General features: G+C 43.4%; 1 protein-coding gene across 3 annotated transcripts; it reads left to right on the top strand.

The window, feature by feature from the left end:
* The first annotated feature begins 36,244 nt into the window (after positions 1-36,244).
* Positions 36,245-133,664, top strand: ACBD6 (acyl-CoA binding domain containing 6). 3 transcript variants are annotated; one of them, XM_033151314.1, is made up of 8 exons: positions 36,245-36,535; positions 44,430-44,494; positions 46,528-46,624; positions 59,965-60,047; positions 72,005-72,110; positions 84,463-84,552; positions 127,355-127,385; positions 133,219-133,664. In XM_033151314.1, the coding sequence occupies exons 1-8, from the start codon at positions 36,263-36,265 to the stop codon at positions 133,371-133,373; spliced, it is 900 nt and encodes a 299-aa protein (XP_033007205.1). In that variant the 5' UTR covers positions 36,245-36,262; the 3' UTR covers positions 133,374-133,664. The 3 variants fall into 3 exon arrangements, with proteins under 3 accessions (XP_033007205.1, XP_033007206.1, XP_033007207.1); XM_033151315.1 differs by lacking the exon at positions 84,463-84,552; XM_033151316.1 differs by lacking the exons at positions 127,355-127,385; positions 133,219-133,664 and adding an exon at positions 114,557-114,652.
* Positions 133,665-144,179: the final 10,515 nt, after the last annotated feature.

Raw genomic sequence — 144,179 nt, 5'->3', positions numbered from 1 at the left:
CCTTGTACCACTAGCCTCTATGACTAAGACGACCCTGGTAGTTGCGGCCAGGCCAGTCGTGGGGTGCTCTTTCAGTAGTTGGAGGTTGGGGTTGTTGTGCAGCAGGCAGAAGATTCTACTTTGTTGACCAAGCAAGGACAGAAGATGGAGCCTGGTAACAACAACAACAACAACAACAACAACAACAACAACAACAACAATTTATTATTTGTACCCTGCCCATCTGGCTGGGTCTCCCCAGCCACTCTGGGCAGTTTCCATCAAATATTAAAATACATTTAAAATATCACAGATTAAAAACTTCCCTAAACAGGGCTGCCTTCAGGTATTTTCTGAATGTCAGGTAGTTTATTCCCTTGACCTCTGATGGGAGGGCCTTCCACAGAGCGGGCGCCACTACCGAGAAGGCCCTCTGCCTGGTTCCCTGTAGCTTTGCTTCTCGCAGTGAGGGAACTGACGGAAGGCCCTCGGCGCTGGACCTCAGTGTCCGGGCTGAACGATGGGGGTGGAGACGCTCCTTCATGTATACAGGACCGAGGCCATTTAGGGCTTTAAAGGTCAACACCAACACTTTGAATTGTGCTCGGAAATGTACTGGGAGCCAATGTAGATCTCTCAGGACCAGTGTTATGTGGTCCCGGCGGCCACTCCCAGTCATCAGTCTAGCTGCCGCGTTCTGGATTAATTGCAGTTTCTGGGTCGCCTTCAAAGGTAGCCCCAACTTATGCAAGTTCTGGCCAATTCTGAGGTTCCATACTGCCCGGAGAGAGCTCAGAGGCTTGTAAATACACACAGAGAGAGCTCCAAAGGTCAAAGCCTCGGGCCATTGGGGTCCCCTCTGTTCCAGGAATGGAGATTCAAAGCTCTGCATCCCTCCCTTTTCACTCTAAGCTCCTCTTATACTTCCTACCTTTATCTCCCTACCTTGGCTTTCTCCTGCGCCTGAAGATGTCCTCCTTCCTTTGAACCTTGGGGGCAGGGGAGGGGTTCGGTGCAAGATGAAGCATGCAAATAGAGCACGTTTCTGCAGCATAATCATTTGCACAAACCTTTGCTGATTTGCACAATGCTTCTTGAGCACACACATCTTTCCCGCGATCCCGATTTTGAACTGCCTTCCCTTGGAAGACCTCTGTATCGGTTCTATATTTGACCTTGTTTGTTGGCAGAGTGGGGAGGATGATTCTTCTATTTCGATGCATTTGTATAAACATTGGGTTTCCCCAGCTGTCATTTTCCAGCCTGTGTTTTCTTTTGTTCTGCAGCAGTGGCACCTGTAAGTCAATTGATTCCTGCGACAATGCACATTGGTGTAATTTTAATCCTTTCATATTATTCTTTCCACCACCTTAATTGTTTTGCAACCTGGAACAGACTGTAAAATAACAGGCATGGAAGAGACCACCTTTCAAACTGGTAGCAAAATTATAACAACGGACTGTTTATTATTACCAATTACAAAATGGAGAAACAATATATAGTCTAGCCATATCAAAAATTAACAGGACCACCCCACCCTCTCTTTTCAAGCACAGACCTAAGCGCCAGCTCAGATGCATTTGTACAAACATTGTGTTTCCCTGGCTGTCATTTTCCAGCCTGTTTTTTGTTTTATTTTTTATTTTGTTTAAAAACAAACACACACACACCTTACCTTTTAGCTCTGAAATTTTCAGAAAAAGTAGAATTTGGAGACATTTCCCCCTGCTCTTTCAGGGTATGGCAAACATGTATGTGCACTTAGATCCTGTTTTTTATTTTTATTTTTTTTTATTTTTTAGCAATGGCAAAGGGATTTGTCCTCCTGTCCGCAGAGACATTAATAATATCTCCACATTGTTTACTGATGTTGGAGGGATAACGAAGTGTTAGGCAAAGCTAGGGCACGCAGGGCGTTGGGGCTGAAGAATACATGCCTAAATGTTACTGGCTGAAAGGGCGATTTCACCGGGAAAGGGCTAGAGGCATTTGAAACAGAAATTCCCTTTGTTGCAAAAGCCAGAAGACCGAGATTAGATCAGCCCTGTGACAAGCGGTGGGGGGGAAAGATGTGGAGTCACAGCGAGCCTTTTCTGCCTGCTCAAGGGAATTCCATGTGCAAATTGGAGCAAAGCTGCACTCTGGTTTACAGGACGGCTGGTATGTTTGGGGGCGGGGGAATACTCCCAAGCATCTGTTTACCACAGATTTGCACGTGTGCGTACACGTATATGTGCATATGGTAGAGGGGGAGTTGAATCGAAGGCAGCTCCTTGCCAGCCAATTTTGTGTCAAAATGCAATTCCAACAAATGCTGTCCCTTTATTTCTTATGATGTCTCACTCCTAGCCATGGGCGTAGCCTGGATTTCTGATAGACCGGGGGGGGGAGCCTCATATTTGTATTGATATTGATTGATTTAAGAGGGCAGCTGCCCCCTGCCTCCCTGGGTTATGCCCATGCTCCTGGCAGATGGGGCCCGTCAACCTGGGAATGTAGCCCATCTAGGACATGGGTAGGGAAACTAAGGCCCAGGGGCCGGATCCGGCCCAACCGCCTTCTAAATCCGGCCCGCGGACAGCCCGGGAATCAGCGTGTTTTTACATGAGTAGAATGTGTCCTTTTCTTTAAAATGCATCTCTGGGTTATTTGTGGGGCATATGAATTCATTCATTCCCACCCCACAAAAAAATATAGTCCAGTCTGAGGGACAGTGGACCGGTCCCCTGCTCAAAAAGTTTGCTGACCCCTGATCCAGGAGAAGGAAAACTGACCCTAAACCTCCGCTGCCTTGAGGGACATCTTTGAGACAAGAAAACCCTACAAAAATCTGGAGTGAAGTCCCTAAGACAGAAGAAGAGAAGAAGAGTTTGGATTTGATATCCCGCTTTATCACTACCCGAAGGAGTCTCAAAGCGGCTAACATTCTCCTTTCCCTTCCTCCCCCACAACAAACATTCTGTGAGGTGAGTGGGGCTGAGAGACTTCAGAGAAGTGTGACTAGCCCAAGGTCACTCAGCAGCTTCCTGTGGAGGAGCGGAGACGCGAACCCGGTTCCCCAGATTACGAGTCTACCGCTCTTAACCACTACACCACACTGGCTCAGTTGGATGGCACCTTATACACCTCCTTCCGGTAACTCCTGCAGCCAAGCTGGTGCCAAACGTTTTGCTCTTCTTTCCTTTGGACCACATCAGCGAAGCCAAGGGGGGGGGATCTTATCACCTGGGCAGCCCAGGACCTCCATAGATACTGCCCAGGCTTGCACCCCGGGGAGGTCACTTCAGTGCTGTTAGCACAGCAAAAACAGAGCAGGAGGCAGCAGTTACAAGATAACCATCTCTGCAGCCACAGCAGGCGCTGTGGTTCTCGGGCAGTTTGATTTCACCCTTGGAGGTGTGCTCCATTGTCTCTCGAGGCAGACGGATGCCAACGACACACACCCGGCCACAAGTGTGCATTTTGCTGCTCATAAGATGCTGGTTGCCTACAGCCCTTGAATTATTGGGAAGGAGGGATAGAGGGGGCCCAGACCTCTTTCATTTTGTGATGGTCCCCTTTAGCTACCAGTTTTATAAGGCTGTAGTATATAGCTAAGGGACCCAGGTGGCGCTGTGGGTTAAACCACAGAGCCTAGGGCTTGCTGATCAGAAGGTCGGCGGTTCGAATCCCTGCCACGGGGTGAGCTCCCGTTGCTCGGTCCCAGCTCCTGCCCACCTAGCAGTTCGAAAGCACGTCAAAGTGCAAGTAGATAAATTGGTACCGCTCCGGCGGGAAGGTAAATGGCGTTTCCGTGCGCTGCTCTGGTTCGCCAGAAGTGGCTTAGTCATGCTGGCCACTTGACCCAGAAGCTGTACGCCAGCTCCCTCAGCCAGTAACACAAGATGAGTGCCGCAACCCCAGAGTCAGACACAACTGGACCTAATGGTCAGAGGTCCCTTTGCTCTGGCAGGGAGGTAAATGGCGTTTCCGTGCACTGCTGTGGTTCGCCAGAAGTGGCTTAGTCATGCTGGCCACATGACCCAGAAGCTGTACGCCGGCTCCCTCGGCCTATAGAGCGAGATGAGCGCCGCAACCCCAGAGTCGGACATGACTGGACCTGATGGTCAGGGGTACCTTTACCTTTACCTAGTATATAGCTATATATACGACATAGTATACTACAGTGGTACCTCGGGTTAAGAACTTAATTTGTTCCGGAGTTCCGTTCTTAACCTGAAACTGTTCTTAACCTGAAGCACCACTTTACCTAATGGGACTTCCCACTGCCGCTGCGCCGCCAGAGCACAATTTCTGTTCTTATCCTGAAGGAAAGTTCTTAACCTTAACTAGTCACACAGTGGGGACATATGTTTCTGGGCAGGAGTTGATAAAAGTGAGAGTTTGCCAAGCATGCCTTCCTCTTAGCATGTTTCTCCCTTTTGTCCTCTGAGTTTGAGCATCTTCAAAGCCCACGACACCTTTGGTAAAGGATGTTCTCCAACTGGAGTGCTTGCAGGCCAATGTTTCTGAAGCATTTTGGATTGTTGGAAAGGCTTCATACCAACTTAGCACACAAATGGAGCCCGGCAAGCTTCCTATGCGCACATACCTGCTGTACGTTTTCGCTTGCTTCTCCTGTGCCATCCACAGAGTATTTTATCTCGCGCAGCGGTGTGTGTGCATGCCAGCAATTACAGACGACAGAGTCCAGCTTCTTTCCTAATCTAGAAGCTTTATTTACAAGGCATAAATTACATTCCGGGAGAGACACTTGACATTTTGCCTTCTCCCTTCTCCGGCTCAAAAACGAAAGAGAAAAAAAAAGATACAGAAACAACAAGTATCACATTACACATTACACAGAGTCTTCCGGTGACGCTTTTCCTCTTGTGGGCAGGGCGACCTGGTTGAGCTTGTTACCTCTGAAAGCTCCAAACCCCTACAGTTTCCCAGTTGTCGTTGTCTATGCTACATTTTTTTAAGATTTGTCTTGAGAGAGACTTTAAACCTCTTTTGTTGACCACAGTCATTACGCTTTCCATTTTTAAGTTTGGAATAGAGTAGTTGCTTTGGAAGACGATCATCAGGCATCCGCACAACGTGACCAGTCCAATGAAGTTGATGTTGAAGAATCATTGCTTTGACACTGGTGATCTTTGCTTCTTCCAGTACACTAATACAAGTCAAAAGGGAACCCCTGTGTTACAACTCGAACGAGAACCCAAAAATACAGTAACACGAGACCAAGAGCAATGTAATGAATTTAAAGAGCTTTAGTAATATCAATGAATAGCATGAACATTCCAAGGGAAATTCCTTCTAACGATATAACAGAATATAATGCGTATGAATAGTCTCTACTAATTCAACATTGAAATATAATATTCCAGCAGAGCCAAAGTGAGCACTGCCCCTTCGTATGCTTTCTATGCCACTAGATGGGCTTCAAATTTTACACACAGTATCAGCTGAAGCAGTAACACGAAACAGTGACTGTATTCGGAAACGCTGTCTGACACTCACTAGTTTTTTCTTCACTTCGGATATTACTAAAGCTCTGGACTATTGCAATGTGCTCTATGTGGGGCTACCTTTGAAGGTGACCCGGAAACTGCAATTAATCCAGAATGCGGCAGCTAGACTGGTGACTGGGAGTGGCCACCGGGATCACATAACACCGGTCCTGAGAGATCTACATTGGCTCCCAGTACGTTTCCGAGCACAATTCAAAGTGTTGGTGCTGACCTTTAAAGCCCTAAACGGCCTCGGTCCAGTATACCTGAAGGAGTGTCTCCACCCCCATCATTCAGCCCGGACACTGAGATCCAGCGCCGAGGGCCTTCTGTCAGTTCCCTCACTGCGAGAAGCAAAACTACAGAGAACCAGGCAGAGGGCCTTCTCGGTAGTGGCGCCCGCCCTGTGGAACACCCTCCCATCACAGGTCAAGGAAATAAACTACCAGACATTCAGAAAATACCTGAAGGCAGCCCTTTTTATGAAAGTTTTTAATGTGTGATATTTTTGTATTTGATTTTTGTTGGAAGCCGCCCAGAGTGGCTGGGGAAATCCAGCCATATGGGCGTGGTACTAATAATAATAATAATAATAATAATAATAATTTAAATTCATTACATTGCTCTTGGTCTCGTGTTACTGTATTTTTGGGTTCTCTTCCAGTACACTGGCATTAGTTTGCCTGTCTTCCCAAGTGTGCTGGAAGCAAGGTCCAGGTCCGGTCCAGAATTCAAGTATTCAGTGAGGAGTCAGTCCAAAAGAGTCAAGACAAGGAACGGGGCAGGGAACCAGGAAAGGTCAGGTACAGGAACACAAGCAGGATCTGTCAAACAGCAATGTTGCTCCCGCAACCTGGGGCGGTTTCTGACAGCCTTTTATCTCTGACGAGGTAATGGCCGGTCCCGATCCCCCGACGACTCACCACCCTGTCTCGCCTGAAGGCGAGCACTCCTCCTGCGAGTACTCAGGTCTCTCCTTCTCTCAGACTTCAGTCTCTGCAACTCAGGAGATGCCGGTGTGTTACTAGACCCAGGGGCCGCCTCAGCCTCCCCTGACCAAGCCGGTGGTGGAACAGCTGTCAGTGATGGCCCAGCTGACGGCAACGAGGTATTCTCCGCATCGGGAGCCAGGACAGGCTCAGGCCCCTGACTCGGCCCAGCTGGTGCTTGTTGCAGGGGAACCTGTGCAGAATGGGGCTCTTCAGGATCAGGCCCCAGACTTGGTTCAGATGATGTCTGAGGCAGAGGATCCGGTGCAGACTGAGACTCCTCTGGTTCTGAGTCCGAGCCCGATTCCCAGGCCATCACACCAAGTGATGTGTTTAATTTTTCGGAGACATGGTTGATGGAATCTTTCGAGGAGTTGGAGATAGCATTTATAAGGGGTCCCCGTTTCACGAGCATACAGTAAGCACAATAGCTTTGTAAACAAGCATTTTGGTTTCCCTGCGAATGCCCCGGTCCTCAAACACTCTGCACTTCAATCAGGAAAAAGCTGCACTTGTAGAGCTCAGCTGTATTTCGGCATCAATGTCGGCCCTCATGGAAAGGGCCAAAGCTGGCGAGCATCACATCTTTAGGAATAAGTTGTATGCTAAACCAAACTCTTCTCCCTGACAAATTTCTCTAATTGAAGGGGATTCTCCAAACTTGCAACACACACACCCCTCCTCACCACCACCAGCTGCCTGCAATGGTATGGTCCAGGAAGTCCTTACCACTTGATTAAGTTGAGAAATCAAGCTGTCATCAAGCCAAAAGCTTGTGGTTTCCATACTGTAAACGAAAAATCCCAGGTGTGGAACTGCCCAGGCACCTGGCCCTTGGGGATAAGCCCACTGGTTTCTGCGGAGTTAAATAAAAGAAGTCCAGCCACTGGAGCAAGGACAAGACAGGGTTTATTGCGCAATAGGTTACAGTCAAACTGCACACCCGGAGCAGTGTTACAAGAACTTTTAAAAACTCCTATCATATCCCAGAATACAGTTTGGAAACATCATTACTACGTCACGAAAGGGAAGGGTATACATGATTAACATATAGGAAAAACAAGATTAGCATATGAGGGAAACAGAGCAATATCAGGGAGATAGCCCTGGCCCAATGTGAATTGGTGTTAAGTATTGGCAAGGATACCTTGAGCACTTATCCGGGAGAGGACAATGGGATTCCAGCTGAGGGATATTAGCCCGGTGGCTTCCTGAAGCACCCAGAGATTACCTGCTGAGGCATTTCCCTGTGCAAGTGGTCTCTTGCCTACTGGATCATGGCAGAGAGATGGGTCCCCTTAAGGGCATCACTCCATACCCCAAATGAGTTTGCTCGGGAGGAGACTTTGCTTGGGTGACCCTCCCCCCCCATAATTTCCGTAACAATACTAAACTCTGTGGGATTCAGTGCTATTTTTCTAGAAAGAGAACTCACCAGGAACGTTTCTCCTGTTCTCTTATAGTGGCAATGGTACCTACGTGAGACAAGGACAAAAAAAGCCGTGGTCGTATGGATATGAGGGAGGGGAAGGAGCTAAGCCTGGCAGCCTTCCACAAATATATATCCCCCCCTTTTCTTTTTCTGTTGGCCTTGTTCCACCATCTATCTATCTACCCGCCCCGCTTTCTTCCGCTTTCCAACAATTGCTGGGACTGTATCAGGCTTGTCACAAATGATTAAGGCAGGAGAAATGCCGGAAACCTGTGCCAGTTCACTACTTCTTGCCAACCTGAATGAAGGAGCCACAGATGGCCACTTTCAAGGTTCCGTGCCAAAGAGACGAGGGAGGAGGGAAGTAATAAGAGTTATTGTATTTAAAGGTGGAGGAAAGGATAGAAACTCAAGGTAGGCATAAACCACCATTTCAATTTTACTGTAATTTTACCCGGAAGGGACTTCCGATGGCCAGCTGCAGGCATTTGGGTGCTTGAGGTGAAAACTGGCAATACCTCCCCTCCCCCCCAATGCTGCGGACCTGGTTCTGCAGCAGTGGCACCTGTAAATCAATTGATTTCTGCGACAACGCACATTGGTGTAATTTAATCCTTTCATAATATTCTTCCCATCGTCTTGACAGTTTTGTAGAACAAGGAGGAGCAGCCTCTCTCACGGCAGCCATCTTGATTTTCTATTTTTAACTGTTGTTAGCCGCTCCTACTAATGGGGACTGACCAGGAGCTCACCAAATTGGTAGCTCAATATCTACATTTGCTCTTTTCTCGTCGTGATATTCTCCAGTCGTCTGAGTTATCAGGAGTCCCAGAGATGTGATGGTGGACAGCGGAGTCTTTTCTCTTTTAGCATAGTTTGTGCCACTGTGAAAGTATTATTCCGGTTTTGTTCTGTATGTGTGTTTGTTTGATGCCAATAAAAGGTTGACAGTTTTGTAACCTAGAACAGACTATAAAGTAACAGGCATGGAAGAGACCACCTTTCCAAACTGGTGGCAAAATAAAAATGACGGACTGTTGTTTATTACCAATTACAAAACAAACCAACAATATATACAGGAGAAACTCGAAAAATTAGAATATTGTGGAAAGGTTCACTTCTTTCAGTAATTCAACTTAAAAGGTGAAGCTAATATATGAGATAGACTCATGACATGCAAAGCGAGATATGTCAAGCCTTTGTTTGTTATAATTGTGATGATTATGGCGTACAGCTGATGAGAACCCCAAATTAACAGTTTCAACTTGGGGTTTTCATCAGCTGCACGCCATAATCATCACAATTATAACAAACAAAGGCTTGACATATCTCGCTTTGCATGTCATGAGTCTATCTCATATATTAAACTCCAGTAGCTAATGAAAACAATTGCTTACATAAATGGACTTTTCCATGATATTCAAATTTTTCGAGTTTCACCTGTAATATAGCCAACTCATACTTTGAAATATCAAAAATTAACAGAACCTCCTGCCCTCTTTTCAAGCACAGACCTATGCTCCAGCTCAGAGCTTTAGATGTGAATTAAATGCCTATCTGAAACTTTGAAGCAGCCTCCCATATTATCAGAATGCTGTCAGCGGCTCCTGGCTGGTTGCCCAGGAAAGTATAAAGACAAGGAAAAGTTTCTTACCATCCTTCCCCCCAAATCTTTACAGAGAGAGGCTACAGAACCCAACCTCTTGGATAATGGCGTTGTCCCGGGTGAATCTCCACCCCCCCCGTCTCTCCCACTTCCTCATTCATCACTGCTACGGGTGCTGCTATGTGCCCTCTGTCTTTGAGTTCTTTGCTTTCCTACTTTTAAGGCTCGCCAGGTTCTGGGAGATGTGTGGGAATGTTCAGGGTGGGAGGAGAGGTTATATTGTTTATTAATATTCTTCCTAATTATACACTCCCCTTCTCATGCACAGCAGAAAGCTGGTTACAGGCTCGTTAGAACCGCTTAAAGGTAAAGGTAAAGGGACCCCTGACCATCAGGTCCAGTCGTGTCCGGCTCTGGGGTTGCGGCGCTCATCTCGCTCTATAGGCCGAGGGAGCCGGCGTTTGTCCACAGACAGCTTCCGGGTCATGTGGCCAGCATGACAAAGCTGCTTCTGGCGAACCAGAGCAGCGCATGGAAACACCGTTTACCTTCCCGCTGGAGCGGTCCCTGTTACCTACTTGCACTTTGACGTGTTTTCGAACTGCTAGGTGGGCAGGAGCTGGGACCGAGCAACGGGAGCTCACCCCGTGGCAGGGATTCAAACCGCCGACCTTCTGATCAGCAAGCCCTAGACTCTGTGGTTTAACCCACAGCGCCACTCTTACTATTATGCAATTCAATCTGCCTCAGATTGAATTCTATGTTTCTGGTAAGATCCCCTTTTTAAATCCCTCCTAAAAGAATAAAGACACCACAGTCTTATTCATAAGTAACCAAAAGAATGTTTACTCACGATCAGGCAGAGCACAGTGTGATCCCTGAAGGCAGGATTTAGGCTTAAAGTTACAAACATGTACTAACCGGTTTACCCCCCATAAGGGAGATGACCTGGGGGACTGCTTGGCTGGGGGCCAGCAGTTCAATCCAGGAAGTTCATAAGACGAAAGGAAGATGGAAAAGAGAGAGAGTGGCAGCATACATTGTCCTTTTACCAGGTCTGGAAAGGTCACGCCCACCTACTAGTCACATGCAAGGAAGGATGCTCCAGGCCAGCAGGAACAGGAAGTTTTGACTGGCTGGACCAAACATTCCCTTGCATGTCCACTCTAGCAAAACAAGGAATGTTGTACTTGACTGCTCCCAGTGGATTACATCCCACAAGGTGGAGGGTCTGGGATGCTTTCTAATGACACTGTGTCAGCCAGTTGCCGCTCTGGTTCTGCCTCCTTCTCCTCCTCTCCCATTATTTCCCAACTTTTCCGCTCATCTGCCTCTAAGATGAGACCTCCCTTAAACCCCTGTTGTAAATCTATAATGTCTTCCTCTTCCTCCTCCCTGGAAGGGTCAGGATGGGGAGGTGGTCTCCACCATTCCTCCTCTGCCCAGTCCCTGACACATATGAAACATGTCTCAAATCCATTTCTTCCTGTGCCCACCTCCTCCAGGCAGTTGGGCTCTGGGACTGAGAGGCGCCAACTGTCAACCCAAGTGGGTCACCTGCAGGTGCATGATCCAAAACAGGCAAGAGTTGACTTCCAAAGCAGCAAACAGGTTATAGGGGCCAGGGTCAGGAGCCAAAGTGGCAATAGAGAACTGGGAGGACTGGAACAGGCATGTCCAAAGTCCGTTTTGGGGGCCTAATCTGGTCCATAGGTCAGCCCTTCACTTCATCAAATCTGGCCCTCTTTGAAAAAAGTTTGGAAGACCCCTGGTGGAAGAAGGTCCATGGTCCAAGGGATCAAGAGTCATGGTGCAATCAAGGTGCACAAGTTGTTTAGATTGATGGACCATCTGTGAGGTCAGGGCTTTATAGGGCGTTGGGTGCGGAGAGACAGACCAAATGACAAAGTCCAGAACTGTGTCTAGTAGGAAGAACAGAGAATGTCATGAACAAACTTAGTTGGTCTATAAGGTGATACTGAACATTCATTCATTCATTCTACTTCGACTGTGTCAAACCAACATAGCTACCTACCTGAATCTAGAGAATGTCACGGTGCAGGAGCTAGCGTGATGAAGCCCTGGGGACTCTGCCTGAGACTACTCCCTACTTTCATGCCTTATTCTTTTCTTGGATAGAAACAGTTTTCTTGAGCAAACAGTAGCGTAAAATTGCATTGCAATAACGCGGTGCTTTCCGTATTTACTGAACTCCAAAGAAATGTGGAATGGTTTTTCCTAGCACGCAGCTTTGGAAGAAGGAAACCAATACAGATGAGGACTGATTATATTGACAATAACTACTGCAAGTGTGAGAGCTGCGTGGTTCTCTCCAGTTCTCCAGAAGCCCCCAAAGAAATAGCTGGCAGAGGCTGCTTCCTCACTGCTGACAGCGCCAGCCTCCAATGCCTTTTGAAGACTCAATTCTTAGAAACGTAGAAATATAGAGTGGGAAGGGACCCTGAGGGTCATATACACCAACCTCCTGCAATTCAAGAAACTTTAATTGATTAATCAAATGAGTTTTAGTCAACTGGTCAGATTTGCATAAATCTGCATATTGGTGCAAACCAGTCGTTCTGAATAAATATGCAGAATTGTAGCCTTGCATGCTGTTTGCACCAGGCTGGTGTGATATCTTGCTTTGGTGCTTGTGCAACAGGCTAACCATGGTTTTTCCTTGTCAGGCCAATTTCTCATTGGAATCAGTTCAATTACCGTAATCAGTTAAACATGAAACCCTAACAGGAAGAGAGAGGGAGCTGCATTGTACAGTACAGTATACACATGGCAGTTAATCCATCAATCTGAACCCAGAAGGTCATTTGAGAGCGTTTCGGTATAAATAAAAGGATACCAGACTGCCAAACCAGGGGGAGGCTTGGATGGTGACTCTGCAGATCAGGTTACCAGACTTCCAAAGAGGAGAGACTTAGTAGCAATGAGAGGCTCACAGCTACCCTGATATCTGCGGGAAGTCAAACTCTGCCAAGAACAGAAGGTCTAATAAATTCCCAGCTTGCCTTGCTGTCAATTTCATCTTCCAGAAGGGGAGAGAAGAGACCAGGGCTGCCCAGCCTGTTCTAGACCCTAGATCTTCAGCAGCGGGCTGGGGAACTGATTGATGAGGTGAAAGTAGCTCAAACCTTGGGTGGGAGTGACTATAGACAGACACGCACCTTGGTTTTTAGGAATGTTAAAGATTTTAACAAGTTTTTTGTGGGGTGGGGGAGGCTTGGGTGCAATCCTGTGGGCAGAAACACTTGAGGGGAAGGAGGTTAAAGACAGGTGGGGAGTGTTTAAAAATGAGCTGTTGAAGGCACAATTGCAACATGTGCAAGAAAAATAGACTGGAAAGAGAAGTGGCTGAATTGCAACCAATCACCAAACTTAAAACCATGGAGAAACCTGGTCTGAACAAAGACATTGGATTCTTATCTCATTATACATAACAAAGCTATCTTTAGCCATCTCACCCCTTGCCTTTCCCTGCAAGACTAATTGCAGCCGTTAAGAGTCGTCAACAGATTTTCCACACCTATCAGCTGATCACCCATTCCCACCACCCTTCTGAGTAATACCCCTCCCCACTCCCTCACTATATTTAAGGATCTGGTGACTTCTGTTTCAGTGTATCTGAAGAAGTGTGCATGCGCACGAAAGCTCATACCAAGAACAAACTCAGTTGGTCTCTAAGGTGCTACTGGAAAGAATTTTCTATTTTGTTAAGAAAAATAGAGAGCAACTAAATAAATCCGAGAGCTGTCCGATGAGCTGAGATTTAAAGGAACATGCACAGGAAATGCAGCACAGTGTGTGGGTGGGTGGGGAGGGGGGACCACCAAGGACAAGGACAAAGGAGCGGCTAAAGTTCATGGGGAAAGTGTCAGCTCAGAGTCAGCTTAGGCTTGCGAGCGATGCTAAAACCCACCCCCAGAAGGGGATGGTGGCTGTGACCGTGTTGAGGGGAAGCGTGAGGAAGTGATAGATCTACCAAGAGAAGGGGATGGGAATTATTAATGTGTGGTGGAGAGAAGGCAGAACTGCTCACTTCCTACTTTCCCTCGGTCTTTTTCCGCATTGGAAACTATGCTCAACCTGGCAAAAACAGGTCACATGACCAAGGAAGGGCCAGGATAGATAAAATGGTCACATGGGAGCACCTAGCTCCTCTTCATGGCTTCAGAGCTTCTGTCTATAATTTTAGAAAATATTCAGAGAAGACAGAAGTGCCACAGGAATAGAGGTGGGCAGTTGTCAGCGATTTGGTAAGCCAATATAGCTTACTAATAAGTCACGCCAGAAAGACTAACATTATAACCACATAACACCGGTCCTGAGAGATCTACATTGGCTCCCAGTACGTTTCCGAGCACAATTCAAAGTGTTGGTGCTGACCTTGAAAGCCCTAAACGGCCTCGGTCCTGTATACCTGAAAGAGCGTCTCCACCCCCATCGTTCAGCCCAGACACTGAGATCCAGGGCCGAGGGCCTTCTGTCGGTTCCCTCACTGCGAGAAGCAAAACTACAGGGAACCAGGCAGAGGGCCTTCTCGGTAGTGGCGCCCGCCCTGTGGAACGCCCTCCCATCAGAGGTCAAGGGAATAAACAACTACCTGACATTCAGAAAATACCTGAAGGCAGCCCTGTTTAGGGAAGTTTTAAAACTGTGATATTTTAAATGTATTTTAATATTTGATGGAAGCCGCCAAGAGTGGCTGGGGAGACCCAGCCAGATGGGCGGGGTACAAATAAATTATTATTATTATTATTATTATTATTATTATTATTATTATTATTATATCTTTTTTTTAAAACAGTTATTAGCCTGGTAAATCGGGGGAATGCAATGGATGTAATATATCTTGATTTCAGCAAGGTCCCATATTCTTGATGGTAAGCTGGTAAAATGTGGGCTAGATTCAGGGCTTGTTCACACTTCCGCTTGTCCCCAGCCTAAAATCTGAGCAGTTTCCCAGTTGCCCTGCTCCTTTCCCTGGGAAAACCTGCTCATTAGTGTTAAATCGGAGCAAACATTTGCTCCAATTGAGCCCCAAAGAGCAGTTTTCCCTGGGAGAAAGCAGCGGAACAAGAGGAAGTGTGGTTGAGCCCTATGTTAGGTGAATTTGTAGCTGATTGAAGAACTTTCCTCAAAGAGTGCTCATCAACAGATTCCTACCAGCGTAGAAAGAAAGGACAAGTGAGGTTCACAGCGAATTCTAGCTTGTTAAGAGTGCTGACAGTTGTTAGGAGACTCTCAACAAACTATAGTTCCCAGGTTCCTTTTGTGGTGGGAGGCCATGACCATTACCAAGAGTACTTTAAATATGTGGTGTGGATGTGGCTGCCAAACAGTGCAGGATCCCTGCATCTCTTCTTCTTCCTTCTTTCTCTCCCGTAATGTCTACTACTGCAAAACGTGACATATCACCACACTTTTGAGTTTTCCCCACTCCGCAAAGGTGCAAATGGTGGAGAAAGCTCACCAGAAGCTATGCTATGTCACACATTATGCGATAGCAGACATTTCTGGGGGAGAAAAGAGGAGACGGAGAGCCGTTTGTTGCTTTCAGGAAGGAGCAGTTTGTGCACCCCATAACGTGTAGCTCTCAACTGCTTCAGAGTGTTTGTGATTTACACTCCGGGGTTCAATTTCCCCTGTTGCCACCAGAGAGCAAATAGCTGCACTCGCCTGGACAGCTGGCTCCTAAATCAAAGTGGATTCCCCAGAGGAAGCTGGCAGGTTTAATTGCTGACCAAGGAAGCGTCGATCAGTGCGCTTGTCAATATGGTCTTCAAACGGACTGTAAAGATACACTTCTAGGAACCGTGGAACAAAGTGATCCAAAGTAGAAATCTGGATGCTGTGACAGTTGAGCGATGGGTGGCAGAAAAGCAGTTAGAAAACATGCTTTGCAATGGGCCAAATCTGCGGCGTTTTCAGCTGAAAGAGAGAGGAGGGTTTTGCTGCATGGACACAGGTGGCGCTGTGGGTTAAACCACAGAGCCTAGGGCTTGCTGATCAGAAGGTCGGCAGTTCGAATCCCTGCCACGGGGTGAGCTCCCGTTGCTCGGTCCTAGCCCCTGCCCACCTAGCAGTTCAAAAGCACGTCAAAGTCCAAGTAGATAAATAGGTACCGCTCCGGCGGGAAAGTAAACAGCATTTCCTTGCACTGCTCTGGTTCGCCAGAAGTGGCTTTGTCATGCTGGCCACATGACCCAAAAGCTGTACACCGGCTCCATCGGCCAGTAATGCGAGATGAGCACCGCAACCCCAGAGTCGGATACAACTGGATCTAATGGTCAGGGGTCCCTTTACCTTTACCTTTTACCTTGGAAAGACGTACCTGATAAAATGCAGCCGTAGGCCTACATGCACTGCATCAAATCACTTTGATGCGGCACAAGTTCCATTTTCACCACAAACACTGCAGCTCCTTTCCAATTTGTGCCGCATCTGTGGGCCACAGGTGTTAATTATGTGAAGTAGGATCAATACACATTAGAATAAATTTAATCTGCCCCTTTCCTTTGTGGATCTGGCTGTAATTCCCATTTTTCCTTCTGCAGCTGCAAGGTGCCTTCCCACCCCCTCGTAGTCTCCCCTCTCCCCGTGATACTTTTGCCTGCCTCACTGTATTCTGAAGAAGTGTGCATGCACACGAAAGCTCATACCAAGGACAAACTTAGTTGGTCTCTAAGGTGCTACTGGAAGGAATTTTTTTTATTTTTTATTTTGTTTTGACTATGGCAGACCAACACGGCTACCTACCTGTCACTGTATTCCAGAGTAGGACCTTTTTCTTTTGTTTTCCTATCCAAGCAAAAGCCCATGGATAGAGCTTGGAAGCAGGGAAAAGAAATCACAATTCAGTTCTGGATTTATTTGTTGTTGTTTTTTACAGTCTAGAATATAAGAAGGGCCCTGTTGGATCACACACAAGGGGCATTAGTTAGAAAGCAACATCAGTTGCATTTGTTGGATAACTAAGTAGCTCCATCTCCTCCGAAAATTAAGATGAAAATTAAGAAAAGGATAGTAAAACAAACCGGGCACAATCCAGCCAAATTGAATCCCATATGGGAGAATTAATGGGGAATTAAGCACATGCATAATTATTTCCTGTTGAAATCAATTTGCTTTAAAAGTGCCAGAGTGCAGCCTGGATTGTGGGCACTCTTCCAGCAGAGATCCAACAGGTGCCTTCTGTACTAACTCTCAAACGTTTAATGAAAACTTATTTGCCACCAGGCTTATGCAGAAACATTTTAAGCAGTAGGCAGCTTGTGAACTGTTTCAGTGTGTGTGTGTGTGTGTGTGTGTGTGTGTGTGTGTGTGTTTGTGTTTTGTTGTTGTTGGCATCCCCTCTGCGATTGCTGTAAACTACTTCGGGCGTTATTTTTTTAATTGTGGCATGCCAATATATTTATAAATAAATGCAGACTCTTCAGATACCAACAAATGATAAGTGCAATTGCACGGCTGTGATCGAATACTTTCAAATATCAAATATTTAAGTGTTCGATACAGGTACCAGATCGTATGTAAATATTCCGGTAGTTAAAGAGCATCCAGAGGCAATTTAATGAGTCTAAAGCATTGATGCTTTTGAATTATGGTGCTGGAGGAGACTCTTGAGAGTCCCTTGGACTGCAAGGAGATCAAACCTATCCGTTCTGAAGGAAATCAGCCCTGAGTGCTCACTGGAAGGATAGATCCTGAAGCTGAGGCTCCAGTACTTTGGCCACCTCATAAGAAGAGAAGACTCCCTGGAAAAGACCCTGATGTTGGGAAAGATGGAGGGCACAAGGAGAAGGGGGCGACAGAGGATGAGATGGTTGGACAGTGTTCTCGAAGCGACTAGCTTGAGTTTGGCCAAACTGCGGGAGGCAGTGGAGGATAGGGATGCCTGGCGTGCTCTGGTCCATGAGGTCACGAAGAGTCGGACATGACTGAACGACTAAACAACAACAACAACAACAACAACAACAAAGTCAAGGACTCTGTAATATTGGCTCACTTTGTCTATATAGCATCTAATAGATTATAAGTATATAGAAAATGGTGTGGCTTGTAGGTCCTATTCCTTCCTCTACCTCTAGCTACAAAATGTACCCCAAATGTAAGCCACTGTATGCAATTCATGGACTGCCTTGCCGCATCATGCTTACCTTTTCAACATGGCAGGGTGGGGATGCAAACAGAAACTTTAAAACAAAACAACTCCCTCCTGTATCCCATACAATCTACTTTGGTTTGTGGAAACGTTTAAAATTATACCTTTTACAAGGGAGGGAAAGTTGGAGAGGGACCCTGAACCTGTTTCCAAACAGTCCTGGGTTTAAAAAAAGGCCTCTCCTTTTTTTCTCCGACACGCAGAATGATAGGTTTCAAGACTTGAGTTGTGTATGGCATTTAATTATACCAAAGTATTTTCATTCCTCCTGGATGAATATATTGCTCATCGCCCATCATTGCAGGCCTTTGTTGTGCTGCGAGGGGCTTTGTTTATTGGTTTTAAACTCGCAACCCTAATCTTTACGGCTTCTGTTCCGGGGTGTTTCTGAAACTTTCTGGGCAGGGATTTAGGGGAAAGCTCTGCTGGCTACCTGGTTAGTCTGCAGAAGTATACATTTAGGCATAAACAGAAAGGGAAGGCACTATGAGGACATTTTAGCGTCATCTGTTCCCAAAGCAAAGGACCGTTGTAGTCGGGACGAGAAGAAAAGCTTAATTGCTAGTTCACACATGCATCTTAGAAGGGGAAGAAATGGAGGCAGTGAGAGATTTCACTTTCTTGGGTTCCATGATCACTGCAGATGGTGACAGCAGTCACGAAATTAGAAGATGCCTGCTTCTTGGGAGAAAAGCAATGACAAACCTAGACAGCATCTTAAAAAGCAAAGACATCACCTTGCCGACAAAGGTCTGTATAGTTAAAGCTATGGTTTTCCCAGTAGTAATGTACGCAAGTGAGAGCTGGACCATCAAGAAGGCTGATCGCCGAAGAATTGATGCTTTTGAATTCTGGTGCTGGAGGAGACTCTTGAGAGTCCCATGGACTGCAAGAAGATCAAACCTATCCATTCTCAAAGAAATCAGTGCTCACTAGAAGGACAGATCCTGAAGTTGAGGCTCCAGTACTCCATAGAAAAGACCCTGATGTTGGGAAAGATGGAGGGCACAAGGAGAAGGGGACGACAAAGGATGAGATGGTTGGACAGTGTTCTCGAAGCTACTAACATGAGTTTGGCCAAACTGCGGGAGGCAGTGGAGGATAGGTGTGCCTGGCGTGCTCTGGTCCATGGGGTCACAAAGAGTCGGACACGACTGAACGACTGAACAACAACAACATGCATCTTGATTCTTCAGCATCTGAGGAGCAACAACTGAGTGGGAGGATTACCGCATGCTGCAATGTGGAATGCATGGGTGTTGCTGCTTGGAGGGACCCAGAAGGTGGGGCAAGTTTAGAAGAGGGGGCAGATGTCAGGGACTGGGCAGAGGAGGAGTGGTGGAGACCGCTTCCCCATCCTGACCCTTCCAGAGAAGAGGAAGACAGTTCAGAATTAGAACGGGGGTTTGAGGCATCTAAGGGGGAAATTTGGGAAATAATTGGAGAGGAGGAGACTCTCAGCAACCAGAAACATCATAACCAGACACTGGAAAGACCTATCAGGAGTCAACATGGACCAATGGTACCAAGTAGTATGGGAAACAGCCCTACTAGAAAAACTAACCAGCAACCTAAAACTAGCACGAGGACAAACAGAAGAAGACACCTTCACCCCCGTATGGTCCCCCTTCATCGCACACACAGCCCAACAAGACAACGACAAAAATCTACCGACAGCATACAAATCAATATGGCTAAACTGATCCAAAACACCCACCCACCCCACTCACACAAGAAACCAAAGACCACCACAGCCAACCACAAATGAACAATCAAACCCTACGCCAATCGCAACCTCTCACCGCCAAAGAAACACAAGCAAACAACAGAGAACCAACACAAGCGACGCTGATACCAAATCCTACATATATTAAGGAAAATAGAAACATTATCTCCCCATCCCACCCACTTCCTTTCCCTCCTCTCTCCCTAATGTCTCAACAACTAAAATTGATCTGTAAAAATGTTTTATGGAAAAATACGAGAGACATTACACACACTTTGTAAACCAAGAAAATCTTTAATTAAAAAAACTGAAAAAAAATTGGAGGAGGAGGAGGAAGAGGAGGAAATATGTTATGTATTGAAGTTCTCACCCTAGGCCACTAGGGGTGTTGTGTATATAGTTTCACTCTGCCCACCGTGACCGCAGTTCTCACTCAGGTCCACATGCAAATGAAGGATTGAGAGTGCCGTTCACAAATTGGGTAGCTAGAGAGAGTTGTTACTGTTGCATGTTACTGAGTACTATATAAGCAGGCTGGCTGAGCCCTTCAGTTCAGTTCTGTTCCAGCCTGAGAATAAAGAGAGCTGCTTGGAGAATCACTGTGTCGTCTGCTATGTCCGCCCACTACTTAATAAAATATCAGGGAGGCAACAGCTGGCAGACTCAGTGTCTTTAGAAAGCATCCCAGACCCTCCATCTCCCAGAACCTGGCGAGCCTTGAAAGTAGGAGAGCAAAGAGCTCAAAGACAGAGAGGGTGTAGCAGCACCCGTAGAGGATGTGATGAAAATGACGAATGAGGAAGTGGGAGAGACGGGAAGGTGGGGTGCAGATTCACTCGGGACAATGCCATTATCCAAGAGGCCGTCTCTGTAAATACTGAATAAAAAGCGGGTGGTAAGAAACGTTCCTTGTCTCTGGCAGATGCCCAACATCAGAGTACAGAAAGTTTGAGAAACAAAAAGGTTCCTGCATTGCAGGGAGTTGACCCTTTCCAACTCTCCAATTCTATTATTCTGTAAAAAGCAAAAGGATCTAGTAGGCTGGTTTTAGAGAGAGGGGGGCACTTTGGTTCTAATGAAAGGGGACTGTTTGGTTCTAATGAAAGGGGACTGTTTAGTCATGAGCTGAATGCCCCTTTGGGGTGGTTTCAGTAAGATGTGGGGGGGTGTAAGAAGCCGTAGCCCTTGCAAGGGTCCAGGAAGCCCAACCCATGCATTAAGCAATTTGTATGTGCAACACATGCAGACCGGAAATCTGTTGCCTCCTTGGCGCACAAACGTACAGGGCTTATGCATATTACACACCGTTTATGTAGCAGCTATGGCATTTAACGAAAGAGCTAATGCTAGGGTACACTGAAGCTATTCATCAATTTTTTTAAAAAAATCTTTTTCTTTTGAACAGCTGAGTCCCCACCTCCATGTCATATCACAGATTGCTTTTGAATCTCTTCCCAGTTGGAAAAGCAGTGCTGCCATGCAGTATTTGGGATGGAAAGCTTCTCTCTCTCTCTCTCTCTCTCTCTCTCTCTCTCTCTCTCTCTCTCTCTCATTTTTAGGGGGGAAGAAGGGGGGTACCTTTGCATTCCTTTGAGCTCAAGAATTGATTATTGCTTTTGAATTCTCATAGAAGAAGAAGAGTTTGGATTTGATATCCCGCTTTTCACTACCCGAAGGAGTCTCAAAGCGGCTAACATTCTCCTTTCCCTTCCTCCCCCACAACAAACACTCTGTGAGGTGAGTGGGGCTGAGAGACTTCAGAGAAGTGTGACTAGCCCAAGGTCACCCAGCAGCTGCATGTGGAGGAGCGGGGATGCAAACCCGGTTCACCAGATTACGAGCCTACCGCTCTTAACCACTACACCACACTGGCTCTTTTAGTCCCCATCCTCTTCTCTGCAAAGTTCTACAATGGCAACACCAAGTCAGAGGAGGAGGATGAGGCAACTGGACTGAAAGAAGGCAGTTGGGTGTTGACTGAGGTTGGTGTTGCAGTTCCCAGTAGCCTTAATGAAGCAGCCACCACTGAGCCCAGCTGCTGCTAGGCTCCTTGCAGTTCCCAATTGCCATGGGCAGTGATTCTGTAGCAAAAGACACCTTTACTGGGGGGTCTCAAAGCGGTTAACATTCTCCTTTCCCTTCCTCCCCCACAACAAACACGCTGTGAGGTGAGTGGGGCTGAGAGACTTCAAAGAAGTGTGACTAGCCCAAGGTCACCCAGCAGCTGCATGTGGAGGAGTGGAGACACGAACCCGGTTCACCAGATTACGAGTCTACAGCTCTTAACCACTACACCACACTGGCTCTCCCATACACACACACACACACACACACACACACACAATGTACACACACACACACACACACTCATATCACATCTCTTAACATGCAAAAGAAAGAAGTCAATCAATCAATATAAATTGAATTGAATATGACTCTAAGGGTGCGCTTAGGAGTTTTGAATATGCAAGCAATCAAATGCAAAGTAAATAATTGGCAGGCAGCAAATAACCAACACTTCAGCCAGGTGGGCAATGTTTCTGTTTTGTTCACAAGGCTATACAGGGGGAGAAAGTTCACTTTCCCAACAGAGCATCCTTGACATCTTATGGGAGTTCCGGAGTCTGAGATTTCCAATTATTTCCATTTTCACAAATCTCAGATAAAGGCGTATCGTGCTGTTACATTTGTCCCACTGTTTTCATTGTTAACCAAAGAGATGGCTTCATATCAAACCACACAGAAAGAGTCCATTTCAGCTTCCTCTTAACACCTGTAAATGGTTCCCCCATCGCTAGTATAACTTTGGCACATCTTTTAGCAGCGCTTAAGTCTCCGGCTTCTGTTGTAACGTGGGGATCATGATTCAGCAAGTGATTTCAGCTCTGACATAGCAGGCAGGAGACAGCTTCTTCATGTAACACTCTTTATTCAGACAAGCAAGACTGGGGAACTGAGGAGAGGGATGCTACATTTATAGGGACAGAAAGACTGGCTAGAAAGGATACATTTTGGAGGGAACAATCTCAAGCAATCACAAAGCTGCCTTTTGGTGGGAAGCAATAAGACTGAGGATCCAAATGCAGCAACTTGAATGAACCAATAGTAGCTGTTCCTTCTGGAACAGGAAGGCAGTTACTTTCCCCTAATGTGAATACAGACAATAGCAATACAGATATTATAACCCTTGAATCAATACACAACAGCTTCCCTCCAGCGCTGGGCTATCTTTCGCTTTGCTGCTGCTAACGTAACGTGAGGAGAGCGCTCCTTGAGTTCTCCCACAGGAATATGGAAAGCTAACATAACTTGGCATCTGTTACCAAGTATCTTGAGGCTGGATTACTGCATCAAGCTCTGGACTGGGCTGCCCTTGGGCCTGGTCCAGAAGCTTGACCTGGTGCAGAATGTGGCAGTCAGATTGCTGGCCGCATGTGACAACATCAAAGTTTAAATATCTGTACTGGCTGCCCATCTACTTTGGAGCCTGCATTCCTAGATCTATTTCCTATTTGATGGTTGATAACAGTGATGCGGGACGCAGGTGGCGCTCTGGGTTAAACCACAGAGCCTAGGGCTTGCTGATCAGAAGGTTGGCGGTTTGAATCCCTGCCACGGGGTGAGCTCTGGTTGCTCAGTCCCTGCTCCTGCCCACCTAGCAGTTTGAAAGCACGTCAAAGTGCAAGTAGATAAATACTGTAGGTACCGATCTGGTGGGAAGGTAAACGGCGTTTCCGTGCACTGCTCTGGTTCGCCAGAAGCGGCTTAGTCATGCTGGCCACATGACCTGGAAGCTGTACGCCGGCTCCCTTGGCCAGTAAAGCGAGATGAGCGCCGCAACCCCAGAATTGGACACGACTGGACCTTTACATAACAGTGATCGAAGAGTGCGTACAGAACCAGCAAACGGGTCTGAAATGTGGTTGGGGGGCTAAAGCATGAAGAAGAAGAAGAAGAAGAAGAAGAAGAAGAAGAAGAGTTTGGATTTGATATCCCGCTTTATCACTACCCGAAGGAGTCTCAAAGCGGCTAACATTCTCCTTTCCCTTCCTCCCCCACAACAAACACTCTGTGAGGTGAGTGGGGCTGAGAGACTTCAGAGAAGTGTGACTAACCCAAGGTCACCCAGCAGCTGCATGTGGAGGAGCGGAGACACAAACCCGGTTCCCCAGATTACGAGAAGATGTAAAAGGATGCCCCCACCCTCCCAACTGTTTCCTCCTTTTCAGCACGGTTGGGCAGCTGTATTCCTAAAGGCTCCTAGCAGGAACCGTTCATAATGACATCGTCTTCAGGGGCCCATGTTTCTGTTTCCATTGATTAGGTGGCACGCAGAGACTTGGCCGCTCTCTTGGAACAAGACGAGTAACGCTAGGAGAGAATGCTTGGGGCTTCCTCCGTATTTAGGTGATCGCAGAGCGAGAGCTGTCATTGTGTGAGGCTATGTAAACAGCTCTTGCCGTTGCGGTTTCACCTGCTGCAAGCTGGCCGTGTGCTTGTGCTGCTGAGCGGGCCACGCCCCGATAAACGGCTATAATTGTAAGCTTGTCCTTCCCCTTCCTTTCGCAAGGAATACTGTTTCCCCAAACAGTATAACAGTGTATCAGCGTGACACTGGCATACTGACAGATGTGGAGCTACCATTAAGGGTGTGTGTGTGCGCGTGTGGAGATCCCATAATCATCATATGACATCATGGATCAAAGCGGGAGAGGGGGGAAATGCAATTAAAGGGAATGGCAGTGCCTTGTTTCAGGCCCTCTCAACTCATCTTCAGCTCAAACCTAAACTGAACGTCAGGCAGGGGAACAGGACAGCCTCAGCAATGAGTCATGCAGTGATTCACATGTCTCTCTCCTTGGTATGGAGCCAGAAAAGTCACTCTCATGTAACGGGTCCGCATTCTCCCAGTCCAACTGTTACAGCTAGAATCCTGGCTGCCCATGAGCTCCTCTTCTTCCCCATTCCTTCTGCACAGGCAATTACCACCCTTGTTTTCTGGGGCGGAGAGGAAACAGACCCACTGACAGCCCCATCGCCTGCTAATTGGAATTGATGGTGTTAGAATAACTGGCTGGGTGTACCACAGAGCCTAGGGCTTGCTGATCAGAAGGTCGGCAGTTCAAATCCCCGCGACGGGGTGAGCTCCCGTTGCTCGGTCCCAGCTCCTGCCCACCTAGCAATTCGAAAGCACGTCAAAGTAGATAAATAGGGAAGGTAAACGGCGTTTCCGTGCGCTGCTCCGGTTCACCAGAAGCGGCTTAGTCGTGCTGGCTACTTGACCCGGAAGCTGTAGGCCGGCTCCCTCAGCCAGTAACGCGAGATGAGCGCCGCAATCTCAGAGTCGGACACGACTGGACCTAATGGTCAGGGGTCCCTTTACCTTTACACCTATCACCCTCATAGAATCCTAGAATCGTAGAGTTGGAAGGGACCCTGTGGGGTCCTCTATTCCAACCCCCCGCAATGCAGGAATCTCAACTCAAGAGTCTTATGAGAGATGGCAATCCAACCTCTGCTGAAACACTTCCAGGGAAGGGGTGTCCATCACCTCTTGTGTGAGTCTGTTCCACTGTCGAATAGCTCTTGAAAGCTCATACGATTCTCATTTCTTTAATAGGCTTGCCTGCCGAGTTAGTTTACAGGTACTCTTTGTAAGTGCAGGAATCCTGGCATTGGAAAAGGAGGGGGGGGCGTGTCTAGAATATGCAATGTCAACCGCCGCCCCCATTCAAATAGTCCTCAGCCACAACCACATACTTTTCCTTGCATATAAGCATTGCTGTCAAGTTTCGGATTTGAAAATAAGGGATCAGCAGTCTCACCTATCCCGGGGACAGTCACATGTCAGTGGTGGGCGGAGCCAGAAGCAAAAGTGGACGGAGCAGCAATGTAAACTCCAAGCGGGTTCGGTCTCGGAGCGGAGCATAGAGGAGGGCAGCCAGCAAAGAGGAGGGCAGCCATGTGCTCCGCGCAATGGAGCCCCATCGTCTTCTTGTCTGATCCCATCAAAACAGGACAGGAAGCAGCAGCTGCTCAAAGGCAGCCAGGCTCCGCCTGCCAGCTAACCCTATTGGCCAGCTGAGGGGCTCAACAGCAACGGATAGGGGCTGATGCAGGGGGAGGAATACACCCCCCTGTAAGCACGGGAAATGGCCCCCACTTGCTTTGAGGGCTGAGGCTTTTCTCTCCAAGTAGGCGAGGTTTTCCCACCCAGTCCCTGGCCAGCAGGGGAGGAGCTGCTTCCATTAAAAACGGGAAAATTAAGGGAAATAAAAAATAAGGGAGAGCAGCGGGAAACTGCTTGAAATAAGGGAGAATTCCGGGGAAAACGGGATATTTGACAGCACTGCATATAAGCACCCCTATCATTTAAGTGGAAATGTGCATCTGCTAAGAGCAAAGTAGTGGGGGGGACGACGACAAAAGGTGTGACCCTGCTGACTGAAAGTGTTTTTGCACAGGTATGAAGCTAGGCAACAAAGGCACATTCACCATGGAGACCGTGAAAAAAATCACACTGTGATTAAAGCTAATTTGTCGCTCTTCGGTTTTGCTCTCACCGCATGCAGTATTCCTGCTTGAGCAACCCTTGTAGAACACAATCTCAGCTGCGGCCATCGAGTCGCTTCTCCAAATGCTCTAGGAATCCCCCCCCCCCAGTTCCGGCACCTTTCAGGTGGGCACCATTGCCATGATAAGAGAAGAAGGATTCATGGTGAGTTCCGGCATTTCTTTTTCTAGAAAATAGCACAGGCCTCTAGAAGAGGGATGCAGGTGGCGCTGTGGGTTAAACCACAGAGCCTAGGGCTTGCTGATCAGAAGGTCGGCGGTTCTAATCCCTGCGATGGAGTGAACTCCCGTTGCTTGGTCCCTGCTCCTGCCCACCAAGCAGTTTGAAAGCATGTCCCAAAAAAAGTGCAAGTAGATAAATAGGTACCGCTCCGGCGGGAAGGTAAACAGCATTTCTGTGCACTGCTCTGGTTCGCCAGAAGTGGCTTTGTCATGCTGGTCACATGACCCGGAAGTCGTACGCCGGCTCCCTCGGCCAGTAACGCGAGATGGACACCGCAACCCCAGAGTCGGACACGACTGGACCTAACGGTCAGGGGTCCCTTTACCTTTACCTAGAAGACTACAACAACCTGCTCCCCTACCCCCAAATTATAGGTCAAAATCAAATAGATGAAATGCCAGATTATTTGTTTATAATAAAACAATGCAGTGAATCCCAAGGCTCCAACGTAGAATGCAACAGCCTTGATAAACGGACACACAAAACACACCAAATGGTCGGAACTGAGGCATCACCCAAGGGAATTTAGACTGCAGTGCCCTTCCTGATAGGCAGAGGGGGCATAAGCCCCCGCCCTCTATCAGGAACCGTATCCTAGCCCAGTGTTTTTCAACCACTGTTCCGCGGCACACTAGTGTGCCGCGAGATGTTGCCTGGTGTGCCGTGGGAAAAATTGAAAAATTCAAGAGAATTACTTTATATATAGTCAATATAGGCACAGAGTTAAATTTTTTAACATTTTCTAATGGTGGTGTGCCTCGTGATTTTTTTCATGAAACAAGTGTGCCTTTGCCCAAAAAAGGTTGAAAAACACTGTCCTAGCCTGCACCCTGCTTTGGCGAATGGGGCTGCAGGCTGGGACTTGGGCTGTGCCAGGGGGCGGAGCCGACGGACCATGTAGGCTTCCCTCAGATCCGCCCCTTGGCCATTTAAGCAGCCGGTACCTGGGGCTCAGCCTATTTGTTCCTGCAGCAGGTTTCTAGATTAGGCAGCTAGTTTGAGGCTCCACAGAGCTGGTTTTGCATCATTGAAGTCTCATTGACTATCTGCCTCTGTCCCCTCCAGTAGAGGGTCACCTCCCACCCCCACAAGTCTGCTCTGGAGAGGAATCGTTCTGTACCCTGTGCACCACAAGCCAGTGCTAAATGCTTCAGAAAGCCCTCCATGCCAGTCTTGGAGGGAATCTGTGGTGGTGAGGTATGGCACGCGGAAGCCCTTGCATAAACTTTACAAGAAACTGCAGGACAGCAAGGTTTGATGCAAACTGGTTGGCGGCTATTCATTTCCTCCAGGCTCCTGGCTCAGCAAGCTCCCCTTATAAATACTGGTGTCTATTTTGGACTCTGGGTGTTTATTCATCACTCACATGAATAAGTGATTGGATTAGGTTTGCGGCCGATAGAGGCAAACTGGATTTTCCTAGGCTGAATCAGAAGACTCGTTTCTTATAATAACGAGAAATGGGAAAGGAAAATCCGAGGGGAGATCCTGTTAGTTCTCTCTCCCCACCTCTCTTCAGATTGCCAGGTGTGTGTGTGTGTTCCTTTGCACGCACAACAAACAAACAAACAAACCCCAACCTGCACACCTGTCAGTGAGAAAGGCAGGCTTTTCCTTAGGGCTTCCATTTTCTACTTCGGATCGTTCTGTCTAGAAAAAGCATTCCGTCTTATCAGCTTCTGCCTGGATTCTGAAAGAGGCACTTGCCCAGACATAGGCTCTCATTTCCTCTGTGAGAATCAGGCTGTGTGTATTATCACGAGGGTAGGGGTGGCCAAGTGCAAGAGGGCTGTCGGGCTGCTGCCCAGGAATGTACAAAGACAAGGTAACGTTTCTTACTGTCTGCTTTTTGTTCAGTATTTACAGAGAGAGGCTATAGAACCCAGCCTCTTGGATAAAGGCGTTGTCCAGAGCGAAACTCCACCCCACCCCCTGTCTCTCCCACTTCCTCATTCGTTACTTCTATGGGTGCTGGTACATCCCCTCTGTCTTTGAGCTCTTTACTCTCCTACTTTCAAGGCTCACTGGGTTCTGGGAGATGAAGGGTCGGGACTGTTATGTATTGAAGTTCTCATCCTAGGCCACTGGGGGGGGTGTGTATATAGTTCATTCTGTTGCAGTTTTCACTCAGGTCCGCACATGCAAATGAGGGATTGAAAGTGATGTTCAGGGATTGGGTAACTACAGAAAGTTGTTACTGTTGCTTTGTAGCTGAGTTCTATATAAGCAGGCTGCTGAGCCTTTCAGCTCAGTCCTGTTCCAGCCTGAGAATAAACAGAGCTGCTTGGAGAATCACTGTGTCGTCTGCTATGTCCAGCCACTATTTAATAGGGACTGTTTTCTAAAGACACTGTGTCCATCAGCTGTCGCCCCCCGGGGCTTCCTCTCCATCCACCCCCATTATTTCCCAACTTTCCCCCTCATTGGCCTCTGAGCTGCAACCTCCCTCAAACCCCTGCTGTAAATCTACCTGTATACTGTCTTCCTCTTCCTCCTCCCTGGAAGGGTCAGGATGGGGAGGCAGTTTCTACCATTCCTCCTCTGCCCAGTCCCTGACAAGGACAGACAGGGTTATTCCACTCTTGTCGTTGCGTGGAAGAGACCATGTGCAGCAGGTCTAGCTTGTGCTCCTGAATGGGAACATTTTATGCAACTGGCGTGGGTTTTTACATGCATTCCATGCAATCAGTGCTCTCTTTTTAAGGGGGCACTCGGGACTACTCAGTACCAGCCGTGCTTTTTGTTGTTGTTTAAAAAGAGTGGCACCTGCTGTAACAACTTCATGGAGAGTACCGGCACCTCTTTTTTTGTGAGTACCGGGACCTATTTTTCTAGGGGGAGGGGGAAAGCACTGCATGCAGCATTCAAACCCACCCATCCCGGTTAGGATTTCCTACACACGAATAGGACCCTGGCAGAGACACATGCCCGACTGGTATGTTCCCTCCCTCCTGGGCGATCGTTTGGGAGCTTCAAAAGCTTTCTTCAGCCCGAACATCACAGCGACTGATGCCAAGAAACATCAGCACACTTACGGATCCGCAGATTTTGCTCAGTTGCGTAGCAGAACTCAGCAACTCAGCATTTTGGCTAATCTACTTTATTTACATATAAACACACACGGAGCACTGCAACATGGCTCCCTCTCTCTCTCTAGCATCAGACAGCAAAGAGAAAGGACAAAGGACAATAGTCCCACTTCAGGGAACACAGTAACACAAACATCCTGTCTCCATCACTTCCCACTCTGTGGAATCAAAACATACACCGTCATGTGACAGACAAGAATCCCATGACTGCAGTCACGGGGAATGAATCTCCAACACCCCCATCCCCGCCTTCAACTATTCTCCTCCCTGCTGCCGCAAAGTGCTGCCCGAAGTCAGTTGTTTCACCCTGTTAGATAGCAGCGCTGGCACTGAATCCGTTCCTTCCTTAGGATGCTACAATAATTGCCCGTCCAGATTTGGGCCCCGTAGAGTATCTGTGCAAGCGGCTTGGCTTGAAAAACTTCTAGGGCTGCTGGGATGAATTTGCGGCCCTTCGTGTGAAAAAAAACGGGATAGCATCTTTGCGCTTTAGGCTGCTTTTTCTTTAACCCATTTTTGGTGTACTTCCTATGACCCCGATGACTGGAAGACTATGCCCAGGTATTTAAAGGCTTTGACCTGCTCGATTGGGTGGTTGTTCATGCTCCAGTTGTGCAATTTATGTTTCCTTGCGAAAACCAAAACTTTGGTTTTCTGATGGTTTCTTGCCTCCAGTCGTAATGCAGCACGGTGGTACTGGGAAAATCTGTCTTAGAAATTTGGATTGGACAGTTTCAAGGTTTCCTTAGTGTGTCTAGAAAAGTCAGAAGAAGCCCTTCCTCCTCTACCTGCCTTCCTGAGTGCCAGATCTTTCCAAGCCTCAGACGTTCAGCAAAGATGTACGGACCATTTCCAGTTTGGGTGACACCAAACATCCCATACAGGAAAACTGTTTGTTTTCTGTGCCGCTTTTAAACGATAATATAGAAAACGTCGTGGTTGTCTGTCTCCACGGTGCCTTCAACTCCTCCTGTGTTTACAGCAAAAACAAAGGAAATATATGTTTATTTTGCAGTGGGTTCCCTTCATTCAAGAGAGTTATAATCAGCCTTTGGGTGTGTACAGCAAATGACCTTATTTCTTTGCGGAAGAAGCACGTGGAGGATCCAAAGTGGACCTTGGGGACTGCTAGTCCTCCTTTTTCCAAGCAGCTGTGTGCGCATCAACTCACATTGCCAGTTTTGCCCGAGAATACATGGATCAGATTTTACTCTTGTGATAAATCCCCCCCCCAAAAAAAAATCCCACAGTTTTGCTGCTGCGATATTTTGAACAAGGAATCCAGAAAAATGCGCCAAACCTCTCAGGTATGTGTTTGTGGGATATGGATGGCAAAGTTTCTTGAGCGTGGAGACATGATGTACAAAAACTGTTGACAAAAAATACCCCCAGGTGTACCTTGAAACTAAGGTTAAGGGGTGATATGATTTGTTGTTGTTGTTGTTGTTCAGTTGTTCAGTCGTGTCCGACTCTTCGTGACCCCATGGACCAGAGCACGCCAGGCACGCCTATCCTTCACTGCCTCTCGCAGTTTGGCCAAACTCATGTTAGTAGCTTCGAGAACACTGTCCAACCATCTCATCCTCTGTCGTCCCCTTCTCCTTGTGCCCTCCATCTTTCCCAACATCAGGGTCTTTTCCAGGGAGTCTTCTCTTCTCATGAGGTGGCCAAAGTACTGGAGCCTCAACTTCAGGATCTGTCCTTCTAGTGAGCACTCAGGGCTGATTTCTTTGAGAATGGATAGGTTTGATCTTGCAGTCCATGGGACTAACCTTAACTAAGGTTAAGGGGTGATATGATAGCCATGTTCAAATATATAAAATGATGTCATATAGAGGAGGGTGAAAGGTTGTTTTCTGCTGCTCCAGAGAAGCGGACACGGGGCAATGGATTCAAACTACAAGAAAGAAGATTCCACCTAAACATTAGGAAGAGCTTCCTGACAGTAAGAGCTGTTCGACAGTGGAATTTGCTGCCAAGGAGTGTGGTGGAGTCTCCTTCTTTGGAGGTCTTTAAGCGGAGGCTTGACAGACATCTGTCAGGAATGCTTTGATGGTGTTTCTTGCTTGGCAGGGGGTTGGACTGGATGGCCCTTGTGGTCTCTTCCAACTCTATGATTCTATGTGGCCCATGACTCTCACTGAAACAGTGAACCTGTGTGTGAGTTATACCTTTTAAAGCTACAGGCAGCGCTCCTCCGTATCTTTCTATGTGTAAAACCCTCAAAGACTTGGATTCTCTCTAATACAGGTGAAATTCGAAAAATTAGAATATCGTGGAAAGGTTCATTTCTTTCAGTAATTCAACTTAAAGGGTGCAACTAATATATGAGATAGACTCATGACATGCAAAGCGATATGTCAAGCCTTTATTTGTTATAATTGTGATGATTATGGCGTACAGCTGATGAGATCCCCAAATTAACAATTTCAACTTTGGGGTTTTCATCAGCTGCACGCCTGTTTTGTGGTCAAAGAAAATGGCTAGTCCATAAGACGCAAAGAAAGCATTGTGTGCCCTCTTGTGGTCGCATTCAATATGGCAGTCTGCAGTGGAAGTGGCACAACTGTTGGGGTCATTTCAGCTTTTGCACCGTGGGGACGGAGGGAGGAAAAACATTTCTATTTACTATTCCCTCAGCAATACCATTGTGTCTTCCACCCTGTGCTCCTTTGGAAGGGGAATATCAATTTAATTATAAATAAAATGAAGCAACAGAAAGTGTTGTTGCCACCAACTTTTTTTTTAGATGTGGTTTGAGCCCAAAGCCAGATGCACAGGGTCTTGTGGTAGTGGAGGAATTGCACTCTGCACATAGAATCATAGAATAGAATCATAGAATCATAGAGCTGGAAGAGACCACAAGGGCCATCTAGTCCAACCCCCTGCCAAGCAGGAAACACCATCAAAGCATTCCTGACAGATGGCTGTCAAGCCTCTGCTTAAAGACCTCCAAAGAAGGAGACTCCACCACACTCCTTGGCAGCAAATTCCACTGCCAAACAGCTCTCACTGTCAGGAAGTTCTTCCTAATGTTTAGGTGGAATCTTCTTTCTTGTAGTTTGAATCCATTGCCCCGTGTCCGCTTCTCTGGAGCAACAGAAAACAACCTTTGTCCCTCCTTTATATGACATCCTTTTATATATTTGAACATGGCTATCATATCACCCCTTAACCTTCTCTTCTCCAGGCTAAACATACCCAGCTCCCTAAGCCGTTCCTCATAAGGCATCGTTTCCAGGACTTTGACCATTTTGGTTGCCCTCTTCTGGACACGTTCCAGCTTGTCAGTATCCTTCTTGAACTGTGGTGCCCAGAACTGCACACAGTATTCCAGGTGAGGTCCGACCAGAGCAGAATATAGTGGTACTATTACTTCCCTTGATCTAGACGCTATACTCCTATTGATGCAGCCCAGATTTGCATTGGCTTTTTTAGCCAATGCTCCATCCATGTAGTCCCGTTCGTAACTTTATTTCCCTCCGAGATGGCAGCTGCGTCTTTCCCTGCCAAACTAGGGATGGGTGGAAACTAAAGAAGGAAGCAGAAGGAAGATGTATTTGAAGCTAGGTTCTTGCTCCTTGTCCATCAGCCATACTACTAGGGTAGGGGCGATTAACCTTTTTCCTTTAAAGGGGGTCATCTGTTGGGGGCCCACATAAAGCAGTCAGCAGTCACAGCTGATGATGGGTGGAGCCAGAGACATAAACTGTGCTGGCCCCAAGGGTTTGTCCATGAAGCGAGGTCCAAGTCCAGTCCTGGGTCTAGGGGTCCAAAGGAGGTCAGTCCGGCGGGGAGCGAGGCAGGGAGCAGGTCAAGGTCCAAAGCAGGTTCAGGCACAAGGTTTCAGGTTGAGCACACGCTTGCAACTAAGTTGCTCACGCAACTTGGGCTGGGTCTGGCTGGCAATCAATCAATCAATCAATCAATCTGGCCCTATGCTTAGGGCGGTCCCGATCCTCCGGAGACTCGCCTCTCCTCCGGGCCTGGAGGCAAGCACTCCTCCTGCAGACACTTAACTCCCTTCGCCTCTCTGCCCTGAGCCTCTGTAGCTCAGGAGAGGCTGGTGGGTTACTGGACCCAGGGGCTGCCTCAGCTTCCTCTGAAGAGGCTGGGAGTGGAGCACCTGCAGGCAATGGGTCTTCCCTCCCATCAGGAGCCAGAGCAGACTCTGCTGAGGCCTGCACCTGGGGATCCAGCACAGGTGGGGATCCTTCAGGCTCAAGCCCTGGCCCCGGCTCAGCTGGTTCTGGAGGCGGGGAATCCTGTGCAGGCTGGGATCCCTCAGGTTCAGCATCAGAGTCTGACTCCCAGGCCATCACATAACCATTCTGGCGGAACTAATCCAGAATAAAGACATGCCCTCCAACATTTCTCTGGTGAAAATAGGGACCTCCCTTTCCATAATGATAATTTTACTCAAAGCTGACCAAGTTCTTTTGGCACCTGAGGGAGAACAAAAAAAAAAAAAACCCATGCTGTTTATCAGTAAGAAATAAATGACCATTTGCTGCTTTTTCATGGCACCCCGAAGCAACTGCCTCACTCTGCCTAATCATAGGGCCAACCCTGATGTCTGTTTGCTGTCCTCCCCTCCAAAAAGTGACCAAAAGGAGCAGGTACACCTATGGCTGTTGACCACCAATGTCCGCTGGCAGCTTCTGTGGCCAGGCAGGGCAGTTCTTGTTGAAAATAATGGACAGAGTCACGGGATTGTTCAGAGGCCAGCGGGGAAGTACTTCAGTCTCCTCGGACTCTCAAGTGAATACGAGCTTTGTTATAAAACAGAAGCATTTCAGAGCACAGCTGGTGAAGAGGCTAGTCCTGAAACTCGTTCGCTCAAATGTGTTCTCAGGGCCGAAACAAGAATGATGAGCGGTTCTCTCAAAATAATTGCTTCCAGATAGGCCGTGCGCTTCACACACGCTTATTGCTCTAGCCATTGTTTTGTGTTTAATGTTCCAGCAAATGTTTGGGTCGTGTACTGCATTTTTATGCCAGCAATTAGGCTGTATTTCTCCCCGTTATCTTTAGCTCTTGCCTTGTTCATATGATTTGTCCTCCCGCGTACCTGAGCTGACATATATAAATTGCTTACCCTTCTCAGTTTCCTGCTGCCTGGAAAATGTCCTGTCACTATAAAAACAAAGGTTTTTTTTGTTCTACCAGTTTTGCACAAAAGAGCGGTTAATAATAATAATAATAATAAATGTGTGCATCACTCTAAGCCAGGAAGCCTGCGGTCTGTTGAAGGGAGGGAGGTAGGAATTTATGTGCCTGCACTTTAAAAAAAAAAATCTACCAGAGTTGTACAAAAGAGCACACAAAAAATAAAAACAGAAAATTGTGTGTGTTGCTCCAAGCCAGACAAAGATTTGGAGTTACTCTCATGAAAGCCCGTCACTTCCTTTCCTCCCTTCTCCTATTCCTGAAGGGAGTATTTTGATTCTTAATACAGCTATTTTCTGCAAGAGCATATCTGTGCAAGAGTTTTTAAAAATACCACAAACATTCTTTTAGCATCAAAGACGAAAAAGAAGTATTATTCATTAACGACATATGAATAATTATTATCGCAACTTGCCCCAGACATATCACCCTGTGCCTCTGTTCAGATATATCAGTCCTTTCCTCTTAATTTAACATTTCAAAGAATAGCTTTAATTTTGGATTTTAGATCAATAATCAGACACGCGCCAGAGATTTAATTGAAAGCTTTAAAATATTTATCATCCATTTCAAGAAAATAGGTTTTAGTCATTCAGTCTTTCAGTACCTACAAATCAGACTTGGATTTTTAGAAATATTTGTAGAACTTTTAAAGAACACTTTATAAGGCAATCCACCACAAAAAAGTAGTGTTTTAAATGGTAAAAAAGGCAGCTGTTGGATCCAAAGAAAACTAAAAAAGGATATGTATTAAGTATAACCTTTCTGGTTGGAAATGTATTCTGTTGTGCCAAATAAACATTTGTAAAAAATGTGTTTTGTTTTGTTGCAGTGATAGGCCATTTCTAAATTGTGGCCACAGGCTTTAAGTACAACAATGCTCAGAGTCCATTTCTTTGTTTATATATTTATAAACACATTCATTTATATATTTGTTTATATGCTTATATTGTTAATATCATGCCAATCCTCCGTCATGGATGGAAATGAACACACACACACACACACACAATTTTATTTGTATGCCGTCTTCCATAGTTCAAACCACGCTCAAGGTGGCTTACAACACGGAAAAAGTACATGATTATAACAAAAGTAGTAATAAACAACAAATAAAAACACCAGAAATTATAAAACCAAACCGAACTATTTCCACATAAATCATAATAGCCACCCACACAGCAACAACCCTCTCCTATTAAAAACCCCTTAAGGCCTAAGCATGAATGAACACCGGAACGTTCCTTTCCAGCACCAACATTTCCTTTCCGGGGTCACTTTACACCAATGCACCAGCTCCGCGCGGGGGACAGGAAGGAGCGTGGGGTCACCGCCGGAACTCTAGGCCTCAAAGCCCGCAAAGTGAGTTCGCGGAATCATAGACTCATAGCATGGTAGAGTTTTCCCCGCTCTCTTCCCAGAAGAGGATAATACTTCCCCGGCGTGGAGCCGGTGCAGCGGTGTAAAGTGACACCCCCCGGAAAGGAAATGTTGATACTGGAAAGGAACGTTCCCGGGGTTCATTCAGACTTATTCAAAAGCGTCCAACGCTCTGTCCGTAGCCGCGCCGTATCTCTACGTTCTCCGGCCCGCGCGTGCGCGCTGGCTTGTTGCCTAACCTGGGCGTCCGCGTGAGACGCACGCGCGCGGGGTGGTGGTGGCTGGGCGTGGCTTGGGCCGTTGGGCGCGAGCGGGAGTGGGCGGGGCCTCGCTCTGAGGCGGGAGGAGGACGCGGAGGATGGACGGAGTGAGGCGGCTGAGGCACTGAGGAGGCGGCGGCGGCGGCGGCGGTGGCCGGGCGGGTCATGGCCTCCTTGTTCCCGGCCAACGGGGCGGCGGGCGAGTGGGGAGGCGGCGGCGGAGACCCCAGCTCCGCGGACGAGGGTGAGGGCGGCCGGGCAGCGGCGGCGGCGGCGGGGCTGAGGGAGTCCCCGGTCTCCGACTCCGGGAGCCGCTCGTCGTCGCCTCCTCCTCCTCCGCCGATGGAGCAGTTCGAGCGGGCGGCGCAGCGGGTGCCGGCGCTGGCGGGGTCGGCCAGCCGGGAGCAGCTGCTCTACCTGTACGCGAGGTACAAGCAGGTGAGGCTCCGCTCGGGCCCGGCCCTTCGCCCTCTTTCCCCGCGCCCGCCCCGCTCACTGCCTCTCATAGAACCGTCGAGGGACCTACCTCCGGGGGGTCATCTAGTCGAACCCCGCCCTTCCCCCCCTCGAATCTTTTTGTCCAGTGTGTGGTTCTCGAACCCACGACCCGGAGAGGGAGAGCCCCTCACGCTCTTGCCCTTCCCGTGTGCCCGGTGTTCAGAGGAGAGGTATGCTGCCCCTGAGCATGGAGGTTCCACTTATTATTTCATTTGTTTATTTTATGATTTTCAGTTTTATACATTTCAATCATTCTATAATCGTTTTCACATTTCAAAACTTGACTTTCCTTCCCCCTCTTTCTGCGGTTCCTTGAATTTTTTAAAAAAAGATATTTTCTGCTTATCCAAGTGAACTGAATTTGCCCATTTATTCATCCCACCTCCATAAAGTAGATGGAGGTTCCACTTTGGCTTCTGCCACCGGCGTAATAGGCATATTTGAAAATGCCTTATTCTCCTGTTAATGGTGCTGCTTCAAATGTGTTGCTTTATGTTCAGCGAATAATGTTTTATTTTGGATTGTTTCATGTTTTATTGACTGCTTAGAGATTTATTTATTTTTTGCTTAAAAACATAACGTGGTATAGAAATGAAGATAGGGTCACCATCACCATTATCTCCGTGGGTTGGCGTGTTAGATAGGATAGGCTTGGAAAGCCAGCGTGGGCAAGCTGTCAGGCTGGGGTTTTACTTGAGAGTTTCATAGGGCGGGTGTGTGGGTGGGTGTAGCGTCGACCTTAGCCTGTGGTTTGTCATGGCTAGAACTATAAACTTAAGACTAAACTTAAGAACGTGCTTGCCTGTGCTTGCGCTACCCACCCCATTTTTAGTTTTCTCACCACAGCCTATTAAGCCATTCTAAAGTGCATGGACTTTCTGGACAAAGGAAATAAACATTTCAAGCTTTTTGGGAGTAGGAACACAAGTACCCACCAATGAATGTTGCAGAGGAAGAAGAGGGGGAGAGAGAGTTAAATAGGAAGAATGTGAATTCAGTTCAGATACATGCAGTCCTTGCCCCCAGGTATACCTGGGGTTAGCATGTGGTGTATCTTCCCACTTCCTGACTGAGCTGGCCTTCAGCTGATCTAAGTTACGGTACTTACCCCATTGTTTCTACTGGCAGAAGAAAAGCCCTGCTGGTGGAAGTTACACTGGTGTGAAATGGCCAAAGAAGAAGGTAGCATAAAGAAAGTTATGCTGCATCCCATCTCCCTTCATTCACTGTCTTGTCCGCAGAGTTTGGTGTAACTTACACCACCAAAAAATGCAATTGTAACTAAAATTCACCCTGTGGAAGGTGAAGTCACTGGAAGAAGAAGAAGAAGAAGAAGAAGAAGAAGAAGAGTTTGGATTTGATATCCCACTTTTCACTACCCGAAGGAGTCTCAAAGCGGCTAACATTCTCCTTTCCCTTCCTCCCCCACAACAAACACTCTGTGAGGTGAGTGGGGCTGAGAGACTTCAAAGAAGTGTGACTAGCCCAAGGTCACCCAGCAGCTGCATGTGGAGGAGTGTAGACACAAACCCGGTTCCCCAGATTACGAGTCTACCGCTCTTAACCACTACACCAAAGTGGAGGTTTACACTGCTCCTGCCCCAGCCACAAGCAGTTCATTGTAGCTTAGTTTATACAGGAGAAAGACCAGTATATCTGCCTGGTTAGGATTGCTGTGTTAATTTTCAGCAGGAGATGAGGTAGTCAATGCATTTACACCACACACAGTATATTGCATCAAATGCAATATGCAGGACAACACCTCATCACACCTACTCCATCAGAGCCAGTCCACAAACATCTCTCTATGTATGGGTTTAAATCCCCATTTAAATTACGTTGTCACAACCACTGTTCTTCTAAGCACAACCCACACAAGTGGGAGGAAGAAGAAGAAACATAAGAGATCAGTCACATAGCTGCTTGGACAAGATGTCTGTAGAGAGTGCACAGACTCCCTGGGATAAAGGTTTAAGAGCCATTCAGGAAGAAAATACTCTTCCTAAACAGGCCAGAACTTCCAACAAGTGCAGCCTCCAGTGGCTCACTCCATAGTGCAGAGGGCTGGAAAACACAAGTGGTAATTCATGCCCCGTGAATATAGCCCCATCCATCTCTTGCATGCATGCCAAAGTAACTTAAAAATGTCAGTAACAAAAAAAAAGTTGCCCCTGGGATTCAAACCCACAGGGCACTTCCACATACACACAGAGCCACAGCACCAAACAGGAATCATCCACACCTATGGGAAATCTTTCTCTCTCCTCTGACAGAGAGCAGAGGAGCTGCGAGAGGAGCTGTAACTTGGTGAAATAGCCTACATTTTACTTCCATAAGTTTCAAAGTTCAAATCCAAGATATAACCCAGACACCCCCAAACTAAGGCCTGTGGGCCGGTTACGGCCTGAGGGACTCAATTATCCTGCCCGCGGCGAACGCCACCCGCTCTTACTGGCACAGTGCGGTGCGGCTGCCCACTTCCGGGTCGACGGAGCACTGGAAATAGCTTGTGGACATGCACAAGCGTAATTTCCGGTGCACTTCCGGGTCTGAGGAGGCCCGTGCACACGCGCACAATCTATTTTCAGTGCTCCGCCGATCCAGAAGTGGGCTGGAAATAGCATGTGCGCATGCATATGGGTGCGCGCTCCCCCGCCCTCCGGCCCGCTGCGCAATCAGCGCTGGAGGAACCGGCCTGACGCCTAGTAAGTTTGCCGACCCCTGATATAACCCCTTAACCTGCACATGAGATTGCATACGTGCTCTTTCTCCATGCCTCTCTCACATGTGCCCCTCCCGCTGCTCATCTTGTGACTTTCCAGTACTTTTCCAACCACTCCTTTGTTCTCCTGTTCTTGCTGAACACGTGTTTCCCATCCTGACGTTACCCATCAGCGTGGCTTGCCAGCGCTGTTTTTCCAACTTTTGCAGAATTGATGTGGCTTGCCAGCGCCAATCCGACCATAATCCCCACACCCCCCCTTCCTGATAACCTATATGACTAAGTTACAGGTAGGTAGCCGTGAGAACCAAGAACAAACTTAGTTGGTCTCTAAGGTGCTACCAGAAGGATTTTTTTTTTTTTTTACTATATGACTAATCCATTCTCCACTGCTATTTTGTCTGATAGGCTGGGCCCTGTCCAGTTGTATCCCAGGAGGCCTCATTGCCTATCCTCCTTATCACACTCCCCGTTTTTGCCTCATATGCCTTTACCATGGCACCCATCCTACTTGGGTACCCTGAGAGGCCTGCTTCCTTACAGTACAGGGCACCTGAGTGAGCAGAGGAAGGGGCAGTGCCCTTGAGCCCATGAAGTTTTCTGCTTGCGTCCTTGCAATACTATGGCTAGCTGATTGTATTGGGCAGAATATATCTGGGGAAAGGATTGCTATATATCGGTTCCCAGCAACATCATATAATGCTTCAGCACCTTTAATTGATTAGTGTCTGGCATGGAGGAGATCCTAAAAGAGAAAGACACAAGTGCAGTGTTGCTGTGGTCACCCTAGCATGGCCGTTGGAACTTGGACAGTACCTTGGCTGACAGCAAGGTAGCATGTAGCTTTCCATGTGGGACCAGCTCCAGGTTAGGAACACCTCCTCTTGCATAACTCTCATGGAGCGTCTAGGAATAAAGAAACCTGCATGGAGCAAGTAGGTTGTTAACCCAGAGGGACAGCCAGGAGCATCCTAAGCATTGCTGCTGGTCATGAGGAGAGTCTCCCTCTTAGCCTGCAATGAATAAGCCGTGGGATAAATCCTGTACCTGTGGAAGAGAGGCCTCTGGAGGACAAAGTGACAGACAGAGTAGCAAGTGATAGGCAGGATCTGGAGTGAACCTTCTTGGAACTGCTGCATGCATAGTAAGTGTTTGTGAGGAGGTAAGACCATCTATCTGAGTATTCAGCCAGGGCTTGTGCCTCAGCTCTGCTCCCCTTTCTCCAAGGTGAGAGTATCAGGGGGAGATACTTCTGGCAATTCCCTCACTACTGTGAGAAGTGAGGTTACAGGGAACCAGGCAAAGGGCCTTCTCAGGAGTTGCGCTTGCCCTGTGGAACGCCCTGCTGTCAGATGTCAAGAAATAAACAACTACCTGAATTTTAGAAAACATCTGAAGGCATTCCTGTGTAGGGAAGTTTTTAATGTTTGATACTTTGCTGTGGTTTTATAATTTGTTGGAAGCTGCCCAGAGTGGCTGGAGCAACCCAGTCAGATGGGTGGCATATAAATAAAGAAATCATCATCATCATTATGATTATTATACTGCACTGACTGAGTATACACTGGTGTCCACAGCATTTGTGTGATTACAATCTATGCAGCAAAAAGTGCTCTGTTTGAAGCAAGTATTGCATTTTATCTGGTACGAAAGTTAGCAGTTTTGCCTGAAAATGCAGTATTTTTACAACACAGTGTGGCCCTGAATGAAGAAATCTGTTCATAGGCAGCAATGGACTGTGCTTTCCAGGGACAATAAACCCCAGGCCTGTTGGTAATGTGATACTGTTTTAGATGTTTGCCTCTTTGCACAGTGTGGAGCTGTGGGGAGAAAAAAACACCATTGAAAATAAATGTCCGAAGCCAGCCCAACTGTGATGGGAAGCAGTGAAGCCTAGAAATGAATGAAGCGCCCTTGAGCACTTGTCAGCTTTGTTAGACTGCCTCTTACTATTTTATACATTGGTCCTTGTGGCCATTGGCAGAATTTTAAGTCCTTAGGTTTGATCCTTGTGTGATCCTATTAAATGTGCTTAGACCTGCAACCTCCAGAGGCAGGAAATGAGGAATTTAAATTTAATAGGAAGTGAGCCCCATCAAGCACAATGAGGCTTAATGCTGAGCAAATCTTAGGATAGCACTGCACATCTGGGGTGTGCACGGGATGTTTCTAGCCTTGGTAAGTGGCATGAATAACTTGTTAATCTGATAGTCACTCCCTTCCCATTAAATTGTGTTGTCCAGCCTCAGATTTGTAGGATACGCTTAACATTTGTTCTTGGTCAGAATGATTGTGTCTTTATTGGCAGGGTACAAATAATAAATTATTATTATTATTATTGTATGGAAGGTTGACAATGCTGGTTTGAAATGAGAAAAGCAAATATCTCAGTATTTAGCAAGGAATCATTTGATGAAAACCTGGGCAAAAAGTAAAAAAAAAAATTATACTGTGACCTTCAATATTTCCATTTTCAGGGCAGCTTATAAACTAAATACACATGAAGAGGAATAAAAGAGTTAAATTAAAACAGACAACATTTCAGTAAATTGGAACAAATGCCTGTAGTGACTAAAAACCAGATTCAACTGATTAAACAAACTTGAATAGATTTTTTACCTGGCACCAGAAAGACATAAGAGTAGCTGTCAGGTGAGCCTTCCTGGGAACAGCGTTCCATAAGACAAGGACCACAAATGAAAAAGCTGTTGATCACCACCCACCAAGCCTCCAGAAGTGGGGCAATCTTGAGGATGATCTCAGCATTTGAGCAGGTTCACGCAGGTTGGGCTGCAGATACTGTTTCAAGATATCAAGGGCTTCAAGGACTTTAAAACTTGCATTTTGAGTCTTGTTTGGAAATGGGCTGGTGAGGTTCTGAAAGGCTAATTCTGGTCAGTAGTCTGCAAGCAGTGTTTGACTGCCTCATTGATTTTATGGGATACAACCATCATTGTCTGGTGAAGTATGGGCATATATGCTCCAAAAATGTAAAGTGCCTCAGTGCTGACATCCGAATTCTATGCCATTACTAGCTGCCTTTTACAGTATGATGGACAGCTGCCCACTGGCTGCATTTTGGAAGAACTTTTCTCGTACTTGGCATGGCAATGCAAACTGCTGTTGCGCTGTTAAAAAAAAACCCTCTATCATTCAAGTACATGGTGGTACTATAATAATAACAAAGGGGCTTCTAGAGTTTGTATCCTGGGCTTAAAGAATCTGCTTTGATTTGAGGAAATCTGCACAACCACATTCAACCTGTGTATATGAGTGCATTCAGCGAAATGAGCAAAATACCCCCAAACAACCCAAAAGGCGGCAGGGACACCCCAGCCCCAAACAAAGCACCTTCATTTTAGAAACACAAAAAAGCAGGCAAAATGCATCTGTACCCCCAAGGCAAAACATCCCCCTGTCTCTCCCCATGCCTCCTAACTTAGGCAGCAGCAGGGCCTGCTTTATGTTGCTTTTGTTTTTAAAGAGAAGGTAGAGCTCCAGCTGCACCCTCTTCTTTCCTCTGAAGACTACCTCTGGGCTCAGTCAGACTGCATTCTGGGGAAAGGGTGAAAATGCACTTCACTTTCAAGGCAGCTAAAGGTTAAAATAAACCCTGAAAAATGTTTTTAAAATTAAAAATTGGGGAGGGACAGGGGGCTACAGCAGGTGCAAGGAGGGTGTTTGTGGGCACCACTTGGGGACTCCAGGAATCAGTGTTTGCATAATCAACTAATACAAGAAGAAGCCTTGAAAGCTTTAGATTTCTATCATTACTGGTTTAAGGCAAGACTTTACTCTTCAACATTCTTTCTCCCAATTTAACCATATAACCTGCATAAAAGACTGATACCTTAGCAGAGACTAGTACCTCCATTGCATAAAAGGTGCTGACTCAGGTCATTCCACTGTCCCTAGTGCAGCATTTGTTTTATCCTCACATCTGTTTCTTTTCTGTACAAACTGTGATTTAAGAGAGGACAACCCCTGTAAAAAAGATGACAGTAACAGCTGAGCACTTTGTTAAGACACTGCTTACTTAAGCAGTTCAAGATAAATAGCATAAACATCCACTTAACTTTTCCATTTACTGGAGGTCATCTCAGAGTCTCACTGTGTGAACAGACCTGAGAAGAGTTGCTCAGCTGATTTCTAAAATGTTTCTTTCCTAAGAGTTAAGATAATGAAGATGTGGCTTGTTGGGGTTTTGCAATCCCCAGCTTACCTGTAAGTGTTCTAGACGGATGTGATGCCGGTAGACATGGTTGCTTGAATGAACACTATGTTGGCTGTTACCTAGCAAGGAATTCTTTTCCTGGAAAGATAGGTGCTTGTTCTAATAGGTAAATTTTTTTTATTCTTGATAGTTCTACTCTATAGGAAGGGCTGTGTGTACTTTATTAAAAATATATGTTATTTTACTAACAGGTGATAGTGCAAATTGGCATGGCCATTAAAGTTTCAAAGGTTGAGAGATGGTCTAGAAGAGGCCGCAGTTCTCAGGATGTCTGTGGTCTCTTCTCACACCATACTTCCCTCAACCTAAGTAAGATGCTGGTAATTTGCAGACTTTGCATTCTCACACTGGTGTAAAACCTAGCCTTTATTTTTAGTATTAAAGTCTGCTAGTGATGAGGAGGGGGCCAGGAATTTTGCCCCTAAACCACTAACCGCTGAAAATGTTAGTGAGCTGCTTTTGAGATAACATGCATTGTTCACCTACTTTCAAGCATATTTACATAAGAGCTGGAAATTTTATTAAAAAGAAAGAAAAGAACAGAATTGTGGATAATACCACATTTGGTGCTATTTTGTGTGCTTTGCAGAGTTGTATGCTCCAGCCCTGAGTATTTCTCCGTCTTCACCACTTATTGCAGAATATCAGCGGGCCTGGGTTATATAAATGTGCCTCTCACCCTGCAGAACCCTGAACTTACGAATTTATTTCTGTTGTGTTTCTGCATTCGGGGAACCTGGGAAAACAATTTATATGTTCTTAGAAAAAATTAAAAGCCAAAGTCACATTATTTTGTTAGCAAGTCCATAAAGACAAGCAACAATACGCCATCATTTCTTTAGCACTTATGCCATCACTGTTCCCCATTCTATCTTTAGGTCAAATGTGGTAGCTGCAACACTCCCAAACCTGGGTTTTTCGACTTTGAAGGAAAGCAGAAATGGTAAGTGGAAATACCTCATAATTTCTATGTACTTTCCCCCAGTCCATTAGATAATTTTCCTTAGAGGATGCTACCGTTTTGTGTTAATTACTGAATGACTCTTGGGGATAATGCATTTGTATTTGTTGCTCCCCATCTCATTTCCAATTTAAAAAATGTGTATGGTAACAAACTCAAGGATTGTGCAGCTCGCATTCTCAAAAGGCTCAGGATTTCCCTGAGTTATGCCCTGCAGGTCACTACCCCATGGAGCCTTATAAAAATCTGCACTACCTGGAGCCTTGAAAAACAGCTTTTGGGGGATTTTAAACAGCCCTGTCTGAACTATGATTAATGTCCAGGGCTTAAATGAAATAGATTAAATTTTGAGGGGCACTAACAGTGCATGTGCAGAAGCCTCTTTTGCATTCTTTCTGAGCTGGAGAAGTACTTCTTGGGGAAATTGTGCTCTTTTTATCATAAATCTGAACACTTACACAGAGGCGTAGGAAGGTCAGGTGGTACCCGGTGCGGAAAATTTCTTGTCGCCCCCCATTGTTTCCCCCCCCCGCAAAAATGGTTTTACATTATTTCATATTTCCTTACAAAGGAATAATAACAAGTAATAATAATAAAAAACTTTTATTTATATCCCGCCCTCCCCAGCCGAAGTCAGGCTCAAGGTGGCTAACATCAGATACATAACATTGGTATAAAAATCAAACCATAATTAAATTACCTCCTAAAAACCTCAAAATCAAATTAAAGTCTAATTAGATGGCTTTCCACAGGGTTAGGGTTGGGAACAGTAAGTGCTCCACTGAACTGAAATTTCAGCCTTTACGACATAGGAAAACAGCCAAGTAAACAGCTATTTTGGTGGAGGAGGGTCAAGATATTAACCTATATGCATGAAAATTCATATATAGCTATATAATCCCTAGTATAGGAAGATAAGACCTTCGAAGCAGGCATTTTATTTTATTTTTTAAAGTTTTTTATGAACCCCCCTAGTAGGGCAGTAATTGTTCCTTGATAATTTGTCACCCCCTCCATTATGGAACATGGGGCAGCCCGTCCCTTGCTATGCCCCTGCACTTACAGACAGGATAAATTAATATTCCAAAGTGATAATTAGAAATGTTGGTATGACCACTGGCTATAAATAAATGCATTTATAGCTGCTATGTGTATTAATTTTAAAAATTCATTTAAAACATTTAAATAGAGTAAAAGCCAATAAAATGTTATTTTTCAGTTACTATTTTTGCACTATAAATTGTCGTGGAAAGACAAATATACATAGTTGTAATAATTACAGTCATTCAGAACAATTTTGCTTCATATATAAATGCTTGTTTTTAATTAGAATGTCTCTCTTGGTTACAGTAGCAGTATATTAAGATCTAATTTTAAGATGTTAAAAAAACTAAGATCCATAGTGAGCTTATATTCTCTCTATGGATGGGAAAACGTTTCCTGAGTATTTCACTGTGGAGCTAAAGAATTTGGTTATAATTTTGTTTTAAATTTATATTAATGTGACCAATATTTGACCAGTCAGTGGATGAAACTATTTTTGCACATCAATGTCAAATGACTAGCATCTGAATCAGGTTCCGGCTCCATAGGTGACTACTTCACCACCATGGTGAAAGAGAAGAAAAGCTCACTATGGATCTTTTTTTTTTTTTTTAAGTCTCTCAAATAATGATTTCAGCAGCTCTGCTCTGTGGAACCACCAAACCTCTTCCTATGCTTTTCTGAGTTCAAAGTGTGACTTAGAAGGTTGCCCCTTAGAAAACTGCTCAGAAGGCTATGTTTCTGTATTGACAGCTCTTGAATGAAACCTCCATAAAGGGTGAAAGCACACAACTCTCCAATCTAATTAGAGCAGTGATGGATACAAACTATAATGGATTAATTATGGATGTGAAATTAAGTACCTGTATATAAGCCTGACCAGGGTATTGAATTGAAGGTGGGAAATTCAGAGATAGACACATTAACCTCTACTGAGTAGTGGATCTAATTTCCTTACGTCTATGTCCCAGGGAAGCTTGGAAAGCATTGGGTGATACAAGTCCAGAGCAGGCTATTCGAGAGTATGTTGCTACTGTGAAGAAACTGGACCCCACTTGGAATCCACAGGTAAGCAGATATAATCATCTTAAAACAATTCATTGTGTGGCTGAATAGGCCATATAAGGTAATGTACTGCCCTCAGGTCTGTGAGTTTAGTACATTTTAATCAGGATGCAAGGAAAGATGGGTTTGCAACTGGGGCGACTGAGCACTTTGAAAGTAAATGGGTTCCTTGTGGGCAATTTCTGTCTCTCATGTCTAATCCACAGTGAAGTTTTTTAGTACCCCTGGCCTGCATTACTTGTCAAGCCTAGTAGCCATGCACTGTGGTTTATCAGTAACATAATGCACTTCTTGGTTTTGCTCCCTGTCTGGGACTGAACAAACAACAGTTTGCTGCAGCTTGGAGGTTGCTGTTCACTACTGGCTGCCTCTTGGTGGATCACAGCATGTGTAGACTTAGAAGCTAAATAGCTAGGAAGTATAATGCTAACTAACTTAGAGGAGTTACTTGGTTACCTCAGACTTGTTTAGCAATAAGTGCAAATAGTTTTCCTTCTCCAGTCTTCCAGTTGTTGAGGTCAGTCCTATACAGTGGTACCTCAGGTTGCATACGCTTCAGGTTACATACTCCGCTAACCCAGAAATAACACTTCAGATTAAGAACTTTGCTTCAGGATAAGAACAGAAATTGTGCTCTGGTGGTGCAGCGGCGGCAGCAGGAGGTCCCATTGGCTAAAGTGGTGCTTCAGGTTAAGAACAGTTTCAGGCTAAGAACAGACCTCCGGAACGAATTAAGTTCTTCACCCGAGGTACCACTGTACAGTCAAACCTCGGTTGTCGAACATTTTGTGTCGCTTTGGACATTCAGCTTCCGGAAAATGTTCGAAAACCGGAGCATTTACTTCCGGGTTTTTGGCGTTCGGGAGCTGAAACGTTCCAAAACGGAGGCATTCGGGAGCAGAGGTTTGACTGTACACAAGAAGCTCGTGCAAAGCAAGCCCAGCATAAATTAAGCCAATGTCAAGTCCACCAGATCCAAACTCAGTTCAGGGATGGGACTAGTACTGACTGAATTGGCCTGAGGCTGATGAAGTGTGGGGGAGCCTTTAAAGTAGTGTTTGAGTTCTAACTAACCAACTGAGCCGTCCAAGCACCCCGCTTTTTGCTGGCTTCACTTATGCTGGGTTGCCAGGTCACGTGACTGAGCTGAACAGGCTTAGGATCTGTCCAAATTCCCCCACTCTGGTCCTCCCCCCACCCCTTTTTCAGGGCTTATGGCAGCTTAAGTTCTGCCGGCCTTAGCTCCATTGGCTGGGTCCTGGTTGAGGGGACTTGAGCCAGCGTAGGCCTAGCTGAGCTGGGAACCTCCTGACTCTTGCTACAAAATTGCTTCCTATATATACTTTTGTGGATATGCGAGCAACCGTTTTTACATGCTGTGTGTGATCCTGTGTTACTATACAGTCAAACCTTGGAAGTCGAACGGAATCTGTTCTGGAAGTCCTTTGGACTTCCAAAATGTTCGGAAACCGAAGTGCAGCTTCTGATTGGCTGCAAGAAGCCCCGTCAGACGTTTGGCTTCCAAAAATAGTTTGCAAACCGGAACCGTCACTTCTGGGTTTGTGGCATTTGGAAGTACTTTGCTTCAAATAATTTGTGCACTTCAAGCATTAAAACTGAATACTGTATTCAGAAACCCACAGAGAGATTTTTCTGAGCATTTCCTTTTAATACTTGAGACTCTCCTGATGATGCTCGATCCCCCTCAAAGTCTTCCTCTGAGGTAGTGGACATCACAGAGCCTGCCCAAGGTGAGTTGTGCCTCAGTTCCCGTTGTTCAGTCAGTCAGTCAATCAATTTATTACAACAATGCAACATAAGTAAAATAAAAGGTGTCACTGATAGTGGCTAAATTTCCATCAGTAACTGAGAAAAGGAGAACAACTCACCATTTGAAACAGGAAGGACCATCTTCAGGGGCTAACTCAGGATTACTGTAGCTCTGTATAATTTTTTGTTTTTGTTACTTTTGAATCCGTTTTGCTCTGAGATTCTGCTGTGCTCTGTGTGTTTGTTTTACTTTTGGACTATTGATTGTAATTAATTAATTGATTTAATTCTTGTAGTTTGAGCTGTGATGCTTGTATTTTAGCACAAAGCACTTTGCATAGCACTGGATTTGAAGCAGAAGAGCTTGACTAAGCAATAATTGTAAACTTAATTTGCAGCCCTCAGAAGTTAAGAAGCATTAAATAGCCTAAGGCTTGAGCAGGTCCCTGCTGTTTCCGTAGCCAGTTATTTTCTTCCAACAATTACTGTAACTACAAATTATTTTATTTGAAAACTGTGTGTTATATCCTGAAGGTATATTGTACTACAGTGCTGTCAAAATTACTGGAGTTACTGGAAAGTTGGTAAACCAGACTTACTCTGTTCAGTGATTTCTTATTTGGAATTCATTGCCCTTTAAAATTGCATTGTAGTTAGCTAACACTTAGGCCACAAGAGGGAGCTCTGATTCTAATAGTGAATAAAGGTTCATTTGTCATAGTGTTGTGATTCTTTCACAGCAATTGTTTACTTCAGCTTTTAATTTAGAATTTTGTAGGGACATAGTGTAAGTGGGTTACCTGTTACCTCTTCCTTTTACATTTAGAACTTCTACTGATTCAAGAGTTATGGATGTATTTGGCCAAACAAAAGGTGAAATGGAAAATGCTTATTGCTTTCTCTTGTTCATCTTTCTGTTAAGAGCCTAAGTGCCTTGCTTGATCTAGTTACAGGTGGGTAGCCGTGTTGGTCTGCCATAATCGAAACAAAATAGAAAATTCTTTCCAGTAGCACCTTAGAGACCAATTGAGTTTGTTCTTGGTATGAGCTTTCGTGTGCATGCATCTGAAGAAGTGTGCATGCACACGAAAGCTCATACCAAGAACAAACTCAGTTGGTCTCTAAGGTGCTACTGGAAAGAATTTTCTAATTTGCTTGGTCTAGTCCAGCATCTCATTTCCAAAGCAGCTCACCAGACTCTGGGAACTCGTAAGCAGTGCATGAAAATGGTGGCCTTCTTTTCCCTTCTTGTCTTTGTTGATGGTTTGGTTTTATATTACTGTATTTATTACATTTGTATATCACCCATACAACTGATTTCTTTGGGTGGTTTTACCTTCGTAGCTTCTTGTGATTACACCTATTTACCAAGTTTGAACCTTTTAGAGAGATAATATGTATTTAGATAATTTCTGCTCTGCACTTGATCTGTCAATAGTTTTCTGATTTCTTGAGAAATTAGAAAAAAGTGTGTGTAATATTATGGAAGCAGGATGTGACCTTGCATTTTCAGCTGGTGGTGTTGAGGGGAAACATGGAGAATAGCCAGTGTGATGTTAGAAACTTGACAGGCTTGAAAGTAAATAAAGCAGTGGTAAAAGCTCACCTGCTTAGGGCACAACACAGACTTAGCCTATAAATCCTATGTTGAGGTGATTTTTCCATTTTCCTTTCTGTATTATAGCCTCTAGAGGGCAGTGTATCATCAAGTGGCCAACCAGCCACTGCAGACAACTAAAATAAAATGTCTGCTACAGTTGAAATGTTTGGAGTTTCATGGACCAGTAATTTCATAATTCACTAGAACTTCAGCTGTGATACTGAATAAATAATACTGAAGAAAAGCAGTTTCTTTCTGTGCTGATAACACTTGTAGATAGTGCTGCATTTATAGCAATGTTGCAGCAAGAAATGTTTAGGCAGTGAATAGAATGGATTGTGTTGATTTAGTTTGTGGCTCACAGTGCCTCCCAACCAAATCCACAGATCGAAGGTATCATTTTAGGTTGCCACTTCTCTGCCGCTTTAGAAAGCCTTAAATGCAAGAACAGTCTCACCAGCTCTGTTGCCATCGTGTAGAGAGTTGACATTTTTCCTGTATAGGGAAAGCATTTTTACATGGCCCTATCCTTTACAAGGGACATGGGTAGCGCTGTGGTCTAAACCACAGAGCCTAGGGCTTGCCGATCAGAAGGTCGGCGGTTTGAATCCCCGCGACGGGGTGAGTACCCATTGTTCGGTCCCAGCTCCTGCCCACCTAGCAGTTTGAAAGCGTGTCAAAGTGCAAGTAGATAAATAGGTACCCCACTCCGGTGGGAAGGTAAACAGCGTTTGCATGCACTGCTCTGGTTCGCCAGAAGTGGCTTAATCATGCTGGCCACATTACCCGGAAGCTGTCTGCGGACAAACCCCAGCTCCTCGGCCTATAGAGCAAGATGAGCGCCGCAACCCCAGAGTCATCTGGGACTGGACCTAACAGTCAGGGGAACCTTTACCTTTATCCTTTACAAAATAATTTTTAAAAATGCATAATCTATATCTATAACCACATTGTGATTTAAACAAAATGAAATCCGTGGATTGTATTCCAGATCTTGGGTTCCCCAAAATACAAACTTTTGGGTTCTATTCAATGCTAGTGCTACTCACAGTAGGCCTATTGAACATGGCTAGCTTACGTCCATTGCTTTCAGTAGGCCTACTGTCAGTAAAACTTAGTTGGCTATAATAACCCTGTGGGTGGGACTCACCTAAGCAGCCCTGTCAGTAGAAGCCCTGTGCAATGACTTCTACTGCACAACCGAGCTTTCTACCCTCCCCCCCTGCACTCCCCAAAATTGTCTCTGGGGCGTTGGGAGAACCTTCAGAACAATGTGTGGGTGCAGGAGAGGAGGTATCATTCCTCCTGGCAATGATTGGAAGAGTGTGGTGTTTAATTCCAGTATTATTGTAGAGTTACAGGTTTTTGTTGCAAGCCCATCTCTGACTTTTCATTGTAAAATGAGAGCCCTCAAGATAAAAACAATTTCTCAGTGATGAAAATTAACATAAGATAGAGAACATTTTGTTGCTGGAAGAGATGAGGTAAATACAGTGTTTTAACAAAGCTGTAGCTTGCAAGCAAACCAGACTCCACATGTCTCTCTAGTTTGGTCACGCAAACAGATGCCACGTTGTTAATCTGTCCAGCAAGCCATCATCTGCAGTGAGGAGGAGAAATAGAGGTTTGGTCAGGATTACCAGAGGTTGGGAGGAGAACAAAGGAAAATATGTTGGGTCATGGCCTAATTTAATCTATGGCTTCTTTTATATCCTGCCTTGTATCTTTATTTTGCTAACACAAGAATGGCTCCATTAATGATACATCATTTGCAAAGAAAGCCAGCTCTTCCACATGCTACTATTGTCAGTACTCCCATTGCGTGCATGTTTTGTATATAAAAAGTTGCTTGTGTTATTTAAAGCAAGACAATATTTGCGTAAAATAGTATCTACATTATGTAGAGGGTTTTGTTAATTTTGGTGTCTGGCTCAGATATCTTTAAAAAAATTTAATTTGATAAGCTTCATGTATGTTTCAATTTTCTGTTGTTTTCTGATGTAAGTGATCAGTCTCATGACTAATTATATCAGTTGTTCTAAGGTGAGGCTTCTACTTAAAACTTACTGTGTTTCAAAACCCACCCATAGTGTTTCTGCACTGTCAAATACTGTACGATCCAACTAAATGCTTACTAGTTGTTTATATTCATTTTAAAACTTTTCAATATGGAATATGTATAAATATGCTTAACAATAAAATGCCAGAAACTTAAATCTTCCTAGTGGAATGTCCCCTCCAATCACCTTTTTGTCCATCTTGCAAAATATATGGAAGGTTTGCTTCTGTACAAGCAACGACAGTTTTCCACATGTTCAGCATGTGTGCAACCGTGCACATGTGCATTGTCACAACCTAGAAGTGGCTAGAAAAAGGAGCGGGGACGGAGCAGGCTTAAGCGTGCTCTGCCGACACATGCGGGGGACAGGAATCTAACACATGCACAAAACTGCCATTGCCTTTATTTATTGTATTAATTGCTGTTAAGTGAGTGTGAGAAAGACCCTTCAGAATCAGCATATATTCTCATATAGTAACTGACAAAATGTCCTAAATATGATTCTCTAAATAATACTGTAGTTAAAAATACAGTTCAGCCTTTGTTTACTTCTGGATTGTGAGATACATTTGATGATCATGCAAATTTCAGGACACACCCAATAGGTGCGTTTTCCCACCGTTTAATGAGCCGGTCCATTTCATTGGACTATATGAAGAGCATGCGTCATTATGTGCTACACAGCTGACAGCACTTGCCTGTGTTCTGGCTAGGCCGGATGGCACAGCAGCTGTGGTACTTAGGAAAATTCTGTTAGAGTCTCTATTGCTCATAATACTGGAGAGGAAGATGTTCAAGAGGCTTGTGAATATATCTCACAGCCAGCTTCTCTTCCTGGTCCTCTGTGGAGTCATTGCCTGCTGCTGAATCTCCTCCTCCTGAGTAGCGCTGCAGCTGTCTGGCAGCCAAATGGGTGTTCCTCCAGGGACTCTGAGCTTCTGGTTGCATTATGCTGCTGCCTTTACTCATGAGGCATGGGAGATGGGGTGGGCAGGGCTCAAGATGGAGTGGGAGGAATTATTGGGTGCCAGGTGAGGCATGACTGCGATAGGGCTCTTCAGCCTATCTTTGAATTACTGTAGATTCCTCTATATCAGGACAGCTGGTCCTGCTAGCTAGGGATGATGGGGGTTGTAGTCCAACAATATCTGGAGACCAAGTTTGAGAAACACTGCTCAGTGTCTTCAGTTGGCGTGGTGTTCCCTGCAGGGCTCCAAGCCTCCTCCTCTGACAAGATCTCTCCATGGGTTGGATATGATCCTGACATGATTCCTGACAAGAGAACCCTATTCAGGGCATATCTTTCATGCAAATGATCTGTCATTGAATTAAGGTTGAACGGAATTTTAAATTTAAAATGTTACCGGAATGGTTTTTGTTTTGGCCCTGTATCAATAAGCATGTTGCAGCAACTATTCTTTTTACCTGGTGTTCTATGCTGGAGTTATCAATTGCCTTACAGATCTCATTCTGTCAAGCAAAATTGTCAGATGCACTGTGTGTCACAACATTAGCAGGGCTATTTCTTTCCCACCACGCGAATAGGTTAACTAATATGACAAATGACTGACATTTCCCCCTCTACTGCAGTCACAATTTGCACTGAATTACCCATAAACACCAGTAGCACTCCTCAACTGTTACCTAGTTTCTTCTGAGGGCCATCTCAAACCATAGGTTCCATGTAGCAAGAAAAGAATGAAATGTCTTTTTGCAATGAAATGTCTTTTTGTAAGTAAAACTGCACATGGAGGTTGATCTCTTTAATTTTTTTAATATTTTTTTTTGGCCCAGGTTTATAGGCTATTTGTTATTTCTTTGATTTTATGTCTCTTTAAATTTATGGACTCTTAACTTTTATTTATGACAGGGCAGTCATCTTCATTCTAGCAGTTGATTGAAATAAATTACTGCCAGACCAGCTACTGGAGTTTAAACTGACATGATGTAATAATAATAATAATAATAATAATAATAATAATAATAATAATAATAATAATAATAAAAGATTTGCATAGGGACCTTTCCTGGAAGTTCTTTCTTTCTGTTAGATAACAGCTTACATGATTTTTATCTTAAATTTCTCTTACATTTAGAGAGCAGTCCTGGGCAGAGCAGTTAAGCAGCTGTTGGATGCATCAGTCCTCTCTCTGTGGGTGGTGCAGTGGTGGAAAGATCTGGCACTGTTGCCGTTCCATGGTTGGTGAGCCTGAAAACAAGGCATTTGAGGGGTGATCCTGGATGTACCAGGTACAACCCTCCCCCTTTCCCCTGAAGTTGTCTGGAGTGGTTTAGTAGAAGGATGTGCAATTGGCCTAGTGTTTGCTGGTTTTTGAGGATAGTTCAAGCAGAACAGTGTTTTTTTTGTTGTTGTTGTTGCAATATACAATAAGCAGCATGCTTTTTTAAAACCTGAAGTACTATAGCTTGCACCCAGACTTTAGATTCTAAGGATTTTAGTTTATTGCCCCCAAGTGCTGGTGTTTGCAGCATAGTGAATAGCTTCTCTCTAAGACTGCTGATACCTAGGTTCAAGTTGACACTCAGCAGTAGAGCTCACTGGGGAACCTTGGGCCATTCACTGTCACTTAGCCTGCAGGGTTGCTGTGAGGGTAAAGTATGTGTGCATGTGCATGAACCATAGAGAAAGGGCAGGATAACAATGAAATAACATAATTGCAGAAATGTAAGTTCCAAAAATACCTTGTTGGGCCCTTAAGTAAAAGGGAAAGTATATTTTACTGGGGCTTAAGACACAAAGAATGAAAGCAAACTTTCAAAAACTCTTTCAGGAAGTCATTTCTATTTTAATAATATGTGGGAGGCAGCTGTGAGAGTACACACACATCCGATTTGCTTTATCAAATTTTAAAATGGAAACTATTGTGAGAATTTTAACTGTAATGAATTGGAGCTGTAGCTCATTGAATGGCTTAAATAGTTGAAAGGACAGTTTGCTGAAAATGTGCGGTTCTTCATTGGTCTTTTGAAATCATTCCAAGTATTAATTCTTGCCCAGTCACTTGGCGTGGCTGTTCACTGGAGCCAAGGAGTGCTGCTGAGAACAGAATATTAAAATGTGATGTTTTTGATAGAGGCTAATAGAGGTCTGTGACCAAGGTACAGTACCCTTTTGTAAGAGGTAGATTCGCAGAAGGAGTCTAAAATGGAAGCCTCTCTTTGAGCATGCTTATTTTTATTGTGTTTACATGTAAACTGATGTCTTATTCTATAAAAAGTGTCAAGTGTTCTAAGATGTACGCACATTTTAATAAAGGAGGATGCTTTTATGGGGAAATCAACACTGTTTTAGGCATTCAGGATGTGGTAGTGCAGCAGTGTTACCTACAGATAAAGCACTTTTGGAATGACACTCATTTCATGCCTCATTAACTGTCCTGTCAAAGAAACACCCTGTATTGTTGTGTCCGTGTTCTCCTAATAAAGACAGGTGTGTATCCCCTTATTTTAGAGACTGCAATCTTGGGCCACCTGATTTCCAAGGTGGTGCCTATTTTCTCTCTCTCTCTCTCTCTCTCTCTCTCTCTCTCTCTCTCTCCTCCCCACCCCATTGGATTTAACTAGCAAAGGAGAGGTGGATGCAATTACAGCACACACAATTAACCAGATCTCCACCCTGGCATGTAATTGTGACTGTCAAACACAATTAGTGTCTGATCAAATTTGGTTCCTAAAGGAGAGCCGGGTCATGACACTGGGATAGATAGAAAGGAAGGGGAAAGGGTACCTGAAACTTTAGGAGGGTTTTCATCTTCCTCTTCCTGTTCAGTAAAACTATGCAAAGAATCTTGGTTCTACTGTTTAACATCAACAAGAAACTAGCTCTTCTCTATTTAACTGACAGACATGGTTTCCTTAGTTTCTGTTACTTGCAGTAAAATAATTACCACTAATAACAGTCTTCTGATATTGCCATAGTAGAATTTTTTTATTGCTGTTACTACATTTCTTCTCCATTTATCAGTTTATCCATCAACTGGACTGGGTGGACAGGTTTAAATCATCCAGCACTGTGTGATGGGAATGATAACCACCGATCCCTGCTCATTCAACTGATGAGTAGGGGTAGGGTGATTTCCATCCACACTGTGGTGGATAAAGAAGCCACCCATTAAAAGAACTGCAGCTGGGACATTCAGTTCATGTTTTATTTTTATTTTCTGCCAGTGCTGCACATGTTATTGCCAGCAAAGTGTTGGAGACCGGAAAAATGCTTGGGGGTCAGTGGTTCATCACCCCTAGCATTGTTCTGTTCTGTTTTGTTTTGCCCTAATGTCCACATCTAATGGGTATTATTATGCTTTGCTTCATTCTGGAATCAGATTTTAGTAGGATAACTATAGAAGAGCAGTTAATCAAGAAGGAAGGTAAAGACTCGTTCTCAGAAGACTTTGCATATCTTCTTATTTGTGTTCATTGTTAAGTGCTGCAACATTCTTAAATCTTCTAATCAAGGAAGAGAACAAAAATTTTTCAATTTAACTGGTTTCACTTGAGTGTATTGTTCGGAAGACAGCCTGGTTCTTATATAATTCACATAATATATCTCAGAAATACTTTGCTAAAGTATATGTATGCATTTATTTTGCGACTGAGTCGTTCTGAGGAACCTCAGGATTCCTGAAGAAGCATTTTTTAAAACTCTGTATTTAACTCATCAGTGGATGCAGACTTCATGTTAAGAGTACAGAGAACCTTTAAGGAAATGCTTGAGTTACTGAGGTTTTCTTCCTTTATATAATGCTTTGCATTATAGCCATCCTCTTCAAATATTTGATTGTTCAATCGTGATTTGATTTTAATTCTCTTAGAGCCTATAATTGTGTTTGAGTTGCTGTCTTTTAAAAAGAGAAGATTGAGCTAAAATGGTTGTGGAGGCATTGGACAGTGTATTTAATGTGTCTGTCATTATATGTTAACCTCTGATCTGGGATATGTGGCACCTCTTTTATGCTTGACAACAATTTGGAAGTATATTTCTTGACATTGTGTATAAAGGAATAAGAAGAGGGGGGAAAGAGAGGCAGAAGTGAATTAATGATGTTAGAAAATACCACTCCCTGCATTTTCATTCCATTTGGAATACAGCTTTCAAACATGTAGTCCTCTGGAGCACCATTGCCAATGACAGCTAGTCAGGATCTGATTGTATCCTGAATAAAGCTGCTCCTTTTATTGAAAAATACACTGTATTAAGCCAGTAATGGGAACACTTTGCTGTAGTTGTTTTGAGTGAATCTATATGTTCTGCCCAGTTCCAGATCAATTTTATTAGCTTAATCTCTTCCAGGAATACAGGAATGGAAGAGGATTTTGCAGGACTGTGGAGTCTGGATGAGTCATGCCATTCATAGTAAAGTCACAGGTGTGCTCTTATTGAAGAGGGCATTGAGTTAGAGGTTGACTATAGCCTGCCATGTGCAGAGCAGAGCAGGGGTACATTAGCAGACCAAATAAATGTTAATAAAACAAAGCATGAAAATGCAAGGGAAAAGCTCAGACACATTGAGAGGCGTAGTAGGAAGAGATTGACCCATTTTGGGGAGGGGGCATAGATAGTTTGATGGAAGAGTTCAGGCTTTGCATGTACAGGCAACCCCCAGTTTGCATGGGGGTTGTGTTTCAGGTCATCGTGTGCAACAGGGGAGCGTGCATAATCCCATTATGCCCTGCCCCTGTTCTTCCCCCTTTTCCGGACACTTCCAGTGTGTGTGTGTGTGTGATCACGCATCAATTTGATGTGTCTAAATTGGTCATTTCCTCTACAAGGCTTAATCTTTGGCATCTCTAGTTAGAGATCTTAGCTCTCAGAGCTGGGAAAGATCTTTGCCTGAGATCTTGGAGAGCAGAGAGGCTGCAAATTGGAGTTGACAGTTCTGTTTTCGATGGAGATTCAGTCTGACATTGTATAAGGCACAATGATGGTCAAATCAAAAAGAGGGAGTCCAGTGTAGACATGTCCTCTAAGTAGCCATTACACCTGGGAACCGATGCCATGAGTACACAGTTACTTCCAGGATATCTTGTGTGCTATACATTTGAGAAGGAATATACTATACAACGGGCCATAGTACAATGCTGAAGCACATGGCTTGCATGCAGAAGGTCCCAGGTTCAGTCCTTGAAAAGTCCAGTTATAAGGATCAGTCAGAAGCACTTCTGGAGAGCTGCTTCCATTCAGAGCAGACATGCCTGTTCTAGTACAATAGGCAGTCGCCTATACAGCCGTGTAATAATTTATATCTCTGGGGGCTTGGTTGCATGATGAGTTATTCTTCAGTAACAAACTTGTAACTTGTTCATTCTTCAGTTTCTTTATACAATTGCGGGTTACTCAAGCTGATCAAGAGGGGGGAAATGCATCTAGAACTCCTTACTCCATTTTACTTCTGAACAAGTAATCATACAACATTGCAGGTTTGCAGAGATGGGCACATAGGTCAGCATTAGAACTGACTGCAGGAACACAGTGACTTGATTTTCTGGAAGTAGCTGATTTGGGAATGTGGCTAAAAGACAGTGGACCCTCTAGTTACGCACCGCTCTGGATATGTAACTTTCGGGTTATGAATGGGTGTATACATCCGGGTTTCGCTGTGTGCGCATGTGTAGAAGCACTCAATTGCGCCATGCGCAGAAGCGACACCTCTGCCTACAGACTTTCCAGGTTGTGGACGGACCCCCAGAACGAATTTAATTCATATCTGGATGTTCCACTGCACTTGTTTCTTTTGCTTTCAGCAAGCACCATTAATTGGTTTATTATTACTATTATTTATTTAAAAGAATGTGTACACTGCTCCCTCATGGGGTGAAGCGGTGATCCCAGGAAGTGGCCTGTGCTGATTTGGGGCTCTCTTCTGGGCGCCACCATTTTAATTCTTAAGAAAGACATTTGAGGTAAAAAATTGGGGGGGGGGCAGGAATGTCTTTTTAAGAAATATTTTTAAAAATTAAGGAAAGGGAATTAAGATTTTAAAAATAAAGGATGGCTGTAGCGGCAGTGGGCCCTCTAATAATTTTTTTTTTTTTAAAAAAATACTATTAAAAGATATTTACCAGCAAGGGGGCACCTCCCTCTGGGCCCCGGCCTGCTCTCGGTGTGCTAGCCACCTGGTTGGTAGGCTTGGGCCAGGCCTGGGCTCGGCCGCACAATTTGTTGCAGCCCCCCTGGCCCCCCTATTACTCTCCTACCTCTCATCTCCTTTCCCTTTGGCAGCGATGGCGACAGTGGCAACAATGGTAAGCTGGGGAGGTCATGGCTCCTTTTTTCTTCTTTTCTTTCGGGTTGGCTCCTCTGGGCCATTGGCCGGGTGTTCTCGGTCCCAGCTCGGCCAAGGTTGTTGGGGGTTCTGGCGGCTCCCCTGGCTGACAAACCGGGCACCCCCGGTTCCCCTCCGGTGGCAGTGTTGGCGGCTGCAGTTCTGGCAGCCTGGGAACCAACCATTTTGCCTCGCCATTTTGCCTCGCTGGAAGTCCACTGCCCCCTCATGTAAAATATTAAAGCAGTGTTCAACAGAATAAGCAATACAACATAAAATGTCATAAAAACAATACAAAATAAATATAAACATGTCTGGCTCAGCTTGAAAAAGTTTAAACAACTAGCCTGTCAGCATAAAACGGTATTCAAGAGGCATCTGAAAATTGCAGTGAGGATGCCCACCTCGCTGCTGGCTTAAGTGATGAAGTGAGTGTAGCAAAGTAATTGTTTTCTGTTTGGGAACTATATTCCCACTTTAGTGTTCAAACAATTTCTATTTGAATAGGCACAGTATATCACTGTTTCTACCAATCTTTCTCCACCTTCTTCATGAAACGGCGACTATGCTTTCTTCCTGTGTTCTTCGTGTGACAGTTGGAGAACTGATATTTTAATGTTTGTTCTTTCAGATAGCAGAAAAGAAAGGAAAGGAGGGGAAAGCTGGGTTTGGAGGCCCAGTTGTCAGCTCACTGTATCAAGAAGAAACCATCAGGTATATTTTCATGGCTTCATTTTCATTCAGTGTTTGTTTAGAATATCAAGAAAAATGATAGTGCCTCTCCAGTCAGATAATAAATGGCAGGAAAGAACTTTCTAGGCCCCCTAATAATTTAAATCAATAGCTGTCGGTATTGCTGCCAGGTTCTATTTTTCCCCTAGTGTGAAGTGTTTGGGGAGGGTGAGTGTATGTTTTCTGTGTTTCAGTTACTGTTCAATTTTTTAATACTTACCAAAAACCTTTTACGTTATTTCCCTGGAAAATATTGGATAGGTACTGTAAGGAAGTTAACATTGGGACTCCACTTTCATTTATAAGCTGTATTCAAAAGCATTTTTGCACCTGGATGTTACATAGGCAATGCTCCAGCTGAGAGTAATTCTCACTAATATTGTTGGATTTACTTCTGATTGAACACATGGAGGTTTGTGTTGCAATCTCATTTAGCAGAACTGTTGTTTTAAAGTTTATGGTTGAAGATGCACAATCAATATTGCTGGCCAAAGTGAATAAAGGTAACGTATTTTAAAACTTACAGTGTAAAAGTAAGGTTACTAATTGAGGTCAGCATTAGAAATAAAAATATAAAAGGAACTAAACTGAGAAATCTGTGATGCTATATCAGTGGTGTCCAAACTTTTAGAGGGCCAGATTTGATGAAGTGAAGGGCCGTGAGGGCCGACCAAAGGGCCAATAAGCTTTTTATAGGATTGAAGTTGTTGAGCTTTTTTATTATTTTACCCCCAAAGTTGTTGAGCTTTTTTTTTAGGGTTTTACCCCAGGAAATAAACTGCCACAGGGGCTGGATTAAACCGACTGGCGGGCTGAATTGGGCCCCCGAAACAGACTTTGGACATGCCTGTGCTATATGAAAGATATGGTGAAGTAAGGGATGCCAGGAAATGGAAGATCTAGAATAATGAAAATATAGAGTTAGAAGAGGGACCCCCAAGGGTAATCTAGTTCAACCTCCTGCAATTCAGGAATTTCAGAAGGTGGTGCCCCATCCAATGTGAAAACATACTGGAGTTCTTGCAGAAGTATCAGTGTTGCTAGCACACAAAACATACATGTTGTTTTGAACTAACAAACGCAAAATAGTGGGACAGTAAACTGACTTTTTTAAAGCTGGTTAATCACTCTCTTTTCTGTCCTCTTAAATGTGAATTGCCTCCAAAATTCATCATCGAAACATGTGCAACACCTTTTCATAGGTAGTGGTATAAATAGCACAATAAAGGGAAAAACCTTGAAATACCAACAATGTGGTTTTTTAAGAAAAAAATTGCAACATTATTACAATAAAAAACTTATTCATCAGCTTAATGTTTTGATTGGTCTTGCAGATGTCTCAGGCTTGTTTACTTCAGCACCACTTCTGTGGATTCCGAGGATTGATAGCTAACCCTTTAAATATAGATCAATGTGCATTTAATGATTTTAGCAAATGGAGATATTGTGAGGAAGGGCAACTGTTGAAGAGGGTACTATGAATATTGAAGGAAGGTGATCTGGTGTGTATGATCCACATTCTGATATATTCTAATGGTAATAGTATGAATGGAACCATTTATATCTTTATGAGAGTTTCCCCTTTATTTCCAGAGCTTCATTATATTTATTTTCTTGAAGTTGTAATATAAAAGTTGAAAAACAAGGGAAGAACAACTGCAGATATTTTTTATAAAGATGGTCCTACTCCATTGCATGTCAAAACTTGGGAGCCAGATTTAAGTAGGTGGATGAAGGATGAAATTTTGGGGTGACTGGAGTTCTTCTGCAGTCATGTGCTCGGTGATTTTTCTTCAAGCTAGAAGATTTTCAGTCTAAGCAGTGATAGGAGAGTTCATTCACAGCAAAATATGTTTGCTTGAGTTTGTTGTATATGTGAGACAACTGCTCGCATATAGTAGAATCTATGGCCATCTTTCCATAATAGAGAATACCCACCTCCCGACACAATCAGATCCCACCAGTCTTAATCTAACGCTTTTAGACTGCAATCCTTTGGGCCCTGGAAGAGTATTCAGTGGGATGGGAGGAATTCGCATCTCTGAAGTGGACAGTGGAATTCAGGCCTGAGCTTGACCGGTTATAGAACAAAGCAATTTTACTGCCTTCAGATTTTGCCGCATCTCCTACGATTGCAGCCTTAGTGAGCCACAGAAGGCATGCTCTGAACTGCATGTAGTTGTATCCACTTCAAACTGACTGTCAGCTTTTGAAGATTAAACAAGTTGAAGTGGCATATATGGCAAGAGGCCGCATTGAACAACTCCAGCTTGAACTACAGTGTCCAGAGCAGACCAGAGAGCAATTATTTTGGAAAGTTTCTCACAAATTTGTCATAAGAGGTTGTAGCTGTGGCTAAAATTAGGTGGCCTTAGCCATGTACCATGTGAAACAGTCCTCTGAACAATCCTAATTTGTCCCACTGCCCAGTCAGCCTTCTATCACCCAGTGGTCTGATCACAACAAGGTGACTTATTTCAATTATCTATTCTGGAACTGTAGACCATGATTGTACATTTAATTAAGCCGGCCCATCAACAGTATTCTTGGGCACAGTAGCTTCAAAATGAGAAGATGGGAAGATTGGCTAAGACTTCAGGTCATCTATCTGGCTGTCCTTTTGTCAAGAAGCAAACTTAGCATCCACCAGAGTAAGATATTTGACTAACAAGAACAACAGAGTATTTGATTTATTGTGACATAAGCTTTCATGGATTAGAGCCCACTGCCTCAAACATAGAAGTGTTATTCTTAGTTGTCTTTACACAGTCCCACAGAGGAATTATTATCAGTGGGGCCAAAAGGCAATGAAAGGCCAAAGGTAAAAGTTAGTTAGTTAGTTTTTTGAATTTATGCTTCACTTCCCACAACAGAATCTCCCACAGCATTTTACAGGAATAATTTACAGAAAGAAAACGCAGGAATACAGTAAGAAGACATAAATATATTTTAAAAACGTAATCAGAAAAACATCCCATCATTGGTGGTTCCAAAATGCCCAGGAAAACAAAAACATTTTTGTCTGAATGATGAACCAGTTGCCTCCCATGTGGGCCTCCCAGTTTTATGCAGTGCTAAACTGTATGCAAGAACAGATGAATGACTATTCACAGCACTAAAAATGGGACAAAATGCCATCTTCCTAGCTTTGCTATGCTAATACCTTTTAGTGGGAGAGGAATCTTTGGGGCTGTTTCTGATGGTGGTTTTGTACTAGTAGAAAGCACTTTTGTGCACGCAAGACAGACCATCTGGTTTTCACTAATCTTCCCTACCTACTGCAGTCCTCTGCACCACACACACACACACACACACACACACACACACACACTTTCTATTGTGAACCACCCTGGCATCTTTGGGTGAAAGGCAGGATGATGATGATATCACACTGTTCCAGAGGATCATGCAGCCTTCAGGAGCATTTGGGGCAGTGCAAAGCACTGTAGGGGGAGTAGGAGAAAATCAAGTACCCCATCTTGTACAAGTCAAACTGCTTTTAGTTACCACAAAACCACTATAGGGTATAACCCATGCTCTTTAACTTTAGTAAGCTACCTGAAAAATACCACCCCTCAAGCTCCTGTGATCCTATCTCATTTCTCTCTGGTTAAGTGTCATTTGAAGCCCTTGAGATGTTGAGCTCATGAGCCAGAGGTAAAAATTATGTGAACCATATCACATTGACATGTTATTCTTTTGCCACCTTCTCACTATTGAATGCTAAGCTTCAAGTAGTTTTAGCTCCATAATCCTATAAACAGAATAAAAGACAGGATTTGGATTAGTTCTAAACCATTTAAAGTATATATTATTTGTTTGTATTGTATTTTCATCATATGCCACCTCCTACCCCGATATTTTTGTGTAGGCCTGTGGGTGCTTTTCGAAACCAAATGCCCTGCTTTCATTTTTTAGCTTTTGGATCCGTACTTCCCAGGTAAACTGATTTTTAAACCAAAATCACTAAACTAAAATACTACTTTCCCACCCACAAAAACATTGGTGGTTGCTGGCTAATTTCGGGTCTCAGCACCAAGCCTCAATATCAGTAATGCTGCCTTTGCCCCATTTATAATGACCTCAAAAAGCAGGTATTTTCCCCACTATTTTTCTAATTTGTTTTGATAGCTTGATGATTAAAAGTTGATAGAGGTTAAGTGTAGGTTTTAATGTGTTTATATTAAATTAACATTTCATTTCAAACTTAGTTGTTTTAAAACAAATTTACTATAGTTTTATCTCTCTCTCTCTCTCTCTGTGTGTGTGTGTGTGTGTGTGTATATATATATATGATTTAAATCAGAGCTCAGTATTTTTTACAAATTACCCATTTTTATTTTCCTTGATAGGTCTGGCATGAGAGATGAGACATGTGAGAGAAAACTGTTAAATGATTGATACTGGGAATAAAGAGAAGCTAAAATTTATTGTGTTGATTGTAAGATTTTGAACTAGTGACATAATGTTTTTTCAAGGGCCAACTTTTTTTAATATTTGAGGTTTACAGTATGCATGTATTCGGCACTTAGTCAGCTGTTCTATTCTCACTTTGATATTTCTATCAAATCAAATGTTAACTATTAAATATCCAATTAAAATAGTTCAAAAATACATTAATTTTCTGGTCAGAGAGCTGGCATAGCAGCACTCAGATCTCACACCAGCAAAATCCCCAGTGAAGTAGCAAGGCTAATCTAATTTCCTAAGGGAGGGGTGGGGTGAGGACTACTGAATGTTTTAATGTATGTCATACACTTTGAAAACACTAAAGCACTGTGCCTAATAAAAATACTAATTCCTCACCCAGCCCCAATATTTTTCAGTCCCACCTGACTCCTGGTTCGTCGGTCTACCATTGCCCTGCATGCTAAGTTCTGAGCAACATCCACCCTCGCGTAAAAGCAGTCCGCCACCCCTCTGTTCCAGAGTAGATCTTTGGGGCATGCCAGGAGATGTGGGGGGAAGGAGAAATCATTCCACCAGCAGTGTCCTTTCCACTGGCAAATGGGTGCTATTGGCTTTTACCCTCTGTTTCAAATTTTGCTGAACCTTCATGAAAGGAAACACGGACAAACTGCTGAAAATGCCTCTTTGTGATGGCATCTGGATTTGGTGCCCTGAGGGAATGAATTATGTGATATTGTAGAAAAGTCACCTGTCCAGTAATCTGTAAGCAGTTTTTAAATATATATAACTGCTATAGAAATTAGGCTATAGTTCTATGTACTTTCACTGGGAGGTAAGTCTCATTGAACTCAACAGCGCTTACTTCCAAGTATCCATTTGTAGGAATGTGCCGATTTACCTGCAGACTACTGGCTCATAATGAACTTTAATCGGACCATTGATACTAAATATGTTGCCTGTTCCTGGTTTTTTTTTGGGGGGGGGAGGGTGTTTTCCCCACTCAGCTTCAAATAAAATAATATGTTTTTCAATATACTGTACCCTTTCTCTTTTTCTGAAAAACACCAACCTATGTCTAAATAATGCAAGTAACAGTGTCTGCTCACCAGGAGCTGCATACAGATACAACACACACACACACACACACACACACACACACACACACTGTATGTATTCATTTAATGACTAAACAGCCTTGTAAACTGTGCAGAAATATAGCAATGTGCTTTAGCTAGGTGGCAACTGTTTTTAAGCAGTGTCTTTAAATGCTGTTTTTGTTAAGTTGGATATTCCAAATTTGAGAAATGCTTAGTACTGTAGAATGTGAAAACTTGAACAATGCATTCACTGATCAAAAATGATTTTTTTTAAGTGGTCCTTTTAGGTAGACGTACTAAAGGAACAGATTAAAAAGTAAAGGATGGTATTTTTGCAGCAGCATGAAGAGGGAACTAAACTGCCAAGAAATGATGGGCTATTGTCTCTTCCCTCTCCTCACAATCTTCTCCAGCATTTTTGATAGTCCCTATCATATTTTGTAGTCTGATGCCATGTAATCTATCAGAATTTTATTAATCCCATTAACAGAGGCAGCCATCTGGCCAACTCTCTGAGCTAGACTAGTACTGAACTGGAATGATTGATGGCTCTGGAATTGATTAGTTGATCTGAGAGACAAATGAACTGTTTTGGCAGAAAATACCAGAGGTCACTGCGTGTGGTCAGGCGCAAAGGCCTGCAGAATTTTAAAGAGCAGCTTTTTCCATACAGTTGTAAACTTCCCCTAAAACTAACAGATTCCAGAAACAATCTAATGATTAAAGCTTGCAATTCTATACAAGGTTACTTGGGAGTAAGTTCCACTGAACTCAGTGAGACTTCTGAGTGTACCTGTTTAGGATTGTGCCATAAAACTTCAACTGATTGTTAAGTGTGCAGAACTAAGACATACTCCATGATTTTGTCAAGAATATACAGCTTTTTTCTTGGCAGTGGTTTGGTTCAGATATGTAAGCACCAATTCTGACCATAGTTTCACATGCCTCAGTTATGGGGTGGGTTACTTTCATGCTTGCAGGATCAACCTGTGTTTTTCAGTAGAACTGCTGGAGCCAAGGGCATAACATTGAATAATTTTGAATCGAGGGGTTTGTTTCTGAGCATCAGAACTGAACTCTCTGTCCTTCCATGCAAAAATCCGCTTGTGGTTAACACCCCCCATCAGGTTTCTTCATTTCAGTAATGCAATTTAAGGAGGAATAATTTTGTTAATAAACAACTGAGAGTCAGAAATTCTTGCCTGTCAACTGGAAATTTCTGAGAGATCTACCCAGTAGATCCCAGTCTGCCTTCTGCCCACCCCTGCCTTAGTTTGGTCTTGGTGGGATTACTGCAACACACATTGTGTGGGGTTGCCTCTCAAAAGTGGTCAGAAACTACAATTAGTCTAGAATGCTGCAGGCATTCTCTTGAGCAGAACTGATTATTGCAACTCATTTGCTAAAACAGTTTTACTAGATTCGGATCCTGTTTCTGAGCACAATTCAAATTGCTGGGTATAGCTCTAAATAATTTTGGGACCACTTCCTCCAGTAGGAATCTACTTAGGCATCAAGGGATGGATTGCAGCTCATGGTTTGTCTGGTGGAGAGAAAACATGGCTTAACTCACAACAGTATGCAGCAAAGAGACTACAATCTCCTGTGCATATTTTCACATTCAGTTAGCATTATGTTTGAACTAAGCCTTTGTATATAGAATGCACTTATGTGGAAGAGCAGGGAAATGCTCTCCTTTTTAAAGGAAAAAAGGTTGGTGTGAGTGATGTCACAGACGCCATCTCGTAAGTATACCTGACAATTGAATAGGCATATTACACACACTATCAATTGTAGGACTTTTGGTAGTAGTGGGGAGAAAATTTGATTTTGCTGTCAATTACAATTTGTGATTTAAGTGTTGGTAATGGTTACTTCCCCAGCAGCAGAGATGTAGCGTGAAGGAGAGAGATCTGTATCCCCATGGTCATAGAGTTGGGTGTGGCAGGTGTGGCAAAGGAATTTGTCAAGGAATTTGCCATTTGTAGAAGCCTTCATCGGGTTTACTTGCTGTCTTACTTTCTGACAAGCACAAATGATTTTTACTTTTCATTTTAACTGGATGGGCGCTAGAGTATTAGCAAAGGCTACATTCCCTTGCGTTGTAAGAGTCAAAAAACATGTTGCACTGAGGGGGCTGGTTATGCTATGACTTTTCAAATGCTTGGTAATCTTGAATTTTGTGCATACTTCTTTCATGCATGGGCAATTGGCTGACACATGTCTTGTTATGTCCTAGTTATTCTCTGAGGACAGCACAGAAGTGTGCAGGCAAGTGGGCAACACTTGCACCCTGGGGAACCAGACTGTTCAGAATAAACTTGAGTTATGGATTTATTCAGCTTGTAAAACCTCAGCTGGCACAAATAATTGAGAAAGCAAAGGTTTGTCTGCAGTGCATACCTCAGGGACACGTGCCTGCTTCTCTCCCTCCCACCTCCCTTTCTTATGAAAATGATCCCAGTTGCACTGATAGATAATAACAACACCAAGCAATTAAAAGCTATGGGTGGCTGGAGAGAGGAGAAAAGGTTCACTTAATGAGCTTTTCCTCTTCCTGTGCCCAGGAGAGCCTCAGAAGTGACGGGGCGATTAAACGAAGAGATAATTATAGATTATGTGAAGATGGGTCCCTTGGGGGGTAAGAAGGCCTTGACATAAACAGTAACTGTTGCAACTGTGCCTTGGCTCCCATCTCTCTCTCTCTCTCTCTCTCTCTCTCTCTCTCTGCTTCATTGAGCTTCAGTACACTGAGTGGCATGGTGCCAAGCAGAAAGGCAAGGCCACCTGTTTGTGGCACCTGGGCCTTTCTGGGCAAGGTAGGATGCTTCAACCAAATCTCCTTCTACCACAACAATTAGGTCCAGAAAAACAGAGTGGGTACAGTGATGGAGCATAACCACCCTCTCAGCTGTCTGTTTAGCTTCAGAGATGACCCAACACAAAGGTAGGCAGACAGAGAAGATTTTGTGCAGTGTTTCCAGTGATGCAGAATAATCCCAGAGCCTTTTTCTTTTCAAAGAGTAGAAATTTGAAAGACTCACTGGATAATATGAGCTGCTTGTGGGGCAAGATAAAAAGGGAAGAAATTTCAGGGCTTCGTCCAGATAAACTGAGCCCAAGCATCTTTTCTCCTTCACAAAGAAGTTCAAACTGCATAGACTATTTTAAAAAGCTTAAATAACTTTTCTAAATAAGCCGAGTTTCAATTGTTTAGTGAATTATCATCAAAGAAACAAGAGACGGCCAGGAGTGCCGTGTTCCTCTTTTCACTAATGATCCTTCTGCTTCTGCCAGTTTTTTTTAGTGCTAGTACCATTCAGTGTTTATTAAGTTCCAATTATATGTGTGCAAATAGGAGAACTGGGCCCAAACTAACAAAATTAATTTCATTAGGGACAAATGTAAGGTTTTGCACTTAGTCAGAAAGAACCAGCTGCACAAATATAAGATGGGGGACACCTGGCTTACTAGTAGTACATGTGTACTAAGATCTAAGGGTCTTAGTGGACGACAAGCTTAACATAAGTCAGTAGTGTGATGCAGCAGCAAAAAAGTTAATGCTATTCTAGGCTGCATAAGTAGACGCATAGTGTCCAGATCAAGGGAAGCAATAGTAGCACTCTATTCTGCCTTGGTCGGAGCACACCTGGAATACTGTTCTGGGCGCCACAATTTAAGAAGGATATTGACAAGCTGGAATGTGTGCAGAGGAGGGCAACCAAGATGATCAAGAGTCTGTAAACCAACTTTATGAGGAGCGGTCGAAGAAGCTGGGTATGTTTAGCCTGGAAAAGGAGACTGAGAGGAGATCTGATAGCCATCTCGAAATATCTTAAGGGCTGTCACATGGAAGATGGAGCAATCTTGTTTTCTCCTGCTCTGGAGGGTAGGACCAATGGCTTCAAGTTACAGGAAAGCAGATTCCAACTAAACATCGGGAAGAACTTTCTGACAGTAGGAGCTGTTCAACAGTGCAATGGACTCCTTCGGGAGCCACTGCTTTCTCTCTCTTTTTTATAGCAAGAAAGCCTTCAGATACATGATTTCCCCACTTAAAACCTGCAGTAGTATATAGCACCCAATGTAGGTAAAAGGAAAGTGGATATGCTTAGGAGAAAGATTCTTTAGAGACCACATCCACAGTGAGGAGTAGGTCAGAGGAAGTCTGTACTGGCATTTTTTCTGCTGCAGGAGCCCAGTATCAGCACTTTCATTTTAAAAGTGCTACACTAGCAGAAGGGAAGGAGAAGAAATCCCTGAGTTCTGAAAAATGAATCATAATTCACAAAGCACATAAAGCTAAAGGAGTTAAGAAACAGCATAAGTGATGTGCCATTTGTTCTGTTTTTTTCTCACCTGTTTGAGCACATACGTGGTTTCTTGGAGAGATTGTTGCTTGCAAGATACAAAAGCCATCAGTTATTGTATTGTTTTCTGTTTGAACTACAAAAGTGGTTATATTTTATTTGACCTCTTGATTAGTTTGTTATTGCATAGTGATGTCAGTATCCTGCTTCCATGTAAGCTATACTTCAATTTGTGAACTGTGAGATTAGTTCCATTATAACCTGGAACCTTTTTTTGCAGCATGATGAATTTGAAGTTGGCAGTGCTCCCATTCTAGCAAGCTTATCGTTTGCTGAGACTTCAGCTCGTAGTTTCTGCCTATGTTCCTCTGGACAAACAAGCTAAATACCATCAAATTGTACCAGAGTATTTGAAAATGATGCAATAAAATGGGGTTGGGGAGTGAAAAGATGTTAATTGTAGCATTGTTCCTATCCTTTGAAAACTAACACTGATGGTTATGGGTGTTTTGTGGCTATCTTTCTGGTAGAACTGAATTTCTTTCAGGAAATGTTCAGTTCTAAGTGAGGTATAATTTTTTTCTTTTTAGTTTAATGTGTTTTCTACAGTGTTTATTGCTCTAAAACCAAAGTAGACTGTTTTCAAACGTATTTCATTGTGTAAACATGAAGGGTATATATATATTCTGGTGTGCTTTTAAGTCAGTGTCTTGGTTCCATGTTTTGAGTTATTTTGTGTTTCACAACTTGGAGAAGTTCAGATGCACATGCACACAAGCTATTTCCAGTGCTCCTCTGACCCGGAAGTGTGCCGGAATTAGCATTTGCACACAAAGTTCAGATTAAGAGTACTAAAGTATACCCACAAGATAGACCTGATCAGACAGCAATGAAAAACTTTGACAGGGCACACTCAACATTTCCAGTTTATATTGTACCTCTCTCATTATTTCATTCATTCATATATTCCACTTGTTTATCACCACCTTATTTTAAATAGGCAAGGTAGCTTAGGTTAATTAGAGACTACCTGGCTTATTGAGGCACAGCAGGAAAGGGATGTGTGCATAGCAAAAGCCTTATTCATATCTTAGTTTAATAAGCCAAGGTATAATTGTCTGAATGTGGCGATAGGTTTCACAACAATGTTGGTTCAGTTTCATTGCCAGTTTGGTTATGCTAACAGTAGTTTAGAAAGCAAACCAACATTTGAGCTTACAAATGCACAACAAGTAAACTGTGGTTTAGACAAAGATTTGTCTGCATTTGTTTTCTACCCTCTCAGCACTTGGCTTAAGAAACACTTTAACCACCCTAGTGCAACAGCTTCTGGAGTTGGAGAGAGCCTATTGTACCTGCCAAACTTTGGTTTCTGATTCTAGTTCATTTGCTAAATGCAAACTATGGTTTGCTAGTTGAGACGCAACACCAAACCACATGTTTTCTTCCTTAAACATGTTCAGTGACAGTGACTGAAACCCAAACCCTTCTGCCTTCCTTTCAAGCATCCTTTCAAGAAAATCTGGTTTGCTGCTCATCACTGGATAGTGATACTGAGACTATGTCCATTGGAGTCTTTGTTGGTGACTTATTCCAACTAGCCCACTTTTTATAAGTTATCTGCATCAGAGTTGCTACTTTTTTGGGGGGGGGTGTTTCTTCAGAAATAGGGAGAACAAACCCTGGTGTGTAAATAATGGATGGCAGAAGGAATATTCCGTATTTATTTTGCTAAGAAATACTGTCAGCCCCAGTACACTAATATATATTGAAGTCTGTACATATCAAACAGGGCTTTATAGAGATATATTAAGGGACAACTTTAGATACTAATTTATTATGAATTTGTGCACGTTTTTCCTCATGGCTGAAATTGGTTTGTGTTGGTTTTCTTCATTCCTTGCGGGAGGTTATCTTTCAGTATATTGTTTTAGTTATGTGTGATGCAGTGTATCCCAACCTGAATTATGCTGTTTGCATTCAAAGCACTGGAAATCTGCAGTAGTCAGTAATGCTGAAATGATTGAATTGGTGGGAAAGCTGGGCATCTTATGTTTGTGTAGTTTCTGTGCGTTGCTCAGTAACAGTACGCATTTGCTCACTCTCCCTTATGTCTTCTTAGGGAAGAAGATAAGAACATATTTGACTACTGCAGAGAAAACAACATTGACCATGTAACCAAAGCCATCCGATCAAAAAAAGTGGATGTGAATACGAAAGATGAGAAGGTATTGGGCCAGGGGAGGGATTAATCTGTCTTAAAGGCTGGTATGTCAAATTAATGTCTCCTCATTTCTCTAATCCTTCCTTGCAGCTGCTATATCTCTGCTACAGTGTGTCTGACCAGACATCTGTTAGTGGAAGAATTGTCCAACTCTGCCACTCCTAAGCAACAATTACCTGACACATGGTTGGACTTTGACTTTTGAATGTGATAACAGTTACAGCAGGCCAGAGATAGGCTGGTGTTTAAAGCAAAAAAAACAAAAACAAAACCCCAAATGGCACCCCTCTTACTCTTAATTAACATGGGGCACATGCCCTGGGGAAATTCTCTAGTGCAATCCTAATTGAAATGAATAGTTAATTTTAATGTGGCTGGCACAGGAAAGAAATTTGGTGGGTTGCCCCTATGGATTTGATCTGTCTGCTTCCCACTCCACCTCTCCTAATGGCAGCCAAAAACTTTCCAAAGAGGCCACATGCCCTATAGATGAGCCCTCTCTGGGCTGATGGCAAAGATAGTGGGAGCTTAATTGAATAATCGTACTCTGGTTCAAGAAATACCTGATAAAGCAGTGGTGTAAATAGGAGTACCCTGTAATGTTTTTCATTGGCAATATGGAACACTCACTCTTACTAACTAAACTGTATTTATTTGGACACCCTTTGCTGCCCTTCTGTATTAACATCACTCAACCATATGCTATTTGTGAACAAGATTTTGCTGGTGTGGCTAAAATCAGTCTGGATTATGTGGGATGTACTTCATACAAATGACTTGCTTTATGGAGGGGTACCCAATCCATATTGTTCTTGACTTCAACATCAGTTGTGTTGCCATTGTGACATATGAAATGGGCCTTAGAAATGATGGAGCAGCAGCTAATTCATTGCCAGAGAAGTGTCTTTATACCTTTGCCAAAAGAGGGGCAGCTCTTTCACTTGTCATCTAAAGGAGTTTTAGGGTAAAATATATGTCAGCTATGTTCCCTGAAAACTTATTTTTACAATAAAGTACTATATTATGGTCTGGCATGCTGAAGTGCTTCAGGCTTCTGTGAGCCATACCTTTGTGTGTGTACACACCCACCCACCCACACTCTACCCAATGTAACATTGTCAGAAGGAACCAGCAGTTTATGTTTCTAGCATTTTTGTAGTGCTAGAAATTCTCCTTGCCATGCCTTCACAATGAGAAGTAAAAATTTAACAGTGCAATTTATGCATACTGGGATTTTTCCTCTGCTTTCTCTATACTGAGGTTCAACTTCATATAGGGAAATAAATTTTGTTTAGTGAGTTAGGTCCAGACTTTACCTTCCATCCACAGAAGGCTTTTCATCCAGTGGAGGGGTCCTACTGGTGGAAGTGGAGATGACCTTTGCCAATTTTCCCCTTCCTCTACCTAATGCCACTTCCCACACTGTTCCTCAGTGTCCCTCAACCTTCTGAAATGTACTTCCTATTGTTGGAAGCTAAGTCTGGATCCCAGCCGAAGATAAAACCAGATAGGATGCCTGTAAGTTATCTCTTGCTCTGCACTGGTTGCAGAAGGGGAGGTATGGTATTTTGGTCTGCACCAATAACTCACTTAACAGGACGCGGGTGGCGCTGTGGTCTAAACCACAGAGCCTAGGGCTTGCCGATTGGAAGGTCGGCGGTTCGAATCCCCGTGACGGGGTGATCCCCCGTTGCTCAGTCCCTGCTCATGCCAACCTAGCAGTTTGAAAGCACAAAGTACAAGTAGATAAATAGGTACCGCTCCGGCGGGAAGGTAAACAGCGTTTCCATGTGCTGATCTGGTTTGCCAGAAGTGGCTTAGTCATGCCGGCTCCATGACCCGGAAGCTGTATGCTGGCTCCCTCGGCCAATAAAGCGAGATGAGCAGTGCAACCCCAGAGTCAGCCGTGACTGGACCTAATGGTCAGGGGTCCCTTCACCTTTAATAACTCAGTAGCAGTGTTAAGAGAATTATTATTATTATTACCGGAGCTGGACCTCAGTGTCCATGATGGCCGTGGAGTGATGGGCTTAGAGAAGCTCCTTCAGGTATACTGGACCGAGGCCATTTAGGGCTTTAAAGCTCAGCACCAACACTCACACAGCCCCTTTTTAAAGGCTTGACAGTTTCCCAGATAGTAAATATCTGGCGTGTAAATAAATGATCAGACAAAATAAAACCTGCTTGACTTGCTGGTTACTATCTTTGCCCACCGACTATTTGTCCTGCTTTTGGCCTGTAACATGTAGTCTCCCAGCATATTGTGTTGCAGTGAACAGATGAAGCGCTTACGCATTCATAGACTGAGACGCCACAAATTCAGTTGGGTTCTCTTGTAGCTCTAAGCAGATTTCTGCCCTTTGAGCCATAACATTCCCGGCTGGGGTTTCTGAATGCTGATGGCATGGCTTTTTATTATTAATCAGGAACTCATATGAATTAATTTGATGAAAGCAGGGGAGGGAGTTTAAAATTCAAGACTAGAAACTCATCCTCGATGAAGTGAACTGAAACATCTGTGTGTTTCTACAGTACATTGTTCAGCTCTATCAGTATTGCCAGAGGTCACAGGTTGTTTAGCCATATAAGATAAATTTGTATAAATTGCAAGTCCAAGAATGGTTTGTGATTATTTTCTGGTGATCAGTAGTAATAAACTAGAAGTCAACTTTCTGGTATCTATAACAATAAACTAGTAATTCAAGCCACTTCTAGGCTACTGTTAGAGCCAAACGACTTTCTGGAATACCTGCTTCTAGAAAGATAGGATATTCTTCAGTTAATGAATTCATTATATGCCCCATTCTTATCAAAGATGAAAATAACAGGTCCTTTCACACTTTTATTATCAAGCGGTCAGCATTATTGCAACCCTTTTCATTACTTTTCCCATGTCAGTGACTGTACATGGAGGCTTCTTACATGACTTCACCGTAGAAAAGTTTTACGTATAGCTATGAAATATAATAATAATAATAATAATAATAATAATAATAATAATAATATTTATACCCCGCCCATCCAGCTGGATTTCCCCAGCTACTCTGGCCGGCTCCCAACAGATTAAAAACAGAATAAAATATCAAATATTCAAAACTTCCCTAAACAGGGCTGCCTTCAGATGTCTTCTGAAAGTCAGATAGTTGTTTATTTCCTTGACATCTGATGGGAGGGTGTTCCACAGAGTGGGCGCCACTACCAAGAAGGCCCTCTGCGTGGTTCCCTGTAACCTCACTTCTTGCAGTGAGGGAACTGCCAAAAGATTCTCAGAGCTGGACCTCAGTGTCTGGGCTGAATGATGGTGGTGGAGTTGCTCCTTCAGGTATACCGGGCTGCGGTCGTTTAGGGCTTTAAAGGTCAGCACCAACACTTTGAATTGTGCTCGGAAACATACTTTTAGCCAGAGGCCTGGATCCGAAAGTGACCCACCTTCCACAGGCTACATTGTCAGATGGACAAGGCCACTCACCTATCACCCATCTGACTTCCTATAACATCTGAAGTGCAGAGTTTGAAATTAGCAGGGCACCAGGCACATTTCCCCATTTGTGAGCACCTCAAAAAGTCTAGGTGCTATTTTTTGTGCTTGGCTGACACTTGAGGATTACTGAAATGTATGTGCTTTGAAGCCTCAAAGTATATGTTAAGGATAGACCATATGTTAAGGAGCTTAAGAATAAAGAGTGTTTTGAAAACTGAAGTATGGTACCAATATTTTTGTTGTAAACCAAATTAAGCATGTATTAACAGTTTCTGCTAAAAAATGTCACTTATGTGAATTACTTAGTAATTCATGCTTATCAAAATAATAAAAAAGTGTTGTCAAACCCACCCACCCCTCGGTGGAAACTAGACATTCTGTTTTGGCGCCCAGGTTCCAGGAGCCATCCACCTTTTCTACCCCAGTTTCTAACCCTGCAGAAATGGGAAAGGACAGTTGGAAGCGCACAACATGGAGTGCACTCCCACTTGTGCCTGTGCAGATGTGGCTTGCATTCATTGTTTAAATTTGTCTCCTTTTCAAACCCAGGCAGCCTTTGGGAAGGTGGTGGGGAAGGTGCTCCAACCCCCTTCAAGAGCACCCGACCTCCCAAAGGCTTTGGGAAGGAGGTGCAAGGGCCCTTGGGCACAAGCAGATAGAAAAAAGCACTGTTAAAACAATGCCAAAATAGCTCTTAAGCAGGGCTGGGAGGAATTCATACAGATGTGGGGGGGGGGATTTCATCCTGTTCAAAAAGGGTGCCAGTCAGCTCTTGAGGATTATATCCTCTCTGCAGTTATGGGGAAAGGTTTTGAAATTGCAGGTGTCCCACCCTCCCAGTCCCAAATTAGGCGAAATCGCCTTCCTTTTGAAGGAAACGTGCCCTGTGCCCCACCCAGGCTGCAAATAGAGGCTGCTGTATGAGAGCATACGCACAACAACTTTGGGCAATCTCCCCCAAAGAAAGCTCAACAACTCTTGCAGGTGTGTGTCCACCCTTGGTGCCGGTTGGGCATGCTCTGCCACTATGAACAATCACATTCACACCCACACACGCACACATGCTCTCTCTTGCAGCCCCAGGTAGAATCAGCTGCCTTCGCCCGCTCCTCTCCATGCATCCCTCAGATTTGAAGGTGGAAGGTCAGGTGTTTGCTTTGTGGTTCTCTTCGCCACCCCATCCCTTCCTCTTTTGTGCCAGGAAAAGCCTCTTATTTTAAATTCTTTGCTTGCGGGGAAAGGAGCAGGAAATAAAATGCAGCATCTCTGATCTTGCAATGGGCACTGACTAGCAGGGAGGAAGCCATGAAGAAACTGCTAGTAAAAACTCATTGTAAAGAGTGCACTTTTCCCATGCGCATTACATTCACCAGCAAACACTTTTTTTGGTTTGAAGGTTCTGAAAATTGATTTGCGCACTAGACTCAAGTAAATAAAATAATTTTATTTAAGCAATAACTACAAATATGCCCAGTTTTGGAGGTGAAACTGGTATAACTTTGACACCTGAGATGTATATTTTTAGGACCCATCCTTTTGTGATTGTTTGTAAGTTGTTTCAAACTGTTTTCAGTATTGTATTTTAATTTGTAACTGAGTCAGTTGGGCGGGTTACAAATAATAAAACTGTTGTTGTAAACTGCCATATAGCATAACTTGGGGCAGGTAATAAATTAATATAACAAAAACAATCATACATTTTTCCCAGTCCAAAAAATAATACAAATGAAACTATAAACATTATAGTAAATTAAAATATTTGTTGTATGTAAGCTTTGAAACAGTATGTAGATCTCAGCATTTTCATGCAAATAAAAAATATATAGTTTTCCCAAAAAAGTTCAGAAAATATCATCCCTATAATGTAATTGAGCAGCAGTAAGTTTGATTATTTTTGTTAAACTTAATAATGTTTAATTCATGTTCAGTATTGAATTTACGAACAGTCATCAATTTCCCTTTATGTTGATGCAGAAGATGTAAGGTAACTTAGATCCAGAAGCAAGAGGAGTTGGTAGTTGGTGCTGTAGTTAAAAACAAAAACATTTCCCCATCATGCCATAGGCATAATATGCTTGGTATGCTACCGTACCACAAGCCTGTTTCATGTTTTATATTTTTGAAAGTACTTTTCTGACATCAAGTCCTAAGAATGTTGCTTATTTAGTAATCCAATCAGATGCAGTAGCAATGCTATCAGCAGCATTACTACCTTTGAATCTTGCCTCCCAAGTTATTTACAGTAGTGTGGATTGCCTGTAACAATATTTTAATACACTGCTTTAAAAAGCATTTCACTCACTGTGCTGAAAGAAAATATTGAATAAGAAATGTTTGCATTTCTTTCCAAGTTTTCCAATGCTTTTCAGAGCCGGAGGAGGAACAAAAAAGATCTATTTTTTTATTTTCCCTCCCCGTGGGTAACTGGATGTAGTATAGCAGCAGTGAATACAATATTTCTACTGAACGAGCCTTTTAGTTACCTTTGCTATGCTGTCTCTTTCTGTCTGAATTAAGAACAGTTCCTATACATGTTGTCTTCAGGCACATACATGTTTGAAAGCAGGCAAGTCTTTTCTTGGCCTCCCCACTTGCTTTGTTTGTGAACAGACCTGTGTCATGCAGCAAAGCAAAATTTATGTGCTGTTCACTTGAGAAACTGCTATAGAGGCTGGCCAAGTGAGGCATGGAAGATTTAATAGGCAGGGTCACTGTACTTGGGATTAGATTTATGCATTTTTATTCCAGATCATTTAGAGCGTAAGAAGTATCCTCATTCTTTTGCAGCTAAAACGTGTTCTCCATGAGAAAAGAACAAAATAGTAATGGACACCCGGAATATATTTTGGGCTGGGCTGGGTATATGATGTAATTCCTTGAGAATGAGGGAAACCAGCAGAATGTGATACTGGGAACAGAAGTTGGCTTCCTGTGAATATTAGCATTTGCGTTTTTTGCCTTGATACCTGTGGAAATATGCTTGAAAGTGTGTGGGTAATAGCTGAAGTTTGTGAAGAAACTTGGAGTAGTTGGAGGCCTAGGTATTTCTTTTTTTATTAAAAATTTATTGGTTGTGTTTTTTTAAAGCACATTATATAAACAGTTAAATTTTTCATCCTTCCCCCCCTTTCACTGGGGAAAGCAATTATCCACACCCCTCTCTCACAGGAGCAAATATTGTCTTGGAGGAGCAAATATTAAACATTTCAAATTTAACATGTTAAACATATAAATAATCAATTTAACATGTTAAACATATAAATAATCAATTTAACATGTTAAACATATAAATAATCAATTTAACATGTTAAACATATAAATAATCATTGCTTAAGTCCGGCCCTTTTCCATAAGCCTGACATTATTCCTATCCTCAATTTCATTGTATATTGAACTTCCTCAAATCCCACCCCCTGCTGAGTTCACTGTCTACCTCTTTACCAGTTTTCCAATCATGGTCAAATCTATTTTCACCCAAACTCCAAATATTTTCTCCTTATCTTTTTAGACATATTTATATAATATCACCTTAACTCCTAAAATTTTAAACTCAACCCTCGGCTCCTACGTACTTCTGAAACTTTCTTTGGCCCCCATCCAAATTACCTCTATTATCCTAATTTAGTGAGAAAAATGGAGGCCTACGTATTTCAGTGACCTGCCTTTGACCTCACCCCTTCTATTGACTAGAAAGATTAGACCATTCCTGATAAATGTGCTTAACCTTCATAATTATTACTAGTCCCAGAATTTAGTTTTCCTTTTCACAGAATTTGGATTACCTGGGCACAGAATTTTCATGTTTTCAATGCAGTGTACACAGCCTTGTTTTGGAGCATAAACTAATTCTGTGCATATATTAGACCAATCTAAGGTTGAATACATTTTATGCAAGAGATGGGGCATGTTAGAAATGTAAATGAATAAAGTTACTTTGAGTGGGACTCATTTGAGGGCACAGCTCCTAGCAATTTTTAATTTACGGTTTGGGAATAAAATGAATAATCTGGTAGCCTACCGTCCTCTTGGGGATGCTGTACAACTGTTAAACACCATAGATTTTGGGCCAAAGATGGACAGGCTGTTCAGCTCATGAAACACTTCCAATTTGGCTTTTGGCGCTGAATTATTGATGCTGATTTGCATAAATTGTTTATGCTTAATCAGTGTAGTTTACAGCATGGAAAGGCCAGACTAACACTGTCCTTACCAGGTTTCTCCCCTGCCCCCTCAACACCAGATACCATTTGTGAAATTGCTGGCATTAAGATAATGAATAAGAGTCTTAATAGAATGTTGTATCACCGAATGGTTTACACTTAAAATTTAAAAATGTGATTATTTAGCACAATGCATAGTATTAGAGAGGTTGCTTTCAATAAACAGTGTCATGTGTATTAGCACATGTGATATATCTGCCTCCAACCACCCAGCTGGTTAATCAAAGGCCTTACTATTGCCAATTCTTCAAATTTATAACCTTTGGAAAGATATGGGGATATAGGTAATGCAATTTGGAAGCGCAAGTATGGATATTTTTTATTTGCCTTTGTTTGAGACCCTAGAAAACAACATGCTGTAATGGTAAGCATTGGAAGGCCAGAACTTGCAATATTGCTCTCGTGAAGTGAATTTTTTTTCAGATTAAATTCTAGGCTATGTTGGTTGCCACTTTTTTCTCTTTTTTGTTGCTGATCCTCTACCTTTAACTGCAGCCTGATACATAGACATTTAACAAATGTAGGTTTGTCCACCACCTGCCTTGCCCGCTTTCCAAGAAAAACGTATCCTGCTGGATTTGTGTCATACTGCTTTTAAAGGCACAAGGCCAGAACCATTAAAAAGGTACCAAGCCAAAGCTATGCAAAAATGCCTAAACGCATCTGTTACCTGTGTATGCAGGCCAGATAGAACTGAGAGCCAGTGTGGTATAGTGGCTAAGAGCGGTAGACTCGTAATCTGGTGAACCAGGTTCGTGTCTCCGCTCCTCCACCTGCAGCTGCTGGGTGACCTTGGGCTAGTCATACTTCTCTGAAGTCTCTCAGCCCCACTCTCCTCACAGAATGTTTTTTTGTGGGGGGAGAAGGGAAAGGAGAATGTTAGCCGCTTTGAGACTCCTTCGGGTAGTGATAAAGCGGGATATCAAATCCAAACTCTCCTTCTTCTAAACTAGAAATAGTTGGCTCTTCCTGTCATTTGCTTTGGCGCCACCTACTGCTGGGCTCCCTGTCTCCCACCCTACCAATCTCAGTGGGCATTAGTCCCCACTGTGTAGGGCTAAAGGTAGTGATAAAGCAGGATACCAAATCTAAACTTCTCCTCCTCCTCCTCCTCCTCTTCTTCTTCTTCTTCCTCTTCCTCTATGTGGTGGTACAGGACACTACAGATGTGTGTGTGTGTGTGTGTGTGTGTGTGTGTGTGTCAAATGTTAAGCCTGTTTTGCACTCTTCCCACTTGGCAATCCTCCACACACACTCTGGCATTTTATTTTATTTTAAGAAAAAGCTCGTGTTTCCTTGAGATGCATTTTTGTTGTTGTTGTTCAGTCGTTCAGTCGTGTCCGACTCTTCGTGACCCCATGGACCAGAGCACGCCAGGCACGCCTATCCTCCACTGCCTCTCGCAGTTTGGCCAAACTCATGTTAGTAGCTTCTATGCATCTTTTTACATGCATCTTTTTCATTCTGGTGTTCCAAGTTTTTGGTCTTGGGTTGTTTGTGGAGAAAGAGAGCTTGCAAAAAATTATGCCGTGTTGCAACCCCAAGTAAGTTTGCACCTGTTGTTTTAGACTGCCAGCGAAGAAACTGCAGGAAGCCTAGGCTGGAGTGGCAGCCAGAATGGAAAGCAGGGAAGTGCATGTGTGAGGAAACCATCTAGAGAACTGTGTGGACACAAAATGGAACCTAGCTATTGCATGGGGAAAGCTAATGTCTGACCTGGAACCATTTGTGGATAAGTCAGGGTAGGGGGAACCAACAGACTTTTCGAGTTGTGATAGACCTTGGAGAATAATGCAACCTTCTACTATCTTGGCAGAGCAGGCCATCTCTCCATTCTAGACCTAGTCACTCCTGACATGGAGAATGGACTGTAAATGACAGATGAATAAACCAGACTTTTATCAGTGAATTAATTTAAAATCATTTTTGCTTTTGCCAGATATGTTAAGATCCACACACTCCTTTTCGATTCTGTGCTGTATAATTGAGTGCAGTAAGGTTTAATAATTCATAGAACTAATCTGGGTGCCATCTATGTTTCTAAAAAGAATAATTGCCAAAAACCCATTCTAATTCATGGTTAATTAGTGTACTATCAAAATAATGTGTTACAAAATTAATTACTTGTTGGGTTAAAAGTGAGCTGAAAAGCTTAATGCGTGGAAGCCTGAGACAGCATTTTCCTACTTAAAATAATGATCCACATCTGCTGCCTTTCTGAATAACATGTAGAATGAAATGTGAATTGGATTAGGTGCAGGTGTCATCCTAGCCCTCTCAACTTCAAATGTAAAGCTTTGCTATGTACTTAAATACCTTCCTTGCTTGCTTGCTTGCTTGCTTGCTGAAGATTCATGATGAGAATGAGCCATACCTAGCTAGCTGGTGGCTTTATGAAGCACTGCAAAGAAGTTTGAATAGTCCAGAAAGAAATGTGCTCTGTTTCAAAATTTCATGAGCTGCTTATGATTTCCAGCTTCACTTTAGTACGGGTGGTTAGGAAGGTCATTTCTGCAAGTGTGTCACATGTTACATCTGGGTTAAATATTTTAGTAGGTAGTTTTAATTAAGAACTGCAATGTGTACAATCTGCAGACATGAGATTGAGGTTGTTTCTAAAAATGTGAGTTGCTTTTTACTTAAAAGTTTATGGACTGAATAATTTCAGGAAGTTTTTTGTTTAAGATGGTGAAACTTTCTAAAAATGTTCAAAGTCCATACACTTTCAAGAGCACTGTCGTTCTGGCCATGGGTGGGAGTCTGCAGGATGAGGTGACATTCTGGGTCACAGACCCAGGTATATAGTGCCAAAGAACAGTAAAGGCCAGAGAAACAGGAACCAGTTCTGAGATTGGCTGAAGGTGGACCACAGGACCTCATACAAGTATGAGGCAGAGAATTTGTGTCAATGATAGCCAGAGAGAGAGTGGCTGAGCTTACACAGAACATGAAGTCCTAGCTGGCCCCACCTTTCCAGGTTGAGGAGTGCTTCATTAAAAGACCCGTGCTTGCTTTTTGAGTCTTGTACTCCATTGGTAATTGGGGAACTCTTTATAGGCTCTGATGAGTAGGTCTGAGCAACCGTGACCTCTGGTATTGCTGATTGGTCCTGAGCTGCTGCCTCAAATATTCAAGGTCCATAGCACAATTCTCTCCATACATACCACCATGTGTGTATACTAGACCACTAGTTCAGCTAGGTTGTGTGGATTGTCCATCAGTTTCTCACCTCAGAGGAAATTTTCTTTTGGTAAAGGCGGGGAACCTGTGGGCCTCCAGTTGTTGCTTGACTACAACTCCCATCATCTCCAACCTTTGGCCATGTTGTCTGAGAATGCTAGAAGTCGAAGTCAACCAGATTCCCCCATGTAGACCATGTCCTAGGAAGCACAGTCATGTAAAGTCCTCCTAAATTGCAACATAATCGTATAAAATTCCAATAAAACAAGGCTATTGCAGTGCAGTAATGGTAGCGGTAGCAAAAAAAACCCGACTAAATATTACTCTTTTAAATGTGGGAAATTCTTTTATCTCTTTGTTTTTATGAATACTTTTAATATGCTTATAAATGGTTCTTGATGTGATGCAATATCCATGCCAAAGTGGTTAGCTCTGGGTTGGCTCATGGGACTGTCCCAACGTTTCATCGGCCCAAGGCATGTGGCAGGTCACACTCTGGACCTTGTTTTCTTGGCTGGGCAGGAAGAGGGTGATCTGAAAGTTGGGGGGGGTATTGACATCAGTCCCTTGTCATGATTGGATCACTTCCTGTTACAGTTGAGGATCTCAACAACTTTCTCCCTCTGCAGAAGCAGGGGATCTATGAGAATGGTCCTCCCTCAGAGGCTGATGGACCCAATTGCTTTTCAGGTGGCCCTGGGGGATTTCCCAGCTTATATGACTGAAGCCCTGGGTGACTTGCGGAACATCTGGATGGCTTGGGCTTTTGACATGATTACCCCTGAGCACCCTCTCCCACTTCTTGGAGCCCGCTTGGCTCCCTGGTATACTCCAGAGCTTAGGAAAAGGAAACAAGCTGGGAGATGGCTTGAAAGTGAGTGAAGAAAAACTGGCCAAATGCAGTCGAACGCTGGTGAGGGCTGATCATCAAGCCTACCTGGTGGCCGTGAAGGCAACAAAGAAGGGATACTTTGGCTGCCTCCATTGCATCCTTATTGGTTTGTTTTGTTTTTATGTATTTTGTGTTCTTGTTTTGTATTTTTGTCTTGTGAACTGCCCTGTGATCTTCGGATGAAGGGTGGCATACAAATTTAATAAGTAATTCTAATTCTAATTCAGAAAGTTCCAGTTACAGGTGGGTAGCCGTGTTGGTCTGCCATAGTCGAAACAAAATAGAAAATTCTTTTCAGTAGCACCTTAGAGACCAACTGTGTTTGTTCTTGGTATGAGCTTTCGTGTGCATGCACACTTCTTCTTGGTGAGGTTGATGGACTTCCATTTCATGTGGCTCAATGTGGTGCCTTCCATAGTTCCAGTTACAGGTGGGTAGCCATATCTGAAGAAGTGTGCATGCATGTTACAGTGCGAGCGATGTTGATATTAATGTATCTAATGAAATTCTTTGAGGCTCACATTGGTTATCTTAAGCTATTACAACAGTTTCACTCAATGTTGTTGTTTGCTTAATATTTTAGGGCAGAGCTCTGCTGCACTGGGCATGTGACAGAGGACACAAGGAACTAGCCTCGGTACTGCTGCAACACACAGCGGATGTTAACAGCCAGGTATAGATTGGAGCAGTGACAACTCTGGTATATCTAGTGCATTTCAAAAGGGAAGCAAATACAGCAAAAATGTTCTCAGTTGCACATATGAAGGATATGTAGGGTTCTTTCAGGATTCTGCTCTGAGTACTTTTGGTGCCTCTGCTCATCATAATTTCAGCGTTGTACTGCTTAATGTCTCAACAGCACCATGTCATACTTTCTACAGAACATAGGAGCAGCACAGTCCCTTCTTACAAGGGTTTATCACAAACACAAGTGAAGGGAGGAAGAGATAAGTGGAGGACCAAATTGGGTGATAATGTGGGAGTTAGCATCCATACATATTAACTGAAAGCATCACCAGGGTTCTGCTAGCTTGAGGAGTGGGGCGGAATGGCAAGAGGGGGGTTGTTTACCCATTTCCCCTCTGACCATTTGTTCACTTGAAATTGTGCCCCTCCCTGGCTGCTTTCCTATAAATGTGTGGTGGTGGTGGTGGTGGTGATGAATGGGTCTCTGTTTCTTTTCCCCTGTGAAGAGAAAAGCATCTTCAGGTGGGCAATTTTAGTGAACAAACAATGAGAAGGAAAAGATTGAAGTGTTTCTTTCGCCCTCCTGCTGTTCCTTCTCTCACGGATGAGCGGAAGAATTCTGTTGGAAGAAGTTTGGAGGAGAGGTTTGATAGAAGCGATGACAGATTGTGGTATGGAAATGTCAGCTAAGGGATGAAAATCAGATAAGTTGAATCTGAGAAAGTGAGGACAATTAAATAATAGAGAGGAGGGGAATTTGTTTAAAGCGTTCTGTTTTCACTTACAAGTGCTAGGAGCCTGAAGATCATGCAGAAAGAGAACTAATGCATCAGCTTAGAGGTGATGAAATCATGGCTGTTGAAGGGAAATGAGATTAAAAAAAAAAAAAAGATGACATACCAGCAAAAGTGGGACTTAATTAGCCAAGGGATGAGTAGAGCACAGATTAGAGTTTTATCTTACTACGAATTTCTTTCCTGATGTACAGAGTTAATTGACTACTGTTGGGTTATACCCACTGGTTTCATGACAGAGGAACCCTACTAGGGCTGGAACGCGATTTATTTCTAAAGTCATTTTCATTGCTATGATGTGCAGCAACTTGCTTCCTGGGCCCCCGCTTGAAAATACTTACATTAAAAGCAGCCAGCTTTTTCAACAAACAGCTTTTTTACAAACAACGCAATAAATAGTTGACTAATTGTTGCTTCATTAGTAAACTATTGTTATAAAAGTTCAGAAGAAGAATAGGTTTCTTAATGAGCAACACAAACTTAGTTGATGAAGTGTTTAGTGCTTGATACTTAAGTATGTGCAGTTAAAGTGCATATTATTTGTTGATCCTTAGATGTCTTTTCAACCTGGTGTACCATGATAACAATCCCTGAAAACTCAAAAGTTTAAGATGTTCATTTCAGTTTTTGAAAACAAAAAAAAATTATTGGTTGCAAATTTTAAACATGGAATTGACTTGGGAAATTACATTTTTTAAAACACAGAAACCTTTCTCTCCTTTTCTCTTTCCTACTTTTTATATATTGCCATTTTCTAGCCACATTATTTGGGATTAATAATGGTTATAAAATGAAAACATTTTGTATTACACCCCCCTCCAAATAATAAATAAAGGAGGCTTTCTAAAAGGTCTTGAATGGAACAGAAATGTCGCAGACAAGCCAGGCAGTGTGCACATAGACGCTCATCCATCCCTGATTCCAACATGGGTTAAATTCTAGTAATATTTTGTGTGTTTGTGCATGTGATGTTATCTTTATGAAGAGGAAAGTAGAGACGTTTATGCTAGAGGAGGACATATTCCAAACTACATTTGGAAACCTTTCTCAGAATAAAAAAAAAGTTTCCACGTACACCTTAAACATCAGAAGATTTGTTCTTATATACAGTATTAGTTAATTTGAGGTTACGGAAAACTTTAGAACTTTTCTGTTAGTTATGTCCTGTGTCTACACACACCAGTAGTAAACTGAGGCTTGTACCTTCATCAACCAACCATACGGTAGTAAAACAATGCTTTGCTTGAGAGCTGCATTTGCCAGTCAGAGTAAATAGTATTGGTCTGGGAGAGCACACTTTGATTTCTGAAGCAAAAGTTCGGCCTGTATTGCAGTGCTTTCAGACGTAGTGAATACTAGTGTGGAATGGCTAGAATGAGTGTTGGGCAGTGGTTAGATCCAGAGTCACCAATCCTTAGATGACTGTGGGAACCTGAAAAACTACTGTAGGCACAACACAGTCTTATATATACACCTTATATACATCTTACATATATGTGTAAGCAACAAGCAGACATGGATTCATTCACAGGAGGGCTCAGGTGTTTCATATGGCAGGACATCTTTGTTGGTCCCAGACAGTTTATTATCCCAATCTGTATTTTGGCCTTAAAGACCCGAATGAGAGTGCATGGAGGGTAAGTTGAAAGAAAGCTTGTTTTGCTGTATGAACAGCAACATTGCTGACCATGGGGCACATCTGTTAAGACATCAGACTTAACTTCCAATTTCCCAGCTTTGTGGAGTTTGAGTCAGCTTGAGATGGCCTTTACTCTGGTCTTAAACTGGCAGGTGTTTAGGTGGGGAAATATTTGAACTGCAGCAACAGAGTGACAGAGCTTTTCTCCTTCCAGATTATAGGGTCCAGTCCAGCTCTTTTCAGTGTTGATAATTACCTTTAATAATACATTTGAAAAGAGATGGTGATTGCTTGGGATGGGGGGAGTGCAGAAAGAACTAATTTGTGGAGTGGGAGGTAGGCTTTGCTTTGTGTTGAAAATGGTCATTTGTGTAATCTAATTACCTAAATCCTTAGCCACAGGCCTTTTCCTAGTGGGTGGCTCTGTCTTGAGAGCTATGCTTAGAACTTAGATGGTTTGGGCATCTTATAAGTGAGTGGCTGCCCCAGATCCAAAATCTGCATCTTCTGTTTTGTTTTCTAATTTTAACACAGATAAATACATAGGTATGCCTACTGTGAATAAATAGGCAGAGTTCAGATATAACACCGGTCTATTCTTTGTGTTATGTGCACAAGTCTTGGGCTGATTGTACTCTGCCTTCCCCTCTCCCATTAGAATCATAGAATAGAATCATAGAATCATAGAGTTGGAAGAGACCACAAGGGCCATCCATTCCAACCCCCTGCCAAGCAGGAAACACCATCAAAGCATTCCTGACAGATGGCTGTCAAGCCTCCGCTTAAAGACCTCCAAAGAAGGAGACTCCACCACACTCCTTGGCAGCAAATTCCACTGTCAAACAGCTCTTACTGTCAGGAAGTTCTTCCTAATGTTTAGGTGGAATCTTCTTTCTTGTAGTTTGAATCCATTGCTCTGTGTCCGCTTTTCTGGAGCAGCAGAAAACAAACTTTCACAAGGAAGGAGATCAGAAAATTTCTGTTTTTCAGTTAGCTGCAGTTTGTTCTCATGTGTGAACTTGGAGTGGTGGTTTGTCTTATGATTTAGAGCAGAGGTAGCTAACCCTTTCTGCCCTGAAAGCCTAGTCAATACCTTCCAATCCCTCTGGGAGCGACATGTAGCCAAAAAGTGGGTGAGGCTACCCACAGCTGACATGCACACCAGGTAATACGCAGTCATACATGCATAGACATACACAAGCAGTGCAAATCTTAGATGATAAATCTGGTGAGTGGCAGGTTGTTCCTTGTTCCTTAAGTACATAAAAATATATAAAGGCTGAGCTTGCTGCTATGTGTGAGGGAGCTGCGTCCAAAGGTAAGCAAGTACTCTCAAGCTAGTTTGTTGCATCATTGTACTAAAGCTATAATTTGTGATATGGCTAATTTCCATCTTGCATAGGATGTTATAAAATTTGAAGTTATCACCAGGATTCATACCAGATTAAGAATATAAGAAGTAACTTATCTACTGAACATTAGAAATACCGTAGTTTGAAAGTAACTAGGTAAAGCCAAAAAGGCCTATGATCACAGTTAATGCATTAAACGCAAGAAACCTGCATGGAACTGGGCAGGTCTGTTTTACTCACCAGGATATGAGTTGAGCGCTGAAGGTTCATGGAGATAATTGCAGAGTGATATAACATATTTACAAACCTTTCTTACAGAGGATGTTAGAGAGAGACCTCTAGCTGATGAATCTGAAGGTTTGCCACAGTTTGAAGTGTTTATAGAGGAGAGAATAGACTTGGAGAGGATATTGATAGTTTAAATAAGTCATCAAGACCGGATTGCGTAAGGTCCTTTACAGACTTGTATATTTGTTAACAATGCCAGATTTTTATTTATTCTAAAAAAGGCAAATTGGGTGAGCTTAACAAGGTAAATTGCCTGGTATTAACACCAGCCCAACATTCTTAACTATGGTTAATTTAGATAAATCTGATATATTAGTGAAGAATTAGAATGCCTTTGTGAGAGGAGATAATTGTTTTCACAGATGTTTGTAAACTATCAGTTTCACCAGTGTAGAGGAATAAACACAGAAATACTTAACTCTTTGTAGTTTGGACCTGTATATGTTCCATACACAAAAAGGAAAACTAAAACAGGCACTATTATCAGTTGATACACTGTTTGTTTTGTTTAACTAAAAGATTTAAATCTTGCCTTTTGGGTCCCCTATAGAACTCTAAAAGCAGCACATAGCCCGAATAAAATGATAAATAAAATCACAAATTATCATAAAATATAATTTCCAAAATAAGATGGCAGAAGCAGGTTTTTTTAAAAAAATAAAAAACCCTCTTAGTACTGGGAACAATGAGTATCCAAAATGTATACCCTTAACAATAATACCTCCCATCTCTGTGAGTCTGTTTATTTGTTTGTTTGTTTTCTATACGGCTCTTCATCTAAGGATCCCAGGGCAATTTACAGTATCAAACACAAAAATACATAACATAGTAACATACAAAAACAATACAGTGGTGCCTCGCAAGACGAAATCAATTCGTTCCGCAAGTCTTTTCGTCTTGCGGAAATTTCGTCTTGCGAAGCACGGTTTCCCATAGGAATGCATTGAAATTTAAACAATGCGTTCCTATGGGAAAAAAGTCCAAGCCTCCTGCCGGCGAGCGGGGAAAGCGAGCGGCAGAGCAAGCGGCAGAGCGACCGGTGAGCGGGGAGAGCAAGCGGGGGACACGATCCATAGCGGGGGAAGCCAGGAAAGCAAGTGGGGAGCAAGATCCACGGCGGGAGAAGCCAGGAAAGCAAGCGGGGGACACGATCCACGGCGGGAGAAGCCAGGAAAGCAAGCGGGGGACACGATCCACGGCGGGAGAAGCCAGGAAAGCAAGCAGGGAGCAGGATCCACGGCAGGAGAAGCCATCGGAGCAAGCAGGGAACGCAGTGGGAAGGCAGAAAAGCAAGCGGGGGACATGATCCATAGCGGGGGAAGGCAGAAAAGCAAGCGGGGGACACGATCCACGGCGGGAGAAGCCAGGAAAGCAAGCAGGGAGCAGGATCCACGGCGGGAGAAGCCATCGGAGCAAGCAGGGAACGCAGTGGGAAGGCAGAAAAGCAAGCGGGGGACATGATCCATAGCGGGGGAAGGCAGAAAAGCAAGCGGGGGACACGATCCACGGCGGGAGAAGCCAGGAAAGCAAGCAGGGAGCAGGATCCACGGCGGGAGAAGCCATCGGAGCAAGCAGGGAACGCAGTGGGAAGGCAGAAAAGCAAGCGGGGGACATGATCCATAGCGGGGGAAGGCAGAAAATCAAGCGGGGGACACGATCCACGGCGGGAGAAGCCAGGAAAGCAAGCAGGGAGCAGGATCCACGGCAGGAGAAGCCATCGGAGCAAGCAGGGAACGCAGTGGGAAGCCAGAAAAGCAAGCGGGGGACACGATCCATAGCGGGGGAAGGCAGAAAAGCAAGCGGGGGACACGATCCACGGCGGGAGAAGCCAGGGGAGCAAGCGGGGAGCAGGATCCACGGCAGGAGAAGCCATCGGAGCAAGCAGGGAACGCAGTGGGAAGCCAGAAAAGCAAGCGGGGGACACGATCCATAGCGGGGGAAGGCAGAAAAGCAAGCGGGGGACACGATCCACGGCGGGAGAAGCCAGGGGAGCAAGCAGGGAACGCAGTGGGAAGCCAGAAAAGCAAGCGGGGGACACGATCCACGGCGGGAGAAGCCAGGGGAGCAAGCGGGGAGCAGGATCCACGGCAGGAGAAGCCAGCGGAGCAAGCAGGGTGAGCGGCGGCAGCAGGAGAAAGCTGGGTGTGGGGAGCAGGGGCCGCAGTAAGGGAGAAGCCGAGGCTAAAATGGCGCCGGACCTACCTCCTCCCTCCCGGAGCGGTGAGTGTTCTGGGGTTTGCGGGGAGCAAAGGGCAGGCTCGGGAGCCGAGGGTAGGCTCGGCTGCTCCACCTTGGAACTTGTGAGCCTCTACGGTGGGAGGAGGCGAGCTGCCGCTTCCGGTTCCCGCCACTGCTGCCGCTCTCCTTGCAGCAGCAGGTTCCGGCTTTTTCTTAAAGTGGTACCACGCAAGACGATTCGTTTTGCGAGTCACGGCCATTAAAAAATTCGTTTTGTGAATCACCTAAAAAATCGAAAAACCCTTTCGTCTAGCGGGTTTTTCGTCTTGCGAGGCATTCGTCTTGCGAGGTACCACTGTACCCCCATAGTTTAAAAGGCCATGGATGTTTAATTTGCCAAAGGCTGAGAGAAGATTAATATTTTTGCTGGGCACCTATCCCTCCCACTTCCCTGCAACACACTCGTTCACTCCCCCTGGTGGGGCAAATACTGCCTGATAACTAAGAAGAAAAAGGAAATGAATGTTTTGGAGATCCCTCAGTCACATACACAAATGCACCTTCTCTCTAGCAACTGCTCTGAAGAATGCCATTCTCCTAACACTCTTATCTTTGCTGCCTCATTCCCCTTCTCGTTTTGGTTCTACTCAGCTATAATCTTTCTCTATGGGCCAGTGTGGACTGCACAAAGGACTTTCAAACAGCCCCTGTGATGCTCCTTTAAAGTTACATCGTAGGCCTTTTTGAAAGCTCTGTGCTGCACTTTAAATTCCTGCGCTTCAGGGGACAGGGCTGGGAGGGAGATGTGGTTTTAGCTGAATGCTATCAGCTTCCCCCTCCTGGAGCAAGGCATGCTCTGACCACCCATCAACTGGATGAGGTGCTGGGCGTTCGCCTTGTTGCAGCGAAGGAACAGTAGGGAGCCCACTTTAAACTCCTGCTTGTTCCGGCCCCACACCTTACGTCATAAGAATGTAAGAATAGCCTGCTGGATCGGGCCAGTGGTTTATGCAGTCCAACATCCTGTTCCCACAGTGGAACCAGATGCCTGTGGGAAGCCTGCAAGCAAGGCATGAGCACAATAGCACTCTACCCCACATGTGGTTCCTAGCAGCTGGTATTCAGAGGTATCCTGCCCCTGTCAGTCGAGGTAAAACATAGCCATCGTGGCTAGTTGCCATTGATAGCCTTGTCCTGCATGAATTTTGATGGCTTTAAAAGAAGATTAGACAGGTTGGTGACCATCACTGCCTCCTTTGGGAGCGAATTCCATAGTTTACCTATGTGGTGCATGAAGTAGTACTTCTGTTAATCCAGAATCTTCCAACATTCAGCTCCTTTGGATGCTTGCGAGCTGCAGTGCTCTGGGGTAGAGAGGAAACCTTCTCTCTATCCTCTTTCTCCCTTGTCATGCATAATTTCTGTTATGCCACCTCTTACTTCCCCTTTCGCTAAACTGAAAAGCCCCAAATGCTGCAACCTTTCTTCATAGGGGAGTTGCCCATGTATGACATTAAGTGTCACACAGGTGGACGTGACTTCCTGAAAATGGTCTGGTGGGCTAGGTTTGACCCCTGGGCTGGAGGTTCCCCATTTTTACTCCTTGGGCATGTTTGGGGGAAACGTTGCCGTGACCTCTGCAGCTATTATAAGAAGCCCCCTTCTTGATAATACCCGTTTGCACACTGAGCAACCAACACAACAGAAAAGACAAAGAGGTCTGAGGGGCTTTGATAGTCCCAAGATTCTTACTCTGTTTCAACAGTGAGTTGCCATTTTAATTGAAAACAATATAGCTATCTTCAAGAAAGGGCTAGGGCACTTCAAGGGTGTGAGTGGGGAAATTCTTAACTATGGTTATTTATTAGGATAGTAAATGGTCTTTCCTCCCCCCGGGAGGCTAGAAATTGAAATGAACAACAGCAGGAGCTTTTCTTTTAAGAGCTTTGTGTTAAATTTATACCTTTAGCATTTCTTTGCTATTGTATTGCCAGAAAGCCAGCTGTTCAAAAGACACAAGTGTACATTTTGTTCCTTTCCCAGGAAAGATCAGAATGTGCTGCTTCAGCATTGTTCTGTGTGCTTACCTCCTGTACCATCAAGTGAAATCTTCATTTGTAGCATTGTAGAGCACCATCACGGTGTAATTTGGTTATTGCTTCCACAGCATTTACCTTCCTTGCTTGCAGAGGCTGTAAACCATCAAGACCTATGCAGTTTTTGTTATTGTTTGCTTGTTGCTGGCTAATAACCTAATGTATTTTTTTTTTAAAGTGGGCTGTTTACTCAAGGTGGAACTGTACCTTACAAGTATTGTTACATTTAGGGGGGATTCTGACTTAGAAGCATTCAGTCATAATCCCACAGACGGTAGCTTCACCCTGTTGGCTCCTCAGCCAAGTACATCCACCAGATATCTGAACCTAAACTATACCTTTCAGTCTGTCACTAAAAATGGTACCAAGTTAACCCTCCGTGTCCTCACACCATTTTGTGTGTTTCTGCGCCCCAACCAGTGGCAGCTACTGATGTCAGCCAGTGTCATGTTTCTTGTAAGATGTAGTTCTGCCTCAGCAAGGGCAGTGTTGTGGCCACCGTCCTGAGTGTTCACTTGATCCATTTTGGGACAGATGTTTTTGAAAGTTGGCCAACTTGCCAGTATCAGTTTTGATTTAAGAGGAGGGGACTTCTTTCTGCCTCAATATGTAACCTTTCCCGTTGCAGACTGAAAGCATTCCATCAGTTTAGATGGGAAGGTGCTTGTGAGTCAGAGGGCTTCTGGAGACAAAGATGCAGAGTATCAATTCTTTTATAGTACACTCATGCACGTTTTTGGGAAGGGGGGGGCATGCTTTTCAAATAGAGACAATACAAACATAATAAATGGAAGAGAAGGTTCATCTCCCTCATGACTCAATCCTTCTCAAACGACATTATTATTGACTGGACCATTGGTTGCCAAAAAGAAAAATCAATTTTTAGAAGTACTTGCTTGGCCACAGATCATGGTACTAACCCAGCACAGACAGGCTGATTTTATCAACTATCTAAAGACTAATTTCCACCATTAGCCAGAAATGAAGTAGAAATTATGGATAAATCAAAGATGGCTTCGTATTCCTTTCCATTTTCTTGCTCCTTTTTATTCTGTGCCTCTAAAATGCTTTTATGTCTCCTTTAATTCTGTCATCTTCCCGTTTGATGCAGTTATATAGTCTATGTAGCTCAGAACCTGCAGTTAGTGTTGTTTTGTGTTCCCCAAAAGCTCTGTAACACACTCTCACACACTCGCTGTCTCTCTCTCCCCCCCTCTTGCTCAAACCGTTCCTTTCTGGCCTCCTCTGACATTCTTTTTGCAAAGGCACAGTTGTGAGTGAGCATCAGTATTAAAAATATAGGAAAAGACACACCCATAACTTAGTGGCCCACCTTGAAGCAGGGGTGTAGGGAAGCAACTTTCACCCCACCATGACCATCCCATGGGAAGTCCACAAGTAGGATTCAAGGGCAGTATACTTATTGTTTTTGCTAACCTGTTTGCCTTGCCTTCACGTCTGTAATTGTGCCAGAATGCTCCCAAACAAATTCTGTTTGCATGTATATGGCAAATGGCAATAAAAAAGGTATGGATCTTTTTCACATTTTACTACAGAAACAAATGGCTGTATACTGTACAAATTTTCAAGTAATATAGCTGATAAAGGACAATCTTGTGTTGTACTACTCTGACGGTTAGATAGCTCTGATGTGCAGCCAGCACCCTTCTCTCTCAGGCTTGCATCTAACAGCTCTAATTCACTTTCTAAAATTACCATCCAAATTAAAAGCTGTTAAATGCTGAAAGACATTTCTTAGGTATCCAAGGCTTTTACTGAAAAATAATACTGCTGACCTTTTACGATTCTTAATGTACTAAATTATGTCCAGTGCCGTACATACCTTATATAACGTAATGTAAAACTACCGTGAGGTTTTTTGTTGCAAGGAAGGATTATAAATGTTATTTAAAAATCAACATGTTAAATCACATGTTGGAATAAACCCAGCTTTATCTAGGTAACCTACAAGTGCATTTGCCATGATGACAGGCACTGCAGTGGGAAGGGGAATTGCCAAAAATGAAACTCCACCATTTCACTGATGAATCCTTCTGTCAGTACACAATGAGCACCCAAAGCTTTATATGCTGCTGGACTGTGTAAATTTTTTTCAACTTTATCCCGCTTAAGGAACTTCAACTTAGACAAGAATTTATTTATTGGATTGTTCTCTGGATCCTGTGAAGAATATAGATCAGCCTCTGCCAATCGTGCATCAGATTGGACAAATGTATATATTTCTTCAGAATACTTAATCTTCATAAATTTCTTTGCCGCATGAAGAAGAATGAGTAGTCATGTTAAATCTTCTAAATTTCTTATCTTCTTCAAATATTTATTTCTTGGTGCCTTCAAATGTTTAGCTATGCTTTTAAAGAGGCCGCTTGGATATGTTTTGCTTCTTTCCCAAACGGTTGTTCTGCAACATCCTGTGTTGCATTTACTTAAAAAAAAAAAAACCACAACCCTGTAATTCTGACCTATTTTACATTAGTAGGTCATTATCATCTGAAAACATATTATTTAATCTCCCATCTTCTTTCATAGCTTCAGTCCTTATTTGAATCTTTTAAAAACAAAAAACAAACCCCTGTGATCAGCAAGTACAGCACTCTCAGACTGAGTGTTTACATTTTGACCAGGTAATGTGAGGAAACAAGTACATACATTCTAGAATAAGTAATTTTTTTTTTACCCTAGAAAAGAAAGTATGGCCTCTGGTTTGTTTGTTTTATATTGTACTCTTCCGATTGCCGCCTCTGTCCTGCGGCTCCTTGAGCACGTCCGCTACCAGATTTCTTGCTGCAGGCCTGCTGAAGATGCCAAGAGAGGAGGGCAGATAAAGCAGCAGCATACCATAACTGTAAAAAGGGTAGTTTGCCCAACACCCGTTCTCCCCTGCTGTTTCTCAATTTGGCTATTCCAGGAAGCTCTCTGTAGGCTGCAAGCATATATGCCCACCCTGTTTATACTCCTGCCAATGGTTGTGAAATCCATTAAGCGAAAGAAAGGAAAGATCTGCTTAGTGACAGAGGGTAGCTTTCTGCATTAAAGCATTGACTTGGGTGCCAGTCACAGTTATTAGAAGTGGCACAGCTCCACATTTCTCTCACAGGTCTCTCTGAAGAATGCAGGTTGGCAGCAGGTTGAATGCTAAGTGGTCAGTGCTCAGCAGATGCTGTTTATGTCTTCTGAGGGGGGGGGAACCTTTTCAGCAAAAACATCCTTCAAAGCATTCACAAGTTTCTGCTGGAATGTTGAAGTATTTTTTGGATTCGATAGTGATTTATTTCGGTTTGTACTCTACCTATTGGATGTGGGCTGGAGTACTTTTCAAAACTTGCTGGACTTTGTTGTGTGTGTATATTTCCCGACCTTGTGGTAGTGGTTAATCCCGTGAATTACCGGTACTGGGAAACTGCAGTTATTGTTGATTAGCTCATTTGTGATTCACAGCGTCCCTAAATATGAAACTTGCTATCAGGAAAGAAGACGAGGGTTTTGAAATGAAAAAAAGGTCATTCCTTCCCACACATCTCCTGTTCTATAGTTAGTCAGTATTGAAGCTGCACTTGAAAGTATGTACAAAGCTTTATATTTAGGTGCATTATTACCAGTGAATAGTGTAGAGAACTTTGTTTTCAAAGCTCAGCATCACATAATCCAGTCCTAAAACATGCTTCTCTTGGAAATATTTTGACAGTGGTGCATATACTGATACATCCTCTTAAAGTTGCAAAACAAGTTATTTGTGGTTGCCAAACATCCAAATTCAGATATATAGATATGTCTGGGTTAAAAAAAAGCAGTAGGTGGGAGCTAAATATATTTACCATTGAAATAAACGTACTGTACTATATAGTCTAGAAGAATATATGCTTTTGGTTGGCACCTATCACCCAAAGTCTGTTCTACAAAAAGTTCCATCCATTCCACATAGCTGTTAAATATTAACACCCCCCCCCCAGAAATGTTTTGTGGAATGTGCCTCTAAGCGTACATTTTAAAAATCATATTTTAATGTGGCATATGACATTCTCAGATGGCCCTATTTCCTTTTTAATCATCCTTATCTTGTTACTGTGTACTTAGATTTGGTGGTTTAGTCGTCTTGACAAACATGTGCCTAATGTGCTAAATCACCTGTATAATTTTGGAAATCGTTTAGAAGTTTTAAACCCTCTTTGAGCTATTTGCTCTTTAAAAAAAAAAAGTCAGGTGTGAAAATGTAACCTGTTGTTCAAGAACAAAACAAGATTCCTCTGGCAGCTGAGTCAGTTTTCCAGGTGAGTGCATCATAACAGAAGGGCTCTAGCCTCAAATTGTTTCCTTTAATCCTGGGTTTCATCTTGAAGCATGAAACAACATGCGCATCTTCTGTCTCTACTTAGCAGTGACAAATCCCTATTTTTCAAGATGGCATCAATCATATTCGCACCCTGTCAATCCACAGAACTCTCTCTGATGAAAGAATTTATTTGGAGTTAAAAGGAAATCTTTCATTCCTGCTGCTTATAGACTTCTGCTGCTGGCTGTATTTAATAGGAAGATGACAGTTGCCCAACATTTTAAGTAAACCAGTCTTTTTGCATGTTATTTGCGGATATTGTGGGGTGTGGGGAGCCAGGCAGCCAGCTGAAGAGCTTGTTTTGTTCCTGCACAGAGCCTTATGTTGGCTGACAAGATCCCTGGAGTTGCTGATTGACTGGTTAAAGGGACCTTGCCTTATTTTGCAGTCTTTGATTTCTACAAGGCTGAGAGACAGAGGTACTTCAGGGAGCTCATCCTCTTGAGTCAGAATAAGTTTGGCAGAACTGAGACTTCTGGCAAGGGGGATCCCTGGAGTATCGCCAGCACATAACTCCCAGTGCTCAAAAGCTTGCACTGGCTGCCCATAAGGTACTGGGCCAGGTTCAAAGTTATTGAATTAATTTGCAAGGCCCTTAGCAACTTGAGTCAAGGATACCTCAGGGACTGCATGATTCCTTATATTCCTGCACTGGTGTCTTTGGGGGGTTGCTGTTAGTGTTCCCCCATGGGTCAGATGCATGGTTGGCTCATATCCACCAGGAGCCATGGGTTTGTTATTGCAGGTGCAGGTTTGTGGAGCTCGCTGCCAGTTGCAGGCAGGCAGGCCCCTGGCTTCATGATTTAAGCTCCTTTTTAGTCTTACTGTATTGGTCTCCTGTACACTGCTTAGTACAAACTACTGTGATTAAATGGTATGCAAATTGTTGTATCATAATGTATAATCAACTAAATAGGTTGGTTTTTGCAGAATCGCCAAAAATAAGACCTACATCGGCCCCCAAAAGTACAAAACAAGTCACTTTGCACATTGTAGTAGCACATGGCTTCTGCTACTTTCACAGTGTTTACACATGGAACTTTATTATGGGAGGTATTAGAATTAAAAATTAAGCAAATATTCAGGCGTAGTATCCCACACTATATTTGCTGGAAATTTGCACAATATCCTCCCATCAGCCTCATTAAAAGGTGTCTGAATCTCTAAACCAATTACTACTTTTTTCTCCTCACATTAAAATTAACAGAAAGAATACTCCATATCTGTCATTCTTAAGAATCTGTTCAGTTTTAAGAAGGTCAGTTAGTTGGGTTTATCTCCCTGCAGAGATGCAAGTTTTGATAGCTTGTCCACCTAGCTGAGCATTGTCTCCAATGTTGTTGTTGTTGTTGTTGTTCAGTCGTGTCCGACTCTTCGTGACCCCATGGACCAGAGCATGCCAGGCACGCCTATCCTTCACTGCCTCTTGCAGTTTGGCCAAACTCATGTTAGTAGTTTCGAGAACACTGTCCAACCATCTCATCCTCTGTCGTCCACTTCTCCTTGTGCCCTCCATCTTTCCCAACATCAGGGTCTTTTCTAGGGAGTCCTCTCTTCTCATGAGGTGGCCAAAGTACTGGAGCCTCAACTTCAGGATCTGTCCTTCTAGTGAGCACTCAGGGCTGATTTCTTTAAGAATGGATAGGTTTGATCTTCTTGCAGTCCATGGGACTCTCAAGAGTCTCCTCCAGCACCATAATTCAACAGCATCAATTCTTCGGCGATCAGCCTTCTTTATGGTCCAGCTCTCACTTCCGTACATTACTACTTGGAAAACCATAGCTTTAACTATATGGACCTTTGTCGGCAAGGTGATGTCTTTGCTTTTTAAGATGCTGTCTAGGTTTGTCATTGCTTTTCTCCCAAGAAGCAGGCGTCTTCTAATTTCGTGACTGCTGTCACCATCTGCAGTGATCATGGAACCCAAGAAAGTGAAATCTCTCACTGCCTCCATTTCTTCCCCTTCTATTTGCCAGGAGGTGATGGGACCAGTGGCCATGATCTTAGTTTTTTTTTATGTTGAGCTTCAGACCATATTTTGCGCTCCCCTCTTTCACCCTCATTTAAAGGTTCTTTAATTCCTCCTCACTTTCTGCCATCAAGGTTGTATCATCAGCATATCTGAGGTTGTTGATATTTCCCCCCGGCAATCTTAATTCCGGTTTGGGATTCATCCAGCCCAGCCTTTCGCATGATGAATTCTGCATATAAGTTAAATAAGCAGGGAGACAATATACAGCCTTGTCGTACTCCCAATTTTGAACCAATCAGTTATTCCATATCCGGTTCTAACTGTAGCTTCTTGTCCCACATAGAGATTTCTCAGGAGACGGATGAGGTGATCAGGCACTCCCATTTCTTTAAGAACTTGCCATAGTTTGCTGTGGTCGACACAGTCAAATGCTTTTGCGTAGTCAATGAAGCAGAAGTAAATGTTTTTCTGGAACTCTCTAGCTTTCTCCATAATCCAGCGCATGTTTGCAATTTGTTTGCAATATTTGCAATATTGTAGACTACACTGAATGGTTTCAGACTTGGGGCATTCCCAGCCCTTCCCAGAGGTGGCAGAGAGTAAAGCTGGGAGTTTCAGCATGCAGAACTAATGTCCTACCACTGAGCTATGACCCGTCATTATACAAACAAGGCTCCCATTCTACCAGTCTGAGTTACATAATTGCAATCTTTTATAGATGGTTGACCTGAATGATTAAGTGATCTGACTGCTTAAAGCATTTCTGCTTCTGCATAATATGGCAACCTGAACTGTCTAAATCCTTAAGTCAGTGTATCAGTCATGTATCAAAATACTATATTTTATAGTGGTCTGACCCCAGGGAATTCAGACATTTCCACTAGCCAATCAAACATGCCTTGTATTAAGCCCATTTTATAACCATTCCACAAGCATTAGTGTAGATGTCAGAAATGCATGTAATGATATATATATACTTTTACCTCCATGAAGGTGGTCGGGTTTTTTTTGCCCACCAGCCAATTAACTAACTATATAAAAAGCCTTTATCAAATGCATTATAATAGCCATTCAGGGCTATGTGCAAGGTTGCTCTATCCTTTTTTCATTACCCCTCTCTGTAGTAATGGAAGATAGTATTGTCTCAGCATCCCTTTTAGATTACTAAGTGCTTAATAACTATTCCGTTGTTGCTCTCTGTAGTTCTGACGGACTGCCGTAATACCACTTTGAACCTGCAACTAGGGAGTGTTATGTGCCAATGTGATTGTCTTTATGTAGAAGGGAGAACTTTGAAGCTGAGATAATGTCAAGGAAGACTGTTCTAATAGAAATAAAAAGCAGCAAATGTGGTAATCAAATTCAGATAAATTAGTATTGGCAGATTCGGAATGATGTACTTGCTTGAGCAATCTTTCAAAATTCTTTCTTGTATACTGCTGCCATCTCTATATTTATTATTATAATAATATGATCCATGAGGCATTCGAGGGTGGCCTAGCTAATTCTAATTAATCCAGTCAGAGAGAGCAGCAGGGTAAGTGGAACAGTCTATCGGATTGAAATTCATAACTTAATTGAGGTCAAAGTCCTGGGCTGGGAGAACAAAAGTCTTTTGCTAGGATCAGGTGGATCAATAGCAATAAATATCTGGCTTGGATACAAGTACTTTATAGTGACAGATTATTTGACACTGGCCAGAGGGCTTGGTCTCGTTAAGGGCAATGTCCTGTACAGTATTCCACAAGTTATGTTTGTAGTGTTTCCAAGACCGTAGGAGCCCAGAAGGGGAAGCATGTGATATATTATAGGCTGTTGTGAGGCATGGAAGGATGCAATTTAGGGAACTCCCATAGAAATGGTGAAGAGCTAGCTACAGTTTATTGATGTATCTTCAGTAGTTCAAGGACTTTAGTCACATTAGCAGTGGCTGAGGTCAAAAGAACTTGCTTACGGCTTGCAGAAATAAGCAGCTTAACCCTCAGGCCTTGTCCACAGAAGGACCACTAGGAGGTAGGAGACATCTGTGCTGATTACAATCCTGCTCCATATCACAGGCGGTAGGTTGGTAACATACTGGTTGAAACAAAGTGGAATATTTTCTGCAACGTGGCTTTCAAAATACAGTACAGTGGTACCTCTGGTTACGAACGGGATCCGTTCCGGAGCCTTGTTCGTAACCTGTGACATGCGTAACCTGAAGTGCCGCGCCTGCGCATGTGCGCGACGCAATTCGGCGCATGTGCGTGATGTCATTTGACGTGTCTGCGCATGTGTGAACCGCTGAACCTGGAAGTAACGCGTTCTGTCCTTTCTGGGTTCGGCGCATTTGTAACCTGTGTTGTACACATCCTGAAGCATTCGTAACAAGAGGTACGACTGTATAGTCCAAACATTTTGTTTCCATAAAACATTCGTCTGGGGGGGGGGTGTTGCTTAGAGAAGCAGCTGCATAATTGTGGTGCAGCCACAGAGAATACATAATGTTATCAACTTTGCATAGTAGAAAGTGGAGGCAAGGAAGTACTTTCTGTCTTTTTAAAAGAAGCATAGTGGAAGTGGTACTTAAAAAAAAACATATAGGGTCCAACCTGTTGTTCATGAGTAATGGTGCATAAGAACAGACCGACCTCTGCATCAAAATTGCAATGATGCTATAGTAGAAATACTAAGAAAGCCTCTTTGGACAAAGTGCAGAACTCGGTAAGGTTTTGATGATCAGTACTTTTGTATTGTTGGACAAAATTGGGGGTTTTCCATCTTGTCAAGTGTTGCAGTGTCAGTTCTAATAATTCAGAGTTTTGCAACCCTCTGCAAGCAATTTTTTGTAATAGTTATGCTTCAGTGTTTTGGGAAACAGCGTCTGGGTGTGAAAAAGTAGATGTAAAAAAATCATTTGCTTTTTATATTTTAATACACTTGGGCAATAATATTCATTATTTTCAGAACTCAGGAGTCCAAAATACGCTTTGGTTTTGAAACACAAGTTATATTTCTAGTCTCTTCCAACTGTAAAAGCAATCTGAAATCACATGCTAAATGGAACTGAAAGGAGGCTAATTCCTTGGTCTGAATAGGATTCAGTATACATAGATCTAGGGGTGAAATGTACGCCTGCTTCTTCCTTCTTACCTATGTCATAAGAACATAACAAGAGCCTGCTGCATCAGGGCAGTGGCCCATCTAGTCCATCATCCTGTTCTCACCAGATGCCTGTGGGAAACCCATGTAGGATCCATGCCCTCTCCCCTCCTGTGGCTCCCAACAACTGGTACTCTGAAGCTTTACAGCCTTCAACTGTGGAGGCAGAGCATAGCCCTTATGACTAGTAGCCATTGATAGCCCTCTCCTCCATGAACTTGTCTAATCTTCTTCTAAAGCCATCTAGTTTGGTGGCCATCACCGCCTCCTGTGGGAGCCAGTTTCCTAGTTTTAACCGTGTGCTTTTATGAAGAAATGCTTTTTCTTTGATCTGTCCTTAATCTTTCAACAGTCAGCTGCTTCTTCTTTTTCTTTTAAGTCTTTATTGTTATAAAAATTACATACAACGCTAAAAGACAGTTAACAAACATCGATCAACTCAGAACAAAACAAGACAAAACAAATTTCCAACAGTCAGCTTCATTAGGTGTCCACAAGTTCTTATATTATGAGATGGGGAGAAAAACTTTTCTCTATCCAATTTCTCCATGCCATGCATAATTTTGTAAGCTATCCTCTTACCTTTTCTCTAAACTAAAAAATCCCAACCGGTAAAACTTTTCCACCTAGGGGAGTTGTACCATCCCCTTGATCATTTTGCTTGCCCTTTTCTGAACCTTTCCAACTGTACAATATCCTTTTTGAGGTGGGGTGACCAGAACTGCACACAGTACTCTTGATAGATTTGTATAGTGGCATTATGATATTGGCAGCTTTTTATTTTCAATTCCTTTCCTAATGATCCCTAGAATGGATTTTTTTTTTTTTTTACAGCTCCAGCATCTTCATCAAGCTATTTACTACAACACCGAGGTTTCGTTCCTGGTCAATCACTACTAATTATACCCCATGTATATATGTGAAATTAAGAATTTTTTTTGGCCTGACATGCATAACTTTACATTTGTTTACATTAAATTGCATTTGCCATTTTACCACCCATTCATTCAGTTTGGAGATGTCCTTTTGGAACTATTCAGTTTTTTCATTACTTTAGTATCATCACCAAACTTGACCACCTCACTGCTCACCCCTAACTCTGAACTGTTTATGAACAAGTTAAAAAAGCACAGATCCCAATACAGATCCTTGGGGAACCCCATTTTCTAAATCTCTCCATTCAGAGAACCGTCTGTTTATTCCTACTTTTGCTTCTTGCAATTTAACCAATACCTGATCCACAAGAGGACCTTTCTTGTTATTCCTTTACTACTGAACTTACTCAGAAGTCTTTGGTGATGTACCAGACAGAACCAGACAGACAGAATTTTTTTATTGCAGCTATAAGCCCATATAGACATATAAACATAAACATAACATAGAACAAAAACATAAAACACGGGGATACACAGAAACCACAATGACAGAATGTCTTACCGCGGCCGTCAGAAGTAAACCTACATCCAAAAGCATTAAAACTGCCATCTGGAGGGGAAATGTTAGAAAAAAAACCGTTAATAGTCATGTAGTTGGTCGTTTCGCCTTTTTTGGGACAAAACAGAGTTTAAAAACCTTGCCGCATGCAAGGTTATGTAGAGATCATTGTCTTGCAAAATTAGGGCAAGGTGAGACTCTGTTGGCGTACCAACAATTTTCTGAATTATTGGTCTTAGTAGATTTGCCCGGGCATCTCTGTGCAAAGGGCAAGAAAAGATTATATGATGAAGTGATTCCGTCGACTTATTGTCGCAGACACATGAAGCAGAAACTTGACCCTTGGAAAATCTATGTCTCGACGCTAGAGGGGAAAGCATTAAACCGCGCTTTAATAAACGCAAATCGGTGAGAAGCGGTGGCGAGAGAGGATAGGTATGCTGGAGCATGATGTAATGGAGTAATGCCAATGTTCTGAGGCGAACAGACTCCCCCACCCAGCATAAGATTACGATGGTGATGTACTTTCTCGAAAGCTCTTTGAAAGTCCAAGTACACTATGCCTCCAGGAATCTCCCCTATCTATGTGCTTGATGACGCACTCAAAGAACTTCAATAGATTCATGAGACAGGACTTGCCCTTGCAGAAGCCATGCTGGGTCTGCTTTAGTAAAAAGGTAAAGGGACCCCAGGTAAAGGTAAATGACCCCTGGATGGTTGAGTTCAGTCCAAGGTGACTATGGGGTGCGGTGCTCATATTGTTTTCAGGCCAAGGGGGCCAGTGTTTGTCCACAGACAGCTTTCCGAGTCATGTGGTCAGCATGACTTAAATTGCTTCTGGCGCAGTGGGACACCGTGATGAGTGCCAGAGTGCATGGAAATGCCGTTTACCGTATATACCCGAGTATAAGCCGACCCGAATATAAGCCGAGGCACCTAATTTTCCTACAAAAACCTGGGAAAACTTATTGACTCGAGTATAAGCCGGTTCACCTTTGCCGCTGTGGAGGAGAAGGAGGAACGAGCAGCCCAAAAGCAGCCCTTTGGGCTGCTCCTTCCTCTTCCTCCTTTCCTGCTGTGGAGCTCACCCCATCACGGATATTCGAACCGCCATTCTTCTGATCGGCAAGCCATAGGGCTCTGTGGTTTAACCCACAGCGCAATGTTCCCTTGTGTTATACAGAGAAGGCTGGGATCCTGTCCTGTTTAAGCAGGAACCAGGGAAAGTGAGCACCTGTGGGGTTTTAATACTTCCTTAACTGATAGGCTTTCTGCCTTCTGGGGTCTAAAGTTTGCATTTATGTGAGCAGTTCAGGAATGGAACAAGCTGCCTGGGGAGAGTAAAGAACCGCCGTTCTTGTATGCTTCTTAAGGAATGGTTGACTGGGGTGAGCGGGCGGCGGCACGAGTGGAGAGAAAGGGCTTATTTCTCGCTGCCCCCACCGCCCGCCTCACTCGAGTATAAGCCGAGGGCAGCTTTTCCAGCACAAAAAATGTGCTGAAAAACTAGGCTTATACTCAAGTATATACTGTACCTTCCAGTATCAGATGCTTGGTTATTTTACCTTTAACAATATTTCCCACCAGTTTTCAGGGGATGGATAATTAGCTAACGGGACTATAATTTCCAGGACTGACCCCACACCCAAGATTTCTTTTTAAAATGGGTGTTACTTTGTCCACTTTCCAGTCCTACTCTTGGGGCCCAATATCACCACCCATAATGATTCTGAAGCAAATCAGCAACACCTGCTGCTTAATAAGATATGATACATTTCCACTTTTCCCCTCCAAATTTTGTCCTAAAAATGTGAGGCTCACTTTGGAGTATGCAAAGAGAAGAGTTGTTGCAAACTACATTCTGTGTTCTACTCACTAAACAATAGTAGCTTCTGACCCTCAAGCAGCCACATTTCACATCTAGATTGCATGCAGCATATTGAACTATTTTCCACTATAAGATAAATGTGCAAAATGATTCTTAGTCACTCATTATAAGTGGAATCAGCTTGTTTGCTTACAAAGTCTTGCTCTAATAGCCTAGCTCAGGGGTCCCCAAATTAAGGCCCATGGACCGGATACGGCCCGTGCGAGCCAATTATCCGGCTGACACCCGCTCTTACCAGCGCAGCGCGGCTGCCCATCTCTGGGTTGGCACGGCAACGAAAATAGCTTGTGTGCATGCACATTGCGCAAACGTAATTTCCGGTGCAGTTCTGGCGCAGTGCAGCACCGGAAATAGCTTTTGTGCATACCCAAAGCGTCATTTCCGGTGCACTTCCGGGTCTGCGGAGTCCAGTGTACACGCATACAAGCTGTTTCCAGCGCCGCACCAGAAGTGCACTGGAAATGATGCTTGCACATGCACACAAGCTATTTCTGGTGCTGCACCACACTGGAAAAAGCGAGTGCGCGCATGGATGGGCGCACGCTCCCCCGCCCTCCGGCCCACCACACGATCGGCGCCGGAGGAACCGGCCTGAGGCCAGGAAAGTATGGGGACCCCTGGCCTAGCTTTATCCCAAATGTGCATTTTCAATGTGAAGTAAGTACAACTTAGACTTAGAGAGCCAGTGTGGTATAGCGTAGTGGTTAAGAGCGGTAGACTCGTAATCTGGTGAACCGGGTTCGCGTCGCCACTCCTCCACATGCAGCTGCTGGGTGACTTTGGGCTAGCCACACTTCTCTGAAGTCTTGGCCCCGCTCACCTGACAGAGTGTTTGTTGTGGGGGAGGAAGGGAAAGGAGAATGTTAGCCGCTTTGAGACTCCTTCGGGTAGTGAAAAGCGGGATATCAAATCCAAACTACTACTCCTCCTCCTCCTCTTCTTCTTCTTCTTCTTCTTCTTCTTCTTTTCAGGAAACAACCAGTATTTCTGTGTCTTAATTGAATCGTGACTACCTACAAGTGTTCTAACACAGTTACAGTTAACCGCTCCTTCCTAAATTTCTCTTGTCTAAATACCTACATGCTAATTTAGGCTGCAGCTCTTTTTAGGCATTCACATGACACATGGTGTCATGAGGATGAGTACACCAGCTCTGCTTCCCCTTTGCCATTGCTGACACCTTTTGCTAGTTAGAGGATGAGGGTCTGAAACAGGGAGCCTCCTGTACTTGTGGAGGCTCTCCGTGTATTTTAGAGCCCTGGAAAATCAGGTGTTTTTTTAATGTGCAGGGGAGCCTCCACGAATACAGGAAGCTCCTCACTGCAGATCTTCATCCCCCAACTCATACAGGGGAATTTGGGTGTGTGTGTGTGTGTGTGTGTGTGTAAGTGTGTAAAGCTATTGCAAGTGTCTGCACTCATCACAAGTTAACCCCTAATCAGAAACCCTGAAAAGGGCTTATGTACATGTTGATCTGCTACACACTGTGGCGGGAAGGACTGAAAATAAAAAGGGCAAAGTTTGCTCAATGTATGAGCTTTACCCTTCTGTAAAATGATTTTGAGCGTTTCAGCTGCACTAACTATGCTGTAATCTTTGTTGCCATTAAGCTGATTATGCCTGCCCCAGGATTCCTCCAACTAATCCTGAAATATTGCAACTGGTAGCTTTTCATTTTAACACAATTAAAAAAAATCCATGCAGTTTGACTTCATCGGTCTTTTAAAAACTGACTGCACTATATTACAGGGATCGCTTCGTAAAATATTTGTTTTTGTTAATGCTTGAAGCTAGAATATAATAATGGACTTGTGCAGCAGAGGAAAAATCTCTTGATCCGTTAGTTACATACACTTTGTGGAATTTAGATAAAATGATGCACTCTTTAGAAAAAAGAAGTACACATTGCATTGTTCTGATATTAAAAACATTTTGGCCATATGTTGAAAGCAACAGCTTCCTCTGTAGTTGAGTATCTCTAAAAATCTCTGCTAATGACCAGACATTTCACTTGCATAAGGTAGCATGCCCTGCGCTACACTTTTTAAATATGCATATATTTTTTTGTAACAGAGTGTTTTGCAACTTTGCTTCTTTCTTATGACCTCACCTAAACTAAGAAATAATTCTTGGCCATGCCTTCTGAGTCTGCCACAAGCCCAATTAGGAAACCTGTTTTTCTGTTTTTGTGATTTTAGTTTCAGAACAAAGATTCTGTCGTGGGATTTGTCATTTTGAGACTTGTTGCTATAAATAAATACATCCTTTTCCATCAGCGACTTGGTGTTTAAGGAAATACAATACTTTAAAGCAGTACATTTACATCAATGGAATCTGTTTGTGACCATTAGGAAAAAAGGTGGGGGGAGTCACTTCAGGTCAGAAAAGTGAAAGCCTTTGTGTAGTCTCCACTTGCCTAATATATGGCACTGTTACAGCCTCGGGATAATCCCTTTAGATTACCCGTGGCAGTGCTTAGTGGATGCTTATTTTGAGGTGGCCGCCTTGCCTCTAACCATTACAATGGGTTTGCAATGCAGCTGCTTGTCGGCCAGAGTTGTAGCACTTGTGAGTGTTGGGACTCCCTCCGCCTACCCCCCCCAGCAGCCTTTTTAAAAATTATTTTTCACGTTACAGAAGCCTTAATCCCATGAGCTCACCTTTTAATAACAGGAAAGTGTATGAGCTCTCTTTGCCATGCTCATTGCCACTTGAGGGGTAACTCATTCCTGGGGAACATTCATAATGGAATTCAAGGCTGCTTTCCCCCCCTCCTTCCTCCTAAGGGTACTCGCAGCTCGGTTTTGCAGGTTGCTGTGAAGCATGCCATGTGGGTTCAAGGACACGCTCCCAGTTTAATGTGCACAGGCATGCTCCTGCTTGCGCTCTGATTGGCAAGGTTAACTCTGAGAGGCGCTGAGAGGCTGCAGCTTTTTAAACTGATTTGATTAGAACCACTACTTTATTCCCCTTCACTCCCCCTCCCCTAACCACTACCTCCTGATCCTTTTAACATTGGTCCAATAACCATTCACTCTGTCCCTCACCACCCCCATCCTATTTTCATGCTGAATTTTGACATTTTATAAAATAGATTAAGAAGCTCTAGAGGAAGGATTTAGGCACTAATATATGTCTCCTGGGTGCATTGTTTTCTGAAACTGGCTGAAAGTGTGATTCCCTTTCCCTCATTTCCCTAGTATTCTGCTGCCACTGTCAGCACACAGATTTTAGGGTGTCTGGCAGACGGAGAGATGTATCCTGATCTCCCATTTAAAATATCTCTTTTTGTGATTTAGACCTTTGCAAAAGATTAGATTTTGGTCGTGGCCGCTATGTGCTTACGCTTCTTCTGATAAAGCTGTGCTGCGTGTGGGCTCCTTTTAACAAATCTTTGACTACTCCTGTCATGACCTTCCTTACTGACTGCTTGCTTTTGTAATGTTGTCATGTTCATGACAGCATTTGAGACTGAACGTGTTCACATTCCCCCTTGGTTGTTCCCAAACGTATTCTTCATGCTGAGAGCTTTTTTATTATTTAAAAAAACTTCATGCCTATCAACAAATCCTTAAGCTATAATTTTCCGGACACCTGCTAAAATTTTGTTTATTTCGGTAATCTGACTTCTGAGGAGATATGTATAGGATTGCAATCTTATTAAAAAGAACGTCAAAAGGTGCAGAAGTAGAGAAGCCGTCCTTACTGACATCCATACTGTGGAATCCCTTTACTTACCATTTGAATTTAATCTAAGCTGCTATTACTGAGTCTGTAGTATGTTGCTGCAGGAATTTTGTGTCTTAAGCATTGAGGACAGCTAAGCTTGCAAAACTACCTCTAGTTGAAGTAGCACAAACAGTGTAGTATAAACACAATCCCCTAACCAATTTATTAAATCCTGACATACTGCATTACTTAAGAGTTCTCGGGGAGATTTGAAGCCTTTCTGACTGGCTTCCGCATTGCGGGGAAAATTTTTAGTGACATTAAAGGTTTCTCTTGTGCTTCTTTTTAATGGGATATATATAAAAAGGCTTGTTTTAGGCCAGCAAATGGGACGACAATCCAATTTCCCCTGATTCCATCAAGACACTCTCAAAGCATTAGCTTGTGCAGCTAAAACAAAAACAAAAGCCCACATACTTGCTTGACCCTTTGCACCTGATAGCTCAGAAAAGTGGCTTGATGTGTAGGTATTTATTCGCTGCTATATATACCTATGGCACTCAAGTACATTCGGAAGTGTAAATGAAGCTTAGTAGAGTGTTTCCATTTACAGTATCAGGCTGATTATATGAAAGAGATTGGGGGAAGCTTTCAATCAAGGTGGGTAGTCCTTGTCTTTCCAGACTCCCCTTTCCCAGGAAGAAGCCAGACTTGGATTAGCAGAGAGTTGGATGGGGGTGAAAGCCAGCCCAGGAAGCTATTAGAGCAGGGGTCAGCAAACTTTTTCAGCAGGGGGCCGGTCCACTGTCCCTCAGGACCTTGTGGGGGGCCGGACTATATTTGCGGGGGGTGGGTGTGAACGAATTTCTATGCCCCACAAATTAACCCACAGATATATTTTAAATAAAAGCACACATTCTACTCATGTAAAAACACACTGATTCCTGGACCATCCGCAGGCCGGATTTAGAAGGCGGATTGGGCTGGATCCGGCCCCCGGGCCTTAGTTTGCGCTACCCATGTATTAGAGCAGCCTTCACCAGCCTGTTGCCCTCCAGCTGTATGGACCATGCGGTTGGGGCTGATTTGAGTTGTAGGCCCACAACATATGGAAGGCACCAGGTTGGTTTGAGGAAGCTGCTGGGTCCCTGGGCCAACATCTGAAGTTTTAGTGTGTAATTTCAATAAATGCATGTGCTTAAAGGTCAGTTGTGACCAAGACATAAACGTTAGCTGTCTTTTTGAATATGATTTACTGGCTTGTGTATGCGTTTAGCCTCCCATCATGGTGAATCTCTCATAGGACCAGTCCTGTGTCAGGCAGCGTGGGGCAGCCTGCTTAAGGTGGCAGATTTGGCAGTGTCATTAAAGGGCAGCAAATAGTAATGGCCGTTAACCTTTTCCCATTATTGGGGGGCATTTGAATTTTCTCCTAAAGGACACCAAAGTGCTGTGGCCTGTGACTGTTGTCTGTGGAGGCTGGTAGCCCATTTTTGCCTCAGCCATGTCCACCAAGTTCCCTTCTTGTCCATTACAGTGAATGGCTGTCACAATAATGGCTTCAATGTACCCCGGGCCACAGCAGTGATATCTAAGGCTTAGGGAGGAGAAACTGTACGCCAGAGCCTCCACAAGCCTTCGTCAGTTATCCCTGTCACCAGGAAGAGCCAGGGGGGGGGGGTGCTAGATTACCCATTGGTAGAAGACTAGAGGAATGCTTCACCATCTAGAGCCCAGGAGGGTTGTAGCTCCAGCAATAGAAAACATCCTTTGCATGCACTAGGGCTCAGGTTCAATCCCTACAACTCTTAAGTAGGGCTGGGAAGGTTCCCCTCTGAAAACTCTGGAGAGCAACTACCAGTCCTTGTACACAGTATTGAGCTAATGGTCCAGTGCCTGACTTGTAACTAAGGCAGTTCCTGAGCTCCTTCCTCTGAGCTACCCAGAAAAGATAGTCACCTACAGAAACTTTTGGCGGAAAGACCTGGGGACCTTCCTCACTGCCTTTCCCCTCTTGTTTGTTACATACCTATTATTTATTTTGGAAATTTCTAGGCATTTAAAAATAGCTAAGTGGTATATATTTTCAATAAAACCTAACAAAAAATCATCATATAAAAGCACTAAACATAAACACACAACACGTAAATTACACAGCAGAGGTTCAAAAGATGGGGGGGGGGAATAAATATAGGGGGCAAGAAACACATTGGTAAAAACATGTTTTCCACAAGGTTCCTGAAACAGAATTTGGATTTTAGATTATTAAAAATTTTGCTAGATTTTTGAATCTTACACTGTGCCATGAGTTCTTAGGCACTTTATTAATAAAAGTACATAGTGGGCCACATTCAGATGTAACAATTCTTTCTTGCACTCTTCTCTTTCTCTTTATTTCTCTGAGAGCAAAAAAAGGACAGAGGAAGAGAATACAGGTGGGAACTATCTTGTTTTTCGGATAGGTCACTTCCTGGTTCACACTGAGAAGCTCTTTTTTTTCAGTGTCCCCAGAGATGGAAATGAGGGCTGCCTAGGCCACTTCCAGTTATTAAAGCCCATAATAGCAATAAAAAATGAACAAAACATAAAAACACTTAGATTATAATACTTTACTATTTGAAGCACCATATTATTAATCTCTATTGCCCCTTTTGTGAGGAGGGCTGTGGGATAAATTTTAGAAGAAAGAAAAATTCAACACGCAGCATATCTGGAATGAACAAACGAAACCAGAACAACCAGACCTTGTGCTATAACTTAGTGGCATTGGGCCTTTTGTGAAACCAGGTTAGGATGGTTACTTGCACAGTTGTGCCCCTGCTACTAGTCAGACTGTAGGTTTTATAAATACATACAGAATAATTAAAATCTAAGGGGTTTAGAAGGTGTAATCTCCTTTCAATAATCTCTGCCACAAAGCCGGTAAAGTCACTACTGGCAGAGAGCCCAAATCGGATCCGGCCTGTTGGTATCAGGATAGCACGTGCAGCTCGGAGTCCAGAGAGATTAAGTGAAATCACTGCCTGCTGGCCCATCAGGGCGATATGCGGCTATAGAATATGATCTTCACTAGCTAAGGTGAAACACCATCTAGGACACCATTCTTGCACCAAAGAGCAGATCAACGTTCAGCTGATAGAAAGGGATTGGGGGGGGGGGGGAGAGAGAGAAGAAAGGGATGCGAAAGAAGAGAAGAAACCATGCACTGAAAGGCAGTAAGGAATCCTGGAATGGATGCAGGAAGGCTCCTGCTATATGAAATCAGACATTTCCAATTGTGAAAACAATATAGCAAATTTTAAACATACCGGTATTTTAATATAGCTTCTTGAACCATGCCCCAGCTAGCCTAACTAAAACAAATGCAAATTAGAAAATGCTATTAAAATGTTATTAAATATCTCATTCTACTACTGAATAAAACAGCCATCATTCACTACATTTATCTGATGGATGTCTGCTAGAGATGGCTTTGGAAGAAATCAGATTCATCGTACCTGTGATTTATCAGATTGTTCTGCATGATTCCTTAAAAGATGGTGCTTTCTGTTTTGCCAGCCTGCTGCTTTTGCAGACTCCAAAAAGGCTATTTAAGTTTGGCTCTTTAGGAAGACCTTTAGTGAATTACTATTTTTATTCTTGGCTTAGTAGTTACATCAGCACTTCCCATACTCATTATAGCTGAAGAACCTGTATATTCCGAACTAAAACTGGAATTAAAATTCACTCTGAAGTGTACTTCAGAATGAGTCAGTTACTGTACCATTTCCTTTGTTCCTATTGGAATGTGGGGAAGCCTACCAGAGTAGCAACACATGCAGAAAGGCAGCAGATAGACGTACATAATTTACATACATAATTTAATTTGTATGATGCTTTTCCATAGTTCAAACCATGCTCAAGGCGGCATAAAACATAAAAAATACATACAAAAATGGCAAACTCTTGTCTTAAAAATCATATCCTTCATGTTATTCCTATGCTTCCTCCATCTGCTGGGGGTGTCCATGGTCAGCATAGAGGCAGGGTATTAGGTAACCAATACTGTATCTCAGATTATCTTGCCCATACTTTGTTTATTAAATATATTTATAACCTGCCTTTCCCTCAAGTTGAGATGCAAGGCGGCTTACAACTTTAAAAAAAATCAGTGATAAAATACAGAGTGATAAAAACAAACTAGTTAAACTAGTAAAAAACTAGAAAATATTTTGATCTTCAGAGGTGTTGCTCATGCACCTACTGGGAAGATCAGTGACATTGGCAAGCACAAGAGAAAAGGTCTTTTCGGTGGTGGTCCACAGCTGTGGAACTCCTTCCAAAAGATTTACACCTGTTCAGGCATTTAAGGGGAAGCCCCAAAGACCTTTTTCTTCACTGCTACCTTCAATTAAGGTTTTGAATGACTTAACCCATGGGTAGACAAACTAAGGTCCGGGGGCTGAATCCGGCCCAATCGCCTTCTAAATCCGGCCTGCGGACAGTCCAGGAATCAGCATGTTTTTACATGAGTAGAATGTGTGCTTTTATTTAAAATGCATCTCTGTGTTATTTGTCAGGCATAGGAATTGGTTCATTTTCCTCCCCTTCAAAATATAGTGTGCCCCGCCCCAAGGACAGTGGACCAGCCCCCTGCTGAAAAAGTTTGCTGACCCCTGACTTAACCAGAGCAACTTTGTTTAGTAGTATACAGTATATTCTTCTGAAGTGCCCACATAGCTAATGTTTCTATATCATTTCTTTTGGTGTACATTGCTTTAGGAGGGCATGTCTAAAATATGCAACTTCTAAAAAGGCTATTAATTAAACAAAATTAGGCAAATAGATACCCTGTGTGAGGACTTAGTGGATAGACATTGCTCACAGCCAAGGGCTTAGCAGTTGCCAAAAGGACAGTCAGGAATGACTCCAGCACCCCTGCCAGACTGGATAGCAAGCCACACTGTGGTTGCCTTTCCCTGTAGGGTTTACTTGCTTGTGTAAGAAATGTACAGGTACAGTTCTGCCAACTCAGTTGAACTGCAGATTACAACCTGTCCAAGCTTTTTGCACCCCTCTCCCCTTGACTCATCAACTTCCCTCCCTAACCCAGCAACCTTTCCCTCAAACTCACCACTTCCCAGGTTCAGTTTTGCTGAGAGAGATCAAGGCCAAGGATAATTGATGAGGTACCCATCCGTTCCTACAGGTGGATAATTCTGTTGTGGCAGAGCATAATTACCCAGCTACAGAGCAGACTGATTGGAAAGAGGCAAGGCCAGAGCTCTGACTCATGATGAGACTGGGCCCTTTAGTCTAACAGGAGTCTTTCTTCAATTTATATCTCACAGTACCCTACTGTGCAGAGTTTGGAAATTACATAGTTAAGAGCAGATGCTGTACTGTTTGTTTTATTTTTAATTTAAACACATTCCCCTAACGAACTGCCGGGGCTTAAATCAGGCCATTTTTCTCTTTCCGCACTTCATCCTCCTGCTTTAATCACATAGGTTCTGGAAGGCAGTGAGCATCAGTTCACTTTGGACCATTTTGGATTTTAAAAAATGCATTTCCTTTTAATTTACAACTTTCGTGTTTACTGGTCAGGGAACCCACTAGTATGCAGAATCCATTCCCTTACTTTTGGTGGCTTTCTTTCACTTCCAAATTGATAAGCGTGAGACTACTTAAATTCAGTATTAAGGACAATTAAGGACTGCCAACAAACTGAAAGATTGCAATGTATCCCTAGTTGCCGAGGGCTCTGTACCATTCATTCTTTTACATGAAGCACAAAAGGGTTTGAGTACAGCAAAAAGGGGGAGATGCTGAAAGGAAAACAAGTGACTGTTCTAAACAATAGCAGAGGTTTGAATAAAGCAGGGATGTGGAAACACTGAAGGGTTAACAAAAATTTTTAACCAGGTGAAATAGGAGATGGATACAATAGAGAAGCTAACACCTAAAAGCTTACACAACAGAGCATTTCCAAACTCTTTCTCAGTGTACAGTACTCAAACATTGCTTTAAACTGTTGCTCCCCCTTCAGTGTCATCCCCTGCTAACTCAACCCAAACTTCTGTTATTTTAAACCACTGCTTTTCCCCTGTCACTGTTCTCTCTTCCCACTCGCATGCCTGTGTGCAGCCTTCCTTCACTTTTGCTTCCATAACCCTACTCTGAATTCATGCAATTCCAGGATTGTATTGAGGCACTGTAAACCTCCAATGAAGGCTGTGTGATATTATATATTTAAATATATAAATTAAATATATATGTTTTTCTCATAGAGAGATAAGCTAGTTAGGGTGGCAATCCTATACTCGCCTGAGAGTGTTACCCATGAGCTCAATGGGCTTATATCTGAAAAGACACTTGGCGGATTGCACTGCACACTATATCAAATCCTGTAAACTATTTATTTTAGACAGACACTGAGTAATAAATGCTTTCCATGTTTCTAATTTACTCTTCACACACCACTTTCTCTTTTTTTGAAATTTCAGTCTTGCATTAAAATGGTAGAGCTGATGTGACAAAGTGTACTTTGGATGCTTTACTTGGACTGAGGAGACCTGGGCCCAGATCCCCTTTGGCCCATGAAGCTCACTGGGATGGCTTATCTTAAACTACCACAGAGGGTGTTGTAAGGGAAACAAGAATAACAACAGCTGGGATTTCTGAGAGCTACTTAAACTCATTCAGGGCTGTCAGATACTACGTTTTTTAAGGACTTCCAGTGCCTATTTCTATTCAAGAAAAGCTTAAATATTATGTCAGCTGCGGGAAGCAGAGCTCTAGTACATATAGTTAGCTGAACCATTGTTGAAATGAATATAATGTTATGTTTGAAAATACAGGTCTCCAGACCCATACTGCGCTGAAAGGGTTAAATTTCTAAGCTGTAGCAGCAGATTGTGTTTTCCTTCTATGATCTGGGCTGACAAGACATCAGTATTCTATTCATCTGTTGGGAATTAGGCTGTTAATCCAATCAATGACTCTTGAGTGAGCTGCGGCCTGCCTCCCCACTGGGGAACAATCGGATCAGACGGCAGATTGTTTAAGAGCACAACGCTGTCCCAGTGTCAGGTGGAATTCTTGAGCGTTCCCTGGTGAATTGGAGCTGGGGGAAACTGTCTCAGACCATTTATCCTGCTCTTTAAATAACCAGGTACCTGCCTCATCCATACTAAAGCGATAAGCAATTGGGGAAGGCAGAAGGGAGCCAGTGACTAAAATGCTGCAAAAGGGGCTGCAGGAAATGGAAGAGGGGCTTCAGATTTAAGGCTCGCTGTTCATTAAGCATGTTAAAGAAAGGGATCGCCTTGATTTCCTGAACAGATCTTGGGGGTAGGAGGGGAGGGGCTGGCAGCGGTAGACACTTTGGTTGCCATGAGCATTTCCTTTTGGAATTGGAAAGGTGAGATATAAATCTCACAGGAAATAAACATTTGGTATAGCACAAGTGTCATACAGCTTGGGTTCTTTATATTTTAGAGAACTCTCTGCTTTTTTGAGGGGGGTGAATTATCAGCTTAGATTGCACCACATCAGGTGCCAGTTGATAAAATGTTTGCATTTGGAATGTTGCTTAAGAAGGGGCTAGCTAGTTGCTCATCTGTTGGATGTAGTTTCTATACGCTGATAGGTCTGAATATGTCAATTTAACCTCCCTGCACAGAAACAGGTTTAATTAGGACACACAGAGAACTCCTTTGAAAGCACATTGTGTTTTTCAACTGCTGAAGCCCTGCCAGCTATCTCTGTTTCACTCTGGAAACCACTTCTGTGTTCTTCAGAAGAACAGCAGAGTTTAAGTGTAATAAATGAAACACAATATAGGAACCCCTGCCATCTGGGCAGCCCCCTTCTCTTTTCCCTTATTCACATTTGTGCATTCCCAAATGAGTCCTCTGAGTAAGTAGGCAGCTGAGGAGGCAAGGCTATGTAGATGAAGAAGACTGAATCTGCATAAAGTCAGACAGCTGTTCTTGCTGGTTGCCAGGTGGCAAAGTCCAACAAGGGTGTATATGCACTTGGATCAAGTTGAAGAATCTCCTAATCTCCACCTACCTTTTGATTTTGTTTCCTCTGAGATTCCTGGCTCCGCCTCTGAACGTGGAGAGTCATGGATCTCCTTCCTTTTTATATGTGCCCCACCAGCTGCATCTGTTGCCTAGTTCCCTTGATTTCTTTGTGAGTAAGGCTCGGCTTAGTGCCAAGGATAATAACTTCAGGCTGCCATGTCTTGCTCCCCCACCTCCTAGGTGTCGAGCATAAGGGAGCTGCCCAGTGTGCCCACCATCTCTCTGACCAATTCACTGCTTCCCTTATGACTGCCCTCTTTCTCTGCTCTGTTAACAAACAAATCAACTTTCCTCCAGCACCAGCCTTTATAACAGAGGCTCAGAAAGCCAGCAATGAAACACTAACATTTTAAAATGAAATAAAAAATTCCTTCCAGTAGCATCTTAGAGACCAACTAAGTGTGTTCTTGGTATGAGCTTTCGTGTGCATGCGAAAACTCATACCTAGAACAACTTAGTTGGTCTCTAAGTGCTACGGAAGGAATTTTTTTGGGGGGGGGACTATAGCAGACCAACACGGCTACCTACCTGTATTTTAAAAAGGATTCAGGAAGCTACAAACGAATTAGCCTGCAGCCTTTTCCTAGATAGAAGTCATTAATCACCAGTCTTTTAAAGTTCTGTGTCTGTCTGTCTGTCTGTTTGTTTATTCAAAGCTTATACCCCACTTTTCACCCAGAGTGACTTTCTATAAAAATAGCCACTCCTCACCCTCAGGCTTACCTTCTAAAAAGACATGACACAAAAGGAAAAAGAATGGGGAAAGGAGAACAAGCAAACTCAGACGCACTCATCTTGCTTTACTGGCCGAGGGAGCCGGCAGACAGTTTTTCCGGGTCATGTGGCCAGCATGACTGAGCCGCTTCTGGCGAAACCAGAGCAATGCACGGAAACACCGTTTACCTTCCCGCCGGAGGGGTACCTATTTATCTACTTGCACTTTGACGTGCTTTTGAACTGCTAGGTTGGCAGGAGCAGCACCGAGCAACAGGAGCTCCACCCCGTTGCAGGGATTCGAACTGCCGACCTTCCATTCGGCAAGCCCTAGGCTCAGTAGTTTAGACCACAGTGCCACCCGTGTCCCCCTATCTTAATGATATAAGGTGCTTACATTAATGGCTTTGGATAGAGGTGGGCTGTTCAGTTCAAAAACAAGCATTGGGTGCCCCTGAAAACAGCTGATCATTGATCCTTGTGGTGCAAGGGTCGCTGTGTCTGGTAAACCGAAGGTTGGTGGTTTGAGCCCAGCCAGGAGGGCTGTGGGCAGAATCCCTGCATTGCAGAGGGTTGGACGAGATGACCCTCTGGGTCCCTTTCAATTCTACAATTCTACGATACTATGAAATCTATAATCTAGCCTTCCTGAAAGTGACTGTAATGCACCTGGAAATTGCTGGTATAACAGGGTGGGGTCTAGATGAAATCTGTTCATCATCATCATCTATTGGGTCTTGTCAATCCCATGCATCATATAGGTTCACAGGTGCTCAGTTGATGCAATCACCCCTGCAACAGATGGTCTTGCTACTCTTTGTCACAAGGCAGGAGGAACTGGTGACCTCTGTCAGTGGGGAGGAGGAGCCCAGCTGGTGAGGGTAGCAGTGAATGAAGATGGGAGTCCCACACTGGTTGTTGCTTCTTCTTTTCCTCAAGGACAGATGGAACAACAAATATGGATAAGACTGATCTGGTTAGATATTATATACATGGACTTTAAATAAGCCTTTGACATGTCCCTTATTAAAGTAAACTTGGGAGTCATGGGATAAGAAGGTAGCTCCTTTTAGGTATTAGTAGTAGTTTAAACAACTCCAAACAGAGCATAAGATTAAATTGACATTTCTCACAATGCAGGAGAGTAAGAACTAGGATCTTCCAAGGATCTGTATTAGGTGTTTCGTTTGTTCACAACTAAGGGACGCGGGTTAAACCAAAGAGCCTAGGACTTGCTGATTAGAAGGTTGGCGGTTCGAATCCCCGCGACGGGGTGAGCTCCTGTTGCTCGGTCCCAGCTCCTGCCAACCTAGCAGTTTGAAAGCACGTCAAAAGTGCAAGTAGATAAATAGGTACCACTCTGGTGTGAAGGTAAATGGCGTTTCTGTGCGCTGCTCTGGTTCACCAGAAGCGGCTTAGTCATGTTTGCCACATGACCCGGAAGCTGTACGCCTGCTCCCTCGGCCAGTAAAGCGAGATGAGCACCTGAACCCCAGAGTCGTCTGTGACTGGACCTAATGGTCAGGGGTCCCTTTACCTTTACCTTTTTGTTCACAAATGATTGGAGTCAAGATGAAGTAGTGAGTTTGCTTCCGATCCTAAATTATGTAGTTTTTGTGGAGGGAGTGAGCTTTCTCATTTTCTCTAATAGGGCTCAAAGGGGGATTGTTGGAGAGGCTATGTCAGCTTCTTGCAGTTGACCTGTAAGTTTCTTCACTGTTTGGTGCTATCACTGATGTCTAGCTCCCATATGAGACCATCCGTTGCTTTGTATTTGGGTGTCATGACACCGAGCTCTATGTATTTTAAACAAAGTATTCAGAAGTGGCGATCTGCAAAAGTATTTCGAGGCTGTTTTAAAAACCAGAGAAGATTCCAGTGATGCTGGTAGGGAACAGCTGTATAGGGGGTGGGGGGATTTGCCTGCCTGTGATTATTGAAGTCTCTGAGACTTTATCTGATCACATAAGTGCCTGGGGGATTCCTGGACTGTTCAGGGCAACTTGTTGCTGGAAATGCATCCTTTCTTCCTGAACTATTAAGAAGGTTTCTTCTCTAGCAGGACCTTGTTCTTCTTCTGTTCTTTTTCCACCTATGATGGAACTGCCAACAAGTGAGCAAAATACTCAGATATCCTATTCCAACTTCACTGCAGATTTGTTTGCTAAATCTATGGGACAATCAACTGCAGGGGTTCAACTCTCAGGAGCTCTTGATATGGATGCTGGTGCCCACCAGAACTTAAATTGCTCCAAATAGAAAAACCTTACAGGACTTGCAGCTTCCACCTTGGTATAAAAATACGTGACATTTAGCACAAGTTGAAAAGATAACTCATAAATTATGTGTCACAAAATGCTCAGAGGATCCTAAAAAAAAAAAAAATCTATGATGTTTGGTGGCATTTTATCATATATACCATACAACAAATATACACAGGACTCCTGATTCACAGTATAACGTGAAATTTGACTTTCCTAATGGTCTTAAGTACTCAACTGGTTTAAGTCTCTTCCATATATACTGTGTTGCTTTTTTGGATTTGTACTTGTGTTGTTTTTATTATCTTGTTTGTTTTGAGGGACGCGGGTGGTGCTGTGGTCTAAACCACAGAGCCTAGGGCTTGCTGATCAGAAGGTCAGTGGTTCGAATCCCTGCAACAGGGTGAGCTCCCGTTGCTCGGTCCCTGCTCCTGCCAACTTAGCAGTTCGAAAGCACATCAAAGTGCAAGTAGATAAATAGGTACCGCTCCGGCGGGAAGGTAAAAGGCGTTTCCGTGCGCTGCTCTGGTTCACCAGAAGCAGCTTAGTCATGCTGGCTACATGACCCGGAAGCTGTCTGTGGACAAACGCTGGCTCCCTTGGCCCGAAAAGCAAGATGAGCGCCACAACCCCAGAGTTGTTCGCGACTGGACTTAACGGTCGGGGGTCCCTTTACCTTTACCTTTGTTTGACTTCTTTCAATAAAAATAAAAGTTAAAAAACAAGAAAGAAATATGTCAATGTAGAGTGGAGAGCAAGATTCTGTCAAAATTCCTAAAAATTATTTTGTTCCTGCATTGTGCTGGCCTCCCTCTTACTCCTTGCAGTATTTTGGCATTAACCATTGTCAGATAAATGAGATCAAAGATTCCCATGTTGTATGTTTTCACACTGGTTGTAGCTCACTTCTCCATGAATATTCATTATTTCTTACATCGGGAGTTATTCACGAAACCTTTGTCTTTTAGTTGTCCTTAGGTCCACACTCTTGGGCAACAACAGATTACATGGAACCTAATAAGTAAACTATAGGAAGGAGGAGAAATTTGGTTTGGTTCCTAATTTTAAAACCAGACCTGCCTAATTCACACAAAATGTGTGGATAAATCTTTAAAAGTTTTCACTTATCTAAAAATTGCAATGCTGTTCTCAAAACAAAAAATATGTTACCAAAAAAGCAGAGGAGAAAGTATGTATAAAAATGCATGCATTGGTGAAAATTGTTTGCAAAATTGTGCATTTTATGAGAAATCCTCACTTAAATTTGGATGAATTTTCATGGCAGCTTTTTTTTACAAAGAAAAATCACAAACCGATAAAGAAATGTGTTAAACTAAAGACTGGAACAATGAGAAACTAAACTTGACAGATTCATCCATCCCTAGAAGCCATGTTTGTTTGCTTGCTTGTGAGTTGCTGTTAATTTAATGTGATGTAAGGCAACAGAAGCTTCATATTGCCAGCCATCTTTAAAATGGATGACAGTTTGAGAGCTGATGCGAACAACTTATTGGATGAGCTTCCAAGATCGGTGTAATGCAAGAACTCGGCCTCGGTATGGACATAATGACTCTTAGTGTGAAGAAATGTGAAATATAAAATCATGATCAATTAACCATTTCCCCCATATTTCAGTTGTCCTTAGTTCTTGTTGATAGGTACAGCCCCAAATGAGCTACATTTAGGCAGTAATTCATCCTGGAACAGAGCAGAGTATAAATAACAGTGGCAAATATTCCCTCTTCTTGCTTAGTAACTCAAAATGAAACTTAATTATCTTGCTCAATTTCCAAGAAAAAAAGATCAAATGTTGTCACTCTGTTCCATTTGCTTATTTATAGTTGCATTTTTACAGTAGGACTGGAAATTTCCCGCAGTAGTTGCCCAGAGACAATTTATCAGGGCTACACATGGAAAACTGTGCTGCTACACTATTCCACACTTTTTAAAACATAAAAAACCCTAATGTGAATAACCTCTTGCATTCCAAAAGTTTAGCACAATTTAGGGATATTTATATAATCCATTTTGTGTAGTGGTACAGTACAAGCATGCATGAATCCGGAGAGCTTAGTTTTTGTGTGACTTGCTTTCTTGTGAGCCAATGAGCCTTTCAGGAAGGCCAGTAGAATTATGTAGGTGACAATCATGTTATTTCCTTTCAACTGAAGTGGTGACACTTACTTAGGGCACTCTTCTCCTAATGAGTTTTCATGCTGAAATTTCTAAGGATTAAGAATTAGATTTTCTCACTCTGGAGTTGAGCAGAATCTCTGTCCAGCACGCAATAGATAGGTGCCCATTAGACACGGAATTTTGGGCAGTAAAATCCAAGGACGTAGCTCTATGTAGGCAGTTGGAAATCCTTAATGGGCATTTCTGTAGCAGCCTCTTCAGCTTTGCTAGATTAAAAATTTTGTTATGTGGAGAATATATATGATCGCTAACACAGCACAAACACTTTAGCTAGCATTCAGCTTCATGCGGACTTTTATCTTTTTAATCTTTTATTACTGTTCCGGATTCAGTGTTCTCTTAGAAAGTTGCTTCTATGCAGGAAAAGGGTTCTGACCCAGCAGCCACAAGTGGAAACAATGCAAAATGGAGAAGCTTGAAAGGGTCACTGCCATAGGCAGCATATACGGTATAGCACAGAAGAATGGGGCAGGGGGAGGCATTCACCTGAAGGGGTTCGTTCTTCACCACTGCTTATGGTGTCTGCTGTTCTGCAGCAGCTGATCAAGGGTTGATGCTAAAGACTCCTCTGGTTCAAGTGCCTTGGTCCTTGCCTGGCGGTGGAGGCTTTGCATATTTGTTACAAAAGCCAAAGGGAACTTACCTTCTCTCATGTACAAAGCTAACCTTTCCAGTGAGCATATGGCCACAGGTGTAATAATTTTACAGCTTGCGTTATTGCCATCGGCACTTACTATTTATTATTTAGCAGGATTTATATACCTGTTAATCATCAAAACGTTTAAGCTGTTCACTTCAGGTTAATAGAATTGCATCTGTTTTATTGTATGTACTTTTCATACAATGGGAAATTGACCATAGTTCCATGATCTGTAGCGCTTTGATCCAGTATAAAATATAGTAACCAGCTTTTTTGTGCTAAGTGGCAAGTTGCAGGGCGCCCAGCTGCCAGTCTGGTGTGATCCATATGATGCAAAGCCAAGTTCCAGCAAAGGCAGAACAGAGTCCAAAGGTCAAGAGGCGAGGGAATAGCCAAAACTGGGCAAGTCAACTTTCAGAAAAGGTAGACCAGGATGCATAAGACACACACCCCTGAATGTCAGACTCAAAGGCAAGAGAGGTGGACCAGACTGCTAGCTCTTTCCCCAATTGGTAACCAACAACTTTTATGGCTACTGTATTCTGCGCTTCTGGGGTAAATCACAGCCAAGATGTGGCATCCTAAAGTCCAATGGTACTGAAGGAAATCATCACCATGAGGAACAAAAGCTGCAGCCCATACCTATGGAAGAGACTTGGCAAGCAAGAACTTTAAAACTGAACTGAATATGCAGTAGAAAACATGCACAAAATGCCTCTGGTCTGCCCATCTTGGGTAGCAATGCTCAATGGAATTGCCATGGGAATTGCAGGGGGGGGGGGGATGGCCCTTCTATCTAGAGAAAGTGAGGCACGCACACCTAAGTCCTGCTAAAATGGTGCAGTACGATCTTGTGAATGTATTTATTTACAACTTAGGTTCCCAATATCTGCAACTTGCAAGACCACCTCCTGCCCTATAGACCAGGGGTCAGCAAACTTTTCCAGCAGGGGGCCGGTCCCCTGTCCCTCAGACCTTGTGGGGGGGACGGACTATATTATATAAGAAAATCTGCTGGATCAGGCCAGTGTACCATCTATTCTTGCAACTTATCACAGTGGCCAGCCAGGTGCCCATGGGAAGCCTGTAAGCAGGATTCGAGCACAAGAGCACTCTTCCCCTCTTGTGGTTTCCAGCTAGTATTCAGAAGCATTACTACCTCCAACTGTGGAAGCTGAGCATAGCCATCACAGCTAGAAGCCATCAATAGCTCTCTCTCCTCCATGAATTTGTCTAAACCTCTTTTAAAGCAGTCTAGGTTAGTGGCCATTAGTGCCTCCTATAGGAGTGAGTTCCATAGTTCAACTATACACTGTGTGAAGAAGGTATTTTCAAGGGCCAGAGACAAGAGCATAGTGAAGGCTGAGATTTGAGGGCTGCTGAAGTGGGGCACAGTAGGGGTCAGAAGTCAGTGCAAGAACAAGAGCTGTTTGACGGTGGAACGGACTCCCTTGGGAGGTGGTGGACTCTCCTTCCTTGGAGGTTTTTAAGCAGAGGTTGGGTGGCCATCTGTCAGGGATTCTTTAGCTCTGATTCCTGAATTACAGGGGGTTGGACCAAGTGACCCTTCCATATCTAGAAGAAGAAGAAGAGTTTGGATTTGATATCCCGCTTTTCACTACCCGAAGGAGTCTCAAAGCGGCTAACATTCTCCTTTCCCTTCCTCCCCCACAACAAACACTCTGTGAGGTGAGTGGGGCTGAGAGACTTCAGAGAAGTGTGACTAGCCCAAGGTCACCCAGCAGCTGCATGTGGAGGAGCAGAGACACGAACCTGGTTCCCCAGATTACGAGACTACCGCTCTTAACCACTACACCACACTGGCTCTACAGTTCTGTGGTTCTATGAAATTAGGCAGATGTCATAATCTGAAAGAAGAAAGGAGGGCAAAAGTATCAGAGTCTTCGCCTGCAAAATGAATTGTGCAGACATAGGGATGGGTTTTGATACCAAGGGTTTATACAGCCTAATGAGGAGGGATAGGCCTGTGCTGACAGTGTTCAGGTACTGGTACTGTAGTCTAGACCAGTGTCATTCATCCTTGGGTCCCCACATGTTGGACTATAGTGCCCATCATCTCTGACCATTGGGATAAACTGGCTGGGAATTAACACCACCTAGAGGGCCCCAGGTTGATCTAAATGGCACGCTTGATGCCAAAAGCTTAATTTGTCTGGCTAAGAAGGTGGTGGAAACAGAGCAGCATTGAGGGAAGAAAATAAAAATAAAAACAATATTGAAAGTTCAGCCTTTATAGACATGTAAAGTCTTAGGAAAACCAAAATACCCAACACATTTTGGTGATTGATAATCATCCACTGTGGCTCAAGCTTAAGGTTCTATCTCCTATCAGAGTGCTTTGAGTTCAAAAGGACTTGCTTCCAGCTAAGTATGTATAGGTGGTGACCATTTCGTGCAGGGGTTCCGTTCCTGGCCCCCGCGCACGTTCATAGAGTGTGCATAACCACACTCTGCCCTGCCCCTGTTTCACCCTTTTTTGGGTCCAAAAGGACCTGGGTGTCATTGATCGCTTGTCAGTTGGACGTACCTAAAATGGCCGCTGCCTGTATAGGATTGAAGCCTAAGACTATTACTGTTCATAGGTACATTCATAAAGGTAGATCTTCCATCTCCTCTTTGAGGCTTTGCCTCTTGTTTTGCTTCATTCAGGCCTGTAAGTGAACCTGATGGTGAGGAGGTTGTTTCAAGACCCATGTCAATGTAAGGTGGCGCAGCCCAGCACCTTGCAACCTATTCTATGAATGTTGAGCTTGAGGCTGTGGTTCAAAGATCTGTTAAGAGTTTTAGCACCGGTGGGTCAGTGGGTATCAAGTGCCAAGTTGCAGGGTACCCTGCTGTCTGTTTGGAAAGGGGGGGGGCTGAAGCAAGAACCTGGTGTGAGGCCTTGGGTTCTCTACCACACAGGTTTCAATTACAGTGGTACCTTGGGTTGCGGACACAATCGGTTCTGGGGTGCCCTTCGCACCCTGAAAAGTCCGCATCCTGAGCGGCGATATCGCGCATGTGCGCACTGTGCAGAATGCTCCTGTGCATGCGCAGGCCGTGGCGAAACCCAGAAGTAAACATTTCTGGGTTTGCCACGTTCGCAACCCGCAGCAGACGTAACCAGAGGTATGACTGTACTGTTTAGCCAAGGAGGAGACAGAGGCTCTTTAACAGCCAATGTGTAAGAACACGGGAGAGCAAAAAGTTATCCTAGTCCCCCCCCAAAAGTTGGGGCAACTCCAGCTACAGTACTGCATCACCTGTGTTGCTTGTGTCACTTGAGTTTAAGCAGATCTGTTTGTCACTACCACCCATGTTGAAAAGATAAGGATTCAACTAAAATCATCTCTAGTGTTCATTTTAGCTGCAGATTTTGTATCTCATTAAACAAATAACTCACAGGAATGTAAGTCAAGTGGCATTTTGTCTTGTTTTTTTTATATTTTATACCCTGTTGTTCAATCAGGGAAAGAATGCACAGCACAGTTTACAGAGACAGTCAAAACCCATAAGCAGTAAAGTCTATAAAATGATAAACAGTAATAAAGCATGCCAGCGTGAATAAGTTATTTTAAGGGCCTGCAATAATAAAAAGATGTTGGTGCCAAAAAGAGAACAAACTTTGTGCCAGGTGAGTCTCTCTGGGGGAAGAGTTCCAAAGACAGGATGCCTCCATTGAAAAAGTCTAATCCAGTCTTCCTGGGTGTTTTTGGCCTACAACTCCCATGATCCCTAGCCAGCAGGACCAGTGGTCAGGGATGCTGGGAATTGTAGTCTCAAAACATCTGGAGGGCCGAGGTTGAGGAAGCCTGGTCTAATCTCTCGAGCCTTGGGGGATTACCATTAATATGCAGGCAGGCCCTTGTGGGGAAAGGCGATCCATAAGGGACCTGGGTCCCAAAATGTTTAGGGCTTCAAAGGTTAAAACCAGCACTCTCAATTGCTCATAGAAACAGACAGGGAGCCAGTGAAGCTGTTCTAAATCTGGCATGGAGATGTTCCCTGTACTATTATACCCAAGAAATAGAGAAAATCATGCCTTTCTTTTAAAATGTATATGTGTGGATAAAATTAAATCTTGTTCTCTCTTTTCCCCCCAGGATGATGAAGGCCAAACAGCATTGCATTACGGTAAGCAGTGAGTGAGCATATTTGCCTATTAACCTACATTATCTGGTAGAGTGAAGATGATACCCAAGACAGCTAAATGTAACAGAAGTAAAGGCCTGCTTAGCAACTTGTAATAGGTTGTTCAAACCAGGAAACATTGCTTTCCAAGATAAGACTCTTAACTTTGTCTCCTTTAAACCTGCTACAATACCTGTGCCAAAGTGAATAATAATATTGCATGAATGAGGGAGATGGCTTCAAATACCATAGGTGTTTTGTTTTTTAATGACCATTGATGTATCTTTTGGTAACTTAAACTTTACTCAGTCAGTCTCTAAAATAGAATCATAGAGTTAGAAGGAATCTTTGAGGACAACTATTCTAACCCGCTGCTCAGTGCAGGATTTGTAGTGCAGGATGCAACAATAGCACCCCTGTCATATGGCTGTCTTGCCTCTGTTTAAACACCTCCAGCTAAGGCAGGGGTCAGCAACCTTCGGCTCTCCAGATGTTTCGGACTACAATTCCCATCATCCCTGACCACTGGTCCTGTTAGCTAGGGATCATGGGAGTTGTAGGCCAAAACATCTGGAGAGCCGAAGGTTGCCTATGCCTGAGCTAAGGAGATCCCACCCACCTCCCAAGCCAGTATAATAAAGTCTGATGTAGCTAATACACCCAAGGGGTGTCTGTTGTTTATCAGCAAGGAATGTTGGGTTCTTACCATTTGAGTTCACTGCCTGTATCCTTGCATCCTGTTTTCTTTGTTACCACCCCCAATAGCACTAATCAAACATTACTTGAAGCCTGACAATATCTTGTTTGTTCAATTAATCATTGTGACTTGCTCAGGCCTGCGTTCCCCTGAAAAATCCTTATTTATTTATTCATTCATTCATTCATTCCTTGCACTGCATAAGAAAGTCATTCGTTGTAACCAAGACTTGTAGACACAAACCTCTTGTCTATGGGCATCCTCCCCTGCTCCTTTGCTGCAGCTGTACAACAAACCATGTAGTTAGCAAAATCCCTTTACAGTAAGGATGGTGAAATAGAATCTGAGTTTATCTATCTTTTGATGAGGATGTTTGGCCTGACAGCTGTCCTTGCCTCAGCAGCTCTTGTGATTACAGAAAGTGTCAAGCTGCATCCTTAGATGGGTTATAAATCCTGGTTTGTTCTGATTAAACACGGGTCAGAGCCATTCAGAGGTTAAATGAAGGACAGCTCCCCAGTATGTTACCCTCAAATGGTCTGCCTAAGGGGACCCACCCCCTTCCGTCCAATATCTTCTGGTTATTGGTGCCCCTGTCACTGAGTGGTCAGCACTAGCACTGTGTCTTTGAAAAGGCTAGGATGTGTGTGGTCTCCCTCATGAATGGCTTGCTAGCCTTAAATTCCCTCTTTAAGACCTTCTCCCCCCACCCCGCCGCTCCCCCCCCCCCCATGCACACACTTGTTTCCCTCAGGGAATGCTCAAACGATTGGCTCTGTGTCTCCCAGAGGAAATCAAGGTTTCTCCTTGGACTTGAAGTCACCTGACTGTAGCGTGGGCTGGCTCTCTGTATCCTCCCGGGTTCTTTCTTCCTCGTTGAAACACCATCTGCTCTGCTCTTTTTGCGCTGTCGCAGGGCAGTGGGAGGGGATGCTGGAGTGGAAATAAATAATAAAAGGAGAAATCCATCATGAAAACCCTGAGGATTAATGGACTTGGAAGGCAAACTGTGCTGAATGGAAATTCATCTTCACCTGTGCCTGTGTCAGGGCTGCCTCCCTGGTGCTTGATAAATAGACGTTCCCAGGATGTGCTGTAAATCCAACAGCTGTTCTAATCTCCAGGGGAAATTTTGCACTCTTTAGAGGTGGGCTTGAGGCCCTCTTGGGTTTCCCGGTGCAGTGGCAACACATTGTCTCACTTTGGGCCCCTCCTCGGAAATGCCAAATATCTATCCACACGGCACCTCCGTTTGTAAAGGATCCCCGGTGCCATTGTTGTAGAAGCAAGCAGGCTATTTTCAAGTAGTGCTGCAGCTACCCCCACTTCTGTTGAAAGATGGTGGCATTTGGGGGCTGGATTAATGTCTGGCTTTCTTTGTTTTGGTTTGTTTGGAAACACAATCCAGAAAACAACCCTGCCACAATTTGATGCTTGCTCATTTTGGGCTGTCAACTGGTTAAAATGGTATAGATTAAAATAAAAGAAATGTTAACACAATTTTAATACTGTATAGGTTATTTTTACAATGCTGAAAGAAACTGTATAAAATGCCACTCATTATTAGAACAAAATGCAATCTTTTAATATATTCCCTTTAATGGTAACCCTGGAACCAAAAAAGCTGAAAAAAGAGCTATTAACTTGTAGCGATACTGGTTTAACAATTTCCCTTGCTGATTAATCAATGAAGGCTGCAGTCCTCTGTCAATGTACTTGGAGTAAGGCCCCTTGAACACAGTGGGAGGGGGGTCCAAGTAAACATGTCAAGGATTGAGTTGTGCATCTTTAAGGTTGTACCTGCCTCTTTTTATGGGCTGATCCCAACCATAATTAATTTTGCCAGCTGTAAAGGTTCCTACTACCACCGAGATCTATTTATCGCCAATATAGCAATTCTAATATGCCGTGCAATCTCTCCAATCTGTTACCTCCTTGCCACAGTCCTATGAAGTAGGTCACTTTTACTTACATTTTCATAAATCTAAAACTGCAGTGTTTAGAGAATGATTTGCACAAGGTCGCCAGTTACGCCTGTGGAAGAATGGAGGGTTGAATCCAAATCGAAATCAAAAGTGCACTATCAAATGGGCCACCTTCCGTGCTCTACCTTTTCATGTGAAGTAGGTCCTCGTGTTTTTCAAACCTTTTTTTGAAAGCACACTGATTTCCAAGGGCCCCTCGCTATGAGAAATGACATCTTGCATCATTCTTGAACCCACCTGAGAATTCCCCCAAGCATTTAATAACACCCTTGTGTTCTCATCTCTTCCTAGAACTCCCAGCGCACGGAAATTTGTCAGTATTCCGCTAAACGTAGCATGGCGTTCACAGAAGCGTGGGTCAGACTTCAGATTGCACATATCTCTATTGGGCCTGGACCATTGTTTTTGTTCAGGGTTCCTTCCATTATAGCCTTTCTAGGAGATTGATTTCCAAGCAATTTCGCCAATTTGTTGCCCAGCACAGGACAGTATTAGCATGTAACACGGATTCTGGCACAACTGCACTAGCTACCAAATTGTTTGCTGGCTCAATTCAATGTGTTGGTTCAAAGAGCCTTATGTGGCGAAACCCGGAGGTAAACACGTTCGCACCCAAAAAAACGCAATCCAAAACGAACGCAACCCGAGGTATGACTGTATTTGGTTTGAGACCTTTTTGCCAGATGTGGTTAGCAGCTCCAGCCCAGACAGATAAATGATTTTTCGCCTAGCATAAGTTCCTAAAATGCTAAAATTGTTCTTTAAATAACCTCCAAATGTGCCGCTGTCCTATTTTAATTAAACCTTTGCTTCCTCTCCCCCCTGTGTCAGCTGAGGAAGGCAACAAAACATTCAAGATACTTTCTAATTACAACACCTAATTGCAAAAAGAAGTACACCACTAATGTGCTGATTTAAAATATAATTAAAAACAGTAATTAGTGTTCAACAGAGAGGCTTCTTGAAGGTTTAGCTCCCACTGGAAATTTCAGTTACAAAGTTGCTTTCGGGTAAATCTTCCAGCCAAAGCCATCATGCTTTCAGGCTAAGCAAAGGCTTCCTCTCCAGTGTGAGTGAGCCTCCTATGGTGTTACATTAGTCTAGTGTGCAATTCATAATTCTATCCAGTATGAGCTACAATACACAAATCTATTGTACAACATTTCACTTAATATTCCTGGCTCTAATGCATTACAGTCTTCCTGTCTTTTCTCCAGGACTACAGGCAAATTCTGATTTGTAATATTTTTGCATCTCATCTCTTTGGCAAGTGGAAGCTTCTTTAGCAGTGTACTTCCTACTTCTATGTTTTTTAAGGAAGGAGAGAATAGAATCATATTTAACCACCTCTGCTGGAAAAGTGCTGTTGGAATGAAATTTCTTTGTGAAGAAATCAGTGCTCATCTACTGCTCAAATTCGAATAAAGATCAATGCAGAGCCAGTTTTTACATAGCAGTGGCCTGGTTGGAGTTTTACTCTCCCATCCCATGTCCTTCCAATAATGCCAGCATAGGGAAATTTGCATGGGGGATACTTACAGTGCCTTGAATTACAAGATAAGTTAATTTACGGAGTGCACTTGCAATCCTCTGCCTAAAGCCTTTCAGGGAGGAGACAAAAGGCCTCAAACAATCTAAGGTGTGGGCTACTGTCAAGAAGAGACAGAAACTTTCCTTCAGTGGGCTCCCTTACATTAGATCTTAGGATCCAAACCCAATACAGGGCCATTCTACATAGTTCCTAAGGCGCCCCTTAACCCTACAGAGAGACTTTGCAAGAGCAAAGGGGAAGGGTGGAATGGGCATCTTTACTTAAGTTGAACTTCCTTAAGTTGACTTAGCCACAATGACTTGGATTCTAAGATATTTTTCATGCCAGTTTGCCTTATATCAATCATTATTTCCATTGTCCAGTTTAGTTTTCAAAGCTGCTCACCCGCATTCAATCCCCAGCCAAAGGCAGATGCTGAAAAATAGGAGGTTGCCATGAGAGTAAAATTATCTATGCTGCAATCGGTTGGTTTCAGCCGAGTGGTCTCTCTTCCTGCTTCATTCACCTCGTGTCCCCTGTAAATCAGGCAGACAAGTCCAAAAAATGGGCAGAAGAAGACTATTAGATACATCACATCAGCTGCTGCAGTCAGCCTTCTGTTCCACAAGCTATGAAGCCACTAATGGAGGGATACTCGTGGGACATGGCCTTTGCCATCAGAGTTATGGATGCTAGGTGGTTCCATGAACCTTTATGAATCCAGAAAAAGTAGCAGTTTTGTCTGTAGCCAGAATTATTACGTGGCATATTTGCAAACAACTCAGAAACCATTCAGAGTAAAAAGGCATCTGCTGTGGAGGAAAAACACTGCTTTACTACCTCTTTTGGAAGGCCTTGATCTCTTAGCCACTTCTTCTTCCTAAGGCTGCAGGTCATGAGTTGTGGGTGATGGCAGCATTGAGACATTATGTGCCACAATTGTCACTGTGCCTGCAAAAGATGCAACCCCCCCCCCCTTTGCCTAGAAAATTTTTCACACCCTGAAATGTCTTGCCTACAATTTGTCTTTTTATAAGGGTGAGCCTTTAAAAAATGTGTTAATGGTCTGGTAAAATAATTCCATTTTTTAGATTGCTCAAAAGTCAGGAAATGTCAGAGTCAAGGTTGGTCTCGTGTTTCCTCTGAAAGGTTACGATTTAAATTTAATATCCTGCATCTCTTCCATCCTCCTCCTCTTTCGTTTCAGCAAGCTTTGCTTTCCTGGCTACCTGTGAAGTAATTTTGCTGTAATATCTATAGTTAATAGCAGAGGTGCCATAGTGTTCTCCAAGATTGAGCTCTGTTAGTTGGTTTTTTTCATGTTCCAAGATTCAGACTTTTATCCTATTCCTTTCTAGTAATAAATCAAGACCCAAGTAATCATTCCTTACTAACTACTGTCAAAACTGTGACCTGACATACATTTCAAGAAACTGAAATAGTGGTTCTTAGGCATGTCGATAGAATGTGGAATATCAATCTTAAGCAGAGTTTTCTCTGGTTTGCCAACTTCGTTTTCCGTTTGGCTTTAAAACTTGTTGCTTCTGCAATTTTGAAACACACTACTCATCAAGTGTTCTGTAAGCCAAGTAACCTGTGTTTTTTCTGCCCTTTCCCGTCTAGCTTCTACCTGTGAGTTTTCTGACATTGTGAAACTGCTCCTGGAGTCTGGAGCTGACCCTACTCTTCGGGACACAGAGGGCTACTTGCCGGAGGAGGTAACGGACTGTAAAGTGATCACCTCCATGCTGCAGGAGCACACGGCTGGCAGAGCTTGATCGAAAGGCCAAGGAAGTGCAGGTAGCCCCAGCCCTGGGCTCACAAGATGGACAAAAAACTGCAATAAAATCATCTTATGTCCACATAATCAATATGCATGATGTATGGAGACTGGAATCTGCAGAGCAAAGAAGCTTGTTTCTGGGAGCAGAAAACAGAGCAATGCAATATTGCACTGAACAACACAGGCCTGTGTATCTGTGTTGCCTGCCTGGCACAACACAGCCCCAGCCATAGGTTGTGACCTGTCATTTGCTTGACAGACCCCTGTTTTTGCAGCCCCCAATTAAGAAGATCTACTGTGCTTCTGGTGGCCGCCAATTAAGAAGATCTACTGTGCTTCTGGTGGCCGCCAAGCATGGCTGATGGGATCTTTCCTCTTTGATAGGTCACAAGCTTTGTACACCTTGTGCAGCCTAAGGCTCAGTTTGCATGAAGTGGAGTTTCATCATGAATCTAGAGGCTAACTAAGGGAGCAACTATATTATGAATGCAATCCTGTATGTGCCTACTCAGGAGCAAGCCTCCTCTGTGGGATTTGTTTTCCCAAGTAAATATGGACAGGATTGAATTGCAAGATTATCTGCTCTTTTCCAAAATGCAAGTTAACTAGTAAGAAGGGGAAGTCTAGCTGATGGGCAGGGGGTGGGGAGAAATGAGCATCTTTACAAAGCTGATCTTCCCGTGACAGATTTCACTTTTTAGTCCTGTATCACTACTGCTACTTCCTTGAATTGGGTAATGGAAGCAATGGAGTTATCTAAGATGTAAGAATTGATTTCCTATTGGCTTCTGAAGATCAAAATGGCAAAACATGGAGACTGAGCTACTGCTATGAGACTGAGAACTGATGGGAGTGTCCTTTGTGTGTGTCCCTCTGTCTCTGTAAAATACTGTCTTGCACGATAAAAGATGTCAAAGAATTTTTTTCTGAATTGCTCTTTTTCTTCCTTTCACGTGAAATCAGTTGCACAAACAGCAGCATGATTTTGTGTTGAACATTCTGAAAAGTATTACTGATTTACAGCTTACAGTTTATAGTGCTTGGATTGCTAGAACAGTTTGAGGAGTTGATATGGTAGAAACTTCTCTGCGGAAAGAAAATCAGAAGAGAGGAAAGCTTTTCTCTGGCATCCAAAGTAGGTAAGTATGCTGGTAACTTTGTAGTATCCACCAGTGTCCACTGGCTGACTGAATATGCACAAGAAATAAATAACATTGCAATAATTTAATCCTTTAGGACTGATAGGAGTGTTCAGCTACACCCTTATCCTCTGTCACTGTACAAGTAAGTTACAGGTCCATTGTACTTCTTCACTGCTGCAGTGTCTACACTGAAAATATTTTAGTATTTGTGTAGATACTACCGGAAATGGTTGGTGTAGACGAGGTTGCAAAGCTTTAAAGAACATAAATCAGAGAAGATGAAATGTAGGCAGTGGTGGACACCTCTATTATTCCTAATTTCATCTTTCATAGTGGAATGGTAGTGGCTCTGTCTTTGTGCCTACCTCTTGCCATTGCTCAGGTTACCTTTGCCTGTTGCTGCCTGTCTGAAGATGACTGGGCAAGCTCATTTTCCATCTTGTTTGCTAAGGGGTTTCCTCCCCAACCACCGCCCACCCCTGTGATGTGCATTTTAAACCACCTTTTTATGATTTCTTTGCAAGGTTGTACAAATGTCTGAAAAATATACACAAATAAGAGTGATGGACACATAACAATCTGTCAGAACAGACTAGCCTTGTTTATCTGGGCATGTTTATCACCTATACAGTGGTACCTCTGGTTAAGTACTTAATTCGTTCCGGAGGTCCGTTCTTAAGCTGAAACTGTTCTTAACCTGAAGCACCACTTTAGCTAATAGGGCCTCCCGCTACCGCTGCGCCACCAGAGCACGATTTCTCTTATCCTGAAGCAAAATTCTTAACCTGAAGCATTATTTCTGGGTTAGTGGAGTTTGTAACCTGAAGCGTATTTAACCTGAGGTACCACTGTATTTGCATACAGCCATCTGTATGGCAGACAAACTCTTAGTTGAATTAGCAGTCCCATGTTAAATCTCTTCTCACACACCAGAAAATGTTTGGGTTGTTTTTCATCCCATGGAGACTAGATCCAAAGATATGTTTGCTGGAATCATTGTTCAGCTAAGGTGTTGTGACATTTTGGTACATGGAGAAGGGCATGAAAGTATGGTCACTGCTGCACGGTTGGCAACTGCTCCCTCTCCCTGCCAAATTCGTGAAATCAGTTATCAGTTTGGGAATTGTGCTGTGGAGAAGTTGGCAAACACTGAAGAGCATAACAGTCACCTTTCTGTGGTCCCTTGACACCACAGAAGCAGCCACTTTGCCCAGAAGCCAGGATTTATTTATTCTTTCGTGCTGAAGGTTATCCTTTCTGGCATTTTAATATTTTCAAGGGAAGTTCTCTCTGATGGACATCTTGTGTACTAAAAAGCTCTCTCGAAATAGCACATGCTTGTTGCGTGCCCAGATCCAAAGTGGCAAGCTGCAGTGCCCACACCTTTCACAAAGTACATTTGCAGAGCTCAGAGCTTAGGCCTGAATATGTTTATAGCACTTTAGGACTGTTTGTGAAGTTGGAGCCCTTCCAAAAAAGAAGAAAAAAAATTGAGAAGGCATATATTATTGTTTATAATCTGCTTTATTCAGCCAAACCTTTTTCCCAAACAGCCCCCTGGATTGCTGTTTAAATCCTCTGGTGCCTTTAACTACCGATACTGAAAGTGGTTAATGCATATTCAAACTAAGCCTGGCATCTACTCCAGGAAATCACTTTAATTGAGAAGCATTAAATGTTAAAATGATTAAAATACATAAAGCCAACATGGTGTATATGAAGAGCCCAGATACGCAGCTTGAGAGTGTTCCTTGGCCCAGTATCTCTGAAGTCTGAGCTTCAAAGGCTGATATAGCTTAGAATTCCCTGAAAAGAAAATTGGTCCGTTTCTTGATTCACAGAACTGGGTGTCTAGCAAGTAGCTCTCGGACTAGAATGGAAGGCAAACACTTTGAGAGTCACTGGGGAAGGTTTGATGACGATGCTTAATTCTGTTTCTGCTTCTGTAGGATTATGTGACTTTGTCGTGGGGGGGTGGGAGTTCCCACCCTGTATGAGTTCAGGGTGGGAGAGAACATGTACTCTGGGTCTCTAAAGATTCCATGGCCAGATCACATGCTGCCAAGAGCACAAGTGATGAACAAAAAATGTGGGAAGAAATTCCACATTAGAGCCCAAATAAAATTTAGTAATAGTGACAACTGTGGTAAAATGTGCATCACTATATGAGGATCATCACCACCAACAACAAAACAAAACCGCCTCTGAGAATAGAAAAGCTTCATGCTTCTCTTTTTAAAAAATGGTTGTATGGACTGTCATGATTCAGCCAGTTGCTGCATGGTGATAACTATATCTCTGGTGATAAACCTGAACCTATGTACCTTGGGCATCTGAAAATAAGTATCTGATCTCTGCCGACCCTCATAATGTAATAGATTTTATCGCTTATCTGTGTTTGAACACGAGGAAGCCTTGATTGAAATTAAACACAGAAGCTAATTAGTCAGTTGATTAGTCTGTTGAAAGTCAGCTGGCCCCATTAAGCTAGCTAGCTCCAGATTGTGTTTTCAGAGACTGGAACCAAATATATGTCCTTGTAGAGGATGTGAAAGTGGGGATTGGGGGGAATAAATAATCTGTAGAACAGGAATGATGAATCTGTGGCCCTCTAAATGTTCAAAGAATCATAGAATTGTAGAGTTGGAAGGGTCATCTAGTGCAATGCAGGGATCTCAGCTAAAGCATCCATGACAGATGGCCATCCAACCTCTGCTTAAAAACCTCCAAGGAAGGAGAGCCCACAACCTCTCGAGGGAGACCATTCCACTGTCTTAACAGCTCTTACTTCTGCGTCCTTTGAAGGATGGAAGTTGTAGTCATAACGCAAATACATTGGGCTGCTTAACTTCACACTCTTTTCCTTTATCCATGTACCTGTAAGGCTGCAGATGGGTGAATACAAACAATTTGCAAATTATTGTAACCAGTTGGTAAGCTGGTTATTTATCTATATCATCTTATAAAAAGAAATAAGAGCTTCACTGTGTCCTAGATTTCTACTAAGATACAGGTTGGTTGCTAGCGGGTCAATTTAAGCTAAGGGGTGCTAGGTGCTCATCTCTGTCTGAAACCTTTTCTGTTCTGTAGTGAATGTGATATGCCATATTTTTCGCTCCATAAAACTCACCTGAACCTAAGACGTACCAAGTTTTTAGAGGAGGAAAGGGGGAAAGCCCTGTGGTTGTTGTTTTTTTGTTTTTGTTTTTTTGAGGATCAGCTCAAAGTTGTGCAGCTTCTTTTGCAAAGGGGGGAAAGCCTCGTTTGGGGGGGTCAGCTCACAGTTGTGCAGCTTTTACAAAAGGGAAAGCCCTGTTTTTTGAGGATCAGCTCAAAGTTGTGATGCTTCTTTTGCAAAGGGGAAAGCCTCATTCGGAGGGGATCAGCTCACAGTTGTGCAGCTTCTTTTACAAAGAGGAAAAGCCCCATTTTATGGGGTCCAACTCACAGTTATGCAGCTTCTTAAGGAAAGGAAAGGAAAGGGAGCCGTTTCTACAGTTTTCAGACAGATAATCTAATCAGCCAGTCACATGTCGCTGGGGAAACAAACAGCCTCCTCTGCAGAACATTTAACAATGGAGGCCTGGGCAAGGGGGCGGGGCAGAAAGGGAGCCTTATCTCTCTAGCTGTGGCTAGCTGTTCAACGGCTTCCTTTCAACACCCCCTTCTCTTTGTTTTTTTTAAAAAAAAGCACAATCTGCTTTTGGCCCCTGGGCAATTCGACTCCAGGGACCACCATTCGCTCCATAAGACGCACAGACATTTCCCCTTACTTTTTAGGAGGAAAAAAATGTTTCTTATGGAGCGAAAAATACGGTATTTAAAAGATCCTTGGAGAAAGCATGTCAGTGCTGTAAGCAAAGTTTTCATTGCTGTAATTTAAACTATTGATGCAACACAGAAAAAGGCACTTGAATCCTAAAGAACTTTTCATATTTATTTTACATAGAACTTTCTTTTCTTTTTTTACATACAACTCATGCCAGCACACATGAGGCATATACGAAGAAACTTGCCAGGTTTTGTTTTGTGTTTTGTTTTTTTCCAGAGACACATGGCAATAAATAGGTTTCTTTAGACTTCGCTTTAGAACTGTACAAAATGTATAACTGCAGGGAACTGTCCGTGGTGGGGCAGAGCAAACTGGGAGGGAGATGTAAGGAATGCATCAGCCTTGCTCTTGTCATTTTTCTTGCTTGAAACTGTATTCAAAAACAAAAAAGTGGACAGCTTCATTTTTACCGAGTCCCAAGATGCTGAGTTTGTTCCTGGTCTTTTCCCTCCCCTAAGGAGTTCTGTGCTTGCATGTCTACACAGAGAAGCTATTGGATGGGAATGCCTGATCAGCTCGTGACACCACCATGCACACAGTCTGTGTGTTCTGCTCTTCAGGTACAAAAATGCCTTCTTATTCCACAGCACTAGCTAGAAGTCACCCATGTGCTTTAGGAAAGCATTGTGTTTGCCACGCAATGTGAATATGCTAATTCTGACCTCTGCTTTTGCATTATTTGCTTCCTTGTTGCGGTTAGGAGCAAATCCTGTTCTTCTTTTTTTTTCTGTTTTTAAAGACAACAACCAAACCCAAGTGAAATAGACAACATGCCAGTGGTGTGCTTTTTCTTTTTTAGCTTCAGCCATGGCCAAAGCCCTGCAGCAACAGGTCATAACATACAACATGTTCACACTAAACTGTGAATTAGTCCTCTGAGCACTGTTTCCGAGTCCTGAAATGCAGTGCTCTTAACAGGAAGATGGATTTCCCTCCCATAAATATACCAGCCTTAGCTGCGTTAGAGTGCAGGTGAAAGCTAAAGTCATAGAAGAGGAGTCCTGGTCAAAAACACAGACCTTATACAAGGCTGGAATATTGCAAAAGCAGGTAAAATGTTATGCTAAGCTCTTCAGGAATTATTAAGGAGACATGGATGGCAAAGAACATGCAGTAATCAATTTGCATGATTCTCTCTACATCTGAACAATTTCAGGCAGATGTTCTTAAATCCTCCAGAAAATGTCAAACTTTATTAGACACTTCATGGCAAACGTTTATAACTTATGCTTAATCAAGTTAATAAAACTGGGATGCAAACTGATCGTCTAAATAAAAGTTTCAAGAGCAAACATTTCTCCCATTTGATGTTGTCAGATTGATAAATTGTCATACACATGCAATTGTTGCAGAAAAGTAGCTATGTTGATACCTTAGCAGTGGAGTTCTGGTGTGGCATCAATGTACACAGATGCCCTTTTGCATCCAGTAGAGTTTATAAGTCCATTCTACCCCTCTGACTATTACACTTGAGGTTTGATTGAGTGGGGGCATACATATAATTTCTATTGAACTTTGAAAGAAAGATGTAACAGAGGTAAAGAATCCAGCCAAAGGGCAGAGCACCATCTGCATGCATGCAGATTTTTGTTAATCCAGCCTTGATGCACACAATTCCTTATTGACTTTGCTGGAGTTGGTAACCAGGAATTGAAAATGAAATACACAGATGCAAATAAGTATTAATGTTCACAATTCTCACAAACTTGATAGCCTACCTATTCTTTGCTGCATCAAATTCCTCATTAAAGATCTGATAACACATTGTAAACCAAAATACAGTATACCTGTGCCATATGGAAGCTAAGAATTTTAAAGGGATCTTGGCTGGGCAGTAATAGGATGCAAAGTTTGTTCCGGGTTTTGTTTGTGGTCTCTCAGTTTGCTACTGTTTCTGTATCATTGCATCTTGAACAAAACCTTTGTCAAATTATTTCTAGCACTGTCCTCACACTTGTAATTTTCACTTGTGAATAGTTCATAATATCTTTAAAGGTACCCTCCACAACATACTCCTAGTTAAATTCTTGTCTCGTACAGCATACAGGTTTTTCTGCTGTTCTTCCCAAGCTTATTTTTGCCTCGATGTATGTTTTGTTGTTTGTTTTTGTTCCCAAATGGGTGAAGGCAACCCATCATTACGGATTTATTTTTTGTTTTTAGGCTAATGGAATTGTGAAGACTGAAGAGGGTGAAATGGTACAAGGGCAGGTGCAATCCTTGACAGTGTAAAGCAGACTTCCTCAACCTTGGCCCTCCAGATGTTTTGGGACTACAACTCCCATCATCCCTAGCTAGCAGGAGCAGTGGTCATGGATGAAGGGAATTGTAGTCTCAAAACATCTGGAGGTCCGAGGTTGAGGAAGCCTGGTGTAAAGCATGCAATAATGCCATATAGGCAATGAGAATGATGGGGGGAAATGGCATAATTGCAGAAGAAAACTTTGGCATAATTGCAGTGGAAAAAATAAGTTATGTTGATTTCAGTCAGAGGCTTGCTCTTCCCTTAAAGGGGACTATGGCACTTGAGCCACATGTGCATCTCTCCCAATGAAACCACAAGGGCTTGAAAGTGCTTAAGTTTTGGCATGAGCATGCCATGTGTTAATCTTCGTTTATTCACACATACGTGATCTAAACATTGCCGCGTTTCCTTTTGTCATGGTTCTAACCAAGCCTGGTGCATGAATCCCATGCAAGCACCTTCTAGAGATTTCTCTCGTGTTCAGAGTAATTGGCTCCACACACATGAACATGTGCTAGCATATATCTGCATATTGACAGGCTTGAATAGGATGAATGTTTGCATGGGGGTGAAAGTTAAAACGAAAAGCCCCCTGCAAAAAAAACCCTTTTTGTACCTATTTTAAGTTCTGCAGTCCGTGACTCCAATAGGGACAAAACAGCTTGATCTCAGCAGTGTGTGGGACTGATACTGGAATAATTGCTTTCTCACTTGAACTGAAAAAGAGAAGCTATTCAGTAATGAAGCTGAATTAGTCTTGATATTAGAAAGGGTCATGGAAACGAATGACATAGAAATAGATTACAGAGTTACAGTATCTTAAAGGAAGATACTGAAAATTTGCATATATTGTAGAAACGTGACTGAGATTGTTTAGCTGTGGACTTACACTTGGTCATTTGTACCTTCAGTCTGATCCTCATTGGGTTGCATGGTCTTATTGTCTGTTTTTACCACTAATAAATGTAGTGGGGGTAAATCAAATACCGACTCAAGGGAAATGTTTCTAAATTTTGATTGAAAATGAGACAGTGTGCTGGTCAGGCGAGATGTGGAGCTCATTCTGCATGGGATCAGTAGACATCTTTCACATGGTGTACATTGCTTGGCAAAACTGCACAAGTTTTTTTTTTTTAAAAAAAAGCAAGACACACCAGTCCAAATTATTACCAGCTCCATAAAACAGAATGCAGCCTTCAGTTTCCCCCACAAAATCTTGTAGGGGCAACATTTTTCACAGTGGAGGCAGAATTCCAATTAAATGCTTAAAACAAAAAGGAGCAGTCAATATTAATCTGGAGACTTTCAACAGATACATTGCGGGGTCTCTTTTCATTAGATTGTTTTGATTATGAAATGGCAGCTATGGAAGTCAGCAGAAATCCCTTGCCTAATTCAGTTCTGTTTATATCTTTCACAATAACATGTTGAAAGCTTTTGCCATGGAAGTAAAAACTTTACATATGCACTTTCCCCCTTAACAGCTATAATCTCTCCAAGGGAGAATTGTACATACTTTCACACAGTGAAAGGCAGCATGTATTTGGGTTGAGAAGCTGCTATGTTCCTTTAGCATTTTACTGTGTCTTGTCCCATTCTCGTGTGATTTCAAAATAGGCCCCAAAACCCCACAAGAGCAAGGGAAAGCTTCTTTTTAGGCTTTGACTACGTGATGGCTCAAGTCAGTAGAGCATGAGACTCATAATCTCAAGAGTTGTGGGTTTGAGTCCCCCGTTGGCCAAAAAGAATCCTGCATTGCAGGGGGTTGGACTAGATGACACTTGTGGTCTCTTCCAACTCTGCAATTCTATGGGTTGTAGTCATTGCTAATATTTCCGTGGCTCTACTCAGGGTATGACATAGTTGGCTACCGCCCTATTAGTTCAGGGACAGAATATTGAGAGTTTGCACATGTAAGACTGGTACACTTGTGGATTGGCAATCGTTGTGCTTGAGGAGGTGCTAAAACTGATCTACCTGTGTGATCTGTGACTGCTCATTCACAAAAAATAGTAATCACATATTGAACACCTATGCATGGGCCAGTCCTCAGCTTCTCGTTAACACTCGGGTGATCTTGCTCCTTTTACTCAGTGAATATAGCAAGTTATTGCCTGGAAATGCAAGGAAAGACACAGTTCTTCCCTGAGCTATGTCTGCAAACAGTAACCAATTTATAGAAGACACCGTTAGGAGAAGCTTTCTGTGGTTCTCAAATAATTGAGAAGGGTTATAAGACTATAGTAGTTCTAAGAGCAATGCAGTACTGAGGTATGTGAGGCAGGCTTGGAATGTGTATGAGTCTCTAAGAAAGTTCAAATTGTTCAGTGAAAAGTTAAACAACTCTGATCTCAGATAGTCTATGAGTCCCTCTTGACACATCTGGTTTCTGACTAATGTCTTGCACTATATGATTGTCATGTTGTTTTTCTTTCTCAGTCTTTTCATAGTCTTCCCACCCTAGAAAGCAGGGGTGGGGATCCCATGGCACTCCAGAGGTTGTTGGACAGCTCCCATTCCTGACCACTGGCTCTTCTGGCTGGGGCTGATAAACACTATAGGTGGAGGGCCACAGGATTCCTACCCCTGCTATGTAGCTTTCTTTGGCGGGGGAATTTTGAACAGCTTTAAATCTTCTAAAGGTTTGTCTCCTCCAAAACTGGTAGCAGCATAGCAATGGCATTAAAAATGTGTCGTTTAGCGTGGTGCCATATTATAACATGTGCTGAAATAATGAGACAGCATAGGACTTTGCACTAGATTATAGGCATTGTCAAATTCTTTGTAATCCAATTTCCTATAAACTAAGACTCCCTTTTTTCATTTCTGATCAGACGAAATATGCCTTGTGCTTGACTTGTATACAGATTGCAGCCTTGGAGTAGTGGAGACGGTGTTAAAAGGCCTACAGCGGACTTTTTGCCCATGCTGGACCCTTGCATGCTCACATAGTTGATGGGGACTACAGGTCCAGTAAAATTGTGCATTGTGGAGAGATTTGTTGCTGTTTACATGAAAGGAGGGAAAGTGTCCCAAGGTAAAGGTACTTATAACCAGTGGTCCCAGCAAGTCAAGAAAATAGCTGCTGTAATTGTCCTGTGACCCACCTGTGGTGTAGGTTTTTCTAGCCTATGCAAAATCATTTTTTTCCTCTCAGCTCCTCTGCAGCACGTTGTCCAATTGATCACAATGGTACCTACTCTCCCCTAGCTGAAAACAGGACAGGCATGGCTTGGTGGCTGGGAAGGGTTTGAAATGTAGGAGACAAAATTGTATCTGCTTTGTTTTTGGTACTGTGCCTTGCCGGTTGGTTACAGAGGCAGGGAAAAGAGAGGGGAAGGCAGCAACAGCCCCTGTGATGTTGCGAACTGCAAATGCTTAAAGGCTGCAGTGTAGGTAGGAAGTAAAACCACCTGTGGCTGCCCCGACATTTATCCTGCATAAGGCGAAGATATACCCCTCATTCATGAAACAGCCAAGTAAATGTGAAGCTGCAGGACTGGGGGAGGGAAAACATACAGAACCATTGCGATCGCCCAATAACTTTCCATCCCTTCAGCAGTCAAATCTGGCTTTAGCAGT

The sequence above is a fragment of the Lacerta agilis genome, chromosome 6 (assembly GCF_009819535.1).
Source record: "Lacerta agilis isolate rLacAgi1 chromosome 6, rLacAgi1.pri, whole genome shotgun sequence".
In the NCBI taxonomy this organism is placed as follows: Eukaryota; Metazoa; Chordata; class Lepidosauria; order Squamata; family Lacertidae; genus Lacerta; species Lacerta agilis.
Note: the sequence above shows the minus strand (reverse complement) of the source record. Positions and strands in the feature narration are given on the sequence as shown.

Excerpts from the sequence above, each read along its gene's own strand:
- ACBD6 (XM_033151314.1), top strand. The coding sequence starts at position 36,263 with ATGGCCTCCTTGTTCCCGGCCAACGGGGCGGCGGGCGAGTGGGGAGGC. Across the intron at positions 36,536-44,429 it reads TGTACGCGAGGTACAAGCAG|GTCAAATGTGGTAGCTGCAA; the intron begins GTGAGGCTCCGC and ends TTCTATCTTTAG. Across the intron at positions 44,495-46,527 it reads TTTGAAGGAAAGCAGAAATG|GGAAGCTTGGAAAGCATTGG; the intron begins GTAAGTGGAAAT and ends TCTATGTCCCAG.